The 143,699-nt window shown below is 44.4% G+C and overlaps 6 protein-coding genes and 3 long non-coding RNA genes across 16 annotated transcripts; 6 read left to right on the top strand and 3 right to left on the bottom strand.

Moving 5' to 3' along the window:
* Nucleotides 1-2,145: 2,145 nt before the first annotated feature.
* On the top strand, nt 2,146-23,940 carry LOC309690070 (uncharacterized protein). Its single transcript, XM_082506920.1, has 4 exons — nt 2,146-2,685; nt 21,437-21,807; nt 21,894-22,011; nt 22,143-23,940. The coding sequence occupies exons 2-4, from the start codon at nt 21,700-21,702 to the stop codon at nt 22,301-22,303; spliced, it is 387 nt and encodes a 128-aa protein (XP_082363046.1). The 5' UTR covers nt 2,146-2,685; nt 21,437-21,699; the 3' UTR covers nt 22,304-23,940.
* Nucleotides 23,941-44,973: 21,033 nt separating this feature from the next.
* ubr7 (ubiquitin protein ligase E3 component n-recognin 7) lies at nt 44,974-84,378 on the bottom strand. Of its 5 annotated transcripts, none has more exons than XM_082505273.1 (13): nt 84,275-84,374; nt 83,554-83,690; nt 80,444-80,624; nt 71,927-72,060; nt 71,750-71,810; nt 71,493-71,588; nt 64,198-64,251; nt 61,998-62,103; nt 61,814-61,884; nt 61,663-61,740; nt 61,232-61,397; nt 45,320-45,381; nt 44,974-45,238 (listed from the first exon to the last, which is right to left on the bottom strand). In XM_082505273.1, the coding sequence occupies exons 3-13, from the start codon at nt 80,558-80,560 to the stop codon at nt 45,149-45,151; spliced, it is 1,035 nt and encodes a 344-aa protein (XP_082361399.1). In that variant the 5' UTR covers nt 80,561-80,624; nt 83,554-83,690; nt 84,275-84,374; the 3' UTR covers nt 44,974-45,148. The 5 variants fall into 5 exon arrangements, with proteins under 5 accessions (XP_082361399.1, XP_082361396.1, XP_082361398.1 ...); XM_082505270.1 differs by having other exon boundaries at nt 61,576-61,740; nt 84,275-84,373; XM_082505272.1 differs by having other exon boundaries at nt 61,576-61,740; nt 80,444-80,620; nt 84,275-84,373.
* Nucleotides 72,067-75,014, top strand: LOC309689109. The gene is made up of 2 exons (XR_014271258.1): nt 72,067-73,217; nt 74,070-75,014. It is a non-coding gene; the product is annotated as an uncharacterized lncRNA (long non-coding RNA).
* Nucleotides 84,368-98,059, top strand: LOC309689107. The gene is made up of 2 exons (XR_014271257.1): nt 84,368-84,483; nt 97,893-98,059. It is a non-coding gene; the product is annotated as an uncharacterized lncRNA (long non-coding RNA).
* A 120-nt stretch (nt 98,060-98,179) lies between these two features.
* Nucleotides 98,180-100,020, bottom strand: tmem251 (transmembrane protein 251). The gene is made up of 2 exons (XM_082505275.1): nt 99,900-100,020; nt 98,180-98,903 (listed from the first exon to the last, which is right to left on the bottom strand). Exon 2 carries the CDS (start codon nt 98,893-98,895, stop codon nt 98,524-98,526), a length of 372 nt encoding a protein of 123 aa, XP_082361401.1. The 5' UTR covers nt 98,896-98,903; nt 99,900-100,020; the 3' UTR covers nt 98,180-98,523.
* Nucleotides 98,935-102,982, top strand: LOC309689110. 4 transcript variants are annotated; one of them, XR_014271259.1, is made up of 5 exons: nt 98,935-98,972; nt 100,542-101,626; nt 102,194-102,314; nt 102,419-102,562; nt 102,907-102,982. It is a non-coding gene; the product is annotated as an uncharacterized lncRNA (long non-coding RNA). The 4 variants fall into 4 exon arrangements; XR_014271260.1 differs by lacking the exon at nt 98,935-98,972 and adding an exon at nt 99,907-99,992; XR_014271261.1 differs by lacking the exon at nt 98,935-98,972 and having other exon boundaries at nt 100,185-100,700; nt 101,583-101,626.
* On the bottom strand, nt 101,903-110,355 carry LOC309689102 (ankyrin repeat and SOCS box protein 2-like). The gene is made up of 10 exons (XM_082505269.1): nt 107,002-110,355; nt 106,015-106,365; nt 105,573-105,683; nt 105,313-105,482; nt 105,087-105,242; nt 104,322-104,567; nt 104,053-104,224; nt 102,942-103,512; nt 102,399-102,552; nt 101,903-102,297 (listed from the first exon to the last, which is right to left on the bottom strand). The coding sequence occupies exons 2-10, from the start codon at nt 106,356-106,358 to the stop codon at nt 102,170-102,172; spliced, it is 2,052 nt and encodes a 683-aa protein (XP_082361395.1). The 5' UTR covers nt 106,359-106,365; nt 107,002-110,355; the 3' UTR covers nt 101,903-102,169.
* Nucleotides 110,270-119,114, top strand: LOC309689106 (uncharacterized protein). Its single transcript, XM_082505276.1, has 5 exons — nt 110,270-110,358; nt 110,450-110,512; nt 110,625-110,687; nt 110,804-110,970; nt 113,764-119,114. The coding sequence occupies exon 5, from the start codon at nt 113,772-113,774 to the stop codon at nt 114,324-114,326; it is 555 nt and encodes a 184-aa protein (XP_082361402.1). The 5' UTR covers nt 110,270-110,358; nt 110,450-110,512; nt 110,625-110,687; nt 110,804-110,970; nt 113,764-113,771; the 3' UTR covers nt 114,327-119,114.
* A 19,656-nt stretch (nt 119,115-138,770) lies between these two features.
* On the top strand, nt 138,771-141,318 carry LOC309688657 (histone H1-like; the record flags this gene model as incomplete). Its single annotated transcript, XM_082504529.1, has 2 exons — nt 138,771-139,623; nt 141,274-141,318. The coding sequence occupies exons 1-2, from the start codon at nt 139,177-139,179 to the stop codon at nt 141,316-141,318; spliced, it is 492 nt and encodes a 163-aa protein (XP_082360655.1). The 5' UTR covers nt 138,771-139,176.
* Between the last annotated feature and the right edge of the window lie 2,381 nt (nt 141,319-143,699).

Genomic DNA, 143,699 nt, shown 5'->3' with positions numbered 1-143,699 from the left:
CGCTCGGTCGTGGTGTTCAACATAACAACCTCAGCACTCTGCGACGGGCCACCGCTAATGACCTAGCTCCTCGGACTCGGATGGCTTTATTTAACGTCAGGTCTCTCTCGAATAAGGCTTTTCTCTTAAATGACTTTTTCCTCACCACGGGACTGGACGTTCTATTTCTGACAGAGACGTGGACTTCTCTGGGTGAGTTCATCCCCTTCTCTGAGCTTCTCCCTCCTGACTGTGCTTTTTTTTTTTTTAGCTCACCAAGGCTCACTGGCAGAGGTGGCGGCTTAGCCTCGGTTTTTAAAAACAAACATGAAGCTCGGCTGCTATCCTCCCCCATCTACTCTAGCTTTGAAGGTCAGTTATTGGAGCTGACTGGCTCTCGGACTACTCTGTGTGTTGTGGTTTATCGTCCGCCTAAATACCACAAGATGTTTATTTCTGAATTTACTGACTTTTTGGGATCCATTCTTTTTAAATATGGCTTTGTTATTATTTCTGGTGATTTTAATATACATGTCTGCTGTATGGATGACCAATTGGCCAAAGATTTTCTTGCATTGACTAACTCTTTTAATCTTACTCAGTGGGTGAATGAACCAACCCATGTTAAAGGCCATACCCTTGATTTGGTCTTTACATATGGCGTGGATATATGCATTAAGGATATTAGAAATACTGGTCTTTCCGACCACTCCCCGGTTATCTTCGATGTTAACCTAGGTAATATCGGATTACACCTTGAGGCTCCTCTTTGCCCTTGCGTACTGTTAATGCTGATACTGTGGTGAATTTCTCTGCTTCTTTTGTGAATTCTGCATCTATTACGTCAGATTGTCTTACCCCTCATACGGTTGAGAATTTTGCCAATACCCTGTTAACTACATGTTCCTCCATCCTCGACATTGTTGCACCTATTAAAATGAAGCGCCCCAGAACTTATTCACAATGCTGGTTAAGCGACTCTGTTCGCGCTCTACGACGTGTGTGTCGGCGTGATGAGAGGAGGTGGAGGAAAGATAAACTCCAGGCATCTTACGACATCCTACGTATTAGCTGAAGTTTCAAACTGCTGCCAAAATGGCTAAAGCAGCTTTCCTTTCAAAAATTATCTCTACCAATGGTAACAATCCTCGAATTTTATTTAAAATTTTTAACTCTGTGGTTAACACCTGCCCCACTATGCCGCTACCGTGCTCCCCGGTTCCTTGCGAACAATTTTTTAATTATTTTTTAGATAAAGTTTCATCTCTTAAATCTGCTCTTCCTTTAATGACAGGCCCTGCATTTATCCCTGACTGTTCCTCTACCTTCCATCAGTTTGAACCCGTTTCACTCCCTACTCTTAAGCGTCTAGTTGAACAACTGAACAATACTAATCCCGTATATGATGTTCTTCCATCTCGTATAGTTAAGGACTGTTTCAGTGCAATTGGACCTAGTATATTGTCCCTTTTGAACTCTTCTTTGCTTTCCGGCTGCGTACCATCAGCCTTTAAACATGCTATAATTCAGCCTGTTCTTAAAAAAAGGAACCTCGATTATAATGATTATGCGAACTATAGGCCGATTTCCAAGCTTCCGTTCTTGGCCAAACTTCTTGAGAAGATAGTTTTGCTTCAACTCCAGGCCTACCTGGATGAGAATAGCATTAATGATAAATTCCAATCGGCCTTCAAACCACATCATAGCACTGAGTCAGCGCTGCTCCGAGTTCTTAATGACCTTCTATTAATGGCCGATAATGGATGCTCCTCGGTCCTAGTGCTATTGGATCTATTGTCGGCATTTGATATGGTTGATCATAACATCCTATTGGCGAGACTTGAGCACACTGTAGGTAGGGCTGCTCGATTATGGCAAAAATGATAATCACGATTATTTTCACTGAAATTGAGATCGCGATTATTTGACGATATTTATTTAACCCTTTAAGACCTACTATAGAACCAAGTCCGCCAGAGCTTATATTATTTTTTTTTACATGCTGTAGTGCCGTTTGTGGGAGCATTTCAATTTGCTATGCAACTGTTATAGCCCATATTTTAATAATATGTATGCATTAAGTCCATAGTAACTACATTAATTGCAAAAAAGTGCAATAAACTACAAAAAAATTGAAAATCGGTTTTGTTTTTTACATGTATTTCTACTTGGAGAAATTTAAGAGGTTTATCCCTCAAAACTTTAAATACAAAAAAGTTGCAAAAAAAAGTTTACAACAACAGGAAATTTATTTTGAGTGTCTTCATAGTTTTATTTTGGAGATACACCAATTTTTATATACTGCAGGAAAAACGAAAAAACAATCCTATGATGCAAATTTGCAAAGAAAACAGCATGTGCATCAAAATAAACTATTTCCAGCAGTGCAATTTGAGTTCTAAGCATCCCAGCAACTATTCAGAAAGGTCAAACATGACCAGTATAGGCTTTTAAGGCCTACAAGTAAAAAACTACAATTTCCGCGAAAATGACGTCACTTCCGGTTTCGGCCAGGAAATGGCGGACATGCGACAGTTCCCGCTGACGTCTGTTTCACTGTGGGAAGTGTTACGAACAGCTGATAGGAACGGCAAAGCGTGTTTCTGGAATATTGTGTTTTTGTTCCTGCAAGAGCTTTTTATGCAGTTTTTGCAAAGCTTTATGTGGAAGGAAACTGTGACCGAGGACAAGCTGATGGCATCAGATGTAAGTACAACTCCTCCGGTTTCATATGCAAAACAAATTATTGCGCTAGCTTACACAGTTCCGGTTCTACAGGGATTTAAAAATAGTTACACAACACGGAGCGTGCTGCTCTGACCGGCTTTAAAGGGTTAACAATGACTTTAAAAAATAATATAAAATAGTGTGCAACACCACTGAAGTTTTTTTTACCTCTCTTTTCAACCAGCGGCAGTCACTCTCCTCTCCAAATAACTTCTGTTTAGCTTTCCGGGCTTCCCTCGGGTCCTCTTAATCAGCGGTCTCCAACCTTTTTTGCGCCCGACAATATTTTCACGGACCGGCCTTTAAGGTGTCGCGGATAAATGAGGGAGGGACTAATAATCGGCTCAGTCATTTTTAATGATCGTTGAAAGCCCAGATCGTAATCGTGATTAAAATTCGATTAATTGAGCAGCCCTAACTGTAGGCATCAAGGGTACTGCCCTGGATTGGTTTAAATCATACCTCTCCAATCGGCTCTCCTCGGTTCATTTGGCCACTTCCTCTTCCTCTGCTGTACCTGTCTGCTGTGGTGTCCCTCAGGGATCTGTGTTAGGCCCTACTCTGTTCTCATTGTACATGCTTCCTTTAAGCGCTATCTTTGAGAAATATCACATCGATTTTCATTATTATGCCGATGACATTCAGATCTACTTTGAGGTAAATGATGACCTAGCTTTGTCCTTGAATTGTTTTCGAGAGTGCATGTGTGAGGTCAAGCAATGGCTCCGCCTTATTTCTAAGGCCAGGCAGTATATCCCGCATAAAGCCCTGGAAAAGCTCATCCATGCCTTTGTAACTTCGAGACTGGATTACTGCAATTCACTCTATTTTGGTCTCCACTCTGCCCTCCTTCATAGATTACAGACAGTCCAAAATGCTGCTGCACGCATTCTAACCAAAACTAGGAGGTTTGCCCACATTACTCCCGTCCTAGCTGATTTGCACTGGTTGCCTGTGAAATACCGTATCCAATTTAAAATTCTGCTGTTTACTTTTAAAATCACTAACAACATAGCACCGAGCTATCTTAAGGAACTCCTAAGCTCATATGTTCCTACTAGGGCTTTAAGATCATCCTCACAGTTACTGTTGGTGCAGCCTAGATCTCGGCTGAAGTCTAGAGGTGATCGAGCGTTTGCTCTGGCTGCACCAGAGTTATGGAACAACTTTCCGATTGGCATCCGGGCGTCTGACTCTATTCAATCTTGCTTTTTCTACCGGTTAAATGCTGGCCTTGTTTGCAGTGATTTATTCTATTAATTTTGCTATTATGCTTTTATTTGCGCTGTGCATGTCATATCACCATTGTGTTTTGATGGCATAGTTATATTATGCTATAGTTATACTTTTTCTATTGGTGGCTTTTTCCTGTGAACATAATTTTACACTTTTAATTTTTGTTTTTATGACTTTGATTATACTTGTGTTAATTTGTTTTATGTTAAGCACTTTGGCATGCCGTTGGTTTTTAAATGTGCTCTATAAATAAAGATTGTTGTTGTTGTTGTTGGCATCATCCAGCACCACAGGCCCTGGTGTGCTGATGATGGCCTGACAGGAAGCACTGTCCCTGATGTAAAGTATATGGTCTCAGCCAACAACAGTGGCCCTGCTGAAATGTGGATGGTATCATCGAGTAGCACAGGCCCTGGTGTAATGTGGATGGAATCATCCAACAGTACAGTCCCTGTGTGGTGAAGATCGCCTCAAAGGAAGCACTGTCCCAGATGTAAAGTGTATGGCCTCAGCCAACCACAATGGCCCTGGTGAAATATGGATGGTATTGGCCAGCACAACAGGCCATGTTGTAATGTGAATGTCCTCACCAGTAGACCAGGCCCTTGTGTACTGTGGATCGCATCAGCCAGCAACACAAGCCCTGGTGAAATGTGGATGGTATCAACGAGTAGCACAGGCCCTGGTATAATGTGGATGGCCTCATCCAGCAACACCACAGGCCCTGGTGAAATGTGGTTGTTTTCGGCCAGCAACACAGGCCTTTGGGTAATTTGGATGGCTAGCAGCACAGGCCCTGGTCTGGTGAAGATGGCCTCAAAGGAATCACTGGCCCTGGTGTATTTTCGATGTCATCAGCAAGCAGCACAGACCCTGGTCTAGTGTTGTATTGTGGATGGCATCAGCCATCAACACAGGCCCTCGTGAAATATAGGTGGCCTCAGCCAGCAACACAGTTCCTGGTCTAATGTTAATGTCCTCAGCCAACACCATTGGCCCTGGTGTGATGTGGATGGTATTGGCTAGCACCACAGGCCCTTGTATAACATGAATGGCCTCATCCAAAAACACTGGCCCTGGTGAAATGTGGATGGTATTGGCCAGCACCACAGGCCCTGGTGTGATGTGAATGTCCTCAGCCAGTAGCACAGGCCCTAGTGTGGTGAAGATGGCCTCACAGGAAGCACTGTCCCTTGTGTAATGTGTATGGCCTCAGCCAACAACACAGGCCCTGGTGAAATGTGGATTATATTGGCCACCACCACAGGCCCTGGTGTAATGTGAATATCCTCAGCCAGTAGTAAAGGCCCTTGTGTTTTGTGGAACGCATCAGCCAGCAACACAATCCCTGGTGAAATGTGGATGGCCTAATCCAGCACCACAGGCCCTGGTTTGGTGATGATTGCCACACAGGAAGCACAGGCCATGGTGTAATGTGGATGGCCTCAGACAGCAGCCAAGCCCTGGTGAAATGTAGATGGCCACAGCCGGCAACATGCGCTCTGGTGAAATGTAGTCTGTCTCAGCCAGTAGCACAGGCCCTGTTGTGGTGAAGATGGCCTCACAGGAAGCACTGTCCCTGGTGTAATGTGTATTTCCTCAGGCAACAACACTGGCCCTGGTGAAATGTGGATGGTATTAGCCAGCACCACAGGCCCTGGTGTAATGTGAATGTCCTCAGCCAGTAGCACAAGCCCTTGTGTATTGTGGATCGCATCAGCCAGCAACACAAGCCCTGGCGAAATGTGGATGGTTTGGGCCTGCACCACAGGCCCTGGTTTAATGTGGATGGCATCAACGAATAGCGCAGGCCCTTGTGTAATTTGGATCACATCAGCCAGCAACACAGGCTCTGGTGAAATGTAGATGACCTCAGACAGCAGCGCAGGCCCTGCTGTCGTGAAGTTGGCCTCAGAGGGAGCACTAGCCCTGGTGCAATGTGGATGGTCTAAGCCAGCAATACAGGCCCTGGTGTGGTGACGATAGCCTCACAGGGAGCACATGCCGTGGTATAATGTGGATGGCCTCAGCCAGTAGCACAGGTCCTGTTGTAATGTGGATGGCCTCATCTACCAACACTGGCCTAGGTGAAATGTGGATGGTAATGGCCAGAACCACAGACCTTGGTGTAATGTGGATGGCCTTAGCCAACACCACTGGCCCTGGTGAAATGTGGATGACATCGGCAAGGACCAATGGCTCTGATGTAATGTGGATGGTTTCAGCCAACAGAACAGTCCCTGTTGTGGTGAAGATGGCCTCACAGGAAGCACTGTCCCTGGTGTAATGTGGATGGCCTCATCTACCAACGCTGGCCCTGGTGAAATGTCGGTGGTATTGGCCAGAACCACAGGCCCTGGTGTAATGTAGATGGCATCAGCAGGTAGCACAGGCCCAACGACTGGACCTCTGTGGTATTGTGAATGGCATCAGCCAGCAACACCACTGGCCCTTGTCAAATGTGGATCGTTTCGGCCAGCAACACAGGCCCTGCTGTAATGTGAATGGCCTCATCCAACAACACTGGCCCTGGTGAAATGTGGATGGCATTGGCCAGCACCACAGGCCCTGGTGTAATGTGGATGGCATCAACGAGTAACACAGGTCCTGGTGTAATGTGGTCGGCCTCACTCAGCACCCCACGCCCTGGTGTGGTGATGATGGCCTCAGCCAAAAGCACTGTCCCTGGTGTAATGTGTATGGCCTCAGCCAACAACAGTGGCCCTGGTGAAATGTGCATGATATTGGTCAGCACCACAGGCCCTGGTGTAATGTGTATGGCCTCATCCAAAAGCACACTCCCTGGTGTGGTGAAGATGGCCTCTGTCATGAGGCTGAACTGAGGGTGACACTGGAGACTGAACTGAGGGTGACTCTGGAGACTGAGCTGACAGTGATACTGGTGACTCTGTTGACTGAACTGACAGTGACACTGGTGACTCTGGAGACTGAGCTGAGAGTGGCTGCGGGGTAGCTAACCAAGCTGAGAGTGGCTGCGGGGTAGCTAACCGAGCTGAGAGTGGTTGCGGGGTGGCTAACCGAGCTGAGAGTGGCTGCGGGGCGGCTAACCGAGCTGAAAGTGGCTGCGGGGCGGCTAACCGAGCTGAGGGAGGCTGCGGGGCGGCTAACCGAGCTAACCGAGCTGAGGGAGGCTGCGGGGCAGGTGACACTGGGAGCTGAGCTACTGGAGACACAGGTGACACTGGTGTACTGGGGTGAAGGCAGCGAGGATGCAGTTTCTCTCTTAAGGGAGGATCGAATGATTTAGTGATAAATCTTGATGGGAAAGGATGCTGATGCTGAGAATACCAGGCAGCGAGGGCTTCCAGGAGGATAGCTGACCCTTCCTTGCCTGGACCGCCCATGCCAAACAGTTCGAAGCAAATCCTGGCCCTCAGAGCTGTTATTAGTTGTTTTAATCTTTTAATGTCAAAAAAAAACAGCTGTGCAGAGGGTGGAAGACAAAAAGTTGTCAAAAAAGACCACCTGAATGAGTCTCTTGGGGGTGTCCTCAGCGTGGATTACGCCCCGGCAGTAATTCTACAACTGCGCGAGATACTGAGACTGAGTCCGCAGGATCCATTTGATGGTTGCGTCGTTCTGTCATGGTTGGCTGTGTGGCAGGCGGGCAAGCAGGAGTGGTGGATCCAAAATGCAGGACTCAGACACAGAAGTTCAACTTAAAGCGCAGCTTTATTGCTGGAAACCCTCTTACTAACTAAAGGCATCAAAAGACAAACAAAAACGCTGGTGGACTAAAACACTGAAGCAGAAAACACTGAACTGGAAACAAAACACTGGCAACACGGAGGCAAAACACACAGCTTGTTGAGGGTACGACGCAACACTGACTCAGAGAAACACAGGGTCTAAATACACTGGGAAGTAACGAGGAGAATGAGACACAGAAGGAGAGCACAGCTGGGGGAAATTAGAACTGACGAGACAAGCAAAGCAGGACACATTCACATAAGTCACGGACCTTCAAAGTAAAACAGGAAGGATCACACAGAGATGCGAACTTGACACCGTGGAGACAGCAACTAAGAAACATAGAGACATAAACCATAAGGCAGAGGACTCTAAGAACCAATAGACACGGAGGGGAACTCAAACATGCAGACACAGACTTACAGAACAGAGGGGACACAGAGAAACGAGAAGGGCAAAGGATCGAAACTAGAAATCATAGAATAACTCACACCAAGTACAATAATATGTCATGGTCTGGTTGGGCACCTGCAGGTCTCAGACAGCGGCTCCTCCTCCTTTAGGCGGAGTCAGGTTGCCCCTCCCTGGCTGACCACCTGTGAGCAATCGTGCCAGCGGTATATCAGACCTGCGCTCTCAACCACTCATCGCCTGAGTATCTGCTATTCCCATGTTAGTTCAGTGGAGCATCCTCAAACCTTGTCTTAACGCCGTGTGATGACTGACCTGTCTTTTCTTGTCCTCAGCGATAGCACCCGGAGTGGAGATCTTGTTCCCCTCGCTCCCGTCCTCCTGGACCTGGGCCGCCAGCTGCTCACACAACGTGGCCTGCCGACCCACTGCTCACCTACCTGCCTGCCTCCCCACGCCTCGACCGCTTCCGGGTTTTCCGCTCCACCTGTCCCCTCCATCTGAAACCAAGTAAGGCAATTCAATTCAACTGCGGAGGATTATTGGTTGTCTGCTGGATCCCTCTGATCGTGATCTCCTCTTGTTCCAGTGCCCCGGCCCCTACCTAGTCCTGTTTCTACCTCCCCGCTGTCCCCGCTGTTCAGCCGTCTCCTAGAGGTGTCTAGGTCGCCCTCATTTTCTCAGACGAATCCTACGCGCCACTAGTGTGGTGGCGTCGCCTTGTGTTTCACCTTTGTTTTCCCTGTGGGCGGAAATAAATCATTTGTTTTCTGTCACCTCGCTTCCGGGTTGGTTTCTGCGCCTGTGTCCATCCCTGTTCCCTCGTGCCGTTGAGCCGTGACAGTATACTCAGGCCAGTTATATGGACACAGCGGACCCAGCCCGCGTAGCGATCAGTAAACAGGGGGCTATTATCGGTAGCCACGAACAGACGCTGCAGTACCTACTGGCTCAAGTGCACACACTCACAGACGAGCAGGCTAAAATGCAATCCGACATTCAGTCCCTTCAACCCTCGGCGGAGTCGGAACCCGCCGCCGGTAGCTCAGCGCTGCCCGCCCCGACCGCGCCGTTGCCTCAGCCCGCGGCGGATCCCGAGCCCCAGCGGGGTCACCTGTTTCGCGACGCGGCCTCCCCGGAGCCGGAGCCGTATGCGGGTGACCCAGGGGCCTGTAGCGGTTTTCTGTTACAGTGCGAGCTGGCGTTCGGACGTTCGCCCCGCTCTTTCGTTTCGGACACGGTTCGAGTTTCTTATATAATCGGGAAACTGCGCGACCGAGCCCTGAATTGGGCCGAGGCTTACCTGAGCACACACCCGTTGCCGTCCTGTAGCTACGATGCTTTTCTCGGCGAATTCAAAAGGACTTTTGCCCACCCCGTCTCGGTGGGCAGTGCGGTTCGCCGGCTGTTAAATCTCCGCCAGGGCCGCCGTAGCATCGCGGACTACTTGATCGACTTCCGCACCGCCGCAGCGGCAGTCGGCTGGCCCGATAAAGCCCTTCAGGGAGTCTACTCGCAGTCGCTTAACGAGGACATGAAGGATCAGCTAGCGTCCCGTGACGAACCGGTTACCTTCGAGGAGTTAGCCACGCTCTCGCTTCGCATTGACAACAGACTGCGGGAGCGAGAGCGGGAGAGGAACTCCAGCACCCGTCGGCCAGTGCGGCGTGCGTCACCTGTTTACATTCCCCCGTCGCCACTTCCGGTTCAGCCATCAGCCCCAGTCGCTGGGGAGAGGGCTGACCCGGAACCGGAACCCATGCAGCTCGGGCGATCCCGGTTGTCTCCGCAAGAGAGAGAGAGACGTCGCCGCGCTCGTTCGTGTTTTTACTGCGGTTCCGCGGAGCATTTCATTGCCGCCTGTCCGGAGAAGGGAAAAGGGGACGCCCGCCGGTAAGTCCGGGGATACGGGTGGGCGGTACCTATAGTGATTCTAAGCCCCGCTTCCTGTTGCCGGTTACGCTCTTGCTCGGCTCCGCAACCCACACGTCCCGGGCGTTAATCGATTCGGGCGCTGAGCAGAGTCTCATTGATATGAAACTAGCCAAGCAACTGAATATTCCCCTGTTCGAGTTGGAGTCTAGCCTCCCAGTTAAAGCACTGGATAACCAAGTTTTCTCCCACATCACTCACCGTACCGCCCCTGTTACTGTAGTCGCCTCAGGCAACCATAGGGAAAGGCTCCCCTTCCTGACGTTCCATTCCTCCAGCATCCCCATCGTCCTTGGTTTCACCTGGCTAAAGCTACATAACCCACATCTGGATTGGGCTGGGCAAAATGTAATAAGTTGGAGCCCGTTTTGCCATGCCAATTGTCTCGTCTCAGCCCCGCCGTCAGCCGTTGCCGAGCCCGCACGTGACGCGAGTGCTGCCGTGGACCTTTCTGTCGTACCGTCAGTGTACCACGATTTGAGGGAGGTGTTTAACAAGGACAAAGCCCAAGCACTGCCCCCGCACAGGCCATATGACTGTTCCATTACGTTGTTACCGGGCTCCCCCCTACCCACGAGCCGCCTTTACAATCTGTCTCATCCTGAGAAGGCAGCCATGGAAAAGTACATAAAGGACTCCCTGGCGGCCGGCATCATCAGACCCTCCTCTTCGCCTGTCGGGGCCGGATTCTTCTTTGTCGGTAAGAAGGACGGCTCGCTCCGTCCCTGTATTGATTACAGGAGGCTTAATGACATAACAGTAAAAAACAAATACCCATTGCCGCTGATCAGTTCCGCCTTTGAGCCGCTTCACGGTGCCACCATTTTTACCAAGTTAGACCTCAGGAATGCATATCACCTCGTCAGAATCAGGGAGGGCGACGAGTGGAAAACCGCTTTTAACACTCACTTGGGGCACTTCGAATATTTAGTGATGCCCTTCGGTCTCACAAACGCCCCGGCGGTCTTTCAAAACCTGGTGAACGACGTCCTGCGAGATTTCCTGGACCGCTTCGTCTTCGTTTATCTCGACGATATTCTGATTTTTTCCAAAGACGTGGTGGAACATCGGGCGCACGTCAGAGCCGTGCTGCAGCGGTTGCTGGAAAACAAATTGTACGTAAAGGCGGAGAAATGCGTGTTCCACTCACCTTCCGTCTCCTTCCTGGGCTACGTCCTCGCGGGGGGGCAGGTGAAGACTGACCCGGCTAAGGTTACGGCAGTCGTGCAGTGGCCCGTACCTGCGTCCCGGCGGCATCTGCAGCGCTTCTTGGGCTTCGCAAACTTCTACCGGCGCTTCGTCAGGAACTACAGCCAGGTAGCAGCGCCGCTGACCCGGCTGACGTCACCGAAGCTCCCTTTTATTTGGAGCCAGGAGGCCGGAGCAGCGTTTACCAAGTTAAAGGCACTGTTTACCTCGGCGCCGGTTTTGGTTCACCCCGACCCCGGGAGACAGTTTATTCTCGAGGTGGATGCATCTGACATCGGGGTGGGGGCGGTGTTATCCCAGCGCTCCGGCACGGCGTCCAAGCTCCATCCGTGCGCCTTTTTCTCCCGTCGTTTATCACCTGCTGAGCGGAATTACGACGTGGGGGATAGGGAACTGTTGGCTGTGAAGCTGGCCTTGGAGGAGTGGCGGCACTATCTCGAGGGGGCGGAGCACCCATTCATAGTGTGGACAGATCACAAGAACTTGACGTACATTCGTGCAGCCAAGAGACTGAACTCACGTCAGGCACGCTGGTCCATGTTTTTCAGTCGCTTTAACTTTTCAATCTCTTACCGCCCAGGGTCCCGCAACGTGAAACCGGATGCCCTTTCCCGGCAGTTTGACGCCGCGGGGGAGTCGTCCGCCGTGCCCACCATCCTCCCTGCGAGCGTCAAGGTTGGTTCCCTCACGTGGGAGGTGGAGGAGGACATCCGTCGGGCACTGGAGACCGAGCCGGACCCCGGCACAGGGCCCCCTGACCGCCGCTTTGTCCCTAAGGCGGCCCGCTCCAAAGTGATCGACTGGGTCCACAAGGGGAGATTCTCCTGCCATCCAGGAGGCGCGCGGACGAGTGCCCTTATTAAAAGGTATTTCTGGTGGGGGTCTATTGATAAAGATGTCAAGGAGTATGTGGCCGCCTGCTGTGTTTGTGCTAGGGGCAAATCTAACACGCAACGCCCGGCTGGGTTGCTGCAGCCTCTCTCTATCCCATGGCGCCCCTGGTCGCATATTTCTTTGGATTTCGTTACTGGTCTACCTGTTTCTTCTGGCAAGACCGCGATCCTCACTGTGGTCGACAGGTTTTCCAAAGCAGCTCACTTTGTCGCCCTCGAGAGACTCCCCACATCCACTGAAACCGCTAATCTGCTAGTCGACCATGTGTTTAGGCTGCACGGGATACCCTCGGAGGTCGTCTCAGACAGGGGACCGCAATTTACATCGCAGGTCTGGAGGGCGTTCTGTACATCCCTGGGAGCGAAGCCATGTTTGAGCTCTGGACACCACCCTCAGACTAATGGTCAGACCGAACGCCTCAACCAGGAATTGGAGGCCACTCTCCGCTGCGTCGCTGCCTCCAACCCGGCTTCCTGGTCATCGTTATTGCCGTGGGCGGAGTACGCACACAACTCCCTCACCTCGTCAGCGACGGGTCTCTCGCCTTTTGAGGCCTCTCTCGGCTACCAGCCACCCCTTTTTCCGGAGCGCGAGACCGACCTTGAGGTCCCCTCCGTCCAGCACCATCTGCAACGCTGCCGACGGGTGTGGTCGCGCACCCGCCGGGCCTTGGGCCTGTCCGTCGCCCGCCAGCGCCGCTACGCGGATCGCCGCCGCAAGGCAGCACCTGTCTACGCCCGGGGACAGAAGGTGTGGCTTTCCGCCAGAGACATTCCCCTCAGGACGGACTCCCGCAAGTTGGCCCCACGCTTCATCGGTCCTTTTGAGGTGGAGCGGGTGGTTGGCCGCTCCGCGGTCAGGCTGAAGTTGCCCTCCTCGTTACGGGTCCACCCGACCTTCCACGTCTCCCAAGTCAAGCCGGTTGTTGTGAGTCCGTTGTGCCCGCCTCCTGCTGCCCCGCCGCCCGCCCGGCTCATCGGTGGGCATCCTGCCTTCACGGTCCGCCGCATCCTGGATGTACGCCGCCGGGGAAGGGGCAGGCAGTTCCTGGTCGACTGGGAGGGGTACGGGCCAGAGGAGAGGTCCTGGGTTCCCCGGTCCCGGATTCTCGACCCCGCCTTGCTTTCGGCATTCTACAGAGGCCGGTCGCCGAGAGGCGACCCTTGAGGGGGGGGTGGTGTCATGGTCTGGTTGGGCACCTGCAGGTCTCAGACAGCGGCTCCTCCTCCTTTAGGCGGAGTCAGGTTGCCCCTCCCTGGCTGACCACCTGTGAGCAATCGTGCCAGCGGTATATCAGACCTGCGCTCTCAACCACTCATCGCCTGAGTATCTGCTATTCCCATGTTAGTTCAGTGGAGCATCCTCAAACCTTGTCTTAACGCCGTGTGATGACTGACCTGTCTTTTCTTGTCCTCAGCGATAGCACCCGGAGTGGAGATCTTGTTCCCCTCGCTCCCGTCCTCCTGGACCTGGGCCGCCAGCTGCTCACACAACGTGGCCTGCCGACCCACTGCTCACCTACCTGCCTGCCTCCCCACGCCTCGACCGCTTCCGGGTTTTCCGCTCCACCTGTCCCCTCCATCTGAAACCAAGTAAGGCAATTCAATTCAACTGCGGAGGATTATTGGTTGTCTGCTGGATCCCTCTGATCGTGATCTCCTCTTGTTCCAGTGCCCCGGCCCCTACCTAGTCCTGTTTCTACCTCCCCGCTGTCCCCGCTGTTCAGCCGTCTCCTAGAGGTGTCTAGGTCGCCCTCATTTTCTCAGACGAATCCTACGCGCCACTAGTGTGGTGGCGTCGCCTTGTGTTTCACCTTTGTTTTCCCTGTGGGCGGAAATAAATCATTTGTTTTCTGTCACCTCGCTTCCGGGTTGGTTTCTGCGCCTGTGTCCATCCCTGTTCCCTCGTGCCGTTGAGCCGTGACATAATACAAAAATCACAAAGAACTAAAATGCTGGGTTAGGAGACCCAGGACCCTGACAGTACCCTCCCCCCAAGGGCTGGCTCCCGACAGCCCAACACAAGAAAACGAAAAAAAAAAACCCCGAAAACCGCCCAAAACAGAAAACCACCCGACCAGGGCGGGCAGCGGGGGTCCAGGAAGGAGGGCACGAAACAAAAACACCGAAGCACAAGAAAGCCCCAAAACAAAACACGCGTCCAAAAAGAACAGTTCAGGGGGCCGGCCAGGGGGCCGACAGCACAGGAGTCCAAACAGGGCCAGGGGGCCGACAGCACAGGAGTCCAAACAGTTCAGGGGGCCGACACAGTTCGGGAGGCCGGCCGTGCGGAAGGCAACGGCGGCCACTCAGGCGACGAGGGTCCAGGGGCCGGCCGTGCGGACGGCAACGGCGGCCACTCAGGCGACGAGGGTCCAGGGGCCGGCCGTGCGGACGGCAATGGTGGCCACTCAGGCGAAGGCGGTCCGGGGGCCGCCCACGACGGCAATGGTGCCCAGCCAGTGGCCTAGCCAGCGGTCTAGAAAACGGCCGTTTAGCTCCAGACCGAAATGAGGCCGGGCCAGGCGAGGCTGAAGGCACGGAGGCTGGGCCAGGCGAGGATGATGATGAAGCTGCAGCAGGCGAGGATGATGAGGAAGCTGCTGCTGGCGGCTGGACGGGCTCCTCGGGCCCCCCAGCTGACGAGGCAGGAAGCTGGACGGGCTCCTCGGGCCCCCCAGCGGAGACAGGAGACAAAGGCCGGAGCGGTCCCTCGGACCCTCCAGCGGAAACAGGAAACGAAGGCCGGAGCGGTCCCTCGGACCCTCCAGCGGAGACAGGAGACGAAGGCCGGAGCGGTCCCTCAGACCCTCCAGCGGAAACAGGAAACGAAGGCCGGAGCGGTCCCTCAGACCCTCCAGCGGAAACAGGAAACGAAGGCCGGAGCGGTCCCTCGGACCCTCCAGCGGAGACAGGAGACGAAGGCCGGAGCGGTCCCTCGGGTGGCTGCTTAAACTCCAGGGGTCCAGAATCAGCTGAGGACTGGGACCTAGCCTCTGGGAAAGCCTTGGAGCGGCAAACTGTGCCAAAGGCAGCTGAACTACGAAAAGCACCTTGAGGTAAAATTATACTTTCTCCCTGCATGGAGCGAGTGTGTGAGACCACTATTACTGGAGCCAGAGCTACGGGTAGCGGGGGCACTGGAGCTACTGGGGCCTGCGCTACGGGCGGCACTGGAGCTACTGGGGCCTGCGCTACGGGCGGCACTGGAGCTACTGGGGCCTGCGCTACAGGCGGCACTGGAGCTATGGGGGCATGCGCTACGGGCGGCACTGGAGGCTCTGGAAACTGAACTGAAAGGGACACGGGTGACACTGGAGACTGAACTGAGGGTGACTCTGGAGACTGAACTGAGGGTGACTCTGGAGACTGAACTGACAGTGACACTGGTGACTCTGGAGACTGAGCTGAGAGTGGCTGCGGGGTAGCTAACCGAGCTGAGAGTGGCTGCGGGGTAGCTAACCGAGCTGAGAGTGGCTGCGGGGTAGCTAACCGAGCTGAGAGTGGCTGCGGGGTAGCTAACCGAGCTGAGAGTGGCTGCGGGGTAGCTAACCGAGCTGAGAGTGGCGGCTAACCGAGCTGAGAGTGGCTGCGGGGCGGCTAACCGAGCTGAGAGTGGCTGCGGGGCAGGTGACACTGGGAGCTGAGCTACTGGAGACACAGGTGACACTGGTGTACTGGGGTGAAGGCAGCGAGGATGCAGTTTCTCTCTTAAGGGAGGATCGAATGATTTAGTGATAAATCTTGATGGGAAAGGATGCTGATGCTGAGAATACCAGGCAGCGAGGGCTTCCAGGAGGGTAGCTGACCCTTCCTTGCCTGGACCACCCATGCCAAACAGTTCGAAGCAAATCCTGGCCCTCAGAGCTGTTATTAGTTGTTTTAATCTTTTAATGTCCAAAAAACCAGCTGTGCAGAGGGTGGAAGACAAAAAGTTGTCGAAAAAGACCACCTGAATGAGTCTCTTGGGGGTGTCCTCAGCGTGGATTACGCCCCGGCAGTAATTCCACAACTGCGCGAGATACTGAGACTGTGAGTCCGCAGGATCCATTTGATGGTTGCATCGTTCTGTCATGGTTGGCTGTGTGGCTGTCATGGAACGCTGTGCGGCAGGCAGGAGTAGGACCCAAAATGCAGGACTCACAGGCACGAGGGAATAAACTCAAAAGGCAGCTTTATTGCGTAACAGAAGATGATAGGCGATACAAAACTAGACTGGGGAAAAACTAACATACGCAGAGACACAGGGAGATCCACACAACATGAGGGACGACGTCACACTGAACAGAGGGAGACGCAGACAGAAATACACAGAGGGTTAACGAGGGAAGTGGGAACACACGGGGAACACAGGTGACACTGATAATCATGACGAGACAGGGCGGGGTGAACTGAACACTGACGGGAGAGGTGAAACAGGAAGTACAGGAGGAGAGAGAGCACGAGTAGAACACCAACGTAACAGGCAGGGGAGACATGGAATAAACACGAAAGGGGACGAGGGCTCATAAATACATAGAGGGGCACACAGGGAGACATGAAGGGCAAGGGATCAAAACTAGAAGCCATAGAATAAATCACACAAGTACAATAATACGAAAATCACAAAGAACTAAAAACGCTGGGTCAGGAGACCCAGGACCGTGACAGTACCCCCCCCTCAAGGGCTGGCTCCAGACAGCCCAAACACAGAAAAACAAAACCAAACAGAAAACAACCCAGGGCGGGCGGCGGGGGCCCAGGACGGAGGGCTCGGAACAGAAAACAAAGAGCACAGAAAACACCGGAGCCCAAGAAAACAACCCAAAACACAGAGCAGTTCAGGGGGCCGACCGTGCGGAAGGCAACGGCGGAGACGCGGAAACAGTTCAGGAGGCCGACCGTGCGCAAGGCAACGGCGGCGACGCGGAAACAGTTCAGGAGGCCGGCCGTGCGCAAGGCAACGGCGGCGACGCGGAAACAGTTCAGGAGGCCGGCCGTGCGCAAGGCAACGGCGGCGGCGAAGGAGACGACGGAGCAGTTCAGGAGGCCGACCGCGCGGAAGGCAGCGGCGGCGGCGAAGGAGACGACGGAGCAGTTCAGGAGGCCGACCGCGCGGAAGGCAGCGGCGGCCCTCCAGTCCCAGGCGTGCCGGCCATGGCCCGGTGGGCGCAGGGCCAGACGAGGCAGCTGATGAGGATGCTGGACCAGACGAGGCAGCTGATGAGGATGCTGGACCAGACGAGGCAGCTGATGAGGATGCTGGACCAGACGAGGCAGCTGATGAGGATGCTGGACCAGACGAAGCAGCTGATGAGGATGCTGGAGCAGACGAAGGCTCTGAAGAGGAGGCTGCGGCAGACGAAGGCTCTGAAGAGGAGGCTGCGGCAGACGAAGGCTCTGAAGAGGAGGCTGCGGCAGACGAAGGCTCTGAAGAGGAGGCTGCGGCAGACGAAGGCTCTGAAGAGGAGGCTGCGGCAGACGAAGACTCGGAGGCCGGGCCAGGCGAGGTTGCAGAGGCTGAGGCCGGGCCAGGCGAGGTTGCAGAGGCTGAGGCCGGGCCAGGCGAGGTTGCAGAGGCTGAGGCCGGGCCAGGCGAGGTTGCAGAGGCTGAGGCCGGGCCAGGCGTAGCAGAAGCACAGGCGGATGTAGCCGGGCCAGGTGATGACGAGGCGGTCGCAGATGGCGGCTGGACAGGCTCCTCGGGCCCTCCAGCTGATGCGGCGTGAGGCTGAACGGGCCCCTCGGACCCTCCAGCGGAGACAGGAGGCTGAACGGGCCCCTCGGACCCTCCAGCGGAGACAGGAGGCTGAACGGGCCCCTCGGACCCTCCAGCGGAGACAGGAGGCTGAACGGGCCCCTCGGACCCTCCAGCGGAGACAGGGGGCTGAACGGGCCCCTCGGACCCTCCAGCGGAGACAGGAGGCTGAACGGGCCTCTCGGACCCTCCAGCGGAGACAGGAGGCTGAACGGGCCTCTCGGACCCTCCAGCGGAGACAGGGAGGTGCTGGCCGGGCTCACTGGAACCCCCAGCGGGCGAGGTAGATGGCGGCGTGGGAGCCGCGGAGTCCTGGATGAGCTCATCCGAGCTTCCAGCAGGAGCTGAAGTAGAGCCAGAGAGGATTGGGACCCCGGGCTCAATGTTAAGCTGGCTAGAAAACCGCACTGCTACGGGGAACTGGGCCAAAGGTTCAGGTGCGAGCTGAGCTGCTGGACACACGGGGACCGGAGCTGCTAACGGTGGAGAAGTAAATGACTGCACAGGGGACTGAACTGATGTCTGTAGTAACGGTGGTGGTGAGGGTGGAGTAGGTGGTGGAGTTAATGACTTCACAGGGGAATGAACTAGAGGTAGTGACGGTTGTGGTGCTGGTGGTTGAGTGGGTGACTGTGCTAAAGGAGGCTGCACTGGGGACACCGGAGACTGCACTGGGGACACCGGAGACTGCACTGGGGACACTGGAGACTGCACTGGGGACACTGGAGACTGCACTGGGGACACTGGAGACTGCACTGATGGTTGTAGTGGAGGTGTAACGGGTGAAGGAGTGGCTGAAGTGGCTGTGGGTCGGACGGCTAGTGGCTCAGCTACAGGGTATGGCAACGGCAGGGCTATGGGTTGAATGACTGGCTGAGTAGCAGCCTGAGTGGCTGGGTGTAGTGACGGTTGTGGTGGAAGAGAAACAGGTGGCAGTGTGGATGATGGAGCTAAGGGCGACTGAGTGGCAGACCGAACTGATGACTGAAGCGATGGTAGAGGTGAAAATGGAGCTTGTGGTGGAGTTAACGGCTGAGCTAGCGGGGACACAGGAGACTGAGCTGCGGGTGGCGGCGAGGGAGCTAACTGAGCTGCGGGTGGCGGCGAGGGAGCTAACTGAGCTGCGGGTGGCGGCGAGGGAGCTAACTGAGCTGCGGGTGGCGGCGAGGGAGCTAACTGAGCTGCGGGTGGCGGCGAGGGAGCTAACGGAGCTGCGAAGGGCTGCGAGGGAGCTAACGGAGCTGGAAGTAGCAGCGAGGGAGCCGACGGAGCTTCTGGCAGCACAGAAGGTGAATTAGAAGGCCGAATGTCCGGCTGTGGGGTGGCGCGTCGGCGGCGTGAATGCCGTTTCTTTTTTGATGATGGCTCTGACGGGCCGAGCGGCTCCACATCCGGCCCTTCAGGCAGGTGGGTAGTAGCAGCTGGGGGATGAAGGTGGAGCTCGTTGCGGATTAAATCCTGTTCGAGTGGGTGGAGCGCACTGAGTAGCCAGGGAAGACCACAGAACAAGCGCTGTAGTCTGGTTTCCACAGCACGGCGAAATTCCTTCCCCTCATGTTCGAGCCACAGATGCAGGAGTCTTTCCACGGAGTAGATTATGTCCAGACGCAGTTCTTCTGGTGGGTTGAGTGCTGCTGGGTCCATATCTGGTGACGTCGTACTGTCATGGAACGCTGTGCGGCAGGCAGGAGTAGGACCCAAAATGCAGGACTCACAGGCACGAGGGAATAAACTCAAAAGGCAGCTTTATTGCGTAACAGAAGATGATAGGCGATACAAAACTAGACTGGGGAAAAACTAACATACGCAGAGACACAGGGAGATCCACACAACATGAGGGACGACGTCACACTGAACAGAGGGAGACGCAGACAGAAATACACAGAGGGTTAACGAGGGAAGTGGGAACACACGGGGAACACAGGTGACACTGATAATCATGACGAGACAGGGCGGGGTGAACTGAACACTGACGGGAGAGGTGAAACAGGAAGTACAGGAGGAGAGAGAGCACGAGTAGAACACCAACGTAACAGGCAGGGGAGACATGGAATAAACACGAAAGGGGACGAGGGCTCATAAATACATAGAGGGGCACACAGGGAGACATGAAGGGCAAGGGATCAAAACTAGAAGCCATAGAATAAATCACACAAGTACAATAATACGAAAATCACAAAGAACTAAAAACGCTGGGTCAGGAGACCCAGGACCGTGACAGTGGCAGGAGTGGTGGATCCAAAATGCAGGACTCAGACACAGAAGTTCAACTTAAAGCGCAGCTTTATTGCTGGAAACCCTCTTACTAACTAAAGGCATCAAAAGACAAAGAAAAACGCTGGTGGACTAAAACACTGAAGCAGAAACCACTGAACTGGAAACAAAACACTGAACTGGAACTGGAAACAAAACACTGGCAACACGGAGGCAAAACACACAGCCTGTTGAGGGTACGACGCAACACTGACTCAGAGAAACACAGGGTCTAAATACACTGGGAAGTAATGAGGAGAATGAGACACAGAAGGAGAGCACAGCTGGGGGAAATTAGAACTGACGAGACAAGCAAAGCAGGACACATTCACATAAGTCACGGACCTTCAAAGTAAAACAGGAAGGATCACACAGAGACGCAAACTTGACACCGTGGAGACAGCAACTAAGAAACAGAGACATAAACCATAAGGCAGAGGACTCTAAGAACCGATAGACATGGAGGGGAACGCAAACATGCAGACATAGACTTACAGAACAGAGGGGACACAGAGAAACGAGAAGGGCAAGGGATCGAAACTAGAAACTATAGAATAACTCACACCAAGTACAATAATACAAAAATCACAAAGAACTAAAATGCTGGGTCAGGAGACCCAGGACCCTGACAGCCTCACAGGAAGCACTGTCCCTGGTGTAATGTGTATGGCCTTGTGATGTAGCATAACTTAAGCAGCAAGGAAGGTGTCATGGTTCTGGGTCGTGTGACCCAGTGTGTTATGTTTAGCCTATTTTGATGTTTATGGTTTGTTTAGGTTCTCTAAGGTAGCCCAGCCATTTGTATATATTACCCTTGCATTAAGTCTCCCTTGCCCTTCGTGTGTTTATGTCTGTGTGTCTTGTACTGTCAAGTTCATGCTGTCAGTTATGTCATCTCCCCTGTACTAAGTTTCCCTGGGTCATGAATCCTGTCTGCGTGGTTATGTTTAGTTCTTGTCATGTCTAATTTCCATGTTTCCTGTTTTACTTTGTAAGTCTGTATTCATTGTCAGTGTATTCAGTTGCACCCTCCTGTCCTGTCGTTAGGTTCATGTGTGTCAGCTGTGATCCCATGTGTGGCCACTTCCCCTGATCATCCCTCATGTGTATTTAGTCTCTGTGTTTCATGTAGTCTGCGTCGCGTCGTCTGTGTTATCTCCCCTACCCCTTGTCATAGTTTCCCAGCCTTAACTAGTCCTAGTTTGTACTTTGTTTAGCCATAGTTTTCCCAGTCTATGTTCAGGTTTTCCCTCAGTTGCTTTGCTGCCTTGTTCCTTAAGTTTTCGGCCCTAAATAAAGGCTCGCCTTCTGTTAAGTCCGGTTTTGTGTCCTCACCTCTGTTTGCTAGTGATGGGACGTTCTGTATCGAGGCGTGTGTCGAGTAATGGAGGGGGCGTTTCCGCGAAGCGCGTATCGAGGCTTGCTTCATTTATGGGAGGAGCTGAAAATGATGACGTCCGAAGCCTCGCTGCCCGGCTGTACCACGTGACTGGTTCATGAAGTGGTTCGAACTTTGCCGCGAGATATGACAGCGATATAAACCCCTCAGACTTCATTCAAAAATGTGGGTGTTTGATGGAGAGTTGCGGTTAGTGAGAGTTTGGAGACCGTATGGAGGTTTATGAGAGTGAGGAAAGTCAGGAGAGAATGGAGCCAGCTAAGAAGAGGAGGATGTCCTCCCCTGTGTGGGAACATTTTGATCTTATTCCTCCCAACAAGGTATGTAAATTTCTACAGAAGATGTATTTTCGTGATACTGATGGTGCAATACAATTTATGTTGAGCTGTCTTGACTTTTGTACAAGGTGAAGTGTTTGCTATGTGCCAGGGAGCTGGGATATAACAGCAACACCTCATCCATGCTTAGGCACTACAGAGCTTTGCATGAGAATAAGGGGGACACCGATCGTGGAGCAAGACCAGGTGAGCCATCAAATGCAATGATAATATAGCATGCAGTAATGTTACTAAATGATATAACAATATTATACAACTGTTATAAGTTACGTGTGTGATATTTATATTTGTGCTTTATCTTTATTGTCTTTCCTCAGGAGAACAATCTCAAATAGATGAAGACCTGGTCAGCATGGTGATTGAGGACTCCCAGCCATTTAGCATTGTGGAGGACAAAGGATTCAAAAGATTTGTTAAATCATTAAATCCTAGCTATGTTCTCCCCACTAAAAAGGTCATAAAAGCAGTGAAAATTTAGTTTTTACAGAATAAAATGTGAACAGGCAGGACTGAGGCTCAAAGCCTCAGTGTGTAGCTGTCCATACCTCAACGTTACAAAAGCACAACCACTGTCCACACCCCAACCACACCTCACCTCACAGTAAATGATCATTTCCATTTCAAGCATTTCCAAATAATCATTTCCCATACTGCCACTATAAATATACACAGTATACACTACAATATACATGTTTTACACACTCCTTTTGTTGTTGACATTTACAGGCTGTGTGCAAAATGCCACACTCTTCAAATTCATGCCAGCTATTATTTTTACGTCCAGTAGGTGTCCTGCTAGAGCAAATGAAGCTTCATGAAGCTTCGCGTTGGGGTGAACCAATTGGATGAAAAGCTTCAGTGCTTCATCTGCCCATCACTACTGTTTGCTCTTGGGTCCTCCACTCACTCCACACGGTCTGCCACGGCGGTCCGTGACAGAAGGTGATAAGTAAATAGCATTAGCAGACAATTGAAGTTCTTTTTAAGCATACTTTATTGCTAGCATCTCCCTTTTACCATAAAACAATCAATCAGGCATGCAAAAATCCCACTGGCTTTATACAAGACTTTGCCCACACCTGACCTCGTTAGTCCCTACCATTGAACAAAATAGGTCAAACCAAATAATACAATTCTAAACAAAGAACAGGAATAAAGTCATGCATGAAACTGACAAACTCATTTACTCAACTAAATAGTTTGTAAAGTAAAACACTGCATACAATATAACTCAAAAGGCTACTTTAAAGAAAACAAACAATACTATACAAAATGAAAAACCCTCCATTTGGTTACACCCGGTGATCCAATCATTGACCTCATGACCCTATATAAACAGGAAGTAGTGGGCGGCCCGTCCCATACACCTGTCTCACATATAGGACCTGCAAGCACAACATGGACACCATGGTAAGTATAACCAAAGCAACATAAAGAAACATAATTTACTAGACATGTGCCTGTAAACAGAAGAGAATTCAGATGATCTGATGGTTAGTAGTGTTTGCTTTAAAACACATGCATGGATGTAAAGAATGTAACTACTGCTACCACAAACAAAACCCGGGATATTGTGTGTTAAGAGAAGTTACACCAGCAATGTCTAAATTAAAGCATTATGGCTGACTGTAAAATAACAGAACACAGAATAACAATATACGCAAGTGACAAATGGCAAATGAATTCTGTCCTAGCCACTTTGTCACAGGCCTCAGCTAAAAACAGTGGCCCTGGTGAAATGTGGATGTTATTGGCCAGCACCACAGGCCCTGGTGTGGTGATGATGGAATCACAGGAAGCACTGTCCCTGGTGTAATGTGGGTGGCCCCAGCCAACAACACTGGCCCTGGTGAAATGTGGATGGTATTGGTCAGCACCACACACCCTGGTGTAATGTGAATGTCCTGAGCCAACACCACTGGCCCTGGTGAATTGTGCATGATATTGGTCAGCACCACAGGCCCAGGTGTATTGTGGATGGCATCAGCAAGTAGCACAGGCCCTGGTGTGGTGATGATGGCCGCACAAGAAGAACTGTCCCTGGTGTAATGTGGATGTCCTCATCCAACAGTACAGGCCCTGGTGTGGTGAAGATGGCCTCACAGGAAGCACTGTGCCTGGTGTAAAGTGTATGGCCTCAGCCAACAACAGTGGCCCTGGTGAAATGTGGATGGTATTGGCCAGCACCACAGGCCCTGGTGTGGTGATGAATGAATCAAAGGAAGCACTGGCAGTGGTGTAATGTGGATGGCCTCAGCCAACAACACTGGGCCTGGTGAAATGTGGATGGTATTGGCCAGCACCACAGGCCCTGGTGTAATGTGGATGGCCTCATCCAGCACCACAGGCCCCTATGTTTTGTGGATGTCATCAGGCAGAAACACAAGCCCTGGTGAAATGTGGATGGTTTCGGACAACACCACAGGCCCGCGTGTAATGTGGATGGCCCCTGACAGTAACACAGGCAGTGGTGTGGTGAAGATGGCCTCACAGGAAGCACTGTCCCTGGTGTAATGTGGATGGTAGAAGCCAACAACAGTGGCCCTGGTGAAATATGGATGGTATTGGTCAGCACCACACACCCTGGTGTAATGTGGATGGCATCAACGAGCAACAGAGGCCCTGGTCGGGTGAAGATGGCATCACAGGAAACACTGTCCGTGGTGTAATATGGATGGTAGAAGCCAACAACAGTTGCCCTGGTGAAATGTGGATGGTATTGGCCAGCACCAAAGGCCCTGGTGTAATGTGGATGGCCTCAGCCAACAGTATAGGCCCTGGTGTGGTGAATATGGCCTCACAGGGAGCACTGTCCCTGGTGCAATGTGGATGGCGTCTGCCAGCAACACAGGCAGTGGTGTGGTGAAGATGGCTTCACAGGGAGCACTGGCCCTGGTGAAATGTGGATGACATCAGCCAGTAGCACAGGCCTTTGTATGTTGTGGATGGGATCAGCCACCAACACAGGCCCTGGTGAAATGTAAATGTCCTCAGCCAGTAGCACAGGCCCTTTTGTAATGTGGATGGCCTCATCTAACAACACTGTCCCTGGTGAAATATGGATGGTATTGGACAGCACCACACACCCTGGTGTAATGGCCATAGCCAACACTACTTGATCTGGTGAAATGTGCATGAAATGGTTCAGCACCACAGGCCCAGGTGTAATGTGAATGGCATTAGCCAAAAGCACAGGCCCTGGTAAAATGTGGATGACCTCAGCCAACAACACTGGCCCTGGTGAAATGTGGATCGCATCATCCAGTAACACAAACCCTGGTGAAATGTGGTTGTTTTCGGCCAACAACACAGGCCCTTGGGTAATTTGGATGGCTAGCAGCACAGACCCTGGACTGGTGAAGATGGCCTCACAGGAATCACTGGCCCTGGTGTATTTTCGATGGCATCAGCAAGCAGCACAGACCCTGGTCTAGTGAAGATGGCCTCACAGAAATCACTGGCCCTGGTGAAATGTGGATGGTATTAGCCAGCACAACAGGCCCTGGTGCAATTTGAATGTCCTCAGCCAACACCACTGGCCCTGGTGTATTGTGGATGGCATCAGTCGTCAACACAGGCCCTCGTGAAATATAGGTGGCCTCAGCCAGCAGCACAGGCCCTACTGCAATGTGAATGGCCTCAGCCAGCAACACAGTCCCTGGTGTAATGTTAATGTCCTCATCCAACCCCATGGCCCCGGTGCAATGTGGATGGCCTCAGCCAGCAGCACAGGACCTGGTGTTATGTGGATGGCATAATCTAACAACACTGGCCCTTGTGAAATATGGATGGTATGGTAAGCACCACACACCCTGGTGTAATGTGGATGGCCTTAGCTTACACCACTGGCCCTGGTGTAATGTGCATGATATCGGCCAGCATCACAGGCCCTAATGTGGATGGCATCAACGAGCATCAAAGGCCCTGGTGGGGTAAAGATGGCCTCACAGGAAGCACAGGCCCTGGTGTAATGTGGATGGTAGAAGCTGGCGTCACAGTCTCTGGTGTAATGTTGATGGCCTAAGCCAACAACAGTGGCCCTGGTGAAATGTGGATGGTGTTGGCCAGCACCAGAGGCCCTGGTGTAATTTGAATGGCTTAGGCCACCAGCACAGGCCCTCGTGTGGTGAAGATGGCCTCACAGGAAGCACTGTCCCTGGTGTAATGTGGATGGCCTCAGCAAACAACACTGGCCTTGGTAAAATGTCGATGGTATTTCCCAGCACCACAGGCCCTGCTGTAATGTAGATGGCATCAGCCAGTAGAACAGGCCCTTGAGTATTGTGAATGGCATCAGCCAGCAACACAGGCCCTTGGGTAATATGGAAGGCTAGCAGCACAGGCCCTTGTGTAATGTGGATGGTATTGGCTAGCACCACAGGCCCTGGTGTAATGTGAATGTCCTCAGCCATGACCACAGGCCCTGATGAAATGTAGTTGGCCTCAGCCATGACCAAAGGCCCTAGTGAAATGTAAATGTCCTCAGCCAGTAGCACAGGCCCTGTTGTAATGTGGATGGCTTCATCTAACAACTCTGTCGCTGGTGAAATATGGATGGGATTTGTCAGCACCACACACCCTGGTGAAATGTGCATGATATCGGTCAGCACCACAGGCCCAGGTGTACCTTTCACCAGAGCGCATGTTGCCGGCTGAGGCCATCTACATTTCACCAGGGCCTGGCTGCTGTCTGAGGCCATTCACATTACACCAAGGCCTGTGCTTCCTGTGAGGCCATCTTCACCACACCAGGGCCTGTACTGTTGGATGAGGCCATCCACATTACACCAGGTACAGTTCTTCCTGTGTGGCAATCATCACCAAACCAGGGCCTGTGGTGCTGGATGAGGCCATCCACATTTCACCAGGGATTGTGTTGCTGGCTGATGCGTTCCACAAAACACAAGGGCCTTTACTACTGGCTGAGGATATTCACATTACACCAGGGCCTGTGGTGCTGGCCAATATAATCCACGTTTCACCAGGGCCACTGTTTTTGGCAAAGGCCATACACAGTGCTTCCTGTGAGGCCATCTTCACCACACCAGGGCCTCTGCTGCTCGTTGATGCCATCCAGATTACACCTGGGCCTGTGGTGCTGACCGATATCATGCACATTTCACCAGGGTGTGTGGTGCTGACGAATCCTATCCATATTTCACCAGCGACAGAGTTGTTAGATGAGGCCATCCACATTACAACAGGGCCTGTGCTACTGGCTGAGGACATTTACATTTCACCAGGGCCTGTGGTCATGGCTGAGGCCAACTACATTTCATCAGGGCCTGTGGTCATGGCTGAGGACATTCACATTACACCAGGGCCTTTGGTGCCGGCTGATACCACCGACATTTCACCAGGGCCAGTGTTGTTTGCTGAGGCCATCCACATTACACCAGGGACAGTGCTTCCTGTGAGGCCATCTTCACCACACCAGGGACTGTGCTGTTGGCTGAAACCATCCACATTACATCAGGGCCATTGGTCCTTGCCGATGTCATCCACATTTCACCAGGGCCAGTGGTGTTGGCTAAGGCCATCCACATTACACCAAGGTCTGTGGTGCTGGCCATTACCATCCACATTTCACCTGGGCCAGTGTTGGTAGATGAGGCCATCCACATTACAACAGGGCCTGTGCTACTGGCTGAGGCCATCCACATTATACCACGGCATGTGCTCCTTGTGAGGCTATCGTCAACACACCAGGGCCTGTATTGCTGGCTTAGGCCATCCACATTGCACCAGGGCTAGTGCTCCCTCTGAGGCCAACTTCACGAAAGCAGGGCCTGCACTACTGTATGAGGTAATCTACATTTTCACCAGAGCCTGTGTTGCTGGCTGATGTGATCCACATTGGAAGGGAGACTCGGCTTCGCACCTTTCATTCACCCGTAGCTAGCCAGGCCCCTGTAATTGGTGCAGCCGAAGATAGCGTAGGCCCCGCTAGCTGTTCCCCGGCAGACCCCAAGCAGCTGGGGAAAGAGGGCGGCTGGGTGACGGTGAGGAGGAAGCATAGTCCTAAACAGAAGCCCCAGGTACACCACCAACCTGTTCATGTGTCTAACTGTTTTTCCCCACTCGGCGACACGCCCGCCGGGGGTCAAACTCTGGTAATTGGTGATTCTGTTCTCAGACATGTGAAGCTAGAGACACCGGCAACCATAGTCAATTGTCTTCCAGGGGCCAGAGCAGGCGACATTGAAGGAAATGCAAAACTGCTGGCTAAGGATAAACGTAAATTCAGTAAAATCATAATTCACGTCGGCAGTAATGACACCCGGTTACGCCAATCGGAGGTCACTAAAAGCAATATTGAATCGGTGTGCAACTTTGCCAAAACAATGTCAGATTCTGTAGTTTTCTCTGGTCCCCTCCCCAATCAGACCAGGAGTGACATGTTTAGCCGCATGTTCTCCTTAAATTGCTGGCTGTCTGAGTGGTGTCCCAGAAACGATGTGGAATTCATAGATAATTGGCAAACCTTCTGGAGGAAACCTGATCTTGTTAGGAGAGACGGCATCCATCCCACTTTGGATGGAGCAGCTCTCATTTCTAGAAATATGGACAAATTTATTAAACCCCCCCCCAAAATATGACTATCCAGAGTTGGGACCAGGAAGCAGAGTTGCAGTCTTACACGCATCTCTGCAGCTTCTCTCCTCCTGCTTATTTGAAGAGTTTCAGTCAGGTTTCAGAGCTCATCACAGCACAGAAACAGCTTTAGTGAAGGTTACAAATGATCTTCTTATGGCCTCTGACAGTGGACTTATCTCTGTGCTTGTCCTGCTAGACCTTAGTGCAGCATTCGATACTGTCGACCATAATATCCTATTAGAGCGATTAGAACATGCTGTAGGTATTACAGGTACTGCACTGCAGTGGTTTGTATCATATCTATCTAATAGACTCCGATTTGTACATGTAAATGGAGAGTCCTCTTCACACACTGAGGTTAATTATGGAGTTCCACAGGTTCAGTGCTAGGACCAATTCTGTTTACATTATACATGCATCCCCTAGGCAGCATCATTAAAAGACATAGCATACAATTTCACTGCCATGCAGATGACACCCAGCTCTATCTGTCCATGAAGCCAGATAACACACACCAATTAGTTAAACTGCAGGAATGTCTTAAAGACATAAAGACCTGGATGGCCGCTAACTTTCTGCTTCTTAATTCAGATAAAACTGAGGTTATTGTATTCGGCCCTGAAAAGCCTAGAAATATGGTATCTAACCAGATTCTTACTCTGGATGGCATTACCTTGGCCTCCAGTAACGCTGTGAGGAACCTTGGAGTAATTTTTGACCAGGATATGTCCTTCAACGCACGTATTAAACAAATATGTAAGACTGCGTTCTTCCATTTGCGCAACATCTCTAAAGTTAGAAAGATCCTGTCTCAGAGTGACGCTGAAAAACTAGTTCATGCTTTTATTACTTCCAGGCTGGACTACTGCAATTCATTATTATCAGGATGTCCAAAAAACTCGCTGAAAAGCCTTCAGCTAATCCAAAATGCTGCAGCAAGAGTACTGACAGGGACTAGAAAGAGAGAGCATATTTCTCCTGTTTTGGCTTCCCTTCAAACCCAGAATTGAATTCAAAATCCTGCTCCTCACATACAAGGTCTTGAATAATCAGGCCCCATCTTATCTTAATGACCTTGTAGTACCATATCACCCCATTAGAGCACTTAAGGCACTGATCCTGAATCCTCCCGTAGTTATGCTGCGATAGACGTAGGCTGCCGGGGATTCCCATGATGCATTGAGTTTTTCCTTTCCAGTCACCTTTCTCACTCACTATGTATTAATACAGCGGTCCCCAACCCCCGGGCCTCGGTACCGGTCCGTGAGTCGTTTGGTACCGGGCCACGAGAGTTGAGAGTTGAGGCTCAGGTGTGAAATGTATGGTTTTCAGGATTTTTATCGTTTTTTTTAGCGTTATTTTGTTATCGTTTTTTTCGTTAACTCTGTTTTCCTGGGTCTTTTCACGTGTGTTATGAATAAATCTTCCTTTTTACGGTACCGGTACTAGGCCGGTCCGTAAAAATATTGTCGGGCATGAACCGGTCCGTGGTGCTTAGGGACCGCTGTGTTAATAGACCTCTCTGCATTGAATCATATCTGTTATTAACCTCTGGCTCTCTTCCACAGCATGTCTTTTATCCTGTCTTCCTTCTCTCACCCCAACCGGTCGCAGCAAATGGCCCCGCCCCTCCCTGAGCCTGATTCTGCTGAAGGTTTCTTCCTGTTAAAAGGGAGTTTTTCCTTCCCACTGTCACCAAAGTGCTTGCTCATAGGGGGTCATATGATTGTTGGGTTTTTCTCTGTATCTATGAAGCCCCTTGAGGCGACTTTTGTTGTGATTTGGCGCTATATAAATAAAATTGAATTGAATTGAATTACGGACTAAACCTGGGACATTTGTGGCCCCAGTGCATGTGCCCTATCTGCCTTGTTGGTGTCCTTGATTTTTAAAAGTAAAATGTCTTATTATGCTATAAATAAAGCCAGAGAGTGAAATCTGTGCTGATCCTAATACAAATACCTGAAGACAAAGTGCCTTGGTTGTTTTCGATTGTTCTTTTCATCAGACATAATAACTACTCAGATCTCCTGGACTTCTTTCTTTCTTTCTTTCTTTCTTTTCATTCCTGAAGACATGCACATCTTCAGGAACAAAGCTACAACCCAGATGACACTGTCAAAAGTGTCTTTAACTGAGCTTTGAGAAAAGGTGGACTGCTGAATGAAAGTAAGATTTGCATTTGGTTTGGAAATCAAACTCCTCGACCAATACTTAGTATTCCTTTTCCATATTTTCTAATACACACACACACACACCAACAGATATTGTGTATATATAAATGGTGAATGCTCATATCGAACATGGGCCAAGTTTCAAATAATGAGGTCAGTATATGTACAAGTAATCCCTGCTCCAAGCACAGAAGTACCACCCACCTGCTATTCAAAACTTCTGAGGAGCAGCCAATAAGACAAAGGTTGGCTCAAAGAGAGGACAGCTAAACTGGCATATTTCAAATGGAAGATAAATTGAAGGACTGCACCAAGACTCAGTATAGGATAAATAAGCATATTTTCAGCAATGGTTCACACAAATTTGCTGTAGTGCACAAATTAAAGTATGGAGCTGGAAATAAACATAATTAGCTCTCTTTAAGGGACTAAAACATCTCTAGATTGTATTTTGAATAGATCATGAGTGGTCCATTTTTTTTGTCATTTGCTATAATAAAATCCCCCTCATAATGTAGTGAAGAGTTGCCAAGGCCATCTATCTGCAGCCGTGGTTTTTAAGATATGGTACTTTTTAAAATACACACAGTGGGACACTGCCATAGACTGGTGACCTGTACAGGGTGTACCTTGCTCAGTCTGTGACAGCTGCTCCAGCCCTTCATGACCCTGAATCAGATACACCATTAAAAAGGAGGTGGATGGATTGACAGGGGATCAGAGGTATGGTGGACTGTAACTAAATAATTAAATAGAAAAAAATTAACTGTAAAAATAAATCTGTTAGGGTGCCTGGGTTCGTTGACCCAAAATTTTGAGTTTTACATTATTATTGAACTTTGATTTTGCCATTATTTATCATTTCTAGTCTTTTGGTTTCTTAGAGTTCTGTCTTCTGGTTTCTGTCTCTGTGTTACATAGTTGTTCTGTCTCCCCCTGTCTGCTGTATCCCCTCGTCAAGTCCGCGTTGTCTGTGTTATGTTTCCTGTTTTACTTTGAAAGTCCATGTCTCATGTTAATGTATCTGGATTTGCTTCCCTTGTCTCGCTACCCTTATTTGTCCCAGCTGTGTTTCTCTGTTGTCTCCCATTCCCTGATGGCTCTCTCTGGGTATGTAAGCCCTGAGTTTTCTTTGGTCTTTGTTGCGATCTCCCTCATCCTATGCTGTGTGTTCTGTTTGGCTGCCTGTGTAAGTTTCTTTTGGTATTCTTGCTTTTGTTATATTTGTGTTTAGCGTTAAAGCTGTTTTGAGTTTACACTTTTACCTCCAAGTGTCTGCACATTGGGTCCACAGTTCCTGCCTGCACACAGCACATGACAAAATCATTGTGTAAAAACAAAACAAAATGCTGTCTTCTTTATTGACCATTTACCGTCAAACACATTTCAACTATAAGCTTCAATCAGTGCAAACCAAAGCCACATCCCCAGATATAGAACCATGGGAGGTTTAAACACTAATTAGTGTGAATGCTTGAAAAGTTAAATCAGAAGAGCAGGCTGTCTTTACACTGTCACCACGTCCATATAATAAACTCCACAGGCATGAAAAATGAGAATTCAGTAGACATGACATATGTGAGTGAAGTTGGGCCCCCCACCTTCTTCAAATCCAACAAAAGTGGTATCAAACGTTTGTGCTACGTTTGTGCTGCAAAAATTGTCGTTTGTGCTGCTATCATTTTAAAGATATTAATCAAAATTTCTAGAGGTCATCAGAGGTCAACCAGCCCCCCCACATTAATTAAATCAAACAAAATGGGTGTCAATCAACTGTGCTACGTTTGTGCTGGTTTGTGCGGCTTCTGTTTTAAAGATATTAATGAAAATGTAAAGGTCAACCAGCCCCCCCCCCCCCCCCCCCCCCCCCCCAACACACACACACACACACACACACACACACACACATATTAATGGAATCGAACAAAATTGATGTCAAACATTTGTGCTACGTTTGTGCTGGTTTGTTCTGCAAAAATTGTCGTTTGTGCTGCTATCATTTTAAAGATATTCAAGAAAATTTGTAGAGGTCATCAGAGGTCAACCAGCCCCCCCACATTAATGGAATCAAACAAAACTGGTGTCAATCAACTGTGCTACGTTTGTGCTGCAAAAATTTACGTTTGTGCCGCTATCATTTTAAAGAAATCCATACAAATTTCTAGAGGTCATCAGAGGTCAACCAGCCCCCCCACATTAATGGAATCAAACAAAACTGGTGTCAATCAACTGTGCTACGTTTGTGCTGCCTCTGTTTTAAAGATATTAATGAAAATGTAAAGGTCAAAAGGTCAACCAGCCCCCCCACATTAATGGAATGAAACAAAACTGGTGTCAATCAACTGTGCTACGTTTGTGCTGGTTTGTGCTGCCTCTGTTTTAAAGATATTAATGAAAATGTAAAGGTCAAAAGGTCAACCAGCCCCCCCACATTAATGGAATCGAACAAAATTGATGTCAAACATTTGTGCTACGTTTGTGCTGCAAAAATTTACGTTTGTGCCGCTATCATTTTAAAGATATTCAAGAAAATTTGTAGAGGTCATCAGAGGTCAACCAGCCCCCCCCACATTAATGGAATCAAACAAAACTGGTGTCAATCAACTGTGCTGTGTTTGTGCTGGTTTGTGCTGCTAAAATTGTCGTTTGTGCTGCCTCTGTTTTAAAGATATTAATGAAAATGCAAACGTCAAAAGGTCAACCAGCCCCCCCACATCACCCAAATCAAACAAAAGTTGATGTCACAGGTTTGTGCTGCAAAAAATTTTGTTTGTGGTGCTATTATTTTAAAGATATTAATAAAATTCCATCCATCCATCCATTTGCTTATCCTTTTAAGGGTCGCAGGGGGTGCTGGAATCTATCCCAGCTGTCATAGGGCAAGAGGCAGGGTACATCCTGGACAGGTTGCCAGTCTGTCACAGGGCCAACACACAGGGACAGACAACCATTCGCACTCACATTCACACCTATGGGCAATTCGGATTAACCAATTAACCTATCACCAGAAGCTGCATGTCTTTGGAGAGAGCCCGGAGAGAACCCACGCAAACATGGCGAGAGAACCTGCAAACTCCACACAGAAAGACCCTGGCGTGATGGTGGAATTGAACTCAGGACCTTCTTGCTGTGCGGCAACAGTGCTAACCACCGTGCTGCCGTAATAATAACATTAAATAACATTTATGAAGAAATTAAAAGGGGCATGCCAGTAGGTGCGTATCAGTTTATAATTGGATAAGGTGTTTTGAGCCATTAAGCATGTGAGTGAAGTTGGCCCCCCCACCTTCTTCAAATCCAACAAAAGTGGTATCAAACGTTTGTGCTGGTTTGTGCTGCTAAAATTGTCGTTTGTGCCGCTTTCATTTTAAAGATATTAATGAAAATGTAAAGGTCAAAAGGTCAACCAGCCCCCCCACATTAATGGAATGGAACAAAATTGATGTCAAATGTTTGTGCTGGTTTGTGCTGCAAAAATTTACGTTTGTGCTGCTATCATTTTAAAGATATTCAAGAAAATTTGTAGAGGTCATCAGAGGTCAACCAGCCCCCCCCACATTAATGGAATCAAACAAAACTGGTGTCAATCAACTGTGCTACGTTTGTGCTGCAAAAATTTACGTTTGTGCTGCTATCATTTTAAAGAAATCCATACAAATTTCTAGAGGTCATCAGAGGTCAACCAGCCCCCCCACATTAATGGAATCAAACAAAACTGGTGTCAATCAACTGTGCTACGTTTGTGCTGGTTTGTGCTGCCTCTGTTTTAAAGATATTAATGAAAATGTAAAGGTCAAAAGGTCAACCAGGCCCCCCACATTAATGGAATCAAACAAAACTGGTGTCAATCAACTGTGCTACGTTTGTGCTGGTTTGTGCTGCCTCTGTTTTAAAGATATTAATGAAAATGTAAAGGTCAAAAGGTCAACCAGTCCCCCCACATTAATGGGATCGAACAAAATTGATGTCAAACGTTTGTGCTGGTTTGTGCTGCTAAAATTGTCGTTTGTGCCGCTTTCATTTTAAAGATATTAATGAAAATGTAAAGGTCAAAAGGTCAACCAGCCCCCCCACATTAATGGAATGGAACAAAATTGATGTCAAATGTTTGTGCTGGTTTGTGCTGCAAAAATTTACGTTTGTGCTGCTATCATTTTAAAGATATTCAAGAAAATTTGTAGAGGTCATCAGAGGTCAACCAGCCCCCCCACATTAATGGAATCAAACAAAACTGGTGTCAATCAACTGTGCTACGTTTGTGCTGCAAAAATTTACGTTTGTGCTGCTATCATTTTAAAGAAATCCATACAAATTTCTAGAGGTCATCAGAGGTCAACCAGCCCCCCCACATTAATGGAATCAAACAAAACTGGTGTCAATCAACTGTGCTACGTTTGTGCTGGTTTGTGCTGCCTCTGTTTTAAAGATATTAATGAAAATGTAAAGGTCAAAAGGTCAACCAGTCCCCCCACATTAATGGGATCGAACAAAATTGATGTCAAACGTTTGTGCTGGTTTGTGCTGCTAAAATTGTCGTTTGTGCTGCCTCTGTTTTAAAGATATTAATGAAAATGTAAAGGTCAAAAGGTCAACCAGCCCCCCCACATTAATGGAATGAAACAAAACTGGTGTCAATCAACTGTGCTACGTTTGTGCTGGTTTGTGCTGCCTCTGTTTTAAAGATATTAATGAAAATGTAAAGGTCAAAAGGTCAACCAGCCCCCCCACATTAATGGAATCGAACAAAATTGATGTCAAACATTTGTGCTACGTTTGTGCTGCAAAAATTTACGTTTGTGCCGCTATCATTTTAAAGATATTCAAGAAAATTTGTAGAGGTCATCAGAGGTCAACCAGCCCCCCCCCCCCACATTAATGGAATCAAACAAAACTGGTGTCAATCAACTGTGCTACGTTTGTGCTGGTATGTGCTGCAAAAATTGTCGTTTGTGCTGCATCTGTTTTAAAGATATTAATGAAAATGTAAAGGTCAAAAGGTCAACCAGCCCCCCCACAGTAATGGAATTGAATAAAAGCCTTCAGTTTTCAGGCCCCTCTTCTGTGGAACCAGCTTCCAGTTTGGATTCAGGAGACGGACACTATCTCTACTTTCAAGATTAGGCTTAAAACTTTCCTTTTTGCTAAAGCATATAGTTAGGGCTGGACCAGGTGACCCTGAATCCTCCCTTAGTTATGCTGCAATAGACGTAGGCTGCCGGGGGATTCCCATGATGCATTGAGTTTTTCCTTTCCAGTCTCCTTTCTCACTCACTATGTGTTAACAGACCTCTCTGCATTGAATTATATCTGTTATTAACCTCTGTCTCTCTTCCACAGCATGTCTTTTATCCTGTCTTCCTTCTCTCACCCCAACCGGTCGCAGCAGATGGCCGCCCCTCCCTGAGCCTGGTTCTGCCGGAGGTTTCTTCCTGTTAAAAGGGAGTTTTTCCTTCCCACTGTCGCCAAAGTGCTTGCTCATAGGGGGTCATATGATTGTTGGGTTTTTCTCTGTATCTATGAAGCGCCTTGAGGCGACTTATGTTGTGATTTGGCGCTATATAAATAAAATTGAATTGAATTGAATGTTTCATTAGAGTGGGTGTGGCACACTTAATCAAAATGATTTGCCAGTGGGACTGTTTGAGAAAAAAGCCTCATCGGGTGAGGGATTTCTACGTGCGATCAACTTGTCAACTTGTCAAGTCCCAATCCTTGGAAGAAGCAAAGGTCCTAATACGCAGCATTGCTATTGTGGCATTAAGTGAGACAGAAGGCTGTGACAGTTTTGGAAACCCCATTATGTCAGAAGTGTCCAAATCAAATCTGAAAAGAAAAATTGCAGATGAGACTGTTTCTGATGACAAGGAAGAAGAAGACATTAGATTGGATCCATGCACAGAAATAAACACCGACTTAAGGCAGTGGGTGGCAGATATTTGTGAGAGGAGCAGGTGCCATGCTGAAGATCATGGTGATCGAGACAATATGCACTATCTACCTGAGCTCGTCCCACACCTTTCTGTCTCTTGTGACAGAGAGTCTGTTTCTTAATCATTTGACAAAAACCCTACACAGTATTTTAAAATAGTGTTCTCCAGATCAGAGCTGTAATCTATATAGAACATGGGGTTCAAAGCAAGGAAAAATTGTGTGTTTATCAGTGAAACCTTTAATTTGTGTTAATTTTATCATTATCAATATATGAAATCTTCACCTTAAGGGACTTAATGAATGGTTTCTTCTAAAAATTAGGAATGATTGAGTCATTTCACATCATATGAAAATATTAATTTTTAATACAAATTTGGCCCTAAAAAAATGGAAACTCAGTAACAAAGATAATGGAGATTCTCTAAACACGAGCGAATATCACAGTAAAATTGTTGATTGTGATTTACACATTGGATGTATCCTCAGTGATTTGGTACAATTATACAACATTTTATAAGAACTGAACAACTGATGAAACTAATTATAGGCCAATCTCCAACCTTCCTTTCATATCAAAAATCCTTGAAAGAGTAGTTGTCAAACAGCTAACAGATCATCTGCAGAGGAATGGTTTATTTGAAGAGTTTCAGTCAGGTTTCAGAGCTCATCACAGCACAGAAACAGCTTTAGTGAAGGTTACAAATGATCTTCTTATGGCCACTGACAGTGGACTCATCTCTGTGCTTGTCCTGCTAGACCTTAGTGCAGCATTCGATACTGGGTGGCTGTAGCTCAGGTGGCAGAGCAGGTCAGCCACTAATCAGAAGGTCGGTGGTTCGATCCCAGGCTGCCTCCTGGCTGCATGCCAAATATCCTTGGGCAAGATACTAACCCCATGTTTGCCTACTGGTGGTGGTCAGAGGGCCCGGTGGCGCCAGTGTCCGGCAGCCTCGCCTCTGTCAGTGCGCCCCAGGGCAGCTGTGGCTACAATGTAGCTTGCCATTGCCAGTGTGTGAATGTGTGTGTGAATGGGTGAATGACTGAATGTAGTGTAAAGTGCTTTGGGGTCCTTAGGGACTAGTAAAGCGCTATACAAATGCAGGCCATTTTACCATTTAATATCCTATTAGAGCGATTAGAACATGCTGTAGGTATTACAGGTACTGCACTGCAGTGGTTTGTATCATATCTATCTAATAGACTCCAGTTTGTTCATGTAAATGGAGAGTCCTCTTCACACACTGAGATTAATTATGGAGTTCCACAGGGTTCAGTGCTGGGACCAATTCTGTTTACATTATACATGCTTCCCTTAGGCAGCATCATTAGAAGACATAGCATACATTTTCACTGCTATGCAGATGACACCCAGCTCTATCTGTCCATGAAGCCAGATAACACACACCAATTACTTAAACTGCAGGAATGTCTTAAAGACATAAAGACCTGGATGGCCGCTAACTTTCTGCTTCTTAATTCAGATAAAACTGAGGTTATTGTACTCGGCCCTGAAAAGCTTAGAAATATGGTATCTAACCAGATTCTTACTCTGGATGGCATTACCTTGGCCTCCAGTAACGCTGTGAGGAACCTTGGAGTAATTTTTGACCAGGATATCTCCTTCAACGCACGTATTAAACAAATATGTAAGACTGCGTTCTTCCATTTGCGCAACATCTCTAAAATTAGAAATATCCTGTCTCAGAGTGACGCTGAAAAACTAGTTCACGCATTTATTACTTCCAGGCTGGACTACTGTAATTCATTATTATCAGGATGTCCAAAAAACTCACTGAAAAGCCTTCAACTAATCCAAAATGCTGCAGCAAGAGTACTGACAGGGACTAGAAAGAGAGAGCATATTTCTCCTGTTTTGGCTTCCCTTCATTGGCTTCCTGTTAAATCCAGAATTGAATTCAAAATCCTGCTCCTCACATACAAGGTCTTAAATAATCAGGCCCCATCTTATCTTAATGACCTTGTAGTACCATATCACCCCATTAGAGCACTTCGCTCTCGCTCTGCAGGCCTACTTGTTGTTCCTAGAGTATTTAAAAGTAGAATGGGAGGGAGAGCCTTCAGTTTTCAGGCCCCTCTTCTGTGGAACCAGCTTCCAGTTTGGATTCAGGAGACAGACACTATCTCTACTTTCAAGATTAGGCTTAAAACTTTCCTTTTTGCTAAAGCATATAGTTAGGGCTGGACCAGGTGACCCTGAATCCTCCCTTAGTTATGCTGCAATAGACATAGGCTGCCGGAGGATTCCCATGATGCATTGAGTTTTTCCTTTCCAGTCACCTTTCTCACTCACTATGTGTTAACAGACCTCTCTGCATTGAATTATATCTGTTATTAACCTCTGTCTCTCTTCCACAGCATGTCTTTTATCCTGTCTTCCTTCTCTCACCCCAACCGGTCGCAGCAGATGGCCGCCCCTCCCTGAGCCTGGTTCTGCCGGAGGTTTCTTCCTGTTAAAAAGGAGTTTTTCCTTCCCACTGTCGCCAAAGTGCTTGCTCATAGGGGGTCATATGATTGTTGGGTTTTTCTCTGTATCTATGAAGCGCCTTGAGGCGACTTATGTTGTGATTTGGCGCTATATAAATAAAATTGAATTGAATTGGGTCCAACTCCTGCCTGCCGCACAGCGATTCATGACACGGGTCTTTTAACCTAAAAATGTTTTAATGGCCATGAAGAAAGGACTCTTCAATAGATCTTTCAACTCACCTGTGTTTACTGTCTCCACCTGAAATTAATTTCAGTCTGAAGTTTTTTCTTTCTTCTGTCCTTTTGTCTTCAGTCTTCAGCCTTGGAAGGAAAAAATAAAAATATTGAAAACCTTATTAGCACACTAAATATACAAAACCTTGCTATATTTCAATTGTTTTAGATCGAAGTTGCCACTGCTAGCTAAGTCAGTTTTGAATCATGCTAATGAGAAGAAGAAAAAAAAACCTGCCGAACAATGAGGCTGCTGTTGTAAAAACGGCAACTTTCTTGCGTTGGCAAGTGGTCGTTAAAATATCATTAAGACCCTGTCTTTTTATGTAATTCTTAGTAAAACTGTTTTAATCGGTTAAAACTGACGACATAATCTATGTTTGAAAAAGAGCGCGAACAACAGCGAACCACTATTCACCACCTGGGTCTGTGCTTTTCAACACAACAGCGCATTCGAAATAGAAGTTCTTGCCTGCAACATATACTTGCTTTTTTACGGAAAAAATAAACATAACGAAGGTTTACTTACAAGTTTCTCCAAATGTGCTCTCCAGTCGCTCGAGAAGGGCAGCCATATTGAACAGAATTTTCTGTCAACGTCGTTCAGGTTAGAGAGAAAACGTCATGACGTAGTTGACATACACATGCGGAGCTCGGAAAAAAACCATAATTAAATCATAATTAAGAAAGCAGTATTTACTCTTAACTTCTAAGCCATGTACAATTATAACTGTTTGAATCGTTAACAGAACAAAAGTTTTAAGTTGTTTCAACTTTGAGGAATTTCAATTGTTATATCCACAAACTTTATAAGTCAGGTAGACTGTTGGGGTTTACAGTGCAGTAAAACTTGGCAAAGGACAATACTGTGTCATGAACACCTGTGCCTTTGATGCCTTCTGTCAAAGTCTGTGCTGCGCTTACTGTGACAGTCGTACTGCTCAAAACATGTTGAATAGTTCAGAGGAGAACAAAGTATTCCAGCTTGTGAAATCCCTTGCTTCAAAGGGTGTCACTGAACATGCCTATTCATTGAGGGCAGAGGTGCTGAGCTCAATATTCTGCCCTGTTCAGTTGAAGACTGGTGTTCATCGTGTTGATGCACAGTGCCATGTGTCCACAGTAATTCAAAAAACAATGACTGAAAATCCAAGTGTTCACTTCACAAGAAAGTGTTCCTCCCAGTACTGCAAACTTTACACACCAAACACAAGGCAAATACCTTTTGTTTCCATTGATCTGTCAGTCCTCTCAGCTTCTGGCATAGCTCACCTTCAGTCTGCTGTTGAACAAGGGCTCAACCTTCCAGCATCGCCACGCCTAAGACCAATCGAAAGTCCTGATGCATCTCCAACAGCATTTAAAACAGTGCAAGAATTATGCTTCTATCCCACCTAGTTTTTGAGTTACACGACGTTTTGTAACTCCAAAAAACGGCGTTTTTCACCGCTCACCGCGATCAAATTCTGACTGCTGATCACCCTGATTTTTAAGGCGCCCCGCCCCCTTTTCAGGTGGCGCGATTGATGGCTCTTCAGACCAAAGGTCCTGGGTTCGATTCCACCTTGGTCAACATGTTTTTTTTAACTACAAATTTATACACTATCACAGACCGGTAATTCGTATTGATAATTTATTACAATTCTGAAAAGTTTTATGATTTTACCAGCTTTTCTAATATGGACCTCAGATTCTCTGTGGCAGAAATACATACAAGTACACAGCCTGATGAAGCAGACAGAAGCAGTACCTCTGATTGGTTCAGCATTTTCACCTCTTATCAGCACAAATCTCAGCCTCTTCTGCTGTTTTCATTAGAATTTTAAGCTTTTCCACCTTTTTTCAGTTACGTGAGAACCAGTTTGGCTCAATGAGTAGCTGAAAAATATCCGCCTCTTCTGCTGTTTTAGCAGGATTTCAGAGTTCAGCTTTTTCACTTGTTTTAAGCACAAATTTCAGTTTCTTTACCTCATTTCACAACAAAGTTCTTCCTCTTCACCTCTTTTCTGCTAATTTGAGCTTCTGCTCCACAGTGCACATTTTCCCTCTCATCATATCTTTGCTTGTGACCAGAACTCATTTGGCTCAGAGGGTAGGGCAGCTGCCGTGAGACCCGGTGGCAGAGGCTCGAATCCTGTGAGAGTTGCTACACATGTTCCCTGCTTGCATGCGCTCTGCTTTCTTGACACTCTCCAGTGTGTCATTACACATACAGCCATCTTCAGCAAGCACTTCTGCTTCTACACCTCTTTTCAGCTCATCTTTTTGCTTCTTTACCTCTTTTCAGCAGATATTCTTCTGATTCACCTCTTTTCTGAAATATTTTCAGCCTTTTCACCTCTTATCAGCACAATTCTCAGCCTCTTCTGCTCATTTCAGCACAATTGTCAGTCTCTCCACCTCTTCTTTGTGAGAAAGAGTTTGGCGCAGTGAGATGAGAACCTGCCTTGAGTACCAGAAGTGCCAGGTTCGAATCCTGCTCAGGGCAACATTTTTTTGTTTGTTTTTTCAACTTTTTCAGCTTTTTTCAGCAGACATCTTCGGCGTTAAGGCATCCACACAGCATTTTCGCAGGAAATGCAAATTTTTCTAGTTTCATGATGAGACTGCCAAAATGCCAGGACAAAAGAGCCAGGACTGCCAAAATGAAATAAATAAATATATCATTAAATAATTAATTAAATGTGTCAATAATTAATTAAAATGTGAAATACATAAATAATTAATTAAATGTGTCAATAATTAATTAATTACATGTGTCATAACTATTTATTTAAGTAATTAATTAATTCAATTTTTAATTAATTATCGACACATTTAATTAATTATTTAATGGTGTATTTAATTAATTCATTATGGCAGTCCTGGCGTTCCATACCAAAGCGCTCACGGGCAGAGGATAGTCCACCCCCAGCTGCTATCAGGGCAGGAGATGTTCCCACCTATGCGTCCAAACTGCAAATGAATCACGTATGAGTGAAGCCTCTGCTCCCGCACTGACAGTAACGCAATCAGTTCAGTTCTTCTTTTACTGTTATGTTGTTTTGTGGATCACAAGGTTTAAAACTACTTAAACACACACACACACACACACACACACACACAAAGTAACTCCACCAGAGTGCCTATTTCGAGTCACTTTTGCAGGTCCAAGCGCAGATAAAGGAGTAAGGTTGGAATTGTGGCATTAAAAAAAACAATAATCGCTAAAAGAAATTTAATATGAAGTTCTAAATAAATTCTAAATGCATTTAGGACGTTTTTTTACTCACTTTGTTTCTTCTTTTTTTCTCTCCTACAACATGGGTTACAATGTTGTAGGATTTGTAGGATTGCAAATTCATGCAAATTAGGCGATGACGTCGTTTAGCGACTTCTAGAGACTTTTAGAATAGCCAAAAGTGATTTTTCTTGCTGAGGAGTTGGCAACACTGGCCAGGGGCTGCGACACATTTATACAGCCGTATTTCGCATATGACTATGAAAGGCGTAAGAGGAAGTAGTTTCTTCCAATTTAGACGATCCAAATGATATAGTTTCTTTCCATTGTGTTCCTGTTAATGAAAAACTACAAATTTACTCCAAAATACTAAAATATCGATATTTTAATATGAGAATCGATTCTAGAACATAAATTACTGGGATCGGAAGAATCGATATTTCAATATCGATCCACACACCAATTATCGCATGCACTCGCGCGACCAGCACTCCTGCTTAAACGCACACAGTCACGGTGACACGTTTCTATCTCGGACCCTACGATCATTCGCACAGTTATAGAGGCGCTCTGTTTACTTACTGTTGTGCTGCTTCTCGTTCACGGGGAGGGTCTCAGGATCCCGTCAATCACCATCCAACCAAGGGGAGTTCAGACGCTATCTCACCGGCCTGGCCACAAATTCACATTCCAGGGCTTTCTTCGGGCATCCTAGTGTCCTGGCTGTCCACAGACTTCGGTATGTCCTACCCCCTCCTCAATGAAAGGCCATTTGTTGGAGTCCGGCTCCGAAGGACCAAATAAATGTTAGGTCTGTGCTTGCAGGCCTCGCTGACTCAGAGACTTAGTCCCGTGAACAAAGCCAGACGAACAGAGATCAATTGGTTTTAAGTTGCGCAAGGGGAGCCCAGTCAGAATCTCAGAGCTGTGAGCTCTGCACCCAAACCTCAGACGACTCCAACTCTGGCCCCCTCTTGCAGTTCTTTTATTAACTCAGTGTTTACACAAACATCTCATTAATCATGCGATAGATAAAATACATATAAACATGTGTCGTGTGTGTCTGCAACAGTGAACATGTGATGTGTGTGTGTGTGTGAATGTGTCTGTGAGCATGTGATGTGATCAGTGAAACGTGAGTGTGCGTCTGTGTAGAAAACAGAGGTGAACATTCATGCTAAAGATCTAATCATCTTGCACAATGACAACCATAATGATCCACAATTCTCTAACAGAACTGTTACCTGCAACTGCAACCACCTGACCTCATTCTCCATCCTCATGTCACCAAACATTCCAAAGAAACTCTGTTTAGACATTATAACCTACATTGGAGTTGGCCTGTCCATGATTTCCTTGGTCATATGTCTCATCATTGAAGGACTCATATGGAGAAAAATAACGACTGAAACCTCTTACGTGCGTCATGTTGCCATAGTCAACATTACTGTCCCTCCTGATTGCAAACATTTGGTTTATAATTGGAGCGGCCATTTCAGATGCAAAAGTTCAAAAAAAAAAAAAAAAAACCAGCGTGCACTGCAGCTACCTTTTTTTTAATCCATTTTTCTACCTAGCTCTGTTTTTCTGGATGTTTGCCTCAGCTTTGTTGCTGCTCTACCGTACAACTAATGTCTTTGGGGGGTTGTCTAAAGCATCTATGCTGGCCATTGGATTCTCTCTAGGCTACGGAGCTCCTCTCATCATAGCAACAGTAACTGTAGCTGCAACTGCACCTGACAACAAATATATCAGAGAAAATGTAATCTGTTGGCTCAAATGGGATGTGTCCAAAGCTCTACTGGTGTGTGATTCTTACACTGTTAATAGTGCTGATAAACCCAATTATCCTGCATGTGGTTTTCAGTTAGAGATATTTGTAATGAAAACCATTTTCACTAGCAGTCAAAAACTAATGTGTACCCTTATGGCAGCATTTTTGTTAAATATGAACAGAATGATAGAAGAAGTGCTGCCACATGCCTGGCCAGAGAGTACCAATTTGTTTAATTAGTAGTTCAATGAAAGGCTTCAGTTAAGTAAGAGTGAGGGAAAAAAATTGTGCTTACTTTCACAGTTTTGTCTTTTTAAAATAAAGAAAAACACTACATTTTTCAAAATATTTGTGGATGTTTAAGTGGCCATCCAATGAGATGACAGCGCCAGCTGCGTTAGCCTCATCTTAGATAACATCAATCAGATCATTAAAATAAACTAAGTTTTAAAAATAACATCTGAATATTATTGATCGCTTAAAAACCCACCTGAATAGTTTTGTTATTGATTTGGCCTCTGTAGTTTGGTTTTTCATATTTTCTGGTTCTTTACTCTTTCACATTCACACATTTAGCTTTTTTTTCTTTAACTGAAACTTTGTTTCTTAAGTATTTATTGTCTCTGAGCTGTTTTTCAGTTTTCAATCATTCTATCAGCTGATTCATAAGAGGATTAGTTGGCAGAATTGATTGACTAATCAGTTGACTGATCATGAAGTAACTCCAAATGTTGCCATGTTCAGATTGTTTTATTAGATTGTTTAAAAAGGAAACAATACTGAGAAACAAAGAGGTTGTTCAACATGTCAGACAGATTTTATAGAAAAGTTAAAACAGGAAACACACAACAGGTTCCATTTAATCAGGGATGAAAGATCAGCAGATGGAGGCGAGGTCAGGGGGGATCAGGTGCAGTAGAACTCTCCGGCATCAACTCTGCGTCTTTTACGACTCTGCTGCTCGAAGAACTGACGAATGTCATCAGATGTCACAACCTATCATAGAATAGTTAAATTATATCAGTTAACCTATCAGAACAGTCACAAGACACTTGACCTATCAGGTGGAAGACTCACTTTTCCTTCAGCTGCAAATCTCTGCAGGAAGTCCTTCAGCTCAGTTTTCATGTCATTGTATCCTGCAAGAAAAATAATCAGGACTATTTAATCTGTTCATAGACTTTCTGCAGGTTCAAACATTCTTCTTACAGAGTCCACTTACAGAATTGTTAAGTTAGTGTGAGCACCTGCATAAAAGCAAAGATTTCACGTGTGCGTTAAAAGAGTACTGAGGGGGGAAAAAACTGCGATGCGCGATACCACCACTGTTGAACAGGTGATGGAGAAACAGGTTTACCTTTTAGGTGACATGAATGAGTTGAACGGAAGTTATGAATGGTAGCTGACAGCTGGTAAGTGTGCAGGGGTAGGGCATTAACAGGGAAAGGGGGGCACAAAGAAATACGTTTCTTTCTTATTCTCATTTAACCCATTAAGACCTACCATAGTATGGAGCGCCAGGACTGCCATAATGAATTAATTAAATACACCATTAAATAATTAATTAAATGTGTCAATAATTAATTAAAATTGGAATTAATTAAATAGTTATGACACATGTAATTAATTAATTATTGACACATGTAATTAATTAATTATGTATTTCACATTTTAATTAATTATTGACACATTTAATTAATTATTGACACATTTAATTAATTATTTAATGATATATTTATTTATTTCATTTTGGCAGTCCTGGCGCCTGGCTCTCATCATGAAATAATTTTATCTGTCAGCCTCACCCATCAAACTCAGGGGGCGGGGTTAATGCTGATCGAGTCAAAACCATTGCTTTGGCCTGGTGGCCATTGTTTCTAGCACACAACAACCGGCATGTGGAAGCTAACAGAACTGAACTTTGAAAAACCCTGTTTGTGTGTCACCAAATACCGTTTTAATTTTTTTTTTTAGCCGAGAATGTAGTGGTTTAATCTTCATGTGTCTGGTCGGTTTGTCAAGATACAGCCTCTTTGCAAAAGTGCTTCGATGATTTCGGAGATGTCTGCCCAGTCTCATGGCAAAGCGTGGGATAGACCCGCTCGCCTCGCAAGCAATCCCACCGACAAAGCGCAGGCCCCGGTACACAGCTGTAGTAACCCCCGCTGACTTCTTTTACTGAGGTTATATTTATCGGTGTTTTATTTCCTGATGTTCTTATGTGTCCTATGTGTTTCAGTCGCCAATTCTGAATTATAACTAACATTAAAAACAGGAGGAGAGAGAGCAAATAAATCTGTTTAACATCTGATCTTTGGGTTTTTGTTCAGTAATCAGCGTGACCTGTGTATAAACGCATAAAAGAGATAGCGTTGGTGATTCTGTCATGTAGTAACTGCTGGCTTTAACTGTACAAAGGTTGTTCGACACTATGAAACACATACAGACTTCATGATGTTCGGCTAATATTTTTATTGTGAATATTAATCATGCTGACCTCGCTCTGTACACCACGCAGCGAGGTCAGCATATCCACAGCTCCATGAGTTAACACAAAGTTTCCCAGCTGACTATCTAACTTCCAACTATTCCAGAGACGTGAAAATATACAGCATAAAGAAAAGTGTAAGAGACTCAGCAGCAGATTAGAATAACAGTTATACATTTAATAAATCACCAAATGAATCCAAGAAAGGAGCAAACCTGTTCCGATAATTTGAGTTATGTTAAGTTTGTATTCCCTCAGCTGCAGACTCGCTGCTGTTTAAATGTTTGAAAAGGAAGATTAGATATAAACAAACGTCAAACATAGATTTAGTCTGCCTTCACATTTTATATGAGGCCAGCACGTATAGTGGCTGTGTCCTGTTTTAAGATCATACATGTAAAATTGTTGTCTGACCTCCGTCGATCCAGCCGCTCAGAGTCCGTGGTTACCATGGTTACTGCATAAGCAGCTATAATGTTAACAGCTGGCACTGAGGAAACCTACCGGCAGCATGGGTGTTTATGTTTTTCATTGCAAAAGAACTGTCTGAATGGTTAACTGAAGTTAACTTGGATAAATTATAGTTAAGGAGAATCACAGATAACGCCTACGTGAGCTGTGCGACTGTTCACCACTACACTGAAATCAGCAGGCTATTACTGAAATACACGTGCTATATCATAGACTATGATATAAATAGGGAGGTCCTATTAACATGTTTAGTTTTAAAGGACACCTTCCTGCCTTTAGTCTCCTTCATGAGCAGTATTAGTTTTCTTCTAACATCCAGAAGTCTGCACGATGTGTTTCATAGTTTGTAACAAGCCTTTGACAGGTAAACATAACATGACCGAAAAAGCAAAAAAAAAAAAAAAAAAAAAAAAAGAGAGAGAGTGTTGACATAAGATTTTCCTGCACATTTTTATACCTCTGCCAACAGAGAGAGAAAAAAAAATCACATTCTAACAGACAGCTGGTGCTTAGAATACAGTTGAATAACTATTAAAAAACAGATGATATTTAGATGATAGTTCAGTCTAACACATGTGCCAGTGAACCATTAAACGTCTGTGAAACTATGCAGTTATGAAACGTAACTTTAACCTCAGCCAAACCGATTTGCTCAGTTGTAAATAAAACAGCGCTCGGGGAAAACACTATATTTACTCATCTTGTGCAGAAAAATGCGCTGACATTGCTTTATATCGAGCACCGGCTGCCCAGTTAAACTGTGACTGTCATGGTCCTGGGCCGTGTTGGCCCAGTATTCTTAGTTTCCATGTATTTTTGTATTTCGTTCCTTATTTAGACCATGTTTTCTGAGTTGCCCTGTTGTGGTGTTCCTTATGTGCGTTCCCTTTGTGACTCTCACCCCCTGTGTGCCCCTCTGTGTATCTGTGAGCCTTCGTCTCTCCTTATGTTTTATTCCATGTTTCCCCTGCCCGTTATGTCTAAGTTTTCCCCGTGCTCTCTCTCCTCCTGTCTGAACCTCTGTACTTCCTGTTTGACTCTGCCCGTCTCCCGTCAGTGTCTCGTTATGGTTATCTGTGTCACCTGTGTTCCCCGTGTGTTCCCACTTTCCTCGTTAACCCTGTGTGTATTTCTGTCTGCGTCTTCCTCTGTTCGGCGTCGCGTTCTCCCTCATGCCGTGTGTGGTTCTCCCCGTGTCTTCCAGTATATGTTACTTTAGCTTTTCCCAGTTTAGTGTAGTTTTGTATTGCTTTTTGTATCATCGTTATTGTTTATCACTTATCAGCAATAAAGCTGCATTTTGAGTTTATCCCCCGTGTGTGTGAGTTTGCAATTTGGGTCCTCATCCTGCCTGCCACACGGCCGAAACATGACAGAAGAACGCGACCACAACATGGACCCAGCAGTTCACAACCCCTCCGCGGACCTCCAGGACGACGCGAACATGTCGGACCCGGCGACACGGAGGAGGGGGATCGTCCGGACAGTGGAGTCTCTCTGCGACAAGTGGCTGCACTGTTCCAGTGAGGAGGAACGAGAGGAGTTCGCCCGCCAAGTAGGGGTGTGCGTATCTGTGTTCCCCTGGTTATGGGAGACGCTGCACCCCCTCGTCAGCGACTTTCTCGTCTCCACCCTCCAACTCCGTCCGCAGGAGCAGCGGCCCGGTGGGCGTGCACCTTCACCAGAGCCGTGCCGTTGCGCCGTTTCCCCGCTGTCTCATGAGCCAGTAGCGGTCAGAGTTGGAACGGTGAGGCTCGCCACAGACACACCTTCCGCCCGCACCCCGCCGGCTTCCGCGTCTTCACCGCGGTCTGGCCGCACGGCGTGGCGCACGGAGACAACGGAAGCCATAGACTTTGGCGAGGAAGAGCGGCAGCAGGTGTTACGGGCTTATCGGGAGGACGAGCTCCGGCGGAAACCCTGGCTCATCCCGGAGGAGGACCTCTCACCTGCTGCACAGCCTACCAGCCGCTCGCCGTCTCCGATCCGCTTAGGCTATTTTTCGCCTGCCTCATTTCTGGCAAGGATGGGGGCGGACGACGGGGAACTCACCACTACGTCACCCTCTGTGTTGGCGCCATCAGCGCCCATCGCGCCAGCTTCCTCTGCTCGAAGGAGGCGGCGCGCCCGCCGCCATAAACCGGACAATGCTAAGACTACAAAACATGAAGTGGACGGCGGGTTCATCTTTGATAGAGCTATTTTTGTCGACCCTGAGCCTGCCATTTCTCGGACAGTTTTTTCTGAGCCTGCTCCTTTTCCTGCTCGTGTTTCTCCTCCCAGGTCAGTTCAGTTAGCTCCCTCGCAGCCCCTCACAACTCAGTTAGCACCCTCGCAGCCACCCTCAGTTCAGTTAGCCCCCTCGCAGCCACCCTCAGTTCAGTTAGCTCCCTCGCAGCCACCCTCAGTTCAGTTAGCTCCCTCGCAGCCACCCTCAGTTCAGTCAGCTACCCTCCTGGAAGCCCCCGCTGCCTGGTATTCTCAGCATCGGCATCTTTTCCCGTCAAGATTTATCGCTAAATCATTCGATCCTCCCTTGAGAGAGAGACTGCATCCTCGCTGCCTTCACCCCAGTACACCAGTGTCACCCCCGGTTCAGTCTCCAGTAGCTCCAGTGTCACCCCCGGTTCAGTCTCCAGTAGCTCCAGTGTCACCCCCGGTTCAGTCTCCAGTAGCTCCAGTGCCACCCCCAGTTCAGTCTCCAGTAGCTCCAGTGCCACCCCCAGTTCAGGCCCCAGTAGCTCCAGTGCCACCCCCAGTTCAGGCCCCAGTAGCTCCAGTGCCACCCCCAGTTCAGGCCCCAGTAGCTCCAGTGCCGCCTGTAGCGCAGGCCCCAGTAGCTCCAGTGCCGCCTGTAGCGCAGGCCCCAGTAGCTCCAGTGCCGCCTGTAGCGCAGGCCCCAGTAGCTCCAGTGCCGCCTGTTTCAGTTCAGGCCCCAGTAGCTCCAGTGCCGCCTGTTTCAGTTCAGGCCCCAGTAGCTCCAGTGCCGCCTGTTTCAGTTCAGGCCCCAGTAGCTCCAGTGCCGCCTGTTTCAGTTCAGGCCCCAGTAGCTCCAGTGCCGCCTGTTTCAGTTCAGGCCCCAGTAGCTCCAGTGCCGCCTGTTTCAGTTCAGGCCCCAGTAGCTCCAGTGCCGCCTGTTTCAGTTCAGGCCCCAGTAGCTCCAGAGCCGCCTGTTTCAGTTCAGGCCCCAGTAGCTCCAAAGCCGCCTGTTTCAGTTCAGGCCCCAGTAGCTCCAGTGCCGCCTGTAGCGCAGGCCCCAGTAGCTCCTGTAGCCCAGTCCCCGATGGCGGTGCGGTCCGCTGGTCGGCTCGGCATTCAGCCAGGGGTCTCAGGTCTCTCTGGCTCTGCATCGGCTCCTGCTGGGAGCTCGGACGAGCTCATCCAGGACTCCGCGGCTCCCACGCCGCCATCTACCTCGTCAGCTGGAGGGTCCGAGGGGCCCGTTCAGCCTCCTGTCTCCGCTGGAGGGTCCGAGGGGCCCGTTCAGCCTCCTGTCTCCGCTGGAGGGTCCGAGGGGCCCGTTCAGCCTCCTGTCTCCGCTGGAGGGTCCGAGGGGCCCGTTCAGCCTCCTGTCTCCGCTGGAGGGTCCGAGGGGCCCGTTCAGCCTCCTGTCTCCGCTGGAGGGTCCGAGGGGCCCGTTCAGCAACCTTCCTCGTCAGCTGGGGGTTCGGGAGAACCGCACCAGCCTCATGCCACATCAGCTGGAGGGCCCGAGGAGCCCATCCAGCCACCTTCTGCTACGCCTGGTCCAGCCTGTGCTTCGTCAGCTGCAGCAGCCTCAGAGCCTTCGTCAGCTGCAGCAGCCTCAGAGCCTTCGTCAGCTGCAGCAGCAGCCTCAGAGCCTTCGTCAGCTGCAGCAGCAGCCTCAGAGCCTTCGTCAGCTGCAGCAGCAGCCTCAGAGCCTTCGTCTGGCCCAGCCTCAGAGCCTTCGTCAGCTGCAGCAGCCTCAGAGCCTTCGTCAGCTGCAGCAGCCTCAGAGCCTTCGTCAGCTGCAGCAGCCTCAGAGCCTTCAGCCTGTGCTTCGTCTGGTCCTGTGCCCACCGGGCCATGGCCAGCACGCCTGACACTGGAGAGCCGCCGCCGCTGCCTTCCGCGCGGCCGGCCCCCTGAACTGCTCCGTCGTCTCCTCCGCCGCCGCCGCCGCTGCCTTCCGCGCGGCCGGCCCCCTGAACTGCTCCGTCGTCTCCTCCGCCGCCGCCGCTGCCTTCCGCGCGGCCGGCCTCCTGAACTGCTCCGTCGTCTCCTCCGCCGCCGCCGCTGCCTTCCGCGCGGCCGGCCCCCTGAACTGCTCCGTCGTCTCCTTCGCCGCCGCCGCTGCCTTCCGCACGGCCGGCCTCCGGACCAGCTCTGCCACCTGTGCTACCCGCCTGGTCGGCCCCCCGACCGTGTGACCCGTGAACTCTTGTGCCTGTGGGCTCTGGGTCGGCCCCCTGAACTTTATTTTGACTATGGTCATGTGCTCCTGTGTTTTCTGTTGTTTGTTTTGTTTCCCGTTCTGGTCCCTCCGTCCTGGTCCCCCGCCTCCCGCCCTGGGTGGGTTGTTTTCTGTTTTTGTTTTTGTTTCTCGGGTTTGGGCTGTCGGGAGCCAGCCCTTAGGGGGGGGTGATGTCATGGTCCTGGGCCGTGTTGGCCCAGTATTCTTAGTTTCCATGTATTTTTGTATTTCGTTCCTTATTTAGACCATGTTTTCTGAGTTGCCCTGTTGTGGTGTTCCTTATGTGCGTTCCCTTTGTGACTCTCACCCCCTGTGTGCCCCTCTGTGTATCTGTGAGCCTTCGTCTCTCCTTATGTTTTATTCCATGTTTCCCCTGCCCGTTATGTCTAAGTTTTCCCCGTGCTCTCTCTCCTCCTGTCTGAACCTCTGTACTTCCTGTTTGACTCTGCCCGTCTCCCGTCAGTGTCTCGTTATGGTTATCTGTGTCACCTGTGTTCCCGTGTGTTCCCACTTTCCTCGTTAACCCTGTGTGTATTTCTGTCTGCGTCTTCCTCTGTTCGGCGTCGCGTTCTCCCTCATGCCGTGTGTGGTTCTCCCCGTGTCTTCCAGTATATGTTACTTTAGCTTTTCCCAGTTTAGTGTAGTTTTGTATTGCTTTTTGTATCATCGTTATTGTTTATCACTTATCAGCAATAAAGCTGCATTTTGAGTTTATCCCCCGTGTGTGTGAGTTTGCAATTTGGGTCCTCATCCTGCCTGCCACACGGCCGAAACATGACAGAGACTATCACAGTTTAACTGGGCTATCACCAGGTAACTATCACGCCTACGTTACCTGACTATCACCAGGTAACGTAGGCGTGTTTCTTGAATTAGCAGCAGGTGTTAAACAGCTGACAGATGAGGAGGAGGATGCATGCAGGTAAACTGAGGGTCTGTTGAGCTGATCGCTGGTTTCGTGAGAAAAATGTCAGCTCGTTCTTTATGTTACAGAAGCACAGAGACACAAGACCAGGCGGAAAGAGACGATCGTTCGGTGAAAATGAGAATCTGCGAATGCAACATGTGGAACACGGAGAGTGGAATATGTAAACAAACCAGTTAACGTAACCCCCTGGATGCACTCTGAATGCTAATTGTTAGCAGAGCTAGTGAAATCTCTGAAAACATCTGAGCACTTTTGCAAACATGTTCTATGTTGACAACCTGACCAGACATACGTCGCGACATTCGTGGCTAAAACACTGTTAAAAGTGTAGCTGGTGACAGAAAAACGGGGTATTTTAAAACTACACCACCACCATTGCTGCCTGTGATTTGATCTGCATTCTGCGATACCTGGCTGCCCCAAGTCTACACAAGCAATCGATTATCTAGGATCGACCTGTTTTGACTTACTTTGCACGGCAACCAATCAAATGTTAGAGAAGCTGCATGGGCAGCGTTAACCCCGCCCCCTGAGTTTGATGGGTGAGGCTGACAGATAAAATTATTTCATGATGAGAGCCAGGCGCCAGGACTGCCAAAATGAAATAAATAAATATATCATTAAATAATTAATTAAATGTGTCAATAATTAATTAAATGTGTCAATAATTAATTAAAAAGTGAAATACATAAATAATTAATTGTGTCAATAATTAATTAATTAAATGTGTCAATAATTAATTAAAATGTGTCAATAATTAATTAAAATGTGAAATACATAAATAATTAATTAAATGTGTCAATAATTAATTAATTACATGTGTCAACTATTTATTTAATTAATTAATTCCAATTTTAATTAATTATTGACACATTTAATTAATTATTTAATGGTGTATTTAATTAATTCATTATGGCAGTCCTGGCGCTCCATACCATAGAACCAAGTCCGCCAGAGCTTATATTATATTTTTACATGCTGTAGTGCCATTTTTGGGAGCATTTCAAGTTGCTATACATCAATACAACCATTATAGCTCACAGTTCATTTGTTTCACTAGTTTTTTCACATCGGCTGTGAGATGGGCACGCATAGAGTCACAGATTAAGAGCGATGGTGATGCGTGGAAAAAAACCACCTGGTCTCCTTACATACACCTCCCTCAGCCAGTCTTTCATCATTTCCTCATCCATCCAGCCCTTTTCATTTGCCTTAATGATGATTCCTGCTGGAAACTTCTCTTTAGGCAAAGTCTTTCGCTTAAAAATCACCATAGGCGGCAGTTTCTGTCCATTAGCATGGCAGCCAAGCACAACAGTAAAAGACGACTTTTCATACCCCGTTGTGCGTATCGCTACCGTGCTGGTCCCCTTCTTCTCCACAGTGTGACTCACCGGGATGTCAAAAGTGAGCGGGACCTCGTCCATGTTAGTGATGTGGCTGGGCTGGATGTTTTTGTCGCCGATGTGTTTGCTGTAGTAGGAGCGGAAGATGGCCAGCTTTTCATTATAATCCGCTGGAAGTTGCTCCGCTACCGTAGTCCCGGTCCTGATGGAAAAATGGCACTGTTTCATAAAAAGTGAAAGTGAAACTGCTTTTAGCCAAATGGTGACCGTCGAAACGCTTCTCCCGCTCGTTCTTTGCTCGATGATCCACCGCTCGAGTCTTTCCTCCAACTCGGCCACACTTCACCCTTTAGCGTTCTCATGGTGTTCTCTACTACGTCCTCATTACAACACACAGGGCGCACTGCGCTATAGGGCGCGCCGTACTTTTTGAAGAAAATCTAAGACTTTTAAGTGCGCCTTATGGTCGTGAAAATACGGTACTAGTTATTACAAACACAATCAAGTGTGGTACAATGTCTTAATCTTAAACCCAAATTACTGTCTAAAATACACAAAATATATCTGTGAAGGTTCTAAGTAATCCAAAAGTTGACACTTTTCTTTCCAAGCTCCTTAGAATACACAACATAGATCAATCAACATCCCTTCTGCAAAGTGGAAAGCAGATTTATCAGTCGGCTTAGACCAAAACTTCTGCTCTCAGGTATGCTTAAAAACCTTTCAAGTGATTAGAAATCCCAGTCATGGTTTTGTCCCGCCTTTGCAATTGTGGTTGATGTAGGAGTAGGTGCGTGCTTGGGGCATCTGGGGACTCCCTAGGGACATTTTTCCTGGAGGGCTCAACCCAGGGGCTGTGGTCATGACCTTGTTGGGGCTCTGGTGGCTCTTGGGTAGTGTTTTCCTGGTGGCTACGTGCAGCAGAGCTGGGGGAGGGTCTGTGCTGGCAGAAGAGGGTTACTGGCCTGGTAGCTTGGCTGCCGCGGTGTGATTCCGGGGCAGGCTTAGGGTTCTGGGGTGCTCCGCTTCCGGGCTAGGCCTCGGGGGCTTGGGTTCTGGTTGGTGTCGCTGGGGTTGTGGGTGGGTACGTGCCAGCCCTGGTACATTGACGGAACTGGGGGCCACTTCAGCTGGCGGGGAGGTTGTTACATCCTTGCACGAGGTCTCTGCTCTCCAGCAGTTCCCTCTGAAGATGGAGGGAGAGCTCTAGCAGAGGTGCAGAATGAACTCAATCTGGGTGTCTATTTTCTTATGTAGTCTGGAAGATGATTATATGATGGGGTGGGTGTAGTTTCCTGCGTTGGGGTCAGGTGGGCCGCCATGGGCTCTGTGGCGGTTGATGGTGCTACTACAGTGGGGGTCCCGGTCTGGATGGGCCCAGGCACCCTGGCCTTAATTGGTTTCCAAGAAACGGTGGTGGCTGAACTGAGTTAGGCACCCCCGTTCCCTGGACGTACTACGTCCAGTCTCAAATACCACTTGCTAGCCAAGCACACAGCTAACGCAGAGAGCCCTCCTCCCTCTCACCAAAGGCAGACCACGCTGGATACCTTTCAAAGGAGACGTCTGGACAATTCTACAACCAACAAACTTTCAACAGCCATAGCAAAATGGGTGGCTACAGCTTGCAGGTCGATTAACATTGTGGAGGATGAGCATCCTCCACATAGCATAGCATCCAACAACTGCACGTATGAATTCCCTTTGAGAGCCACCACTGTAAGATGGACAAAGATTCTCATCTTCATACAAGTTGTGTAAGCCAAAGTCGTGGAGGCTTTGGGGCTGACCAACACGGTTGCACTCACCAGAGACTATTGGACTTCTCTAAGTAAACATAGGGGTAACAGCGCATTATTTTTCACCAGAGTGGGAACTTCAGTTGAATGCTGTGACTGTTATGAAGACGGAGGAGAGGCACTTTGCTGACACGTGCGCTAAGCACTTTATGCCGGTGGCTAGACAGTGGGGAATCGAACAACAGCAAATTGCAAATTTTCATAAGAAAGAGTCACTTACACAGGACGTATCAACAAGACGGAACAGAACCTTGGAAATGATCAAGTGTGTTCTAAGAGATCGAGAACCACTGAAGAAATGCACTGGCACTACATGCAACCAATGTCACAATGCCATCAACAACAACTGAAGAAGCTGGAGACTGCTGGAACACTGCAGGTAATTTATTAATATTTCCTCTTACCACTTTTGACATAGGAATGTTTGTGTGTGTGTGTGTGTGTGTGTGTGTGTGTGTGTGTGTGTGTGTGTGTAAAATATTTTAACCTTATGTGAGTGAATGTAACAAATTCTTAATGAAGTGTATTTCTCTATGGAGGGAGGGGAGAAGTTTGTTTCCTGCTCAGTGGTGTTGCCAGCTTTGTGTCACCAGTTGCGAGTGATGGAGGTCTCTGAGGACGATCCAGCTTACATGGTTAAGTTCAAGGGTGACCTTCAAAACAGAAATGGAGAAGCGCAAGGAAAAAGCTAACATCATGTGGATCCTAGGTTTAAGGATCTTAAGTGTCTGAGCAGACCTGACAGGGCTGAGGTGTGGCGCTTGATCAGTGCATTGCTGAGGGAGAGGCAGAGGCCTGCGCAGCTTGAACAACCAGTAACATTTGAGCCATCTAAGAAAAGATCAGCTCTCGTGCTTGCTTCAGTCTTCATCTGATGAAGAAGAGGATTGCATTGAGAAATGTGTGGAGTGATACTGGGCAGAGCCAACTGTTGACATAGAGGACTGTCCCCAGAAATGGTGGCCCAAGCATGAAGGGGCACACAGTGAGATGGCATACCTTGCATGCAAGTACTTGGCAATACCTGCCACATCCATACCATGTGAGGGGTTATGGGTGGGTGTAGTTTCCTGCGTTGGGGTCAGGTGGGTCACACTTTCTGGGCATGTCATCTGAAAATGTCAAAATGCTTGTCTGTTTGAGCAACTGGTTCAGTGCAAAGAAACAAAAGTAATAGGGACAACCCATGCACTGTATTTTTTTAGTTCTTTCTTCCCTTTCTCCTTTGTGGTGTTTCCATGTTCATGTTTTGTTAGGAAAACTGAAAAAGGAAGAAGCTTGCATTGTTCAGCTTCTGCTAAATGCAACTGGAGAGCAACAAGTACAGCCAAACTGTTTTAGTCAAAGACACTGTAAGTATTAAGTATTATTACATATGCATTTTATTTATTGTATTTTTAATGTGTACTGTGTCTCCCACACTTAGATGGAAATATGTTTTGTGAGCCTTAACTGTCTAATGGTAAATTAAACAGTTATATTGTGTGGGAGTGTATGCTTAAGTTTCCTTTCAGCATATTTTTGAGCATTCAGTACCTTTGAGGTTTTTCTAAAGAATATTTTGGACTTTTGATTGTTTTGAATTGTTGCAATAAAAATAAACATATTTGCATAAAGCAAGTATATTTGTTCACTCCCATACTGTTAAGGGTATTAGAAGCATGAAAAGCATCTAAGTATTCTAAGTTCCTTTAGAACAAATTTTTTAAAAGTCCGTGATTAATTTGGGATGAATCTTGAGTTAACCATTGATAAGTACGCGATTAATCGCGACTAAATATTTTCATCGACTGACAGCCCTAATATATACACTTTAAGCAGTCTGTTTGCCTCCTTCCCAGGGCAAAGGGCAACATCTCCTGGGTCTAGGGATAGATTGCCCCTCTGGGTGTGATGGCACCTGGAACTGAGGGTATAGAGTATGTTTGGGGAGTGTGTGTACAAAGTTAATTTCTGTTTGTCTCAATGGTGGGCGAGTGTTGAGTATTGGTATATGTGTGCATGAGGGCAGGAATGCATGTTTGTGTCTGTGTGTGCCTGTTTGTCTATGTCTTAGACTTCACCTCTCGGTGAAGGTCGGGTCTTACGGTGTGTTCACACCGAACGCGATAGATGCGAACAGAGCGTCAAGTTTACATGTAAAGTCAATGGAAAAGCGCGATGACACGCGATTGTAGGTCCCGTGAAAATTCAGAAGCAGATTTGCGCCGCCAAAACGCGTGAAACGCGCGTCAGTGTAGCGCGTCTGGCGCGTTTGACTCGCGAAAAAAACCAAGCGCATGAGTTTTTGTGTTGCATTTTGTGCATACGCGCGTTTCGTGTCTACCGCTCGAGTTGGAAAAATCTGAACTCCAGCGTCAAATCGCGCCACGACAACCAATCAGGAGCCTGGTGACGTGGCTGTGACCTAGGTCAAAGGGGCAGATCCAGTCAGAGCCCTTCATTCTTCAATGGAGGGAAGGCTAATCAACGCCGTAGCAAACAACCCGGAGCTGTACGACACCAGCTGCTTTCTGTACCGAGACAGGAATAAAAAGGACCGAGCTTGGAGGAAGATATGTGAAGAGATCGGGCAACCTGGTAAGTTCATTCATTTCTCTTTTGAAAGTTTTCACTGACCTGGGGAAGCCGCACAAAAGCTAGCAAGCCACCGCTATTTTCCCACTGACGTACAAATACCGTTCTGCTTTTATGCATCTTGTCATATAGGAATATATTTTATTGTTTATTAATAAACAGCACACAGTGGTCCCGCTGTTCATCCGTCACTGCTTTGCTTTTTTGCTGATTTTTTTTTATTGGAGTGAAGCATTGCATTATGTAGCCTGATTGACAAATCACTTCTGTGCTGTGTCTCCTGCGCTTGCCAAATTTATCACGTTTGGTTTTGATAACCATCACGTTCAATAGAAAAAACAGCACAAAAACACCCATAACTATGACCCTCATTCAGAAATAGACACCTGCACCGCGAGGGAAAAAGGCGCACGAAAGTGGCGGGCAGATGAAGACAAAACACGGCATAATAATACTTTTACGTTTTGCAATCTACAAAGGTTTGCACTTTGAGAATCAACTTGTGAGAACTGTGACTAATGTTCATGTGTGTGGGGAAAACAGTGTATAAAGTGGAGGAAGATATGTGAAGAGATCGGGCAACCTGGTAAGTTCATTCATTTCTCTTTTGAAAGTTTTCACTGACCTGGGGAAGCCGCTTTTGTGCGGCTTCCCCAGGTCAGTGGGGAAGCCGCTGACCTGGGGGGGGCTAGTTATTCTGAGAACCCCTGCTGCAATAAATGAGGGACCACTATATATACTTTCTCTGACAATATGACTATTGTTTTCAACCTGTTAACATTTAATACCGTCTTGATAGAACCAACTGATTCTGCAGCAGAGCATCCCCTGTTGCTTCTCCGGGCTCCCAGTCCCTGAGCTCCTGCTGCTGCACCCACAGGTATGTAATTGTAGCATCAGATGTACAGGAAGCACTGATGAACCCAGGTACGGCGAGGACGTCCTTAACGCCGCTGCTCTGCTCTCCACAGTAAATAGAGAAGGGAGACTCTCTCTTCAAACACTAGCTCGACAGCTGCCATCTAGCAAAGATACCGGTCTGGCACAACTTCTTCCCACATTCCTCCTACATTTCCGGTTCACGCACGTCAAAATATGCATTTCTGAGGCGCGATGGAGTTTTCTTGGACACGCGAATGTGCACGCGTCAAATTAGGGGCGTTTGGGGCGTTTTCGCTCGCGTCTATCGTGTTCGGTGTGAACACACCATTAGACTTCACCTCTCTGGGAACATCTCAGATACCCTCAACCATCGGTGCATTGGTGTTTCTCGATGTTCGGGGCTGGGCACTCAGGTATGCACTGACTCACTTCTGGTGGTTGCTTGGCAGAGGCCTGGCACCCATTGATCGGTCGGGCCCCTTCCGGAAATTTGGGTGCCCTCGGGCCTCGGGCCTCTGGGTCCGGGGCTCAGACTGCTCTGGCGCCCGGATCTCCTCCGTGCTTGCTTCATCAGATAGTTACATGGGGAAACCTTTTGAATACAAGCATGCTCGTGCTCACAGGCGTGCACAGATACACACTATATCTTCCTTGGCTGCTGTCTCAAAGCATACCGTGCGTTGTCAGGCTTGTGTCCTGCTCAAGAACATTCAATATTTATTATTTACTTTTACTTATCTAGGTTGTTGCTGTAGTCTCCCTACTGTGTTGTTCTCCTTCTGCTTGTTTTTTTTTTCTTCCAGTAGGTGATTCAGTGGACTTTTTAATATCTTTTCTCACTCCCTCTTTCCCTCTGTTTTTCATTAACTTCTCTGGTCTACGTCTTTCCCTTTCCTATCCTCCAGTCAAGTCTGTTCCATTTGTAATAACTATTAGAGTGAATTGTTAAATGTTGTCATTTCTATGCTTGCCAACTCTGATGAAAAGGATTCCACTGTCCTTCCCCCCAGATTCTCAAGGTTCTGGGTGGGGGGCTGTAATGTTTTATTGCAGATACATCCTATCTGGAAGATCTGCTTCTTTTTGATGTAAGCTTTCTGCGTTTATGACCCTTTGGTCAGCAGGAGGTCTCTCTCACACACACACACACACACACACACACACACACACACACACACACACACACACACACACACACTTACCTAGATACAGAAGTTCACACATATACAAACAATGCCTTGTCTTAGAACCAAGTGGGCGTTGCTTTCCTATGACGTGTTTTGTGTGAACTGTCTCTCAATAAAAAGGCAGCAGGAGGAGGTCAGAGTCGGGGTCATTCTCGTGGTGGACACAAACGAGGCCTCCCTTGCGCAAATAATCGAACAACAAGACTGTCTTGTTTTCTTCATGATGAATAAGTCTCTAGAATTAGCGGGGCTTGTGGAAACACAGACCCAACAATGACTTAAAAGTTAAACAAAAAATAAATAAATAAAAAACAATAACAAAGATGAATAAAGTGGACCAATAATGATCTACTTGGAAAAAATACAGTATATCCATTGGGCATTTTTCTTGGCCTTCAGGCATTAATTGCGATTGCTACAGTGCCGAACAGGACAGGCAAAAAAAAAAAAAAAAAAGAAGAAGAAGAAGAAAGAAAAGAAAACCCACAAGTAGAGCTGACAGGGGCAGATGGCGAGCCACAGACACCGGCACAATTGTCCCGCCAAGCACAGCAGCAAAGCTCAAACAGAACGACCGAAAAAGAAATGTATCAAGGTGCTGCCTGACTGAGACTGTGGTGGGACATTTAGAGAGCTGTGCATAAATGAATGCTGCAAAACTAAATGAACTGAAGTAATACTGTAAACAAGTGTGGACCAAACTTTCTCCTCAGTGATGTGAGAGAATAAGAAAGTCACACAGCAAATCATCACTCAAACTTATTGGTCCTGAATGACTGGACTCAGTTTCTCACACTTCTTTTTTTTTACCAAATTATTACAACTTCGCGTGTGTAATATTACAATCATAAGTAGTAGTAGTAGTAGTATCAGTACCATGGATGATCTCGAGCTGCTGCACGTGGTTCAGGTTGTCGAGCGCTGACATCAGAGGGTCGTCTTCCTGTCGTCTCTGCTCACTGTTCTTTCCTTTGTTTTCGTAGGCGAGGACTGTGTCTGACTCGTCCAACAGGAAGGACAGACCAGCTTCAAGCAGGCGCAGCTAAGCACACAGGTCGGTCCGCCAGGCGAGTAAAAAAAAAAAAAAATAAATAAATAAATAATCAGAATCAGAATACTTTATTGATCCCTGGGGGAAATTAATAAATAAATCTCTTCAGTAAAATCTCATTATATATCAATCAGAGCATGCTCAGACACACTAAACACAGACACAGTACCTGGCAAATTCTGCAGGAGCAGAGTTTGGAACGCCACGGTGAAGGCCAGAACACAGCTCCTGATTGGACTCTTTTCTGACCAATTACCTGCAGCTCCTTCAGTCTGCACCTCGGCTCAACTTCCTCATGGCTCCGCTTGCAGCTAGGCTCAATGGCATCATCAACCTGCCAGATTTTGGATTATTGATTAATCAACCCTGATCAGTGAGTGTGATGCAAACTGCTGTGACCCCCTCACCTCTTCTTCTTTGATGGGAATGGTGGGCTCTTTTGCCGTTTCCTCCTTCACCTCCGCTGCTCCACCCGGTACTAAAACAGGAAGTGCATCACACACACAAACATAGACACACAGGAAGTGCACAACATGTGTATGACAGTATGTTTGTGCCAGGTTAGTACTGTAAGATAACAGGACGCTTTACCTGCTAGGTGCGAAGCGTAGGTCCAGAGAAACGAGTGTGTTTTCATACAGGACTCGCAGATCATCTCCTGAAGCTCCACGCAGTCTGGAACCACACAGCCCAGGTGCTGCAACAATATACAGGTACAAGAGTCAGGAGATCTTGATGCATTCTCAATCATCCAGGAAAGTAAATCTCCAAAAGTAAATTCTGTTCATCTGGACGTAGCGTTTTGTGGGAGAAACGTTTTGTCACTCATCCAAGTGACTTCTTCAGTCTCAGTTGACTGCAGTTTTCCCCAATCTTATAAACAATATGTAACCCAGTTCCTAAAATCATCTCAAACAAAAAGAGAAGAAAAATTAAAACATTTAATGTTCATTGTTCTGTTCTTACTGTCCCTGTTAATGAAAGTGAAATGAGATCAAAATATTTATTTAAACGTAGAAGGGACGCAGATTATATATGATATGCTCTGGTCAAACAAGGGTTAAGTTTTTTCAGAGGATTGATGAGCTCTGATGAGAGCCTATTGTTTTACTCCACTCCTCGCATGTCACCCAATCGGTGAAGCTCTAGGCAGCTCTTATCCCTCCTTAGTACCAGCTCCCAAGTTTTCAGTCTCTTGCTTCTACAGCCGAACAGAGCAGACGGACTAAAACTTTTGTTATCGGTAAGCTGGAGAAATTAACCTCTAACGAGTTAAAAAAAAATACCATCTAAACTGATATTTTTCACAAATTATGTATTTGCACTTGTTGTCGTCAAGGGCAGAGCGAAACCGGAAGGTTTACTGAGCTGTGGCTTCACATAAACGCTGAGCATCCACTCGACGGCGGTAAGCTAAATGTGGCTAATCAGACACGTGATGTGCGGAGTGTGGGTACAGTTGTTGCATGTCTCTGAAACGCACTGTTGTTATGCTAGTTAGATCATTAACTAAGTCATTAACATGTGAAAAGCTGTAAATGGTTAAAGCAGCTAAAAATAACTTTATGAGAGATAATTGTAAGCAGACTTTATCCTACTTCCTGTTTAAATTTTGATGTCAATCGGTTGTTTTACAATACTCAGTATTGAACACTTGGAGGTAATTTTTAGTGTATTTCCACCTGTACTAGTAGGCCTATGGTACAAGCGGGATTAAGCACGTCTATTTTAGTACTCCTATTTGTGGACTGAGCCCTTGTGTTTACGTGTTATTGAAAGTGATTATTTGCACTTTGTTCAATTTCTGATAAGCATTTGCATATTATTCCATTTCTTAAAAGGGGTAATATACTTATTTATTTGTGATTGGATATATATGTACAGTGAGTTTTTTTGATGGATGTAATTAATGTTTACAATGAAAGTGAATTATATGGTGACTATAATTCCTGAATGTTTAAAACCTTGTAGATAATCTTTAATGTTACTGCAGGTTACAAATAATTGAACCTTGATACTGTGAAATTTTGGATATTGATACTTTGAACTTTGAACTTTGATATTTTAATGTTGTACAACGTGACTGAACTGATGATGATTGAATTGATGATAGCTGATCTGAATAGTTGTTACTGCACTGTGACACTACTTTAGTTTAATTTGTGAAAGTTATCCTTAAAGGGCACGTGACATATATTTGGCCATTGTTTATAGGTCAGGTTTTTATATGGGACGAATCCAAAGACCAGGTCAGCGATTCCAGAACCCAGAGTGTTCCAGTGTTCACTGGATGGCGAGCCAACCCAAGATCCTAGGAGACGATATACATATACACGCACACTCATTTTCACATTGATGGACTACAATCCTCTACTGTAACAAGTAGAGGATTGTAGATTGTAGGATTGTAGGATTGTAGATTTTTGCTACTTCGGGGAAAAATTTTTATACTTGACATTCTGTTAAAACCTGTTGTGATACTGTGTTGTTTACAAATTTATTTTACAAGGCTTAACATCACTAAAGTATTTTTAAAAGCCACACAACTGTGTTTGTCTGGTTTCTCTGTCATTCGTGTACCAGAGCTCTAAGAGTCGTTCTCAGTCTTCTGACACTAGCCCAAATTACTCATTACTTTGGTAATTATCCATTGGTACTTTATGTAACTCCACGTAAGTGCTACAAATACATTTGCATAATGACTGAAACCAGATGAACAGAATCAACTTTTGGAGAAGAGTCAGGAGAGGCACACCAGACAAGTGCAGGAACAGGTAAACTGATGACTCACCCGGCCGTGCAGCCAGTCCTCACACACCACACACTGAATCATCTCATCCTCCACCTGCAGACACAAACAGCTTAAGTAAAGCGAAACCAGCACAGGAGGAGGAGCTAAAACCATCAGGTGAGACATTAACAGGAGTAGTTTAGTTGTTTACAAGAATACCTGCCAGCGCAGGGAACTATTCCGAGAAGCAGGTTTAGCTAACATATCTGAGTTTGTTAATCCCAAGATAAGAGAAACTCTGATTTTTTTGTTCCAGACAAAGCATCGACGTTAACTCTGAGTCAGTTACCGTGATAACAGTGAACTAAACCCACTCGCTAGCAGGTTTTCTTCAACAAACTCTGAGTTCCAACTCCTCCCTTCTTGCTGCACCTAAACCAGCTGACTGACACTGAGTCATTTCCTTACAGATAGTAAAAGCTGTCAAAGTGCAAAAAGAAATTAACTTACGTTAACTTCACGTTTTTCGTTCATGTTCTTGCAAAATCTGTAACCACATTTGTGTACTAAAGATGAACATTAACAGATTTATTATCAGCTCAGAATAAAATCTATAGCAGCGGTCCCCAACCCCCGGGCCTCGGACCGGTACCGGTCCGTGAGTCGTTTGGTACCGGGCCGCGAGAGTTGAGGCCCAGGTGTGAAATGTATAGTTTTCAGGGTTTTTAATTGGTTTTCAGCGTTATTTTGTTATCGTTTTTATCGTTTACTCGGTTTTCCTGGGTCTTTTCACGTGTGTTATGAATAAACCTCCTTTTTTTCAGTACCGGTACTAGTTTTATTTTGTTGTATTTATCCGCGACACCTTAAAGGCCGGTCCATGAAAACATTGTCGGGAATAAACCGGTCCGTGGCAGCACAAAAAAGGTTGGGGACTGCTGATCTATAGCCTCCAACTTGACTTTGTGGATAGTGATGCTGTCAGAATCCCAGTTCCTTTGCTATGTAAATATTTATGGTATGTTATAGGGGTGGGTTTTTATTAAAATCGATTCTGGCTTGGATAACGTAAAATTGATTCATTAAAATCCTGAATCGATTTTTTTAATATTAATTTATTTTGCCCGAAATGCCAGAATCCCAGGTGAAAGATCACAAAATTTCAACAACCACCAAACAGCTAAGACAGTAAAATGAGAGCAGGTACACGGCTTCTGCACAAAGACGTAAACACACAGCGTGGACCCGCGGATCAGAATCAGTGAGATGTCGCCTTTCTCACCTGATGGTCGGGGCTGAAAGCCGACAGCTCGCTGATTCTGATCCGCGGGTCCGCGCTGTGTGTTTATGCCCTTTTTGCGCTGATCATATGGCTCTTAGTTTTATCTCTCTCCAAACAATATTGACCGAACCAGCAGCAAAAGAAGATCCAAACTACGCTTCACATAAACATCGTCATGAATTCCCTCTGACTTCTGCTGACTTTTCAGGATAAAAATCACACTTCATGCACAGCTCTCTCTCTCTCTCTCTCTTCTGCATTATTCGCTTGCTTGTTACGCACAAGTCTACCGTTGTTTACAGCGCTGTCGGCAGACGTTTTTTTTCCCCCTTTTACTTACTTCCGAAAAGTAAACCTAATTTCTGCCGTTCAATATTGAACAAATTTAAACTTTTTAAAATTAAGCAAAATGCAAAACGCTTAGCCGTGTCTCTAATAAAACCGCTGTAACTTCAGAGGTAATGTTCATGTGTTGATTAATGGTTTTCTTTCGTTTGTGATGTACTGCAGATTATTTTTATAAAATCCCAGGCCAGGAAAATCACCTTCATGTTTTTCTGTGTTTTATCTTCAGCTACTTTGACACAAAGGCCTCTGCTGTGATGCTCACACCTTTGATAAAGTCTTGCGTGTGTCAGCTTCCTTTTAATAGATACAAAAATATGTAAATGTACTGATCTGAATTATAATATTTCTGACTGTCAAAATTTCCCAGATTCGAATCGAATTAAATCGAATCGTGGACCGAATCGATTCGGGACCTTGTGAATCGGAATTGAATCGATTCTAGAAATCAGTGACGATACCCAGCCCTAGTATGTTACACACTGATCAATGACCAATTGTTTGTCTTATTATAATCAATCATACTGATGGAAAAAATGTGTCACATTTGGATCTTGCAGATAACTTCACTCAAATATTCATGTTGAGGCTGAAATGATTTTAAGACTGAAACTGAACCAAATGTGTTTTAAGTAACATTTAAAATGTAGACTGCAGAGAGTCTGATTGTAATCTGATTACGCTTTACGTTGAAATGTGTTCACTGATTGTGGTTCAGTCATTTAATATCAGACAGCATTAGTGAGGATGTGTTGTCTTTTAAATCAGGCTGAGCGGGTCAACCCAGGCACACATCAACCGGATCACATTTTAGATTCAGTCCCAGACTGGCTCCGGTCATTTCCCAGCTCATCCCACCTGGATTCATCCTATTTTGCATTTATGAGCCATATTCATCATCATCATCATCATTTATTTATTTATATAGCACTTTAAAAACACACCTGGTAGACCAAAGTGCTGTACAATACTAATATGCACATAGTAATAAAATCAGACATAGCAATAAAGTTTAAAAAAACAATTAAAAAATAAATAAATAAATAAAAAATAAAAAAAATAAAAAATAAAAATAAAATAAAAATGTCAGTTACCCACAGAGTTAAAAGCCAGGGAATAAAAATAGGTTGCTGAAAACTACCCTGAAATATCCAAAATACGTAAAAGTTAAAAGATTTCTAATATGTTTGCCTTTAAGATGAAAATGTGTCATCTATCAGTAAAGACTGATATGAGATCAATGTTCGGCTTTAATGTTCCACAAAAAAAAAAAAAACTCTTCAAATTACAATTGCTTACACAGCAATTGTAATTTGAAGAGGTTTTTTTTTTGTTTTTTTTTAAGTATGTTTATTGAGATTTTTTGATATAAGAGGGGAAAAAAAGACACAAAAGACACACACACAAAAAAACAAAAACAAAAAAAACCAACAACAAACAGCACAACAGCAAGGGCAAAAAACACACAAATAAGGCAAAAGATTACGCTGCAACGACAAAAACTGCCTGTCAATATATACGTCTTTGAGAGTAACAATAGCTTTCTGTGTCCAGACCTCAAAAGAGGCATCTAAACATGAGGGTGGAAATATATACAATATATTGGAGTATGGGTCGAAGTGTCTGGTAGAGCACAACCTTTTTTGATCCGACTAAAGATTTTAACGCAGTTCGAAACTATAAAATTATTGACCTTGGTTCACGGATTAGAGGACGAAAAAAGAAGTGCAGGGAGGAAACCATTCTCAACCCCACCACTCTCTATGACCACCCAGGGGGGGTATCGGCAGACATGACCTTTTTGTACCCTTCCTGTCTAGCAAGAGTTCTAGCATTTGCAGCCCAATAATAAAACTGAAACAGTGGCAGACCAAATCCACCCTTAAGTTTAGACTTACATAGATAAACTTTTGATATCCTGTCAGTTTTAAAGCTCCAAACAAATGGTAATACTACTGAGTCGATCACTTTAAAAAATTGCTTATTCAAAAAAACAGGTAAGTTTAAAAATAAATATAGAAATTTAAGAAGGGAAACCATTTTGATTACATTAATGCGACCTACCATGGAAATAGGAAGAGCCCTCCATTTCTCAATGTCCCGTTTCAATTTTTCAACTTGTTCAAGATAATTCAACTTAAAGATCAATTTAGGATCCTTAGGCAAAATAACACCCAAGTATTTCAATCTGTCTGTAATTTTAAAAGGCAAAATTTAAAAAAAAAAAAAAATCAACATCCAAGTTTGCAGTTAAGGCCACAAACTCACTCTTCTGCCAATTAATTGTATAACCCAGACCTTCCCAAAGTGTGGGGCCCGCCCCCACTGTTTTAGCTGTTTGGTGGTTGTCGAAATTTTGTGAGGTTTCACCTGAGATTCTGGCATTTCGGGCAAAATAAATTTATATTTAAAAATCGATTCAGGATTTTAATGAATCGATATCACGTTATCCAAGCCAGAATCGATTTTAATCGATTACCAAAACCCGACTCCCATGCGAGTCGGACGCACCTGAGCGGCACCCGCAATCACGCCTCGCCGCCTTAAAGTCTGTGCTCTCTTTGCTGTTGTGTTGTCGGGCTGTGAGCTGAAAAGCTACAGCCGGCTGTATGTGTACAGCAACCGTGTGTGAAAAGTGGTCAATAAAGAGATGCTGAAAAGCATGTTCATGGAAACATCGTCGGGTCTGCCGTGATATGTTTACAATGGAACTTCTGCTCCTGAACCTCTGCGCACAGTGAAGTCACTTTCAGCTTTACGCAGGACTGTAAGCCGTCATCTGTGAGGCGTGAGCGGTGTTTGCTTTTAACATGGTTCGTGGTGGAGCTGCTGACATAATGTGGATCCAAAAATCCATAATTGGCCTATCTGGGGCTGAAAGTCTCAGTAAATGCACGGCGTTTCGGCGGGTACACCAGCTTCCGCGAGTGTGACGCTTATTTTGAGTGACGAAATTTTAGTGAAAATTTTCATATCCAAATTCAACAAAACAATAGGTCAATAAGAGGAACATTCTGTTTCATCCTTTCCTTCTTTCAATAACAACGAAATATTAGCTTTATATAGCGTACGGGGAAATGCTTGAGTATGGAAAGAATGCTTAAACATTCTCAATAAAAGCGGGGCCACCTTTTCAGAGTATTTCTTATACAATTCAATGCCAAACCTATCTGGGCCTGGGGACTTTCCATGGGGGAATGACTTAATAGCTTTCGAAACTTCTTCAATAGTAATATCTGGGTTTAAAGCCTCTCGAGCAGCGTCATTCATTTTCGGGAGATCCAGCTTCCCTAACCAATCAGAAATATTGCCCCAAGATTTCGACATAATCTTCATAATATTCTCTATATTGCTCATTAATAGCTTTAGGGCTGATTAAAATTTCGCCTGATCTTGACTTAATTTTGTGTATAGCCCTACTGGCCTGTAGGCCTCTCAGCTGCCGAGAAAGAAGCTTATGGGGCTTATCTCCAAACTCTAAATGCTTCTGTCTGATCCTAAATAGCTGATCTGTTACTTGACTAGATAAAATTGTGTTATACTCAAACTTCCTTTTAATGATGTCTTGAAACAAAGAGGGACAAGAGGAGGCCTTGTGGTCCTGTTCTAACTGTGTTAATTCAGTTTCTATTTCTAACAGGCATTTCCGGCGTTCTTTTTTTAATGAAGATTCAAAAGAAATAATTTCTCCTCGCATTACCATTTTAAAGGATTCCCATAAAATCGAATCAGAAACGTCTTGTTTATCATTAGTTTCCAAGAATTCTGATATTTTAGTTGTCATAAATTGGCAAAAGGATGTCTCAGACAGGACTGACGGGTAAAAACGCCAGTTACCCTGTTGTTTCGTACCACAGAAGTCCAGGACTAAAGAGGTTGGAGATCAAGATGTTGTGATAAGTTGAGCATACAACGTTAGACATCAATTTAGAATCAAGCAAAAAAAAAAAAAATCTATTCTGGAGTACGATTTGTGCACTTGTGAAAAATAAGAGTAATCTCTACCAGTAGGATTACACAGTCTCCAAACATCAACTAGGTTAGTAGAACTCAACATATTATTCAGAACAGTCGAAGCGTTAAACAACTGGGAGGTTTGAGTAGATCTATCCAAGTGTTTATCAAGTACACAATTAAAATTGCCTCCTAAAATTACATGAGTATCAGCGAGACTAGGTAATAAATAAAATATTTGTTGAAAGAAAGCTGGGCTATCAAAATTAGGACCATATAAATTCAATAAAGTAACATGGGTTGCATGAATATGGCCCATCACCAGAACAAATCGACCATTCTGATCACTAACCGTGGACTCATGTCTAAATGGGACTGTTCTTCGGATCAATATAGCCACTTGGGCTAATCAGATTTTTCAGTTGACATTCTCCAGAATGCCGACTGAAAAATCTGATTAGCCCAGGAGCACCTGAACCTCTCTTTAGTCAGTTTCATTTGCGTTTGAAGAATTTTTAAAGCATTTTTATCTAATAATGGCAGAAATAATGTAACTCTTTATTAGCATTACTATTATTGTTGGAATTACTGAAATAATGAAATGGGCATAAACAGACTTGAGGGCAGATCCACTCTGTAGTCTATTGTCATGGGTAACTAATCTCACAGGTACATCAGTGATCTGTCACATTACAGTTTAATTATTTGATTTAAAACCAGATGTAAAGTTAGGATTCACGCTCATCTAATAAAACCTCAAGTTGTTAAGGTCAAATTAATGAACAAGAACATTATAATAAAATTATATATTTTATAACCAACTTTGTTCCACTGATATGATGAGAGTTGCCCAAACTGATTAAAATGACCCTTTTTTCCCCATCCCGTTTTTATAAATAAATATGAGTCAGCACTGACACATGTTCAAATTCCTTTGTCTGCTGGACTGAAATAGCAGCTCTGCTCTCTATTTATCCTTTACCATAGTGAATCATTTGAGGGATTCATTGATGATGGCTGTTTCTACTCACACACATGCGTAACTCAAGAGTCGGCATAGCCAGTTGTTAATGGACTCTGATCAAGTTCTGAAAATGAAACTCAGAATGTATTTTTAAACTCAGAGTTTGCCGAACCTGCTTCCTGGAACAGGCCCAGATCAGTAAAGTACTGATTTGTTTTACTGTCTGAGGATGGGTTAAGGTTTTGTGAAGGACATCATCAGGGTGAAGTTTATCACCAGACATTATTCTCTCATTCTCCACCGAGGCACTTCCTTCTTCTTTATGTCATTAACCGTCTTTATTTCTAAATTTCTAAAGGCCTTTAAAACCGACTGCGCTGAGAAAAAAATAAATGACAAAAATAATTTTTTGGATTTGAATTTCTCATGTGACACATGTACACACTTAAGGTGTTGCGTTTTTTGGAAAAGTTTTCCCTTTAAAAGAATGGACTATGAAAGAAATGAAGTGGACATGAAGCATGGTTTATCTGAATTTCAGGAGCAGACAGCAACACTTCTAGTTTGATCCAGCTATAATAGCAGTGGTTTCCAAATAGTCTGATTGGTCAGAACCATTTATTTACATAAAAAAAAGAGGGTAAAAAAAAAAAAGTACGAGTCCAAACAATATTTTCAACAAGCAAAATATTCACATGGATTTGCGTTTGGTGTGCAAAAGCCTTAGGTCACTGAAACGTGCTCATACTGGGTTATAGATCTGTGTATAAGGGTCAGTAGTGGTCTGATTTCTCAGGTGAGAGAGGTTACCTGATCCTCTGGGTCCGGGTACGGTCGGCCGCAGGTGCAGTAAACTCCAAAGAAATTCTGACTGTATTTATTCAGACTGTTTACCTCATCTTTGTCCTGGAACACACACACACACACACACACACACACACACACAGAATCAGACACGCTCCCAACCAAGTGATCAGCATCAGTTATCATGGTGATCTGTCAGGTAAACACAAATGTCTGTGCTCTGAGGTACCTCCTGCTAGTGACTCAGGTCAACGAGGACTCACCGGATGGAGTTTACACTGCAGCTCCGAGAACTTCCCGTTTCCACAGTCACAGCGGAAGTTCCTGCACCAGAATAAGAGACAGTTGTATTGACCACCTCACCGTGTGAACTGATAACTGCAGAAACTGACCAGTAGTTTCTGGTCAGTCACTAACTTATCAATAAAAGCATTGATCACCTCTTAGTGTACAGTTCAAAGAGGTCATGACCTTCGTGACATTTGTAGGAGCACGCCAAACAGATGCCGGCCGCCTCGCTGCCCTTTGGCGTGCAGGTGTTACAGGCATACAGAGCCTGCCGCTTCACATAGCCCTGAGAGAGAGAGAGATGTCTGGTCACATGGTCACCTGAGGTCTGCACTACAAGGAAGGATTTATTCCAGTCCAGGTAACTTCAGAGATAACCCTGAATCTTCTGTACTATAAAGATGGTTCACTTATTCTTAAGTTGAACCAACTTTTACTTTTTTCTTTTTTTTTAAATTTACGTATTTACAGATGCTAATTTACAGATTAGAGATTAACAGCTATGACATCACCACTTACTGACCGATTGGATCTCTGGAAAATAGCATCACTATTGCTAGAAGATTCCTAAGCTTTTTATATATTATGTAACGTCCATCCATCCATCTTCATCCGCTTTGTCCGGGGCCGGGTCGCGGGGGCAGCAGCCTAAGCAAAGAGGCCCAGACCTCCCTCTCCCCAGCCACCTCCTCCAGCTTATCCGGGGGAATACCAAGGCGTTCCCAGGCCAGCCGAGAGATATAATCTCTCCAGCGTGTCCTGGGTCTGCCCCGGGGCCTCCTCCCGGTGGGACATGCCTGGAACACCTCACCCAGGAGGCGCCCAGGGGGCATCCTTGTCAGATGCCCGAACCACCTCAGCTGGCTCCTTTCGATGTGGAGCAGCAGCTGCTCTACTCTGAGCCCCTCCCGGATGGCCGAACTTCTCACCCTATCTCTAACGGTGTGTTCACACCGAACGCGATGGACGCGAATAGAGCGTCAGGTTTACATGTAAAGTCAATGGAAAGGCGCGATGACGCGCGATTGCGGGTCCCGCGAAAATTCGGAAGCAGATTTGCGTCGCGAAAACGCCAAAACGCGTGAAACGCGCGTCAGTGCAGCGCGTCTGGCGCGTTTGACTCGCGAATAAAACCACGCGCGTGAGTTTTTGTGTTGCATTTTGTGCATACGCGCGTTTCGCGTCTACCGCTCGAGTTGGAAAAATCTGAACTCCAGCGTCAAATCGCGCCGCGACAACCAATCAGGAGCCTGGTGACGTGGCTGTTACCTAGGTCAAAGGGGCAGATCCAGCCAAAGCCTTTCATACTTCAATGGAGGGGAAGGCTAATCAATGCGGTAGCAAACAACTCGGAGCTGTACAACACCAGCTGCTTTCTGTACCGAGACAGGAATAAAAAGGACCGAGCTTGGAGGAAGATATGTGAAGAGATCGGGCAACCTGGTAAGTTCATTCATTTCTCTTTTGAAAGTTTTCACTGACCCGGGGAAGCCGCACAAAAGCTAGCAAGCCACCGCTATTTTCCCACTGACGTACAAATACCGTTCTGCTTTTATGCATGTTGTCATTTAGGAATATATTTTATTGTTTATTAATAAACAGCACACAGTGGTCCCGCTGTTCATCCGTCACTGCTTTGCTTTTTCGCTGATTTTTTATTGCACAGTACAGCATTGCATTCTGCAGCCTGATTGACAAATCTGCTCCGTGTCGTGTCTCCTGCGCTTGCCAAATTTATCACGTTTGGTTTTGATAACCATCGCGTCCTAATAGAAAAAACAGCACAAAAACACCCATAACTATGAGCCTCATTCGGAAATAGACACCTGCACCGTGAGGGAAAAAGGCGCACGAAAGTGGCGGGCAGATGAAGACAAACCGCGGCATAATAATACTTTTACGTTTTGCAATCTACAAAGGTTTGCACTTTGAGAATCAATTGTGAGAACTGTGACCAGGGGCTAGTTATTCTGAGAACCCCTGCAATAAATGAGGGACCACTGTCTACTCTACGATTATTATATCGAACCTGTTAACATTTAATACTGTATTGATAGAACCAACTGATTCTGCAGCAGAGCATCCCCAGTCCCTGAGCTCCTGCTGCTGCACCCACAGATATGTACAGCAAGCACTGATACCTTTTTAGTCGGTGGGATTCCCTTGTGATCACCTTTACTAAATATCTACAACCAATCTGATTATATCCTGTTATTGTTTTTTTTTTTTTTCAATGTTGAAATTAAAATCTAGTAGCAGCCTTCTCATTTCTTTGTGTTTTGTGCTGTTTTACAGGCCCACAGAGGAGGACGGCTCCGAGGCAGATGAGGGACGGGTCCCAGGACGGTCCATCGGCGGTGGAGCTGGCCATCCTGGAGTCCCTGAAGAGTCCACACCAGTCTCCAATGGAGCATTTCCTCCTCAGCCTTGTTCCTGCTCTGGAGAGCAGCTGGTCCTTTTTATTCCTGTCTCTCTGTAAATTCTTATATTTTATATATTTATGTTTAATGTTTTTCTGTTTGAGACTTTTAATATTATTTCAAATAAATGTTTATAATGACTAATGTCTCAGTTCTACTACACAGCAAATGTTGGCACACGACTTGACACATGTAGAATTTATTTCATATTATACTAATGACAAAATATACTGATACAGTGGGATGCAGAAGTTTGGGCAACCTTGTTAATAGACATTATTTTCCTGTATAAATCGTTGGTTGTTACAATAAAAAATGTCAGTTAAATATCATACAGGAGACACACACAGTGATATTTGAGAAGTGAAAAGAAGTTTACTGGATTTACAGAAAGTGTGCAATAATTGTTTAAACAAAATCAAGCAGGTGCATAAATTTGGGCACCACAAAAAAGAAATGAAATAAATATTTAGTGTATATCAATGTGTGTGTCTCCTATATGATATATGGGGTGCCTTTGTCTGGATGTGCTTCCCATCCAGAGCTGCACAGCACAGAGGAAAGTTCCAGCGCTCCTGGAATCCCTCTGTGATGGACCGCCAGTCTCCAGGTGAAGGCACAGCCATGAAGTCGTCCACTAGACAGTCCCAGATGGACGTCGCTGCCTGGGGGGTGATCTGGCTCACCGTGGACACACCGACTCTGAAACTGAACGCGATGGTCCTGAAGGAGTCCCCGGTGACAAGGAACCTGGACAAAATTGTTCAAAATCAGTATTATGTGTACTGCAGTTACAAAATACATTATTCAAATTCCAAAATACTTTTGTGATGTCAGATTTAAATCACAAAACATGAATCTTACATAAAACCTTTTGTAATTATAAGGATAATTACAAAATGTATATTAGATAATATCTAAAACAGTTGTGTTTTGTTTTAACTTTAACATATCATAATTTGATTGGTAGCAACTTTTGCCACTACAGTGAGCCAATCACTCATAATTCCTAAACATGTCAATCAGGTAGGAATTAAGTAAGACATTAATAGAAATAAAGAGTTGTGTGTTGACATTTAGCCCTTTCCTTGCTTAAATCATTAATATTTTTGAAAAATTAATCTGTGATAAGACAGCTTATCAAGATAGAACCACGTAACTAGAGATGAACCAAACTGTTCACAGTTTTATCTAACTCTGTTTTAATAAAGGCTGTGACCCCTGCTATAGAGTCTGACAGCTGCAGGGATTATATACAAATATTCAACTATCCCAGAATTAAACCAGGTCTAAATAAAAAGGAGTGAGTATCACTACAAAGGTTAACTCAGTGGTCCTAATGCTACAGTTTGATATCAGCAAACACCGAGCGCATACATTGATGTGACACCACAGCCATGCTATCATGCAAACACTGATAACAGCATAAATCGAATTAAATCGGGACTTGATGAGACCTTCTGAGTATCACTAGAAATATTATAAAGAGTCGTCTCTGTACCACAGTTTGCTTTCAGTAAACACCGACAGCATTCACTGTTAGCATAGCACATCCATGTTAGCAGTGTATAACTGGATGGATTAGCATATTAGCACAGATATCAATAAAGGACTACCGTATTAAATAGTTTTACTAACCTCAGGCAGACGGACAGGCGCTCTGCAGGTGGGATTGAGCGCCTGTAGTTGGTGTCTAGGCGGGCGATGCTGGGACCGACGAGGGAAAGCAGGTCCTCAAACTGGCCGAGTGAATGACGGTGATAGCGCTGGAATCGGCCGTCATCCAGGCGCAGCTCCTGGAGCAAGTGGTGAAACTCACCAAACTGCTCATGCCTCTGGAGGACCTGATGGACCCAGGTACGGCGAGGATGTCCTTTACGCCGCTACTCTGCTCTCCACAGTACATAGAGAAGGGAGACTCTCTCTTCAAGCGCTAGCTCGATAGCTGCCATCTTGCAAAAATACCGGTCTGGCACAACTCCCTCCCACATTCCTCCCACATTTCCGGTTCACGCGCGTCAAAATATCATATTTTGACGCGCGATGGATTTTTCTTGGACACGCGTTGAGACGCGAATGTACACGCGTCAAATTAGGGGCGTTTGGGGCGTTTTATTCGCGTCCATCGCGTTCGGTGTGAACACACCGTAAGGGAGAGGCCAGCCACCCTTCGGAGGAAGCTCATTTCTGCCGCTTGTATCCGCGATCTCGTTCTTTCGGTCACTACCCACAGCTCGTGGCCATAGATGAGGGTAGGGACGTAGACCGACCGGTAAATTGAGAGCTTCGCTTTTACACTCAGCTCCCTCTTCACCACGACGGACCGGTGCAGCGTCCGCATTACTGCAGCTGCAGCCCCAATCCGTCTGTCGATCTCCGGCTCCCTTCTCCCATCACTCGCGAACAAGACCCCGAGATACTTGAACTCCTCCACTTGTGGCAGGAACTCATCCCCGACCCAGAGTGGGCACTCCACCCTTTTCCGGCTGAGAACCATGGCCTCAGATTTGGAGGTGCTGATCCTCATTCCCGCTGCTTCACACTCGGCTGCGAACCATTCCAGTGCGAGCTGGAGGCCTTCACCCGATGAGGCCAACAGAACCACATCATCTGCAAAAATCAGAGATGAGATTCTGAGGCCACCAAAGCGAAAGCCCTCCGCCACTTGGCTGCGCCTAGAAATCCTGTCCATAAAAATTATGAACAGAACCGGAGACAAAGGGCAGCCCTGGCGAAGCCCATCACCCACCGGGAACGAGTCCGACTTATTGCCGGCAATGCGAACCAAGCTCTTGCAACGGTTGTATAGGGATCGAATGGCCCGTAGCAATGGGCCAGACACCCCATATTCCCGCAACACCTCCCACAGGACACCCCGAGGGACACGGTTGAATGCCTTCTCCAAGTCCACAAAACACATGTAGACTGGTTGGGCAAACTCCCATGCACCCTCAAGTATCCTGGAGAGGATAAAGAGCTGGTCCAGTGTTCCGCGACCAGGACGAAAACCGCATTGTTCCTCCTGTATCCGAGGTTCGACTAACGGACGAACTCTCCTTTCCAGCACCCTGGCATAGACTTTCCCAGGGAGGCTGAGGAGTATGATCCCCCTGTAGTTGGAACACACCCGCCGGTCCCCTTTCTTAAAGATGGGGACCACCACCCCGGTCTGCCAGTCCAGGGGTACTGCCCCTGATCTCCACGCAACATTGCAGAGGCGTGTCAACCAGGACAGCCCTACAACATCCAGAGCCTTCAGGAACTCGGGGCGGACCTCATCAACACCAGGGGCTCTGCCACCAAGGAGTTGTTTAACTGCCTCAGTGACCTCGCCCCCGGAAATTGGCGGGTCATTCCCCTCATCCCCAGACTCTGCTTCCTCCTCGGAAGACGTGTCAGTGGGATTAAGGAGGTCCTCGAAGTATTCCTTCCACCGCCTGACAATTTTCTCAGTCGACGTCAGCAGCGCTCCGCCAGCACTATACACAGTGCAGGTAGAGCAACGCTTTCCCCTCCTGAGACGTCTGACGGTTTGCCAGAATCTCTTCGAGGCAGTCCGAAAGTCTTTTTCCATGGCCTCTCCGAACTCCTCCCACACCCGAGTTTTTGCTTCAGCCACTGCCCGAGCCGCATTCCGCTTGGCCTGTTGATACCTGTCGGCTGCCTCCGGACGTATTATGTAACGTCTTTGTGTTTTTCTAATGAGCATCAGTAAATAGATAATAAATAATAGATGGAACTCTATTTTTTATTTTAATTTTCTCTGTTAGCAGCAAACAATTTTCGAACAGTTTCATTGTTCATTAATTAATTTATATCTGATCCTAAAACAGAACACCTACACTGTACCTGCTGACTTCAAATCAGATCTGTACACAGGCTATGTTTGAATTCTATTTAACCTTTACCCTCTTCAAAAGTTGATTCTGTTCATCTGGACGCTACGTCCAGATGAACAGAATCAACTTTTGGAGATTTACTTACCTGGATGATTGAGAATGCATCAAACCTTTACCCTCAAACCCATAATCAGCAGTAGATGATAGACTGACCCTATCATCGATCATTTTTACAAGAGAGATTTATTTATTTATTTGCCCAAGAGTAAGTGTGACAAAGTGGGTGAGAAGACCATTTGTCTATATTCTTAGTCAACATTATTGTTTTGATTTAACCATATTTCATATATAGTCTGCAATAGGCAAACATCTACTATCCCGGGTTTGTTTATGTTTTGCACTTTTACAGATTATATAATATAACATCTTGGTTTAAATCAATTCCTACAAGTTTGTTAAGTTAACATGTTCTTTATTTCAACTGTTAATTTGTATTGTTTAGAACTTACCTTACCTACCTGTCTTCCAGAAACAAAAGGAGGAAATGTAGTTTTAATTCCTCCTTTATACCTTCTGGGTTCATCTGAGGTCACAGGAAGAGACCAAGTGCAGACGGGGAAGAACTCTTATAATTTAATAAAGTTGATTTTAGAGGGTTTATGAAGAAATAGATTTATTGTTGTAATATGTATTGATTACACCACTGAGTTCATGTTGCCAGTAAAGAGGAGTAGTAGAGGTTTGAATATAATCATGTTGATCTTATCTACCTACTGAATGGAATAGTCCAGAGGACAAATTGTTTGGTTATGTGGAGTATTTAAGCAGAAGAACTCAGGTGTTTCAAAAGAAAGGTTCAGGTCAGTGTAGCTGTGTGCAGTTTGACCTTAATTTCCATTGATTTAAGTTCAGTTATGTTTATTTGAACTGAGTTAATTATAGAGTTGAGTTTCTTATTTGTTTCTTTGTAAATATTGTTTGGGTCACAAAATGGTGAATAAATCACTTGCTACACTGGACAGCATCATCTCCTGCACTTCTTTGACCGCTTAAGTCGAGTCCTCCCACAGTAAGTTTGCTAATAATATTGGTTGAAGCTAAGAGAAGCAGTTAACTGAAAAATAATAGCTGTTTTTAACAGCACCCTCTTCCAGCTGCGCCAAAATGCAACAATTCATTTACTGAAACTCATAACAGAAAGAAAGAAAGGCAAGTAGCCTATGTTCAGAAAAAAGCCCCAAACACTTTATTTACATAAAAAAACAAACAAACAAAAAAAAAAAACAGTGATGGGGAGGGAAACAAGGAGAAACTATAACCATGTTTACAGGTTATTTAATAGTCGAGGCGTCGTTTGAAGCTTGGCAATATCCTGAAAGACGCAGGAATAAGTAGTAGGATTTAAGAGTGTAATAACGGACAGAAGATGGCAGCAGTCCATCTACAAGGATGCCAGCTGCCATTAAACGCCAAAGAAGAAGAAGAAGCAGCAGTCTTCGGTATCGTATGTCCAAATTCCGGTATTTGTGTCCAAATTCAGGGGCCACATCCTTCGGAGGTAGCACTTATAGAGGCTGACAGACCACGTGACTTTCGCGCATTGCATGCCGGGAACTCGTGGCAAAACAATCCAAGTACCGCATCAAATGCAAGCATTTGCAGCACCGCGAAACGTTCATTCTCCGGTTCCAATACATTCTTGCTTTTTCTTTGGCCCCCAAAAAGGTATGTACAAAACGAAGGAGAACAATGCCGGTCCGTACAAAGACAGACTTGATGAAAAGTCAAAAAAAGATACGAGGAAAAAAATCAAAGGAGTGAAAGGGTTAGACCCTTATGAGCACACAGAGTGGACAAAAGACGTTAGCGTGCTGCCCAACTTTCACCATGCTCAGATTTATAATTATACAGTTCTTGGAGTGAGTGCATACACTCATGAAGTTTTTAGTAACTTCAGGTCACTGCAACAAGCCCAGGTACAGTTTACCGAAGGATGGGTACAGGACCTTGAAATGCACCGTGTAGAACGAAAGACCATCGTACATATCATAAGTTTACCAGTCTCACAAATCGTCTTCATAAATACACATTTGTTAACAGTTTATTAATAGGACCTTTGAGCCCAACGGTAATTAATTAGTAGTGGAAATAATTTCTGGTATACGTTACGGAAATGTAGCAGTGACAATAATATTGTATACTGTAATGCAGTGACTAGTTGATTATCAAAATAATCATTTGTGGCAGCCCTACTGTGAATGATTATATTGCACCACCCAGCAAAAAGTCTCCGCAAATATATCACCTATTGGACTGAAGATTGTCGGCTGGAAAATTTTTACATATGCCCAACCTTAGTGGAGATAGGTTTATCAGTCTGTGGGGATGTTTTGCCAGACGTTTTACTCACCTGAGGATAGGAGCAGTGGTCAGAGTCACTTCCTGCCAGCACAGCTGAAGCTTCTTCCTCTAGCTCCTCATCTTCCTCCAGAACATCAACCAGAGACACCGTCTGTTCCTCACACATCCTCCTCTGCTCAGGTACACAAATAGGTCACCATGGTGAGGGGCAGAGCAGTAAGAATTACTGGCTAGACACAGATCAATATACAGTCAGTAATATATCCACAAACACAACTAGCTGAAAGTCAGTGAATGCTGCTTGGTTTGCAGTCCTGAATGTCACGGCACAAGCAGGATTCACTGCACTGTTAATGTTAGCTATGTTATATTGCTGCCTCTGTACGTAGTCAGCGAAGTGCGCGTACTACGAAGCGTACGGTGTTCCAGATCTACTGGCGTTTAGATCAACTGGCGTTGGTCGAACAGATGTGTGGCAGTCTTGCGTTTCAGGAGCTGCTACCGACAAACCAGCAAAAAAAACGCCAAATGTGTCACCTGTGACACTTGTGAGGTTATCTCAAACACACTCCGTCAGTCTTGATGCTGTTGAACAACAAAATGTTTAAAAATGTGGCGAGTTTACCTGGTGATATCCTCACGCGCGGCGCGACGCGATCGCGAAAACAGCAAACAAGTAACACCACGCCGATGTTGTTCACAGGACAGCAAGAGTAAACGATCGGGAGACTCTTGTCGTCATTATCGTTCTCCTGGCACGGTTTATTTCTCCGAATTCAGCGTTTTTGCTTCATAACTACAGCGTGCAGTTTACTTTGTGCACTAACATGGAGTCGAGTCAACCAGCGCCACCTCTGGCCAAGTGCCACAGCCTACAGCCAGATCAACTGGTGACACACATCTGCAGCACGTTTGAATTCGTGTCATGCACATTTGTACCTTTCAATTGTGTCTGTTTGTGCGTCATGCAAATAAACCTTTGAAATTAATGAAATGATATCATGTATTTATTATCAGCCTACATTTGTACAAAATGCCAAATGACATACACATAGTCATAAGAATCACCATCCTGATATCAATACTTTGGCCCATAAGAAAAATGTGGTGAACAAATATATGACACACTAACATTTCACCAGTGTTGTAACATCACATGTCGTTAGCATAGTCTGCCTGTGTCTTCCCTCTGCAAACGAACATGTAAGAGTTGGTTGTGATATACAGTCTGCATAAGTGTGGTCAATCTAATAAACATTTGTAAGGAGATGGCAGTTACTGTGAATGTACAGCAGGTGATTAGTAATAAACAGTCAGACAATGACTCTGACAATCTCATTCAGTCTTGCAGAATGAATGCACCTTCTGTGGAAAGTGGTACCACACAGTGTGTGTGGACTTCCCCTGTGCAGAAGGCGACTACAAATGTTGTGGGTGCTAAATAAACAGAAAAAAATGATCCCTGTTGTCTTTGCTTACTGATTGTTTTCAGTGTTGACAATCCACATTGCTGGCATTGCATCTTTCAACATGTTTGTTGGTAGATTTGGATGTACCAGGGGTTAGTGCAGCCACTCAGCCTCTACTCAATGTGATCATAGCAGCAGGTGCAGATGTGTCACAAGTTAATCTAGTAGTAGGCTATGGCAGTAGTGGACTGAGCTCCATTTGAAACTGCTCCAGCTGCTGCGTGATAGTGGATCTGCTACAAATTGAAGATCATAAGCAAGTTTTGGAAATTAACCCTTGTATTATGTTGAAGAACAAACAATTGACATTGATTTTATTGCGGGTCATTTAGATCCGTACTGTGTAAATCCACTCAGAATTATCCAAAAACTGCAATAAAACTTTATTTCCCATCAGATAAACATGTAGAACACAGACATACAACATAACTATTTTAGGAACAATTTGGTTTTTCGTTCTTACAAACACGTATTTTGAACTTGCCCAACGTTCTCAGTTTTTCAATGCTCAACATTTTCGATTTTGTCCACATGATGGACAGAATGTAACTGTGTGCTTTCTGCAGATGTACTTCTTGCATTTCTCACAAAAAGTGCTTGTTTTAAAACAGGAATCTTCCCAACTAAGATTTAAAACAAAAGATTTCTACGTCTCCTCCAGTCTCACAAACAGATGACAAACCAAGCGACACACCTGAGTCACTGACTTTATATATAACTACCAACTCTCCAGCCATGTTGATGAATTGCGTATATTGGCTGGAAATATTAATTTCCAGGGAAAGGACACAGGCAGACGATGCTTACATGATGTGATGTGACAACACTAATGAAATATTGATGTGTCATATTTGTCCAAGGTGTATTTCATTGTTATGGGAAAAGAGAATATCAAAATCATGATGCCCAATTGGAGTGGTGATTTCTATGACTTTGTGTATATAATTTGGAATTTTGTACAAATGTAGGCCAATAAGGAATATATGATATCATTTCATTCATTTCAAAGGTTTATTTGCATGACGCACAAACAGACACAATTGAAAGGTACAAATGTGTTGTGCAAGAAACGAAATCAAACGTGGTGCAGATGTGTGTCACAGGTTGATCTGGCTGTAGGCTGTGGCACTTGGCCAGAGGTGGCGCTGGTTGACTCGACTCCATGTTAGTGCACAAAGTAAACTGCTCGCTTTAGTTGTGAAGCAAAAACGCTGAAACCGGAGAAATAAAACGTGCGAGGGGAACGATAACGACGACAAGAGTCTCCCGATCGTTTACTCTTGCTGTCCTGTGAACAACATCGGCGTGGTATTAATTGTTTGCTGTTTTCGCGATCGTGTCGCGAATGAGGATATCACCAGATAAACTCGCCACATTTTTAAACATTTTGTTGTTCAACAGCATCAAGACTGACGGAGTGTGTTTGAGATAACCTCACAAGTGTCACAGGTGACACATTTGGCGTTTTTTTTGCTGGTTTGTCGGTAGCAGCTCCTGAAACGCAAGACTGCCACACATCTGTTCGACCAACGCCAGTTGATCTAAACGCCAGTTGATCTGGAACACCGGCGACAATCAATAAGCATGTTAACGGTTAGCGCCAGTTAGCACCAGCCCGCATCCTCGGTAAATACGAACGGGCAGCGTGCTTAATGCTAAGGCTGCTCGCTCTGAGAACAAAAACACTCACCGATCTAGGGTCAGATTGCTCCGCTTGACTGTGAACTAGTCGATGAAGCACCAAGAATAAATAATCAAGTCCGATGTTCTGATGTGTGTCATCGAGCTGCTAGCTACCATTAACCAATGACAACTTCCGGTTCACTTCTTCAGATCGTATTTGGCGGGACGGTGAGGCGAGACGTCACCGGAACAAAAACACAAATAAAATTCGTAAACAGGTCAAGCTCCACTGTACGGAAGCGTATGCTGCCACCCAGGCAAAAGAAAAATACAAGTGTATCACGTTATAACGTGAAAGGTTTATTGTTCTAACAAGATACTTTTCCTGTTTGTACAATATACTATCATGTTTGTACAATATACTTTTCACGTTTGAACAACATAATATCACGTTATTACAATATACATAATTATCACGTTCGTAAAATATAGGATCACGTTCGTACAATATAAATATTATATACTGAGTCTGAATATTAATAACGTTTATAATAATTACCTGATAAATAAAATAAAAAATAAGCTAAGCGCTGTGTCGCGTTCACGTGTTTAACGAATGTCCTCCTACAACTGATTAAAGCGCAGCTTTCATTCCAAACATGACTCATCAGCAAAGTTTGACCCCTGAAACTTTAAAGCCCGTTATTGTAAACTATTACTCAGTTCCGGTGTGTAGATCAGAGTTCCACATGACGAGGATTTTTTGATAAATAAATCATAAAGCGAACCTGAAAGTAGTAGATGTCCGCGATGACGTCATCGAGGAAGATGGCGTCGCTGCGGACAGAGCTGAGACTCAGAGATGGGCAGAGGCAGACGGTCAGCGTGCAGGTAGAAACAGACCTTAGCTCTTTGATACGCGGAATCTCCGAGCTGAACCAGAACGTGTCGCAGCTGCTCAGCGAGCTTGTTGAGCGTGAAAAAGTATGCGCACAAGGTGAGCTACAAAAAACTACCTGTGAACAGGCGTAACAGAAAGATAGCTAGATGTGCTGAACGAGCTTCTAGGCCTCTGTTTTATTACCTGCTAAACAAATCTAGCAGAGGGTATCAAAGGCACTGAGCCTGACTCGGAGTGATGCCGTGAGTACTTAGAGCAGGGGTGGGGAACTCCAGGCTTCAATTCCCCGTGAAGCGGGAGTAATGAAATACATGTACCGGGGTTACATATTTAACATACAAAATATGAGTAACTGTATTCCGTTGCAGTTTAAATAGGTGGTAATCAGAATACAGTTGCTTTGTTGGAATAAATGGAATACACGGCGGTCATTTCCTGTTTCATATGTTAGGCTATCCCCTCTCCTTCCCCAATTTTGGTGATTAATGTGGTCGGGCGTAAGTTTAGCTTAGTTGGGTGAGCATGTAGTAGTGGTGGGTAGAACTTTGTGCCACCAGAAACTGAATTTGAATAAGTTAAATTCGAATTTGAATTGCTCAGATTGAATCTGAATTGTAACTTGAATAAATGCTTTTTAAAACTAAATTTGAATTAGCCTAATTTGAAATTTAATATATTGGTTTGAAAATGATTGTCACTAAATTGAAATTGAATTTTATATTTAGAAAATGAATTCATTTGCTTTGAAACTGTATTTTATCCTTTAAAAATGTAGCTTTCAAATAATTTCAGTTTCACTTCTCACCATTCAGTTTCATTTCTAAAATTCAATTTCAGTTCCAAAATTCAGTTTTTTTGGGACTTACATCTGGTTCCGGTGTTGTGCCAAAAACTGATTGCTCGTATTTAAACTGCTAAAGCTGCAATCAGTTTTTGGCAGTGACTTTTGTATATATTTTATTTATGCAGTTAAAAGAATGTCTCGTTGACATTAAAAATGTCTTTTGTGAGAGTAAACTGGCCAAGAAGAAAGCAGAAATTGCAACAAATATTACAATCATTCTGTAAATATATTTTAAGTGGACAAAAAGGACCGGATTGGTTATAATGTAAGTACAATAACAGAGTTATAAAGATAGTTGAAAAACAGGTCATTTTTAAATTTTATATATAACCCCTTTGTAAACCATGTTCACCGAAGTCATCTTTACGTATGTTGGTAAATAATTAAAAAGACATAAAAACACATGGAAACATTAGAAATCAGTTTTTGGCAGGCGATCACTTTTTGACACAACACCTGTTCCAGAGCAATCGAGCACAGGTTAATAGAACTACGTTTTACCAGTGGACCGAACGTGTTACTGTCAGGAATCTATAGCATCTTGAGCTGGAGCTGGATTAAGACTTCAGAATTCATTTGTCTTTTTTTTCTTCTTTTTTCCTTTCCTTGATGATCCAGGTGTCTTGAACCTTTTCCAGAAAGCATCCAGACATGAATCGACTTGTCAGGGCAAAAAGATTCAACTGTTTCCCCATTAATGGAGACTTGCATGCAGTCATTCAGTGTTTCAGGGTGTAGAGATGTGTTTTCTTCACTCGGTTCATGCAAGAAAGTCCTCTCTCACAGATGGCTGTTGATGGACTAAGTGTCAGCATTAATTTCAACAGCAACAAGATATGAGAGAGGTGTTCTGGATTCTCAGAGAGGAGATCTCTGTACAAGCAATATACTTTGCTACCCCGGTGTTCTGCAAGCCACATTTTTAGATCCATCTGCTCTTGTGGAATTTTCTCTTTCTATTCTGCATCTAGCAAACAGGCAAAATGTGTGACAAGATAATCCACCTCTTCATCCCCATAATTCGCCAACTCTTTTCTAGGGTAGGGAAGAGTGGGAGGGTCAAAAACCTTGAAACTAGAGAGAGGTTTTTCCACGCAGATTTTTAAATCTGTTGTCCATGTACTTGACTGTGTTGTCAATAATCTTCTGAATCTCTGCACCAAAGGTGTCTCTGTCTGTGCCCTCACCTCTTCTAGTAGGTCGCTGACTTTTTGTTAGCTGAGTTCCACAGTAGCAAATGCTACCATCCTGGTTCGCTGTGAACTTTGTGTCCAAGGGTTTCTGATATTCTCCTGGTTTTGTTTTCAGGCTGAGTAAGCGTGATGTGGTGCTCTCAACTAACTGATTTGTTTAGGTGTAATGTTTAGGTTTTTGTTTTTTTTGTTTTGGGGGGGGGTGTTAGGTTTTCATGCTGAAAATCAGTACAGCACTTGGATAAGATGGTACTGTAGTCCAACATGAAATGCAGGAATGCAGAATGCAGAAACAAATTTCTCAGTCTTCATTTTCTGCACCACCCCCTTAGCCTTGGCTGCATCCTCGGCTTTGACATCACTTCCTTCTGCCATGTTCTCCATATGAACAACAGTGGGAGTGTAATTTTTTTTCCACAGCCTTCAGGCATCTCAGCCAGCTTGGAACCCACTGTGTGCTCTTCAGGCCATTGAAATGTGGCAGCTTCTCATTTAGCAGTTCACTTATTTCTGTCAGCTCTCTTCGCTTCTTTGGGGAATAGTAGTACACCTTTAAGATGGTTTTCAGTGTAACTTCAAATTTTACCAGACAGTCACAGCTTTTCACGCTACCCAGCACAGCTAGCTCTAGTTTGTGTGCCACACAGTGGATTGTTATGATGTGGGGTATCCTCTGTTTCAGTCTCCCAGCTACTCCTGTTTTCTCACCCATCATCACTGCAGCACCATCAACATTTGCACACACTACTTTCTTTTTCCACGTGTCTTCTGTGATACCCATGGTGTTCACTGCTTCTCAATAGCCTCTAAAATACCTGCAGCATTTGTACTCTTGACTGGCTGAAATTTGATCATGTATGTAGCTATGTCACTATTATCTCTCACATACCTGACATGAACCAACTCCTGTTCTATTATACCAGTGTCTGTACTGCCATCTGCAAGAATGGATAAGAACCTGCTTTCTTGAATTTCCTTTTTATTCTAGTCTCTTGAAGTTTGTGCTACTGCTCCAATAAACTCTCTGCAAGCATGGTCATTGTGGAACCAAGATCTAGGCCATTTGCTATTTGAAGTTTGCAAAGACTGCTAAATTTTGCCAATGGTAGTTCACTCTTTACCACATAGTACGCAGTTCTAAACAGCTTTTTCAGGACTTCTTGTTGTGCTTGGTTTATTTTTAGCATGTTTTTTGCAATGGGTGTTTGTTCTGGGAAAGATGCTGCAGACTGAGCACCAATGCATTTCTTGTGATGCAGAAATTTCTCATGGGTTCTGATGGGGTCTTTCCTAAAATTACTGGTCCCAACACACCCGGCAGAACATCATGTTATTCACCTTGTCATATTCCAGCCACAGAAATTCTTTTGTCCATGAAACCAAAAAACTGCGCTTTCTTTTTGCCTCGTAGTCTGATTTGTCGTAACTTTTCCGCTTTGTGGTAGGCCTTTCTTTGCCTGTCCCTTCTTCATCCTGACCTGTCTTTTTTGGCTCAGCAGAACTAAAATACCTGCGTAAATCCATTTGTTTTTACACATTGTCAAGAAATATACTCTAAAACACTTCTTCAGTAAAGACTCAGAGAAGAGAAACACACAGAACTTCTTGCTAGCAAGGGCAGCCTCCAGAACTGAGACTCGCGCTGAGAAACTGCCCCGGTCTTTATTTATACTTCAGTAAGCATTTGTTCCTTACATTGGAATGTGGAGGTGTACGTGTGTGTGTGTGTGTGTGTGGGGGGGGGGGGGGGGGTCAGAGTGTGGCCCCATAAACGACTTCCCTTAACCTGCTGGTCTGGAAAATCCAACAGTTCATCCATATGTAAAGAAGGCACTTAAACTAAAACTGACATAGCTACGTTAATCCTACCGTAAAACAATAAGACAAGCTACGACCTCTCTCATGCTCCTATATGTGGGGGTGAACACCCTAGAATGTTACAGACCTCCTAGGATGAGACATTCTTTCAATATGCACAAAGTTCTACCCATAATGTAGTCATATATTGCTTGGCTGAGAGCGGGCCACGTTCGAGTACTGTTTTTGTTTTTTTTTAATTTTTTTTTACTCAATTTCTATCTGGGATTAATGCAGTTTCTCTGATTCTAATTGCTGGAAACCCAAACAAAACACGTAATTAGAGGCTGTAATGTAAGGGTCCTGTTAATGCTGGTGGCGTCATTTACATAATGGACCCAGAGCCAGCAGTCCACAGGCAGGAATGCATTTCCGACACCACTTCATAAGAAGAATGTAATGTGCGAAACTTCAGTATGTACTATTGCTGTGTGATTTTTATTACTATTAATGAAGGATACTCTCCACCGAGCTAACATTGTTAGCTGGTGTTAGGTGTGGTTAGTTCACTGCAGACTGTTAGGCCGTTTCTCGATACAGTGGTCCCTCGTATTTCGCGAAAGTTACATTCTAAAAATAACCTGAGACAGGTGAAATCCGTGAAGTAGCCAACTTCATTTTTTACAATTATTATAGATGTCTTAAGGCAGGGGTGTCAAACTCAAATACACAGTGGGCCAAAATTCAAAACTGGAACAAAGTCGTGGGCTAACATTAATATTTATTGAAAAAAAATCTTCCTCCAGATATAAGAATGAATCTTTTCTTATGGACTCAAACAAGTTTTGCTGAAAACTCAATGTAGAACAAGTAAAGCTTAATACTAAACTATATATAACTTATATAAACATATATATAACTTAATATTGCACACATGTAAAACCGAAATTCCACTTAAATTTCTCCCGTACCCTGCCCACCAGTCCACTCCTTTGACTCCACATCAGTGGAATTCATTTCTTAAATAAAAATTGTATTTGCAGCCTTCTGAATTAAATTTTAACAGTAAACTTTTTCCACAGGCTAATAGTAAATATAAAAAAAAAAATTTTAAAAAGCAATTAAATAATAAAAGTATAATTGAACGTGAAACCATTCAAGCCCATGTCTGGGAGTAGTAAGAAAATGTGCACAAAACATGTTAATTATAGCTGGGTTTGCTGCACACTGATCTACTCTGATGTGTCTAAGCCAGGTATCTGGCTTAGACACATCCTCAATTTCTGGGCTCAGGCTCTGAGCTGAGGAAATCATCAGGATCGAGTGAAGGTGTTCATCGGTCAGACACTGTGTCAGGGATCATACTTTGACTTCAGCGTGTGAAGTTCAATCAGCTCCATTTGGAAGTTTGTTGGTGCGTTTGCAACCATCTTGATGCATGCAAAAGGATTACTGAGCAGTTCAAATTGACATTTCTGGGCATCAGAGTCGGCAAATCGCTGGGTAAACTCAGCACTGAGTACACAGAGTTTTTCAGCAAACTGTGCACATGGGAGCACAGCAGATCTGCATGTTCATCGTGTGGCAGCAGGGAAAATGGTCCAGGTTTCCTTGTAGCATCGGATTCTGCCACAGGCACAATTTAGTTTTAAAAGCCCTCACTGCAGTGTACACATGATGATACGCCCCCGTCCCTGAAGCTGTAGGTTCAGCGCATCGAGATGGTTTGTGATGTCACACATAAAGGCCAGCTCACACAGAAACTCTTGCTTCCTGAGCTCAGCGGTGTCTTGCCCTTTGCTTTCCAGAAACTGAAATATTTCCTCACGTAGCTCGAAATACCTGTTCAGTACTTTTCCTCGACTTAACCATCTCACCTCTGTGTGATACGGCACATCTGCGTATTCCAAACCACACTCCTCAAAAAAAGATTTGAACTGGTGCTGATTCAGACCTTTGGCTCTCATAAAGTTAACTACTCGTGTTACTGGGGTCATAACATAATCCATCTTTAGGGCTGTGCCACAATGCGATTCTTGATGTTTGATGCAGTTAGTGCTGGGTGATATGGAAAAAATATTTATCACGATATGAATTATTTTATATCACGATAACGATATATATAACGATATACCACCTGACCTGTGGTCATCTGGAAAGTACGCTGTCTGTGAACAGCAAGCGCAGCGGGTGGAGTCTTTGTTAATGAAATGGATGGTTACACTCATGTAGGGCTGCGTATCTCCGCTCGTCCATAGGTCAGTCGTCAAGGCATAGTGCACAACACTGCAAACATCCTTCTCTACTTTGGTCTGGCATGCGTCATATAAGCGAGGCAACTCAACTTTCCTGAAGTGCTTACGATTGGGCATAACGTACCTCGGATCAAGGACTTTGACGAGGTCACGAAAGCTGTCCTTCTCAACTACATAAACAGGGGCCATGCCTTTACAAATGTAACGCGAGATGGCTCGCTGTGGTTTGTTTATGGCGCTGGGACGTTTTCTCATAAGAGCCTTGTATGAAAGACTGCTGTATCTTCGGCTGGCTATAGTTTTTCTTTTCCCAACTTGCTGCAAAGAAACAGCATGTGCATCAAAATAAACTATTTCCAACAGTGTAATTTGAGTTCTAAGCATCCCAGAAATGATACAGAAAAGCATAAAGTCAAACATAACTTTTAAAAACACCAGCATAGGCTTATAAGGCCCTGAAGGTAAAAAACGAAATTTTCTGCAAAAATGACGTCACTTCTGGTTTCGGGCAGGTAATGGCGGACAAGGAATAGTTCACGCTGACCAACAACAACACTTCCAACATAGGAAGTGTTATGAATAGCTGATCGGATCGGCAAAGCGTGATTCTGGAATATTATGTTTTTGTTGCTGCAAGTGCTTTTTATGCAATTTTTGCAAAGCTATATGTGGAAAGAAACCGTGACCTAGGACAAGCTGATGGCATGAGATGTAAGTACAACTCCTCCAGTTTCCTATGCAAAAAAAATAATTATTGCGCTAGCTTACATGGTTCCAGTTCTACAGGGATTTAAAAATAATTAGGCAAAACGGAGCATGCCCGCTCCGACCGGTTTTAAAGGGTTAATGATATATTTTATGTCATAATTTATAAAATTAGGTTAGAAACGATAGAAGACAAATGGCACGATAGACACTTTTCTATCGTCCAAACGATATATATCGTCATATCGCCCAGCACTAGATGCAGTGATAAACATTTAGCTCACCTGCACAGTTCTCCGCTCGCATCTTCTCCCGTACCCTGCCCACCAGTCCACTCCGTTGACTCCACATCGCTGGTGCACCATCTGTCATTAGCCCCACAAGGTTTTCCCATGGCAACTTAATTTCAGTTACACATTTGGAAACCTCTTCAAATATTTCCTTCCCTGTGGTTGTGCAATGCATTGATTTTAATCCTAGAAGTTCCTCCATAACACAGAGATTTGAGTCCACCCCACGGATGAAGACTGAAAGCTGGGCAGTATCAGAGGCGTCACTGCTCTCATCCACAGCGAGAGAGAATGCAACGAAATGGTTTCCCTTCTCCATCAGCTGGTTATATAGATTGGTGGCAAGTTCACGTGTGCAATCAGCTACTGTGTTTTTGCTCAGGCTCACATTTGAAAATGTTTGCTTTTTTCTCTGGGCACACAAGGTCACAAACTTTGATCATTCGCCTTTTCACAAACTCTCCCTCATTGAAGGGCCGGGCTGATTTTGCGATCTCTGCTACCACAATAAAACTAGCCTTTACAGCAGCCTCACTTTGTGATATGGCTTTTTTGAACATAGTCTGTTTTCAAACAAAACTTCTTTTCATCTCTTCTGTTTTCCGACGCCTTTGAATCATGTCCAGGTTCAAGAACCTGGACATTGTCCAGGTTCTTGTCTTGGTGTGTCGTTTCATAGTGTCGTCTAATGTACTCCTTGGTTATAGCCACATTAGCTCCACATACAAGACAAATAGGTCAGTCTTTCACATAGGTAAACAGTAGGGGTGCAACGATACACAAAATTCACGGTTCGGTTCGATACTTTGGTGTCACGGTTCGATATTTTTTCGATACAAAAATTTTTTTCATGCCTTTTTAATTTGTCATTTATTAAAATTATAAATATATATTTTAACTCAAAAGTACAGTTTTTAAATTTAACCCTAACCCTTTTTGCGTGTTTTTTATTTTGACAGCGAATGCGCACCTGCAGACCACTTATGTGCAGCCCTGGTTATTTAGCTCGTCATATTGCAGCCACAGAAATTCTTTTGTCCATGAAACCATAAAGCTGCACTTTCTTTTTGCCTTATAGTCTGATTTGTCATAACTTCTCCGTTTTGTGGTAAGCTTTTCTGACCTGTCTTATTTGGCTCAGCAGAACTAAAATATATATCCTGCTGCTTTTACACACGCACTCACATAAGCTCAGAGATTCTCTGCGCGATCAACCTCTCACATGTTTAAGCTTGCTGCGGGAGATTTCACTTGTCATGTTTGCATAGTAAGCTAACGATTAATAAGACGATGTCAGAGGAATTGGTGCACAAATGATCATCACTCACAGATCAGTGCTGTCGCTCTCTATACACAGTTCGCACGATTGCAAAGTGAAAGCAAAAAAACAAGCGCAAATTCAAACGCGATTTCAATGTCACATATTGACAGTGGCTCACCGATGCAAATGACATAATTACCCAGCTACATTTCTGAAAGAATGCAAAAGCATTGACATATATTTTTCCTTCCTACAATAGGCCGACGGGCAGGGCAGAGATAGATTTTGGTAGCCCGACTGAAAAAAATCTCTAGCACCGGGACGTCGGGCTAGAGATATTGCGAGCCCTGTATCTGATTGAGGAATCACTCATCTTTGGAAAAGAGAGTTTATTACAGAGAAATGTCTCTTTCCAAAATAAAAGCTATACTATCCGCTTCTTCTGGGCTATATTCTCAGCAGCATAAGGAGAATCATGTGCTAACAGCTGTCTAAATGACTCGGCTAAAGTTAGTAGCATGCTTGCTGTTTTTGTCTTTGCACTAGGATGTAAATGTGCAGTCATATTCGTTGTGTTCCCACTAGTGCTTTCAGGTTAATCTCGTTGAAATGACCTTAACGCCACAACACGGCAAATCTCCGTTAACGAGCTACCGCCGATCGCCCCGTGCATGGGGCTAGACAGCCAACACATTAACGAGCTAACTGCGCTAACACACTAGTTCCCACCCATGTAATTGAGCATTGCATGGCACATCCAACATACTGTTTTACTTTAGTCCATGACTCGCTTACCTTCAGGGTCATACGTCACATGAAAACCAAAATAATTCCAAACGCCAGATCTGAATGAGGGTGGGGGAGGTCCATGTTGCAAGGAGAGCTTAACTTCTGTCTCGCTAGCTTGCCCTGCGCTCTTCCTTCTGACTATGCTGTCTGTGTTGAGCGCTCAGTGGATCTGCGCTCGACAGTGCAGCCTAGGCGGAGTAGTCGAACGCAGATTCACTGAGCGCTCAACACAGACAGCATTGTCAGAAGGAAAGTTGATAAAATAAATTACAAATGTTGTATTGTTCGATACATATGCGTACCGAACCGAAAGCACTGTATCGAACGGTTCAATATCGATACGAATATCGTTGCACCCCTACGGGGCGATCGTGGCTCAAGAGTTGGGAGGTCGCCTTGTAATCGGAAGGTTGCCGGTTCGAGCCCCGGCTTGGACAGTCTCGGTCGTTGTGTCCTTGGGCAAGACACTTCACCCGTTGCCTACTGGTGGTGGTCAGAGGGCCCGGTGGCGCCAGTGTCAGGCAGCCTCGCCTCTGTCAGTGCGCCCCAGGGTGGCTGTGGCTACAATGTAGCTTGCCATCACCAGTGTGAATGGGTGGATGACTGGATATGTAAAGCGCTTTGGGGTCCTTAGGGACTAGTAAAGCGCTATATAAATACAGGCCATTTACCATTTATTTTACCCTAGTAAACAGATATTCTGTCTCCCACCTGTTCAGAAAGCTCCTGTTTTCTGCCTTTCTTTTTGCCATTTTGGGAGAGGTAGCACGGAAGTATTTGCACAGTTGCTATGGCTACAGTCAACATGTCTCAAGGCTTTTAAACCCCTCACTACACACTTTGTGAACATTTTCACACTTTTCTCTCTTGTTTAAACACTCTCAAAGTTCAAAGCTTCGTAGAAAAATAAGTCCAGTATTACAGAATGAAACCAAAGACCAAGCCCTGTTTTCAGGTCCAGAACATGGGAATAGAACACCTGCGAGAGAATTCACCATTAATGAATCAATGTATGGAAGTGGAGGCAGTGGAAGCAAGAAGAATGAGTTGAGTAAAGTACTTATCTGACGTCTACCTGGATGATTGAGCATGCATCAAGATACTTATCTGACGGTTTTGTTTCGCTTAATAAGCCTTATAATTCAGTGGAGAGGGTGCGCCTCATGGTCCAAAAAATACGGCAACTTCTACCTTCCTTTAGAAGTCCAACTTTTTGTGCAGTGGTTTCTTCCCCTGCCTTTTGGGTGCTACGCAGGTGACTTTGCAAAATGTTTCCTCGACAAACACAATGCGCTGTTAAACCCCCCCCCCCCCCCAAAAAAAAAAACATGCAAAATTGCATACAAAAAAAAGCCTCAAAACAGCGAGGCCGCGAAAAGTGAACAGAGTTATAGCAAGGGACCACTGTACTGAGGTACGCGAGTCCGGACTCACAAGGAAGCCCAAACTTCCCAAGAACACAGCGTGATTGTTCTATGGCATTGTATGGCAATGTACATGATGGCATCACTGCTCTGGAGTTTTTACTGCCATTCCCTCTTAATTTAAGTTTGAGTAATATTTGCAATGGAAATTACACATGACATAAAAAAAAATTGCACGCAATGTAGTAGATTTCTTTAAGAATTTTTTTTTTTTAATTATCTTAAGCACTTTGCAAAATTTGCTTTTAAATATCATCTGTTTCACAATGTCTAATAAGCTTCATACAGTTAACCACACTACATGACTAAAACACAAGCTTAATCTCCCTGAATAAACATAGTACACATGTATGCCTGAATAAAAACAAACAAGTGAGATGTTAGAACGCTTTTATTTTTATTTTAGTAAATATTCAAACTTAAAATAAACAGCTGGAGTTTGGAAGAGACTTGAATAAATATTTAAAATATAATCTGATCATTTTTGGAGCAGCCTTCAGGATCTCCACATATTAACATGCTTTTTTTAGACTTGATGGATAGCTTTAACAACCTGCTAGCTACAAATATTCATTTGCAATTCCACATGATTATTAACAGACAAAAAGAAAACATATTAATGATACAGAAATAGTTTTCTATACAACATCACTGCAAAAAAGTGCAGCCTTACCTGATGTCCACCATACTGTTACTCATTTTATATTAAGATTTAAAAATCTAGTTGGTATTGCTATAGCAAGTAGCCTTCAGTAATAGTAATGTAACACAGCAATACTACATTCATGTAGCTGTAAAACCCATGACAATATATTAAGTATTCCAAAGTATTCAGAATACATTACTGTCATTGAGTAATTTAACAGATTATGTTACAAAATACATTTTGGGTAGGGGTGGGTTTTGATCATTGCTTTCTCGATTAAAATCGATTGTAGCTTGGATAACGTGATATCGATTCATTAAAATCCTGAATCGATTTTTAAATATACATTAATTTTGCCTGAAACGCCAGAATCTCAGTTTAAACCTCACAAAATTTCAACAACCACCAAACAGCTAAAACAGTAAATGAGGGCAGGTAAACAGATTCTGCACAAAGATGTAAACATGCACTGTCGGCTGCTGTTTTCTTTCCTTTTACATACTTCCGACAAGAAATACCAATTTCTGTGTTCAATAGGCTACTGAACTTTGTAAAAATTATGCAAAATTGCAATACGCTTAGCTGTGTCTCTAATAAAACCTCTGTAACTTTGCTCTGCTTCACTTCAGCAGTATCAGGTAATGTTCATAGGTTAATTAATGGTATTCTTTCATTTTTGATCTACTGCAGAATAGTTAAGGTCATCTGCTATAAAATCCCAGGCAAGGAAAATCACCTTCATGTTTTTCTGTGTTTTATCCTCAGTTACTTTGACACAAAGGCATCTGCTGTGATGCTTACACCTTTGATAAAGTCTCACAAGTGTCAGCTTTCTTTTTATAGATATAAAAATATGGAAATGTACTGATACGTGATAAGAATTATAATATTTCTGATTGTCTGATGCAAAATTTCCCCAATTCAAATCAAATCGTGGATCGATTCAATTCAAGACCTTGTGAATCGGAATCGAATCAATTCTAGAAATCTGTGACGATACCCAGCCCTAATTTTCGGCCATGTATTCTGTAATGTGTAGTGGAATACATTTTAAAAATAACCTTCCTAACACTCCCTGCAGGTTTTCGACATCACCCTGGGTTAACACACCTGAATCACATGATTATTTCATTACCAGCCCTCTGGAGAACTTCAAGAGATTTTGAGTACCTCATACCTCCTATTCCAAATCTCTTTGCCTACCAATATAAAGGGAAGGTTAAATAGGAGAATTGCTAAGGACTTAAGATAAGAAAAGAGAAGAGAGACCCCTGAGAATTGGTAACTTCATACAATTGGAATGGCTTTACACTCATCTCTCATTAACGATATGACGTAAGATGTTTGCCATGTTGAAACTACAATGTGCTGGAGAAGGACTACAAAACACATCTTAGTTCATAACGTGTTCTAACCCTGTTGTTGAACAGACTGTTAAAATATCCTTCATTACAGAGGCTGGAGTTTTAAAGGAGGAGGAACATTTAGGGTCAGATTTACTGATGTCTGCGGAGCGCAAAGTCTTCTTTCTGTTAAAAATCTGCTGTATGTATTAAAGATGCTCATAGTCAGATTGTGATTGAAAGTTGTGAACAGTAGGATCTTTGGACTTGTGCATATGTATTTGTAAGCCTTTCACTTTCAACAGAAGAGTATTTAAACAATTCTGAGCACATTGTTTACTGCAAATTGCACAACCTTAACACGGAAAAAATTGCCCTGCGAGACACTTCCAAAAATTGAAGCATCTCGCCATTTTCAGAGACAAACATTGAACCTGAGCTCACACTGGCTTATTTTGGTTAGCACTACAAAGGAGAGCCAACACTTCAGACAGTGGTGCTTAGACAACAACCTCATCCTGAACATCCACAATCTGATCCGGAGTTTGTGCTGATGATTAATGACACAAACACGGTTCTACGTACAGCTGGTTTGTTTTATTCTCAGAAGAAAAAAAAATACAAAAAAACAATGTTTAAAACATAATCGTACCAGTGCACACCTGAGCACTGACCTCTGCCTGTGTCCTTTTGTCAATGTTTGTTTTCACTTCATAAAGGTTTCATTTAAAATAAATAAATAAATATGAGCACTGATGAATGTCAGTGCTAAACACCTGTAGCACCTGTCTCACCTGATCAAACAATCAGAATCACTAACTGTGATATTGTCACTGAAGACCTATTGTTGGTGGATTGAGCGCTTTGATTGGTGAATTGGCAGGATGCTGGTTACTGCAGGTGTCTGATGCTCCAGGTTCAATGTAGAATCATCACCTGTCTGTTTCACCTGTCACAGATGAGGACGAAGAAGACAGCAGTGAAGAGGACGAGAAAGCTGAGGAAGAAGAGAACTGTGAAGTGCATCCTCCCTCAAAAAGATCACGAACCTGAAACACCTGAGAACACTTTCACATTGATTTTTCTTTTTTTAAATTGACGACACAATAAAGATGTCAAGGTAAACAGTGTTTCATGTGACTCATTAAATAGAGAAAAGTACCACATTTCGGAGGAATCCTGCTCACCGATTGGCTGTGAGGTTTTCAGTTAACCTTAACCTAAATAATGTATCAGGTAACCATGGCAACATCACTGCATTGTCAGTAAACAAATAACTAATGCAAATAAAGTGACTCACAGCCAAGCAACAAATCACAACACATTACTGATGTCACAACAGTAAAAAAAAAAAAAAAAAAAAAAAAAAAAAAACACAGAGGGGAAAAAGACTGGTTGCCACTGGTGGGAGGGGCTTTTTTCACAGGGTGCTGTGAGTCTGTACTGAGAGCGGCAGAACTTCCTGTCAGGCCGCAATCAGGGCAAAACTTGTAGGAGTGTTTAAAAGGCACACAGGAAATGACATCACAAACTAGTCCTGCTGTCATCCCACCCCTCATCACGTGGGAGGCTCTCTGATTGGTCGTCCCCTACGTGTCAATGAGCGATCCTGCTGCCCTGTGATTGGCCAATTTGGCGGCATGGCGGCGGCTGTACAGAAGGGCGATACAGACAGGAAGCACACAGTATCCAACAGCGCGGGGGTCCGCCCTTGTGCACGAGAACAAGAAGAGAAAGAGCTGCAAGTATGGCAGCAGGAAGATCAATGCCCACATCCACACAGGAAGTAGTGATCCATGGACAGTGATAGCAGGAGGTGGAGCCGATGGGCTGGTACCTGCTCTCTGCACACGTTCCAAACTAAAGCTGTGGACCTCAAAGATGTAGTACGCCGCCATGACGCTGAGCAGCAAGTAGAAAGCCACACCCACCCATCCCATCCTCTGACGGAAGTTCATCATCCTCCATACTGCGGAAGAAACAGATTAAAAATCAAAACAAGATCAACATTCATCAGTGCTCTTATATCCAGTAACAGGTCAGAGGTCATTACATCATCCAAAAGAGCAAATCAACAATCAATGTTAGGATCAATGAAATAACTACTCCATCAGTGCTGAGATAAACAATCTCTGCCCCTGTCAATTTCAATTCCATCTGATTTAAATCTAAGAAACAGTTTGTCACTGGAGACTGCAGGTTTTAATGTTCAGTTAATAATAATAATAATAATAATAATAATGGATTGGATTTATATAGCGCTTTTCAAGGCACCCAAAGGCACACAATGCCACTATTCATTCACTCTCGCATTCACACACTGGTGGAGGCAAGCTACGGTTGTAGCCACAGCTGCCCTGGGGCAGACTGACAGAAGCCAGGCTGCCATATCGCGCCATCGGCCCCTCTGGCCAACACCAGTAGGCGGTAGGGTAAAGTGTCTTGCCCAAGGACACAACGACCAGGACAGAGAGCCCGGGAATCGAACCGGCAACCTTCCGGTTACAGATATGCTTCCCAACCCCCTGAGCCACGGTTCCCACCTTAGTCAATTCACTTTTCATCTAATCCAGGTGTGGAGAACTCCAGCCTCAAGAGCCCTCGAGGACTGGAGTTCCCCCACCCCCGATCCAATTCAAAGTATGCCAACATGTAGCTCCGTGCACTAATTTACTTTAACAGAGAGCTGTGGTTTCTGCACCAGACTATTCATTTTTCTCTAATCCAAACTGTGCTAGCATGTAGCTCTGCGTCTTTGTTCTGATTTATTTCAACTTAGCGCTGTGAGCTTTGTACCAGACTCCATTCATTTTTTATCTGATTTAACGCCTGCTAATAGCTGTGTGTCTTTGGCCCTCTTTCCTGCTGCCATAGATGCTCGCACGGCTTCCCTGTAGATGACACACTGAGCTGCTTCCTGCCGGCCTCCATCTTCCTCTCTGCCTGTTAGCTCATGTTTTCTTACCTTCCTTCGCGCTGATATTTCAAATTAAAATCCAGCTGCAGGATCGTGTTTTGAACGCTGTTGTTCCCGTGAAGTCTCGTCTCTCTCTTCCGGGTAAGTCACCTGATGCCAAAGGATTACGTCATGTGTTACACAGTGCCGCCTGCTGTTTAAACAGCGTCATTACACATCAGCGCGTTAATACTACAAGTCAGTATGAAATCAAATATAACTGCATACAAACTGATTTTAATCATTTTCATGTTCGTTTGTCTTTGTTCACTTTTACTTGTTTCTGTGGCAGTTTGGATCCTTCATTGAATAATCTTATAGTTGAGAGTCTCAGATGATAAAATTCAGCTGATAATTTAATGAAATTTCATTAATTTAATGAAATCATCAAATATAAGCCATCAAGTTCTTCAGTGTCCTAATCATAAAGCTGTGATATTGATCAGTCTGTTCTCTCACACAGTTGGATTTTAAGACAGTTTTTCTTTGCCTTCAAACAGCCTAAACTTTATTAATATAGCAGCTCATTTCCAGTCTGACAGACCCAAACATTTAAAACACAAACACTTTCATATAGGGTGTTTCCTCTCACACTGATTTACCTATAGCAGCCATTACTTTCATTATGTGTGTAACCTCTTCCATCACCAGGCAGTGAAAATTGGCTGGTAATGGAAGAGTTGACTTTGAGGTGAAGCAGCATCTGATGAGGAGCTGGGACCGGGTTAGGACTGCTTCAATGTGGACCTTAAAGTTGCTCACCTGGAGTGGGACTGAAGTCGATTCAGGATGATGCTGGTTGTTTTCCTGGTAAAGTAATATTTTGTTTCTTCCAGGCTAGATTTAAGGCCCTTTCACAATAAAACAGAATCGATTTACATCAAAACATCAGTAAACAGTCAAATCAATTAACTAATCAACAGTCTTTGTTAGTGAGGTACAGAGACTTAAACACAGAGATGAGAGGTTGCTGTGCTGTCAGCTCAGTAACAATTTATCAAAAACAGCTGACAAAACATCTGTTCACCATCACCACTGCTTCTCAGACTAACAGCAAATCTTTGTAACAGTTCACAAATCTGTCTAGTAACAGACTGAAAATGCTCTCACTGTACACTAATGATGCAATTCTGTTCATCTGAACATTACACTAGAGCACTGCTAAATTATGAGCTTATCAAGATATTTCAGAATATTCACTCAAACAAGGTGAAAATGAATGAAGAAACCAGATTCCAGTTTAACGTGGAATAATTTAAATATTCAGGGACAAAAGTATGATTAAGAACCTACAACTCAATAATGGATGGATGTATCTTCCTTTTAAAATGCTTGGTGAAGTCAGATTTGTTTTATCAATTTATGAACAATTAATGATAAAAAAAACAGTTACTTTGGGAAATAAAGCTTCTAGAATCATTTAAAGAAAATTAAACAAATAATTTCAAACCTTGCAAAAAGCAGTTTAGATAAAGTGAAGTCAGGAAAGCTTTGGACATCTTGTCTGCTTCTTCGGGATATTAACCCTGAGCAAATCAGAATATGTTTGTTTTTGTATTTTTTTTTAATCATTTCCCCGTCAAGTTGATTTTTTTTTTGTCCTTCCACAATGTCATGAGTTGAAAATGAGGATCACAGTCTTTCTCCTTGTTTCTTTTGTCATTAAAAAAATAATTATTTCTATTCTTTCAGATTATTCAGAACAAGAAACCTTCAGATCCTCAAATGATTCCTGGGTAAATATGCAGGCCTTGCATTGCTTGATCAGAAAGACCCTCTCAGTCTCCATTTAGGTGGGAGTCATTAGTGAAGACCTTCAGGAGTCTCCCCAGATGATCAGTCTCAGTGCTCAGTGGTAACTTTATTGTCCCCAATGGGAAATTGATTTGCAGTATGTCAACACATCAAACAACACAAACACACACACACACACACACACACACACACACACACACACAACCCCCCCCCCCCCCCCCCCCCCCCAAAAAAAAAAAAAACCTTTGAGTCTGGACTTTGAATCACTCAAAATCGGTCAGAGACAGTTCAGAGTCATCTTGGCTGTTTAGGCCAAGTCTTTGTGCCCCCTGGGGTTTGACTTGTGGCATTTATTTATTCAAAATCCAAACTAAAAAAAAAAAAAGGTTCGTGCAGCATTAAGAGTGGATTACCACTGCTGTCTCCAGCACCATCAGGGTACCAACTTAAAAAAAATAAAAATAAAAATCAGAGCTAATCAATAACTCTCAGTCAAACCATCCAGATTATAAACATCAGTCAATCTACATCAACTCCTGATGCTGCAGGAAACGGATCAGACCCCCAGGGAGTGGCAACTTCTTCAACCAACGGCGACCAACCAGGTGAAGAATCTGCAGCCTGCAGAGCTGCAGCAGTGGGCGCGGTGGAGCTGAAACAAACAGACTGGTTAGCCTGGAAACACACTAGAATAACTATTAACACTGAAATCAGTAAAATTGCAGAAGAATCAATTATCACTTTTTGATTTACCCGCTTTCTCCTTTATGCAGGTCCATTCAGAGTAACTGTCCAGGTGTTCCATCAGTCTGGAGCAAAGAGTCACATGGCCGACGTAATCCAACAAGACATCAATAATTGGCCCCGCCCATCGACAGATACTGGGGACGGATATCATCTCACAGAACTGTCAGTCCGTGAGTGTATCAAACAATTAGTTACACCTTAACTTTATCGTGAGGTCACCTGAAGGCCGTACTGTGATTAGGCAGTAAGGTTTTGCCAGGTACTTTCAGGTATTACCCAAGCATACAGCCCAACTGCATGCACTCAGAGCTAGATTCAGATAACCTGGCTTATGTACAATGTTAATGATCACTGTTAGATAATAAAAAGTTATCCTGGATATGTCTTTAAATGTCCCCTTTTCACACACATTAACAAAGTTTTTAAATACCCCGTTTCAAACAAGGCCACCTGAGTAGCTATGGTAATGGTTTTGTTGTTTTGATTTTTACCTGGATTTGTTTCATTTTACCAGATAAACATAAAATTAAAAGGAAAAATAGAGGTCACCTGAATGGCTCTTCTTGGGACAGCTTGGTCGATATCATGGAGTTCATCCCTCTCTGTTCGACTGGTTTTGATTGGTGGGTGAGGACGACTGCCATACACACAATTGAAGCAGGAAAGGGCATTGCCTCCATGGTCTAGCAGGTACTTGAACATAGGCAGGTACTTCATTGAGAACATGTACACGGCAGGGAAAGTAGTGGGGTGGGTGGGGATGGTAGCATTGATCTCAGCGCCGTGTTCTACAAGCAGTGTGATGGTCTGGATGCAGCCCTGCCTTGCTGCTACCATCACAGGCTTGAACACATCCAAGTTTGGGTTAGCGCCAGCAGTCAGGAGCATTTGCACAGCATCGATGTTGTCGTTGATAACAGCAAAGTAGAGTGCCGTACTACGGCGGTCCTCGTACAACCTAGACCACTCCTCTGATAGTTGGGTGTTGACATCGAACCCTGCCCCGATTAGAGTCTCCAGGACATCATCACGGTTACGCTCTGCTGCCATGTGCAGAGGGCTAATGCCAGTCCGCCGGACTCTGGCCTTACTGGTGGCTGGGATCAACATGGAGACTATGCTGGGAACAGGAAACACCTAGCAATTAGCCTAAACTGATACACCTTAGTCACGCTTACGGACAGAAACACTTGGTCACTTACGATCAGAAACAGCTGGGGCATTTACAGTCAGAACAACAATGGCAACTCACAGCCAGAAACATTTTATCCACTTACAACCGGAAACACCTCGGCCCTGTACAAGCAGTAAAACCTAGTGCCCTTACAATCAGAAACACTTCGCCACTTATGGCCAGAAACATTTTGGCTACTTAGCACCAGAAAAACCTGGGTCCCCTATGACCAGAAACACCATGGCCAGAAAGAATGCCACTTGTGCCCAGGAACATCTGGGCCACTTGTGGCCGAAACCCCATCGCTACTTTGGTCTAGAAACACTGGGAACACTTAAAGTTAATGCTGTTGCTCCCTAAAATTGCTCCAGATACCTAATACCTGGATGAGTCAAGGTAGCCACACTTAACACAATGCCACTATTAAATACCAAATTAACTCCAGTGAGTCTGCACAACTCGGTAAACATTTCATAGTGTACCTACGTGTCACTTCCTCTCTGGGCGGCAACATGAAGAGGTAGCAGTCCCCTCTTTCCTGGTTTGTTGGCGTCAGCATTCTGGGAAATGAGAAGCTCAACGACTTGTTCATGTCCATTTTTAGTGGCTTCATACAGAGCTGTCGCGCCATCAGCTGCCTGGCTGTTGATGTCAGCACCTGCAAAATGGGAGATGGGGTGGGGTCAAAGGTGGAGTTAATTCAGTGGCAACAGAGGTGTTCAGTGTGCAACAAGTTCATTAACCACGTTATTTACCATGTTTGAGCAGAAAACGCAGCGTGGCGAGCTGCCCACTCTGAGCAGCGGTGAAGAGTGGTGTGATGCCATACATGTTGCTGATGCTGTGTTTGGCACCGGCCTTCAGGAGCATCTCACAGATGTCCAGGTTGTTTCGGCTAACAGCTTCCTGTAGTGCTGTCCACCCTTGAATGCAGCGAGTGTTCACCACTACTCCGTGGTTCAGCAACACTGCCACAATTGCTGGGTTGCTCCTCTCACAGGCTACAGATTGGAAAACACATAAAAGGGACATCTTGATACATTCTCAATTATCCAGGTAAGTAAATCTCCAAAAGTAAATCTCCAAAAGTTGATTCTGTTGATCTGAACATAGTGTTTTCGGTCTTCCACTGAAAACGCTACGTCCAGATGAACAGAATCAACTTTTGGAGACATAAAAGGGACATTTCACCCAAACAAGAATCAGATGCAGTTGATTCAAGCTGGGACTCATGCTGGTATGACTGCTCGGTCTATGTTTATAAATTGGCAATCTCCAAAATATAGTCCACGTAGATTAAAATTTCATGCAGAGCTGGTCAAATTGGTTGTTTTTAGTGGCTTGGTGAAGCTGTTCCTACTGGATGTCAAAGAGAGTCTAATCTCCTAATTAAAACTTATGAAGATGGGATAAAAATCCTACATTTAAAAAAGGTTAGGACCCTTTCATCCATTTGCATCATCATTTCTGTTTTTCTTTGGGGGGGTTTCTCTTCTCCATGTGTGTCCTGTCTCTTTTACCTTTGTACAGTGGTGTCTCTTTGTCATAGTTTGGGATGTCAGGATCAGCTCCTCTTCCCAGGAGCACCTCAACGCATCCCAGATGCTCTCTACTGACGGCAACCAGCAGTGCTGTCTCGCCATGTTCTGTCCTCTTGTTGATCATCCCAGGCTGAGCTGCTCAAACCAAAGACGGTATTGCAGGTGTGCTCAGTTGTTCTCTGTAATTTTGAATAGGTGAACCTACCTGACAGCAGCATGCGCAGAGAGGTTTCCTTGCCGAACCACGCTGCCTGGTGAACTGCCAGCCAGCCCGGTTTACTCGGCAACATCAAGTTTGTTCCTGGGCACATTGCAAGTGCTTTCACTCTGCTTGCATCACCTTCACGGATTGCTTTGAACAAAGGTTCCTCCTCCCTGCAGTGACAAGACCAATCAGCCAACTGGAACACCTTGTTCAGAGGTGAGTCAAATGGATGTACATGTTAGGAGCAGAACTAAACTCACTCTTCAGGTTCGGGACAGATGTGGACCAGACTGCCATCATGTCTGCGATATGCCACCATCCTCTTCCCAGAACCCGTGACAAACAGACTGATTGTCCCATCAAATGTCTTCCTGACGAGACAGCAGCCAATTAGGACACAGTTCCAAAAAGAGAAAGCAATCAGAGCACAGTCACAAAGACAACAGCCAATCAAACTACAGACAAGGAAACTACAGTCAATGAGAACACGAAGACAGGATTTGCAGCCAATCAGGACACAGACACAGAACCTGCAGCTAATGAGAACAAGGACACAGGGTCTGCATCCAATCAGAACACATTCAATAACAATCAATCAATCACTCTACATGCAAACTCATCAATGATCCGAAGCTCTAAATATATTCAACTATCCACATACTTGGTCAGAAGAGACTAAGAATAAAAATGGAGGCTACTCACGGATCAGGAGGCTTTTGAGGTGGTGGGTTTGGTGAGCTGTAGTGTGCTGTGGTCTGTGCTTGAAATGAATTTTGAGCTCTGTAGCTGGGCTGGTTTGTGTTTATGGCTGGGTTCAGTTTGTCAGGACAATGAGAAGGCTGGACACAGCTGGGGGTACTGGCACTGATGGTGTTGTTGGCACTGATGGTGTTGGATTCGGTGGTGTTGCCATGTGTGTCAGTTAGGCTGCGCTCAATTGCAAGCTGCAGCAGCTCTTCTTCACTCAGATTACTATAGAGAGAATAATCGTCAGAAGTCAGACTGGAAGCAGATGATGTGGAGCGAGAGATCCTGGGTCCTGCCATGATGTCACTGTAACAAATGGGAAGTGACACCAATCAGATATTTATTGTTTCTAACTTAATCGTTTTATCACGAAAAGAAGCTGCAAAGTCTTTCTGAACATACTTTGTACAAACTCAGTGTTTGATGATTTAAAAAAAAATAAAAATAACTACAACAAGGTTTACCTGCAAGCTTAAAAGCATGGAAACTCAAGCGCCCCCATGTTCACTACCAACAAATACTGGACAAACAGCTGCTAAAGACATGCTGGTAACACTTGGAGGCAGAAAGTGTAATATAGTTCAAAGTTCAAGTTCACCAGTTTAACCAGTTTGTGAAGCATTAATCTCTCAGATTATTTTACTGTTAAAGTTTTGTGTTTTTTACAGATCTTATCATCATCTGAGAACAGCTCTGATTGAAGTTGGTGGCACACTCACAGCGATCATTTTCATCAGGAGAAGAGTGGAATTACCCACAAAAAGCACCTTTTAATGTGTGCACTCAGAGCCTAAAGCAGACAGCCCAGCTTAATGGAGAAAATTAATAACAACCATCTTGATGGCCAGATAAACAAAAAGAAGGAAACTGAGATAAACAATGAGCCAGAAAAACTGAATGTCAGATTTCAGTCTAACAGCTTCAGTCACTGAAGTTGTTTACCACTGTCAGAAATCCAGTGTTTCCCTTGAGTTTCAGCTTCGTCCTTTCCTCCGTCTGTTCTCCAGCTGTCTGTCTGTAATCTAGTCTGACCCCAGCGTGGGGGTGGGGGTGTTACTTAAGTTTTATTTTAGGAAGCTGCTATCAGAGCTTGTTGACCGGTCCACCTCTTCACTGCTCTAATGTTGCAGGTGGAGTCACATGAAGCTGTATCACACAAACAAATGCTGAAGAGCTGTTTCACAAACTGGATCACCCCCAAAATAATCCCAGACCTGCTCAGAGCTACAGATTAACTTCAGTTTTAACTCTTTTTTTTTTTTTTCAGGATTTTGAAGTTGCTTCATTTACTAAGGTACATCACAATGTAGCAGACCTAACTTGCTCCAGGGCATCTTATTTTCCTAATTAGAGACTCAATGGCAGGAAAATTCCACTTACTGACCAATCAGACCTCAGGAAAAAAAAAATCACTATTCCTAGATGATCCCTTAGAGTGCAGATTGCAGCAGGGACTAGAGGTTTTTAGGAGCGTCTAAAGATTCTTAGTGAAACTTTATTTCTGTTTTTTTCCTAATGGCCAAAAATGTCATTTAAAAAAAGATTTAATAACTCTATAAGCCTGACCCAAAAAGAACTAAGTATAAATCTCCACCAGGACTGCAAGTGAAAGAATAAAAACTGTTAGAAACCAATCAGAAACATTACTTACCAGAACAAACAGCTGCCATTATCCTCACGATGGAGTGTCATAGTAATAGGTCTGCACAAGGCAAGAAAAACATAACCTTCACCTGTCAAGGATTGTTAAAGAATAATTCTCTATATGCAAGTGTATATTTAACACAAGTATGTACGTTTTTCTGTGCCTCAGTGCTTTCTATGTAATATTTATGCTCTGTTGAACACATCAGATTGCAACCTCTGGGGTTAGTATCATGTCCATACTCTGACCTGCAGACTGGAGCAGCCAGGGATCAAGCCACCAACCCTCTAATTAATACATGGCCTTTTCTATCTCTTGTGCTACAGCCACTACTAGACCATATTTAATGCAAATGTTTACGTTTTAAAAAAATTTGTGTTTATATCAGTGAAATTTTAGAGCTGCCATGACTGAAATCCAAAAACTTTCCAGAATGAATCCCAGATCTGTCTCAAGTTACACCAGAGTTTTAACTTCAGCTCAGTCATAACTTTGTTTATTCAAAAGTCTCCACACAAATCCATGGATTGTTATCACGGCACGCATGTGCGATTGTGTTATTTTTAGACTGAGCTACTGAGAGTAGTAATACGATGGCACCTGTCCAAGATGGCGGCCAACCAAACCGGTTTGACAACCGGTTTGACCGGTTTCGTGCGTGTGCGCATGCGCGTTCAGTAATACGATGGCACCTGTCCAAGATGGCGGCCAACCAAACCGGTTTTACAACCGGTTTGACCGGTTTCGTGCGTGTGCGTGTGCGCATGCGCGTTCAGTAATACGATGGCACCTGTCCAATATGGCGGCCAACCAAACCGGTTTGACAACCGGTTTTACCGGTTTCGTGCGTGTGCGCATGCGCGTTCAGTAATACGATGGCACTAGTCCAAGATGGCGGCCAACCAAACCGATTTGACCAGTTTCGTGTGTGTGTGTGCGCATGCGTGTTCAGGTGTGGAAATACCACAGGGGATCAGAGGGGTTATATGAGTTTGTGTTTTTAACGGGGTTTTAATTTAATCAAACCATAGGGTTTTTAATTAAACTATTTTTATCACTTAGGTGTATCGCAACATTCAGTTATGCATGTGTTCTTAAAAGCAATTCTTTGTTTCTTGTTTCATTCTTGGCGGAGTGGAAGCTGTTTTGGTTCACAGTGCGCCTTAACAAAGAGGGTGTGCTCTAGTCAAAAGTGTTGGTAATAGTGTTTTAATCACACTAATTTTCTAAATCTGACAATGTCTCAGCTTGCAGTGAGGCATGCATTTTATTTTATAAATGGCGCAAATGGGAATTTCTTCTGAATGGGTGATGTCAGCATGTTCACAAGCGTTTCATTTAATCAAACCCCTAGTTTTAATTTAACTAGTTTTTACACATCTACTGGGGTTTCTTTCCAGGGTTGATGCGATCATTTTATTTAAAAGTCGGGATTTCGGAATGTTGAACTAAGAGTGAGACAAAGCCAGCTAGTTTTTTAACACAGTAAATGTCACAAATAGCATTCAGTCCTTTAGAAAATAAATGCTATAAGCAGCCAGTATCGCTCTTTTCAAACTAATCGTCTTTTAAATACACTCATTTTGTGATTCCGGTGTCAACACCTTGCACCGATGCAAGCATTTTATTTATTTAAAAACGGATCAAACGGGCCATTTCTTCTGTAAGGGGTTTCATGGTTTCAGAGTAGTTTTTAACACAACAGATAGTCGCAAATAACATTCAGCAAACGCTACAGTGATACTTCTAAAACGCTGCACACAATATCGTCTTTTCCCCCAAAGCAACCAGTATCGCTCTTTTCAAACTAATCGTCTTTTAAATACACTCATTTTGTGATTCTGGTGTCAACACCTTGCACCGATGCAAGCATTTTATTTATTTAAAAACGGATCAAACGGGCCATTTCTTCTGTAAGGGGTTTCATGGTTTCAGAGTAGTTTTTAACACAACAGATAGTCACAAATAACATTCAGCCCTTTAGAAAATAAACGCTACAGTGATACTTCTAAAACCAGTCGCCCAGACCCGCTCCAACTTTTCAACAGCTGGCTAATTGTTTGAATTTGTTCAGGATTGTAAAAGCCCACCGCGGGTATCACTAGTTGAGAGTACCATGCGAACAAGGGCCCAGCCTATTGTTTAAAGTTGCCGGTATTGGCTCTTTTTGTAATTCCTCGACAAGGTAAATGGGGCAGGTGTACCAGTCGGGTGGCGACCCCGCCTATTGTCTGAAGTATCGGCTCCTTTGTAATTCCTTGAGAAGACAAAAGCCCTGAAGGGTCTCATTTAAATTGATTGGCGACATACCTTTTCTTTTTGGAAACACCCACCCTATATAAAAAAAACACGCTCAGAGCCCGAAACCCTGAGCCATTTACGCCTCAAGATTCGCTGCAGAGCACACCATTTTCTTTGCGATGATCAACACTAACATCGTTCTTTATAACATGGCCATCGTAAACGGTAAGTAAAACAAAACCTATTATTGGATTTTTAAAAAGTGTTATGTTAACATATTATAGGATATTCAAACTATTTTTTTTCCCTAAAACAAAAGCTTAATTTTTAGGAGTTCGGGAGAACGGCCCAGGGCCCTTTTCTTTAGAAACGGGCGCTTTTACAGCTGGAACTAGTCCTCTAACAGGCACAAGGTGTGTACAGCATTACTGGATTTTAAAACGTATGTATGTTTTAAACTAGCGATTGTTTTAAATTATGTAATAACGTTTTTGTTTGTTCCAGGGTTAACAAACTGAGCAGGAAAACATTCAGACACCGCGACCACAGAGCCCAACCTTACATCAGGTGTGTATACAACGGGATGTATAGTTGTGTATTATTTTTTCAAAAGAAAAAAAAATTTAAAAGAGGTTTAAACAATTACAAATGTTCTAAACTGACCGTTTTACACCTACAGAGCCACGCCAGAGAACCGGGTGTGTGGAGAAGCAGGACCATCCCGAATAACGCACACTACAAGGTAAGCATAGGCATATATAAATTAGATAAAAAGAGATAGAGAGGGAGACACGCTTATTCAGTTTGAAATGGGTACATGTATAAAATGTTTTAACACATGTCTATCTATCTTCACAGACTGCAGAACAGCACCCCTCCTCATAATGATCAGGACACCGTACGATTCCAGACGTTTTTGGAATGTTTAAGCAGTATCGACCTCCCAGAACAACAAAAACCTGGAGCTTTGTGCAACAGTGGAGAGTCAGAACAGATCTTCATCAGCGAACCTGCAACACCCCCGAGTGAGTGGCTACCTCGCGATTTCTCTGATGTTTTTGAGTACAGTATATCAGATTTTGATCTAGTTCATATACCCACCACCCCAGAATGTGACAGAAATAGCATTGATTCACGCATAGATTTCGAAGAAGGCGGCATAACAGACTCTCAAATATCACCGGCGTATGATGCTTACATGAAGCTTCCAGACGCTCAGCCTGCTGAACAGAGTCATATAGCTTCAATAGCTGATAAATTATGTTTGATTGAAGCTAGACTCAATCAATACCACCAAGAAGCACAGGTACAAAGGCAACAGTTTACCAAATTCATAAACAAAGTGTGTAGTACATTAGACAACATCTGCTATGTTCTATTTAAACCCAGATTCCTTTTATAGTTTGCAGTGAAATTTCTTAAACCATTGTTTAATGGGACAGAAGTACAAGTCACTCTTTACTAACACACTGTAGATAAGTTTATTGCTGAACGACACAGCTAGCAGTCCCACACACTCTTTAGATTTTTGAAGTTTTGTGTGTGATGGTTTTGCCTCTCACACCTTACCCCTTTCTCCCAGTATCACAACAGTATGACTCCCAAAGTACGACAAACAAGGACTCTAAACTCAGAACAGAAAGATACAGTTGAAAGATTAGTGATATCTTTTATGATGCGTAATAAACTACACCCTCTTCTTCTCTGTATTTATGTTGTTTGTGTGCGTGCGTGCGTGCGTGTGTGTGTGTGTGAATGCCTTAGAAGTCAAAGTATACATTAGCCATACTTACAAAAACATTTTTAATTTCATTTAGAACTGAGATTCTAAGTTGTAAGCAGAAATCGTATGCTCAACCAGGAGTATGTTTCCCCACTTTCACAATGCTGAGGCATCAAATCCATGATCCAACAGATGGTTTGTCACACGTGGGCGAGAAGGGCAAGCCAACCCTTACTTACACAACCTCACACACTATAGATTTTTAAAGCTCTTGTGTACAACGGTTTAGCTAAAGATATAACTTCTACTTTTGATAAAGATCACTCCCTCTGCATATTTCTTAAGAAATGAAGTGTCTTTACTGGGATATTTATTGTCAAACTATGCGATTTTCCAAATGTGTGTGGAGTAAAATGTTGTGACCAAGAATCATTCAGGATTAACAACACAAACTGTTTTGATAACAGAAACAGTCTGTCTTATAGTTCCCATACTTTACCACTAGTTTTACAAACACATTCTTCTTCATATCGGTTTAATTGGTTTTTTATGAAACTGATTTTTAATAGTACAACCAAGGTCTAACTTTTCCTAGCTCCCCAGTATAAATGCAAGAATTTTGCAGACTTTATTGAAACTGTCACAATTTAACACTCAATGCCATAAACAGAGTTGATCCATGTTTCTATGGACAGTGTTTCATACATCAACAGCTCTGAAAATCACTTTTAAAGTAATGTAGAACATGATCTCTCTCACTCTCAGCGTCTCTAAAAAACCCAGCAAACTGACAATCACCTCTAAACAAGGGGTCAGTTTATAGGCTTTTTGTTTGTTTGTTTGTTTTGTTTTTTATCAGCCGCAACACCATGTAATGCATGGATGTTAGACTCTTTCACCAGACCATGTTGCTAGCCCAACCACCAGGCTCAGGGTCTCTGAACTCTAACCCTGGCTCTGGCTGCCAAATGTGCCTCTGACCCTCTTGTGCCTGTTCACCACCAGACTAAGTTTGTACTCTCACCTACTAATATTATTTTATTACAGGGCAATATTCAGCTAGGTTACTACTTTGACTTTCTTACTTTGAGCACATTTCCGAGCCCATAAATTATCAAACTTTTACTTGAGTATTTCTGACACCAGCTATACTTTTACTTAAGTAAAAAAAAAAAAATGCCTGCACTATCGGTGTAAAGCTGTCTTTAATTCTTTAACAGTTCATGCAACAATTATAAATTAAACCTGCACCACAGCTAACTCTTTTTAATAACCAATAACAGGTGTATTTCTTAGATCTACAGAAACAGCCAAAACACTCTGCTTGTATAATGCCATATTCTCTCCCAGCGTACCCTTGTCTCACAACAGGGTGATTCCCAAAGTACGACTCAATAAACAGAGACTCTAAAACCAGAACAGAAAGATAAAATTGGAGGATCAAAGATTAAGGTTTGTGTTTTTATAGCACAAAGTAAACTGTCCCCTTGTCTTCTAGGCCTTTGCGTGCGTACCTTAGAAGTCAGATTATACGTTAGTCATACTTCCAAAAACATTTTGAATTCCATTTATAACTGAGATGTCAAGCTGATATCAGACATCTTGTGCTCACCAGGAGCATGTATCCCCAACTTCAAAACCTTAAGGTGTCAAATTCACAAACCCAACATGGGCTCATTCAACACAGGGGCCAGAAGTGCATGTCACCCTTTACTGACAAACTGTAAATAAGTTCAATACAGGGCAACGCGGCTAACAGCCTTGGAAACGCTTTACATGAAATAAAACTTTTTAGAAAACCCTTTACAAGAATAAATGTGATGATCTGTTTTACCTGAATCAAATGTATTAGTTTGTTTACTTGAAATAAAATTTATTTTGGAAACCCTGTACATGAAGTAAAAAGTATCATGTTGCAAGTTCTGGCTTTAATATTTCCAGCTGATAAGGAGACGTTTTGCATTTCAAACGCTACATATCCTACCCGCCCTTTAAGATCATCCCACTTCAGGATCACGCCCCACCTTCTGTTATTTTAAAACAAGACCGCCGTCTCATTCCTCCAAAAACCTTTTTTTTTTTAATCTCAAAACAGCGAGAAGGATGGACTCTGCACCCCTGCGTCACACTGAGGAGGAGGACAGTTCCTCGGACGAGGGCTCATTAGTACCTGACACGCCCGGTTACTATAGCCCCTTGGAGAAGCAGCAGCAGCAAGCCGTCGAGCTTGACGGTCGGGCATCTTCTTTATTTATCGATACCGTGAAAACAGCTGTGTATCACCTAGTCAACCTAGTAATCAACAAGTACCTCACTGACAAATGCAACGGCTGCAAGTTTGATCACCCCAGCCAGAGACAGCATGAGTGTCTGCAAGTGTTGGTGGATGACTTTTACGCTGAAAATTATTACAGCATCAGAAAAAGACTCCTCACCCCTCGCTTCATTCCTTCCATTCAACATCTGCTGATTGCCCGCAACATCAAAATGGACGACGTCAAAGTCCGCATGGTGGCGGAAACTCTCTTGCACGAACTGAAATCGGTAAGGAAAGTCTTTGACGCCATCGCCGAGGCATACCACAATCTGGTGGGGTTGGACGTGGTGAAAATCGGGCAGCTACGGTTGGTCACAGAGTGTTACAAAGGAGGCTGCTAATGTTTTCTCTGAAAGACTGATTCTTTCCAAAAAAACAAAAAACGTATTGTACCGTATCTTTCAAACAGCTACCCTGCTTATTTTTTCAAACATGCATCCAGATTTTTTCTTTCTTAAAACATGTAACCTGCATTTACCACATTTTTAAAAGCATGTATAATTTTTCAAACATGTATCCTACATTTAGCGCATTTTTAAAACATGTATCCTGATATGGCCACCCTTCCAAGGCCCTGACAAATTACCCGAATCACTATGGGATAAGGATGGCAGCCACTATATGACCAGCTTCTTAAGATAAGAAACATAAACTTTGTTAACGGTATACCCGAATCTCTTGCTGATGACACCCTTCTGCCTACAGAAAAGAACAATTTGTTAATTATAGACGATGTAATGAACGACGCAGCTAACAATTTAGAAGTACAAAATGTGTTTACAAAGTATGTGCATCATAGGAATTTGAGTTGTATATATCTAGTTCAGAATTTGTTTATTCAAGGAAAATCCAGTAGAACCATTTCCTTGAACACTAATTACCTAATATTGTTTAAAAATCCGAGAGATAAATATCAGGTTATGCTTTTAGGTAGGCAAATGTTTCCGGGTAATACTAAATATTTTATAGAAGCGTTTAATGATGCCACATCCACAACATACGGGTATCTTTTAATAGTCTATAAAGCTAAGACCCCGGACTATTTAAGACTCAGAACAAATTTACTATCAGACCGTCTGGTTGTTTACATTCCAAAACAAAAATCAGCAAAGAGGTGAAAGGATGTCATCACGCATGCGGAGGAATCTGTCTCTGTTGGAGATGATATACAGGGCTCCTCCTACTCTACGCAGAGTTATTATTAGTAATTCAAATTTAGATTTTATCAATGCATTGTGTGAGATAGCCTTTAATGTATTGCATGGTAACATTCCACTGACCAATCAGCAGTACAAACAGCTAAAAAAGAAAAAAACAATAATCAGACTGATTGCAGACAAAAAAATAAAAACTTTGAAAAAGAGAAAGACAATCAACCAATCTGGAGGGTTTTTACTGCCGTTATTAGGGGCTGCAATCCCTTTCATAACCAGTCTGATAGCAAACAGGTGAAAATGGAACATGTGCAAAAGATGTTTTTGGTACCCCAACATCAGTTGGACTTAATAAAGCAACAGCAGCAGCAGCAGCAGCAAACAGGCAGCATCAGACAACAGTCTCAGCACGAGTTGGATAAGGAGATGTTACAAGTGTTACAAGATTCTGACATAGATGCGTATGAGAAGGCTAAAAAATACAGCGATATTCTCCAAAGATACCTTACCCTTGTGAGACAAGGTGCCCGTGAAAAGAATGTACTGTCTTTATCATTACCTGAACAATTTAACAGGGATGTGCAACCCCAGTCACCGGACACATCGCCTGTTCATGGTGATGCCGGGGTGAGGGATCTTGTTGCGGAGAATGTTTTAACACACATACCTAAAAGGAGTAGGAGGAATGCAGAACTTATTCTATCAGCGGTGAACCGTTCGCCACACTTGATCTCTTACAATGACAAAGGCGAAATTGTTGTTGATAAACACACCATCCCTGGTTCACACATTTATGATCTAATTAAAGCCGTCACAACCACACACACACCTTCTGAGGGTTTGAGACCTATCGGCTGGACAGAGTTTTTAAAAGCTTTCTCAGATTTAAACATACCGTTATCAGCCATATCTAACACAGGCATACGTAAGACCGTCGCCTTGTATAAAACCGATCACACACTGTCTGAAGACCGTGGTTTTTTAAAACACACACCAAAAAAGAACACCCCCGGTGGACCGCTGCGACATAGTACACTAAAAAAAATAAAGAATAAAAAAAACAAATTAAAGGGGGGTCCTGTAGAGTGGTTGGATTTTTGAATTCAGGTTTTTTTTTCTTATTGCAGAAATTGTTTTTCTGCTAAAAATATTTGCTGTTTGGTGTTTTTCTACTGTTATGTTTTTTTTTTTTCACTTATTGCTGCTAAATTGTTTTGTTTTATTTTCTTTTATTACTGTTAAATATTTTATGTCTTTTATTACTGGTTAATGTTTGATTTCTTTTATGTTTAAACAAAGTATGTTATGAATCTATATATCTATATATACGAGATTTGATAATAAATACCATTGACTCGATTAAATCATGCTCTCATGTTGTTTTTATTATTATTCTCATTAGTACATATCAGTATCCATATTGCACACACACATAATCACTGCATACAGCAACAGGTTGTATGTTGTTGACAAATCGACACACCATAGCATCATTACAAATTAAATCAGACCCATACATGTTAAGCAGGCGGGCATAAGATACACCATTTTGCATATGATATAAAAAAAACACACAATGTTGACCACATGTGATGGAGAAGTCGTTCTGCACTTGTTTTCCTGAACATAAAACAGTGGAACAGTTTTTTAGAAGAAACATCTTTATTGCTGGGGGAAAACTGTCTAACGAGTGTCCAAAACTATCAAAAAAATAACCGCGTCTGTCTCTCGAAATATAAACAGCAAGCCAATGTTCCCCTGGCATCGTAGAAGGGTGGGTGTTTACAATACCCATAGCGGGGAGTCTTTGAAGCCGTTCTGTGGTTAGCTGATCATAGGCTAACACGCCTAGGAAATGTGTGTTTTTATTGATAATGCCGCCGACCACGGCTGATAGTTCTATAGTGTTCATGACCGTTTTTGTCTCAATAGTGGTCCAAGAGCACCTGTCTCATGTTAGATATTTCAATGACTGAATCAAATACAGAATAACACAAGAGGTTCACTGTACGGGGTAGTGGATTTCTGAAACGGGTTTCCAATCTCACGTTCCCAGTTTTAATTAACGACACATTCCCTGAATGTCCTTCGTCAGCTTCCAGATTGAAACAGAATAAAGTGTAGCCGTTACCAAAGTCGTCACGTGTTATGGCCAAGGATCTGTCCTTTAAATGTCTTCCTGTGGTTTGTATCAGCTGGTAAAATTCTCTGATATAGTGTTTTCTCTGGAAATTTGGTTGGAATGGTTTAGCAGGATAAGCCTGACAATGCCATGGTGCAATGCCTTGCTGTGTGCAAGTCTGACGCTTGGTGATACACTAACTTTCTTGACAAAGAGACTGGCTGAGACAATTTTAACTCTGTATGCATTGGCATCCGCTGTCATGAGAGCAAATTCGTCTTTAGAGCGCACAAATTTCAGCGACAGGTCGATTCCATTAAGTAACAGTTTTTCTTGAAAAAACAGGTCTGCATGTACTGGTGCAATCAATTCAACAATACTGCTATTTGCTGTGTAGCCACCTCTGGTCACCAGACCCTGGTTCTCTCCTTCTATAGATGTGTCATTCATGTGTGATGATGTATCCTTACAGAATAACCCGGTGCTGAACTGTGTGTCTAAAGTGTCCTTATTATAATTGATAAGACATTCTATCACACCTCTGTATGGATATGTATTGGATGATTGACTAATGAGCCGGTCTCCCAAATTAATATCGACTTGACTAAATATGCTGCATCCAGGATAATTAATAAATCCTACATTAGCATCCCTAGCCAGGTTTGAGCCATCAGCGTTTGTGATTCTCACCCGTGTGTAGATATATGAGTCATTTAGATCCAGGTAATCTTCACCCGACGATGAGATGTAAAACTCGATCGGCCCTCCATCAGTGATTGCAGATACAGGTGGGATTTCAATAAATGTACTTTTCTCAATGCTAGTCTGTGTGTATGGGACAGTAAAAAGATCGAGCTCTGTTTTTACACATTCTCCCGAATGACTGTGTAACAGTGCCATTTAGAATATGTCAAACGCTGCAGTTTTTGAACGACTGGTTCTGGGTCTTTTCACTCTGCGTGACGGTGTCCGTTTGGTGGCTCTCCTGCTAGGTTTTGTGGTTTTACGCTTTTTAGACAACGGCTGCCCTGGGGGTGGGGTCTTAGATGGTTTGGGCGTATACACATACAAGCCGTTACCGTCCTGCTTAGTGGTTGAGGGTCTGGTTATGTTGGTTATGACATCAGACACTATGCCCGATGCGGCTGTTTTTAGGTGTGGTTTGACTATGCTGACTCCTTTTTTAAACAGCGGTACTGCAAATCTAAACAAGCTACGGAACAACCCACCCAGACCTGTCCCATATTGTGTACTGGTCCCAACATACCCTCCGAGCTCTCCACCAGCCTGTGATAAGTAGTATTTTACATATTTTGAGTCATCAGTGTTGTAGACGGCCATCCTTTTTTTTTTTTCAAAAATGCTGGGTTATCGGTCGGAAGTGTAACTTGACAAACACTTTGCCATATAAAAAGGGTATGTGTTGATTTCGATCGTCTTTCAAATCAATTTCTATGTCGTCGATTAATGTCTTTGACACAGGTGTGTAGTGTGGGCTGTCAAATTGTAGAATAGGCAAGCGGCGGTCATCGTCTGTAATATTTATAGCTCTTAATAACCTCGCGTGGGCGTCACCCACAAGCTGGTAATCAACGATATCTGCATAAATAAAGATGTTATATTTTCCCCCGTATATGTCTGCGGGGTGTGGGGCATATGTGTTTTTATAATGAAGTACAAACGGGTCTCCTGTTTTGAATCCTAGGATTTCCGCCAGTCTCCCTTTAAATGTGAGAATAGTCCCCCTAGGCCCCATAACACAGGCATGGTTACTAACTGCGTTGTACTGCATTTTAATGTCTCCAGTGGCTTGGTGCTGCTGACATTTAAAATTAAATTCTTTTATTATCTGTTCCACAGATGCATAATGGCCCACAGACAGTTCGATCGTGGTTACGGCTAAGGTTCCATCTTTGACTGGGTCCTGAATTTCCACTTCCGAATCTGATTGTGGAAAAGTCCGCCATATGCGTGGGTACTGTATCTCTATAACAGCGACCTCATACGGCTGATCCAAAACAATAGGTTTTGCTAGCTTTGTTCTAAAATTAGATATCTTATTACCCGGGTAAACATGTGCTGAAGCATTCGAGAAGAGGCTTACATAGAAGCCTGCATTGTTGTTCTTTTTATTCATGCTTTCTCAGTCTATGCTCAGTGTTGAATGAATGTATGTAGAGCTGCGTCATCTGAGTTAATTACGCCTCAACGATGTCTTTTTCTGGAATCCACGAATTAAAGCTGTTGGGCCATCCTAGCCATTTCACTAGCACCTGCTTTTTCCGACCCACTTTTTTTCTAGCCAATATGTTTTCAATTTTAAATGTTTTGTTTTCATCAACAACCACACGTTGTATCTCAGGCTCATAAAATGACCCTTTCAATACCTCTCCTGCTAGATCCACTAGTCTGTACACTGGGGGCTGTCTCCCTATACGTTCCTTGACTGTGAAAATCTCATCGGTGTAGGTCTGCTCGTATCCTTTTCGAAACTTTCCTCTCAGTTTTGATATTCGTACAGTGTCACCGATATTAAATTTAAAGCGCAGTTCCCTCTGAGGTCTCGTTTTGTACAGCGCGTTAAAGACCGACTTCTCATTATGCTTATTCACCTCTGCCGGAGCCATTTGGATAGATCTGTGATAAGCATTGTTATATGCTTGTGTGAGATCTGGTATGACATCTACATATCTCCGGGAGTTGGCTGATGTTAAGTATTTCCACATTCTACCCTTGAAGCTACGATTGAATCTCTCGACAATACTGCATTTAACCTCGCTAGCTGTTGAGAAATGCTTGATATTATATCGCTTCATTAGCTGTTTAAAGGTTGCATTATAAAACTCTTTGCCTTCATCTATTTGTAGTTTCACAGGGATCCTACCCTCACTAAGTATATCCTCAAAAGCAGCTGATACAACAGTCCCTGTGTCATGGTCCCTGTGCCTCCCCGGCCAGCCCAGTGTGGCCACAAGTGTTTGTTGTTTTTCTCTCACTCTGTCTCTCCTACCTGTCTGCCTGGGCGGAGCTCTGATTGGGCTCCTGCCCTTGGCCCACGCACCTGCAGCTGATCTCGAGCGGATTGCAGTTCTCTGGCTCTTAAGGCTGGGGCTCTGAGCTGTTCGTCGCTGGAATATTGAGTAACTCTCGTTAGTATTGCCTGGCTTCCTTGCGATTCTACTGTTCCCGTGTTTGCCTTCGACTTACCCTCGTCTGTGTAAACAGGTTTACCTGGATCAGCCCTTTTGTGACCCCTGGACCCCGTGAGTAGGAGAGTGAGCTGAGCTGCTTGTGTGGAGACTGTTTGGACGAGGAGCAGAGCGAGTGCGAAGAAGTGTGTCTCCCCAGCCAAGTGATCCCCGGGACCCTGGTGTTTCCCCCCCCTTCACGTGTATATAGTGCACCAGTGTGATTAATAAAGTGTTGTTGAACTGTGCTACCTCAGTCTGCGCCTGAGTCCTTTCCACTCCCGTGACACCCTGTCTTGTTTGTTAGACATCTAACCCATGCGTATTTTGAGAATACATCTATACATGTTAGCAGATATCTCACATTATCATTATCTGCCACATATTCACACATGTCAACCAGATCGGCTTGAAACTGTTTGTCGACCCCTGTCACCAATACTCTATTTCTGGGGAAATGGATCCTCGCAGGTTTGTGGAGTGTGTAAGTGTCGTCTTGTTCTAAATAATGTTTGACCTGAGATAGTGGAGGTGTTACATCTGATGCCTCCCCTGCTGCTATACGTAGCTTATTTAAACTGGCCAACCGCGCAGGATGGGCTGGATCATGATATATTTTATGCAATGTGCTTTCCATGATTTACAAACTACAAATGACTAAGATGTTGATGTTAACAAGTCTTTTTATTTAATTTTCACAAAGACACAATCACAGACAATGGATACTTGAACAGCACACAATAATAGGTTTTGTTTTACTTACCGTTTACGATGGCCATGTTATAAAGAACGATGTTAGTGTTGATGATCGCAAAGAAAATGGTGTGCTCTGCAGCGACTCTTGAGGCGTAAATGGCTCAGGGTTTCGGGCTCTGAACGTGTTTTTTATATAGGGTGAGTGTTTCCAAAAAGAAAAGGTATGTCTCCAATCAATTTAAATGAGACCCTACAGGGCTTTTGTCTTCTCAAGGAATTACAAAGGAGCCGATACTTTAAACAATAGGCGGGGCCCTTGTTCGCATGGTACTCTCAACTAGTGATACCCGCGGTGGGCTTTTACAATCCTGAACAAATTCAAACAATTAGCCAGCTGTTGAAAAGTTGGAGCGGGTCTGGGCGACTGGTTTTAGAAGTATCACTGTAGCGTTTATTTTCTAAAGGGCTGAATGTTATTTGCGACTATCTGTTGTGTTAAAAACTACTCTGAAACCATGAAACCCCTTACAGAAGAAATGGCCCGTTTGATCCATTTTTAAACAAATAAAATGCTTGCATCGGTGCAAGGTGTTGACACCGGAATCACAAAATGAGTGTATTTAAAAGACGATTAGTTTGAAAAGAGCGATACTGGTTGCTTTGGGGGAAAAGACGACATTGTGTGCAGCGTTTTAGAAGTATCACTGTAGCGTTTGCTGAATGTTATTTGTGACTATCTGTTGTGTTAAAAACTACTCTGAAACCATGAAACCCCTTACAGAAGAAATGCCCGTTTGATCCGTTTTTAAATAAATAAAATGCTTGCATCGGTGCAAGGTGTTGACACCGGAATCACAAAATGAGTGTATTTAAAAGACGATTAGTTTGAAAAGAGCGATACTGGCTGCTTATAGCATTTATTTTCTAAAGGACTGAATGCTATTTGTAACATTTACTGTGTTAAAAACTAGCTGGCTGGCTTTGTCAACAAAATGAGTGTATTTAAAGACGATTAGTTTGAAAAGAGCTATACTGGCTGCTTTGGGTGAAAAGACGACATTGTGTGCAGCGTTTTAGAAGTATCACTGTAGCGTTTGCTGAATGTTATTTGTGACTATCTGTTGTGTTAAAAACTACTCTGAAACCATGAAACCCCTTACAGAAGAAATGCCCGTTTGATCCGTTTTTAAATAAATAAAATGCTTGCATCGGTGCAAGGTGTTGACACCGGAATCACAAAATGAGTGTATTTAAAAGACGATTAGTTTGAAAAGAGCGATACTGGCTGCTTATAGCATTTATTTTCTAAAGGACTGAATGCTATTTGTAACATTTACTGTGTTAAAAACTAGCTGGCTGGCTTTGTCAACAAAATGAGTGTATTTAAAAGACGATTAGTTTGAAACGAGCGATACTGGTTGCTTTGGGGGAAAAGACGACATTGTGTGCAGCGTTTTAGAAGTATCACTGTAGCGTTTGCTGAATGTTATTTGCGACTATCTGTTGTGTTAAAAACTACTCTGAAACCATGAAACCCCTTACAGAAGAAATGGCCCGTTTGATCCGTTTTTAAATAAATAAAATGCTTGCATCGGTGCAAGGTGTTGACACCGGAATCACAAAATGAGTGTATTTAAAAGACGATTAGTTTGAAAAGAGCGATACTGGCTGCTTATAGCATTTATTTTCTAAAGGACTGAATGCTATTTGTGACATTTACTGTGTTAAAAAACTAGCTGGCTTTGTCTCACTCTTAGTTCAACATTCCGAAATCCCGACTTTTAAATAAAATGATCGCATCAACCCTGGAAAGAAACCAAAACAGCTTCCACTCCGCCAAGAATGAAACAAGAAACAAAGAATTGCTTTTAAGAACACATGCATAACTGAATGTTGCGATACACCTAAGTGATAAAAATAGTTTAATTAAAAACCCTATGGTTTGATTAAATTAAAACCCCGTTAAAAACACAAACTCATATAACCCCTCTGATCCCCTGTGGTATTTCCACACCTGAACATGCATGCGCACACACACACGAAACTGGTCAAACCGGTTGTCAAACCGGTTTGGTTGGCCGCCATATTGGACAGGTGCCATCGTATTACTACTACTGAGGAAAGTAAGATCAGGCCAAAGACAACGTGTAAGCGTTCAGACATTAACAGCGCGAATGTCGGCCTGGGGCTCGGTCACTCAGGCGCAGCTGGCTGCCGGCGGAGCTCACGGGCGCGTCACTGCAACTCCCCCTGGCTTCTGCTCCGCGGCTGCTGAGTGAGCCCTCATCTGGGACTCTCCTCAGCTCTTTCCGGGACAGTGGCGCAGCTGCCCCTCTGTTGGTCTTCCTTGGTCTCTTGTGTTCTGGGGGCCTCTGGATGTCTGGAGTTTTGATCTCCTCCACACCTGCTTCACGCCCTGGAGGACGGGGCTGTGGCCCCCCCACACCCTCTAGCAGATTATTACATGAAGGAACCTTTTAAAAAAACAAAAAACAAGCGCGTCCATGCTCACAGGTGTACACACGGGTGATCACACCCACAAACTACACCCTTTTTGGCTCCTACCTCAAAGCACACTGTGTTCTGTTGATCTTATGTGCTGCACAATAATGTTTAACATTTAGTATTTACTGTCATATTCCCATATATCATTGTGATGTTGTTTATTCTATTACTTTTGTTCTCTTCTGCTTGCTTTCTTTTTTCTTTCTCAGCAGGTGATCCAGGTGATTGATATATGCATTTTTTTTTCTCTGCCCGTTCTGTTGGTTTTTGTCTTTTGCCCTTCTCCCCCGTCCCTCTTCTCAGCTGTTTCTCTTTCCCTCTTTCTTTCTCCCCTTCTTTCCCCCAGTCAAGTCTGTCCCGTATTCAGTAAGTGAAAATAAAATAAACAATAAAAGGTGAATCAAATGGACCATTACGGCAAGGCTGGGATGGTCAGTTTGGTAAAGTAAATCCGTTGGGCATCTTTCTTTGCCTTTAGACAACAATTCTGATGGCAAAAGAGCCAAACGGGACAGGCCCCAAAAAAAACCAAAAAAAAAACAGCGCGAATGCTGTTTACCAATCCTGGCTCAGTCTGACCTCTGCTGTCCTCTGATGTCCTTCCATGACCCTTTCTCTTCTCTTCACCTCCAACCAGTTTGAGGCAGTCTGAGGTTTTTTATGTTAAAAGGGAGTTTTTCCTTTCCACTGTCACCAAGTACTGTTTATAGCATATCATCAGATAGTTGGGGGTTTCCCTCTAATAGAAACCATTCTGTGACAACTGTTGAAAAAGAAAAGTTTATTTGAACTCTTTCTGATTTCAAACTTTGAATATGGTCAAAGGTGAATATCTTCCAGAGCAGCACACAGTAAACTCAACACACTAAGAGTCAGCACATACAGAGGAGCTTAACAAAGGATGCTTGTGTCTTTAAAAAATAGAAAGTGTCACATTTCTGTGTCCTAAACAGTCTCAGATGTACCAGGTAAGTCACCTGGTAGATGGGTATGACTAGCAGTAAAGTTCAACATATCCAGGCTGTGTTAGCTGTTTCAATCAAACTTAAAACCCCAGTCAGAGGTTCTCAACACATTCACATTACAAGGGACATTTTGCAGGTCATTTGACTCTTCTCCTGCACAAAACGACCATTTGAATTCCAACTTCTCCCAACAGAGATGTTATCAGATAATAATGACGATAAAATCCATAATGAGCATAAAGATCTAAAAAATAAATAAATAAATCAGAAACTGGTTAAGCTCTTATTTGTGGCATAGAGCTGTAAAATAAAGATTTGAACTGCAGTTAATGATTTTCTGTCTGAGTGTGATCATTACTGCTATTTATTTCTAAGCTGATGGCTGCACATTAGAGCTTTGAGACTTTAATCTGGATCCATGGAAAAATGTCCTGCCCGGCAGGAGATCAGAGTAAATGAATGTGATTGGTTGAACACCTATTCTTGCTGTGCGTTCTGTGTTTCCAGCAGTGCGAAAGAGACTCAGGAGCAGATTCAAATTAGGTTGAAGAACATTTATATATTTTCTGCATTACCACATGAACTCAAACTCTGAACGTAACCTGCTCCAAACCAGATGATCTGTTAAGTACCAGTTACCATGATGATTTAGTGAGGCAAAAAGCAACATCTTCATGACACTAATACATTAATTTCACACTCCTAGGGTGAGTGAACACTTGACGTCGTATTGCAGGAAGCGAATAAGTCTGACAGGAAGTGGCAGAGTGTGAAGCAGTTTGAGTCGTTGGACTCCAACCAAGCATCGGATCTTCAGTCTGCAAAGCTGCATCAGAGGATGAGGAGGTACTGAAGCCAGAACACAGAAAGAAGGATGGTATCAAGATTTCAACCAAACTGAGGATTAACAAGGATTAACAAACTTTGCACTGAGAGTGCAGAGGGATGTTTTAAATGAACTCTGGAAACTGTTCTTTATTTTCTAAATACTTAGGAAATTAAATATAAATTTTATTTGACTTTCAGAACACTCAAAGACACTGTACACAGCAGAAAAATAGAAAACAAGCATAAAAACAGGCAATTTACAGAATCATAAAACAGAAAAGAGATTAAAGTAGCAGAATAGAAAAGATTATAAGCTATTTTGAATTTTGAATTTTGAGTTCATTTTGAGTTTTGAGAATTTTGAGTTTTGAGTGTAGAATTCCAAAGTCAAGGAGCAGAGAAGTTGAAAGCCCTGCTCCCCATGGTGGCAAGATGGGGGAAGGGGACAGAGAGAGAAATGGAAGAAGAGGATCTAAGACACCCTGATGAACCAAATCAGAGCGATATGGAGGGGAGAGATGATGACTAGCCTTAAATGTATACAAAAGTATTTTAAAATTGCTGCGATATTTGACTGGAAGCCAATGAAGCTGCTACAGGACAGGGGTGATGTGGTGAATAGAAGGGGTCCTGGTGATAATACGGGCAGCAGAGTTCTGGACACGTTGAAGCTTATGGATGGATTTTTGATTAAGACCAAAAAGAAGTGAATTGCAGTAGTCAATCCGAGAAGTAACAAGGCTATGAACAAGAATGGCAGTGTCCAAATTAGAAACTCCTTTAGTAACCAAGGAGCCATAACCATTAAGGAAAATAAAGATAAAGGAGGGTGCAGAAAGCTTATTATTCAACCAAAAGACTCGTACACCCTAACAATAAAACACAAAAGCTTAGTTTGTATTTGTCTATCATCCTCCTGACCCTTACTCTGATTTCTCAGACTTTTTGTCTGACTTAGTGCTCAGTTCAGATAGAATAATTACCTGAATTTAGCATCTACATGATAATGTAGATTATCATGTAGATAATCTACATTATTATCTAGCAACTTTAAACTCAAAAGGCATCTCCTAAATGGAAGTGACCACGCTCACCTTTTTAATAGCTCTTTGCTAGCTAAACGTCCCTTCTTATTTTAACAGTGCAGAAGACCATATTATAATATGCATTTGGGGACTTCAGATACTCAAGTAAGGGTTTCCATTCCATATGTCTTCAAATTCTGCTATTTTCCTTTGACTATAGTAAGTCAGTTTCTCCATTGTAATATCAGTGGCCATTTATTTCATTCATACATGAACTGAAGGCACCTGCATTTTTCTCCATGATAAGACTATCATCCCCCTGGCCTACAGGAATCCACAGTCAATTAGAGTTTACTCGAGTTGTATTGTATTGGTATATACAAGAGCACACATTTTTGCTTCACAGGATAGCTACATACCAACAATATCAGATATAGTCTAACAACAGTCTTCCAGCATTTCTTCAGTTTTGAGGAGGCCAATAGACAACAAAACGGAGTGCCTATTTCTTCTAAACATTTCCAGTATGTCAATGAAAGGAGAAAGATTTTGGAGTCACTCTGTTAATTAGAATGATCAAAATCTTTGATAAAAAAAATATTGTAAATTATGAAATTGTTGGAGTAATACAACAAGCAAAAATTACATACACGTATCAACTAAAAAGTCTTCATCAGGGATGAGAGATGTGTCTGGGATATCAGGAGACCAACTAGTCAGGGGTGACATAAGTTCACATTAACTACTTGTGTTGTAATAGCGTCATTCTCATATTCACTGACTGTGTTTGAAACTTTAAACAAACCATATTCCATTCAGCTTCTTGTAAGTTTTTTTAAATGACCAATCTCCATGCCTCCAACCATGGCAGACCTTTATCATAAGACATCAAAGTTGTAAAGAACATGGAACTATGACCTTTCTTGTTTAGATGTTCAAGTGTGAGACTCTGAAGTTGAATAAATGAAGTTTCTTAATTATGGCTATTTATAATTATAGATATTAAGGAATGTCTTAAAGACAGAAAGATCTGGATGGCCTCTAATTTTCTGCTTCTAAATTCAAATAAAACTGAGGGTATTGCACCCAGCCCTAAAAATCTTAGAAATATGGCATCTAACCAGATTCTTACTCTGGATGGCATTACCTTGGCCTCCAGTAACACTGTGAGGAACCTTGGAGCCATTTTTGACCAGGATGTGTCCTTCAATACACGCATTAAACAAATATGTAGGACTGCTTTATCTCTAAAATTAGTATTATCCTGTCTCAGAGAGACGCTGAAAAACTAGTTCATGCATTTATTACTTCCAGGCTGGACTGTAATTCATTATTATCAGGATGTCCTAAAAACTCGCTGAAAAGCCTTCAGTTAATCCAAAATGCCGGAGCAAGAGTACTGACAGGGACTGGTGAGAGAGAGAGCAGATTTCTCCTATATTGGCTTCTCTTCATTGGCTCCCTGTTAAATCCAGAATCCTGCCCTCACATTCAAGGTCTTGAATAATCAGGCCCCATCTTATCTTATAGTACCATATCACCCCATTAGAGCACTTCACTCTCGCACTGCAGGCTTGTTCCTAGAGTATTTAAAAGCAGAATAGGAGGCAGAGCCTTCATTTTTCAGGCCCCTCTTCTGTGGAACCAGCTTCCAGTTTGGATTAAGGAGACAGATACTATCTCTACGTTTAAGATTAGGCTTCAAATTTTCCTTTTTCCAAAAGCATATAGTTGCTGGATCAGATGACCCTGAATCCTCCCTTAGTTATGATGCAATGGGTGTAGGCTGCTGGGGGATTCCCATGATGCACTGGGTGTTTCTTCTTCACTCACTTTGTGTCAATAGACCTCGCTGCACTGAATCATACTTGTTATTAATCTCTGGCTCTCTTCCACAGCATGTCTTTTTCTTTGTCTCTCTTGTCTCACCCCAATCAGTCGTGGCAGATGGCCGCTCCTCCCTGGACAGGGTTCTCCTGTTAAAAGGAAGTTTTTCCTCTCCAAGTGCTTGATCATAGGGGGTCATATGATTGTTGGGTTTTTCTCTTTATGTATTATTGTAGGGTCTACCTTTAAATATAAAGCACATAGAGTTGGCCTTTGTTGCAATTTAGCACTGTATAAATAAAACTGAATTGAATTGAACTGAAGTGAATTGAAGTGAATTGAATTGAATTGAAGTTAACTATAAGAAATGCAAAAAGGTGTGATAGTCAAGTCAAGTTTATTTATAGAGCACATTTAAAAACAACCAAGGCTGACCAAAGTGCTGTACAGTAAATACAGATAAAAATACAATAGAACACAATTTCGTAATAACACCTCGCTGATAAAAATAAAATAAAAATATATAAAACAAATAAATTAAACCTTTCTAAAAGCCAATGAAAAGAGGTGAGTTTTAAGAGCGGTTTTAAAAGTTTCTAGGCTTTTGGAGAGTCTGACGTGAGGAGGTAAACTGTTCCACAGTCTGGGTGCAGCCACAGCAAACGCCCTCTCTCCCTTTGTCTTTAATTTATACCTGGGAACATCTAAAAGCATCAGGTCGGCTGACCTCAAAGATCTCCTGGGGCGATAAGTTCTAAGGAGTTCTGACAGGTAAGAAGGTAAGAAGGTGCAGTGCCATTTAAAACCTTAAAAGCCAGCAATAAGATTTTAAAATCAATCCTAAAGGCAACTGGGAGCCAGTGGAGAGAGCAGAGAACCGGAGTGATGTGGTCTCTTTTTTTTGAACCGGTCAACAGGCGAGCGGCAGCGTTCTGCACCAGTTGAAGGCGATGTAGACAGGAACGATCTAGGCCAGCATAGAGGGAATTGCAGTAGTCTAGCCGTGAAGTAATAAAAGCATGGACCACTCTTTCTAGATCGTTCCTGCAAAGGTAAGACTTGACTTTGGCTAAAATCCGCAAATGATAAAAAGATCCCTTAACTACAGAGCTGATTTGTTTATCAAGTTTAAAAGCATTGTCAAAAATAACACCAAGACTCTTAATGGAAGAAGTGCAATCGGAGGTTAGGGGTCCCAAAAAGTCAAGAGAGAAGTTGGGATCTTTAGGAAGCCCAAACACAATGACTTCAGTTTTGCTTTCATTAAGGTGTAAGAAGTTAAGAGTCATCCAAGTCTTAATGTCAGACAAGCAGGAGAGTAGCGGCTGCAAAGAAACATTGCAGTTCAACCTCAGAGGGAGGTAGATCTGAATATCATCGGCAAAGATGTGGAAGGACACATTATGTTTACGGAGCACATCGCCCAGAGGGAGCAAGTACAGAATAAACAACAGGGGGCCTAGTATGGACCCCTGAGGTACGCCACAGGTTAAAGGAGCTCTGGGAGATGACAGTTCACCAAGGTGAACAGAAAAACTCCTATTATTCAAATAGGACTGGAAAAACTTTAAGACAGTGCCCTTTAAACCGACACAATGTTGAAGGCGGGATAGCAGTATGTTGTGATCAACAGTGTCGAAGGCTGCTGTCAGGTCCAGGGTTACTAAGACAGCAGCACAACCAGAGTCAACAGTTAAAAGCAAATCATTAAAAACTCTCAGAAGGGCGGTTTCTGTGCTATGCCGAGCTCTAAAACCAGACTGGAACTGATAAAGAAATGGATGCCGAAGAAATACAGCAAACCATAACAACAATGCTCAGTGGGTAGTGGATCTAAGAGCAGACCACAGCAGCTTCCCTTAACAGGATCCAGTAACCATTATAGTGGCAGACTAAGAAAGAAAGGATATCAAACATGAAGAGGAGGACATCACCAGGCCCTGAAATGGTTCAGAGCTACTGAAGAGACCAGTACCATGCAACCGCTAGACAATAACCTGCCTCAGTACCATAGGGAAGCTCCTGGCAGGCATCATAGTGGCCAGAATGAACAGGCGCAAGGCTCAATACATGTCCAGGGCACAGAAAAGAATTGCCAGGAACACTAGAGGGGCAAAACACCAGCTACTGGTAGATAGTGCAGTCACCCAAGACTGTAAGATCAGACTGACCAACCTGTGCACTGCCTGGATTGAGTACTGTACAAGAAAAGCCTCGTTTGGAGAGGCCATGGAAAAAGAATTTTGGACTGCCTCGAAGAGATTCTGGCAAACCGTCAGGCGTCTCAGGAGGGGAAAGCGGTGCTCTACCTGCACTGTGTATAGTGCTAGCGGAGCGCTGCTGACGTCGACTGAGAAAATTGTCAGGCGGTGGAAGGAATACTTTGAGGACCTCCTTAATCCCACTGACACGTCTTCCGAGGAGGAAGCAGAGTCTGGGGATGAGGGGAATGACCCACCAATTTCCGGGGGCGAGGTCACTGAGGCAGTTAAACAACTCCTTGGTGGCAGAGCCCCTGGTGTTGATGAGGTCCGCCCCGAGTTCCTGAAGGCTCTGGACGTTGTAGGGCTGTCCTGGTTGACACGCCTCTGCAATGTTGCGTGGAGATCAGGGGCAGTACCCCTGGACTGGCAGACCGGGGTGGTGGTCCCCATCTTTAAGAAAGGGGACCGGAGGGTGTGTTCCAACTACAGGGGGATCATACTCCTCAGCCTCCCTGGGAAAGTCTATGCCAGGGTGCTGGAAAGGAGCGTTTGTCCGCTAGTCGAACCTCGAATCTAGTTTAGTTTCAGTCATAATTTGGGAACCTAAATTCTTTTAGTTTTAGTAAACTAAATACCCTAAGATTATCGTAGATTAAATCTAAAGTTGTTTCAGTTAACTAAAATATATATAAGGTTTAGAGATCATTTTTGATTGGATCACTTCCACTATAAAGAAAGCAGTGAAATGCTTCCATAACACAGATGTAGACTAGTTGGGCAAACACCCATGTATCCTAAAATATTCTTCAGAGAATAGACCTGGTCCAGCGTTCCATGACCAGGACAAAAACTGCATTGCTTTTCCTGTATCTGGGTTCAACTAACAGACCAAGTCTCTATTACAGCACCCTGCCATATATTTTCCGAGGGAGGCTGAGGAGCGTGATTGCCCTATAGTTGGATCATACACTTTGGTCCCCCTTCTTAAAGTTGGGAACTACCGGTAATAACGGTATATGGTATTAACCAATTTATGTGTGTTATCTGGCTTCATGGATAGATAAAGTTGGGTGTCATCTACAGTACATAGCAATGAATGTATATGGGTTTAGGGTATATGTTGTAATAATATATAATGTTGGATTGGACCTAGCACAGAACCTTGTAGAACTCCATTATTAACCTTCTTGTGTGAAGAGGCAGACCGTTCTCATTCCCGATGCATAACATACCCATGATTTGTCACGTCCCGAGGTGTCCCATAGGAAAGCAAAAGGTACCCTTGCATGTACCTATGATATGCGCCGGATTGTGGATGGAATCGGGCTAATTTAGTGACTTCAGGGAATAGAATGATGCTCCCGGTGGTAATACACATTCCAGCCGTGTATTCCAGCCCCAACCGTAAATCTTATTCCTTACCATAGCCTTATCTCTAACCTTAAACTGTCATGGTCCTGGGCCGTGTTGGCCCAGTATTCTTAGTTCTCTTGTATTTTTGTATTCAGTTCCCTGTTTAGACAGCTATCCTACACCAGACTCACCCACACACTGCTACCAGCATTGTAGCCCCACAGAACTGTTTTAACCAGCCTGTACACTCTGGGGTTTTCCAGTCTGAACTCAGCCACACACCACCACCATCATCAGCCAAACCATCTGAGACTGAGTGTTCTGTAACTGATGCTCCTTCTAGTAACTGTTTCATGTGCCAACCCGTTCTGTCTTTTGACATGTCCAGTGGTGCCCAGTCAGGTCCACAACCAGTGTTTAATCATTCAGTTTCTCGAGTGAGCGGTAACAAGATGGTCGCTTCCTTTGCTAAGCTAACTGAAAGACTAGGGTTAAGCGTTAAAGAGTTGCTTGATCAGGTCAAGTTTTGTGACCCACGGCAACGCATGCTTGATCCTGTTCGCTACTCCTCTGAACCTGTTGCTGTGAAAACTGTTGTGGGTGTTACTTCGTCCCTGGACTGTGTGGCTCCCCATCCAGTTCGATCTGAGTCAGCCTGCCGAGTTGGTTCACCTATGGACTATATGAAAATTGACTTTGTTTCTCAACCTGTGTTTGTCCTTCCAGCCTCGATTCTGAAAAGAACTGTCTCTGGCGTTCTTCCTTCTCTGACCTGTGTTAGACAGCACACCGTTCCTCAAGAGACAGTTGTTGATGTTGTCTGTTTTGAAACTGCTTCGGTGACTGTCCCTGAGCTAACCTCCTCCAGGACTGCTAGCGCTAACCTGGAGAGTGTTATAGCAGTGGATTTCCTAGGACCTGCTTGCTTTAAACCTAGATCTCCTAAAACTGAGTTTGGCGTCAATAACTTGGTTTTCCCAGTGTCTGTTGCTGCTCCTGAACTCTGCTCTCAAACTCCAGTTCCTGTAACCAGGGCAGCGCGGGCCCAGCTTTCCCTTGCTCCCATATCAGTTCCTCGGGAGAGGGTGGCTGAGGTCCAGCCGGTCCCTGCTTCTATCCCCAGCCTGGCAGAGGCTCCGTTCATCCCGGCACCCGTACCTGCTCCTCAGGTGGGGTTGATGGACACCCAGCCGTCGCCTGTGCCTGTTCCGGTTCCCCGGGTGAGGTCAGCCGTGACCCTGCCGACTACTGCACCCGTCTCAGTTACTCGGGTGGGAGCGACAGAGGTCCAGCTAGCTCCTGCACCTACACCGGCCCCCAGGGTAAAGGCAGCCAGAGCCCAGCTCGTCCCTGCACCCGTATCTGTTACTCGGGTGGGGATGACTAGTGTTCGGCCAGGCCTAGCACCTGTTCCTGTTCCCAGAAGGAGAGCAGCTAAGAGTCAGACACCTGCTCAACCACAAGCGCAACTACCACTACAACTGGCATTTCTGTCCATAACGCAGTCAGTAGCTCAGTTATTAGCACAGTTTCTTATTTTGTCACCAGTTCAGTCTCTAGCACAGTTATCAGCTCCATTATCAGCTCAGTCATTAACTCTGTTACTAGCTCAGTTAGTAGTTCAGCAACTCGTTCAGTCACCGCCATCCTCTGCTGGAGGCTCTTGTGAGCTCACTCAGCCAGTTGAGGACAGCGTCGTGCTAACAAAGCTTGGACGGACTGTTTGTCCTGCACAGCCCCAGCGGTTGCATCCCAAGCCGACTGCGTGCCCTGTGCAGCTACAGTTAGCGTCCCCTCAGGCAGAAATCTCTGCACCTGCTGGCTCTGCTTCTGTTCCCGCTGGGGGTTCAGGAGAACCTCTCCAGCACCTCGTCTCCGCTGGTGGTTCAGGAGGACCCCTCCAGCAGCTCCTCATCTCCGCTGAGGGTTCAAGGGAACCTCTCCAGCACCTCGTCTCCGCTGGCGGCTCTGCTCAGCCCGGCCAGCACCTCCTCATCTCCGCTGGGGGTTCAGGGGAACCTCTCCAGCCGCTCCTCGTCTCCGCTGGGGGTTCAGGGGAACCTCTCCGAGGGGCCCGTTCAGCCACCAGCTGCTCCCCCAGCAGCCTCGTCCTCGTTTGCAGTGGACGTGTCTTCATCCACGCTAGCTGCGGCCTCCGTGTCTCCGTCCACGTCGCCGTCTGGTCCAGCCTCCGCCTCTGCCACACCTGGTCCAGCTCCAGCCTGTGCTTCGCCTGGTCCGGCCTCAGTCTCAGCTCCTGCTTCACCGTCGCCTGGTCCAGCTTCGACTCCGGCTTCAGCCTCATCTTCGCCTGGCCCAGCCTCAGAGTCTTCGTCCTCGTCTGGCCCAGCCTCAGAGTCTTCGTCCTCGTCTGGCCCAGCTTCGACTTTGGCTTCTGCTCCTCCTGGTCCAGCTTCAGCTTGTGCCTCGTCTGGTCCTGCCTCGTCTGGTCCTGTGGCCACCGGGCCATGGCCAGCACGCCTAACACTGGAGAGCCGCCGCTGCCTTCCGCGCGGCCGGCCTCCTGAACTGCTCCGTCATCTCCTTCGCCGCCGCCGCTGCCTTCCGCGCGGCTGGCCTCCTGAACTGCTCAGTCCCCTTCGCCGCCGCCGCCGCTGCCTTCCGCGCGGCCGGCCTCCTGAACTGCTCCGTCGTCTCCTTCGTCGCCGCCGTTGCCTTGCGCACGGCCGGCCCCCTGGACTGTTTCCACGTCGTCGCCGTTGCCTTGCGCACGGCCGGCCCCCTGAACTGTTTCCACGTCGTCGCCGTTGCCTTGTGCACGGCCGGCCCCCTGAACTGAGCTGTGCTTTCCTTTTTGTTTTCTGTTCCGCGTCTGCGTCTCCCTCAGTTCTGTGTTGTAGTCTCCCTCTTAGCTGCGTGGATTTCCCTGTGTCTCTCTGCAAGTGTTAGTTATTGTTCCCGGTTTAGGTTTTGTATTTCTTGTGATCTGCCTTCCAGCATTAAAGCTGTGATTTTGAGTTTATCCCCTGAGTCCGTGAGTTTGCATTTTGGGTCCTCATCCTGCCTGCCACACAGCTATCATGACATAAACACAGTCTTAATCGTATTAGATAGTGTTTTCCAAAGTGATTAATGATGAGAAAGTAAAACGAAATGTACATGTGTAGATTAATTCCAAACGGTACTCGTGTTTCCTGACATTTCCGTACACATAACATAGAGACGTTTTGGGTAGCCAGAAGTGTAACATACCGACAATTTGTCACATGGCGTAATATGTTACACTTTGGGATGAGAACGTGTTGAAAGAGGACTCCCCATTTACATGAACAAACTGGAGTCACTTAGACATGATTTGTCTGTGTTGGTTCTAACCCTATTGAGGGACAACTCCCACAAGGGTTTAAATACCTGGGATTCTCCACCATTTGGTGTTAGAGCTGAAGAAGCTTCTAGGATGAGAGGTGAAATGTGTTAGATTTGTATTGTTGATTGTCATTTATGCTTAGAAATATTTACTTATATATGCTTAGAGTTTTGTGATTAGTTGTAGATTGGTAGAGGTTTTGATCCTTGATAGTCTGCAAACTTTGTGTGTATTAGACAGCACTTTGGGAGCATGAGAGGTCATACCCTGTCTTATTGTTTTATGGTAGGATTAACGTAGTTGCGTCTGTTCTAGTCTAAGTGCTCTTTGTTTAGATGAACTGCAGGACTTCCTCACCGTGTTATCTAGGATGAACCATCCAGGGTGAGGGGGAGGCTACCCTCTTCCTGACCAAGGATGTTTGACCCTTTGATCAGCAGTCCACACACACACACACACACACACACACACACACACACACACACACACACACACACACACAGGCAAGGTACTCTTTGTGTGTATGTAGACGTCATATGTTAATGAACTTATGCATATTCATGTAACCTCAATAAAAGAACAGTGGTACGGGAGAACGGACGAGAGCAACTGGGGTCAAGCGAAGGAACGGTGCCTGTCCGGTTCTCTCCCGTGCACGAGAAACATGAAGAAGCTTGCCTACTTGTGTCTTGCTTTGCAGTGTAATTATATTGCCTTCAACGTTCCAGCGGATGGGTTCAAGCTACAAACCTATCATAAATTGGTCCTTCGAGAGCCGGAGCCCTGGAATCGCATTCACCGAGGGGAGGAGGGACACGCTGAAAGACTGACGTCAGCCAGGAAGTTCCTGTGGATTCGCTGTCTGTCTTTTCTCCTCGATGAATGGCGATCGGCGGGATTCGATGCTGATATTACACGCTAAGCAACGCCAAGTAAGTTTAAGTCTTTGCCACTGTGTGCGGCAGAGCACGCGGTCACTGTGTGAGACTGCGTTGTTAGTCTTTGCCACTGTGTGCGGAGGAGCACGCGGTCACTGTGTGAGACTGCGTTGTAAGTCTTTGCCACTGTGTGCGGCAGAGCATGCGGTCACTGTGTGAGACTGCGTTGAGACAATAGGCCTAATTTTTGTTGGTTGTGAGTGAGGATATTTGTTGTTGTTGTTGTTGTGTGAGTGTGTACGGAGTAGAACACGTGGTCTGTGACACCGACTGCTGTTGTTATCATGGTTTCCTAAGCAGCCAGGAGTGTGTGGACAGGGCCAGCCCACATCAGTAGCACTTGAGATATGCTCTGGTGGATGGCTTTCCCCCCACCCCTTGCTGACACAAAATGTTAACTCTTTAGCTTGCCCTGATCGACAACAGCCTGTGTGCCAGACCATAGATTTAATTGAGGTGGATAGTTGTTAAAAGTAATCTACATTAAGCTTGTGGTTGCTCAAATTTTGTAAAATGACATATGAGGTGAAGTGATATAGATAAATATTTAAACTAATGAAGTGCATATAGGCACTTGACCTGTGTGAAAGACTTATTATGAGCCATTGTTGAGATATACAGCACACCTGTGAAGACAACTAATATGCTGAACCCTGTATGAAACATCTAATAGTACATGATGGAGAAGCTGTATTGAATATGAAAGTGTAAGACTTTGCCGCTGTGGGCAGAGCATGCAACTACTGTGTGATGTTGCGTTGCGTTTTTTTTTTTTTCTTTTTCTTCTGAGCTGATGAGCAAGCTACACATTATCAGATCAAGAGCTGTCTGAGAACTACTCAAAGAGAGGGGAACAGAGCTCTGATAACTGTGATAACTGGAGTGTGCAGCGTTCCCGTGAGCAGTTTTCCTGCACCTTGACTCGTGTGTGTGTAGCATCAGCATCATGTTTTTGTTTATTTGCCTTTATTTGCCTTGTTTGTTTGCCTTTATGGTGCCTTCAACACCATTCTTCCCTCGGTTCTAAAGGACAAGCTGGTGAACTCTGGAGTGGACCATCACCTCACTACCTGGATCCTGGACTACCTCACCGACCGACCACAGTATGTGAGGACTCAGGGCTGTGTGTCGGACAGGGTCGTCTGCAGTACGGGGGCCCCACAGGGAACGGTTCTGGCTCCGTTCCTCTTCACCATCTACACTGCAGACTTCTCCCACAATTCCACCCAGTGCTTCCTGCAGAAGTTCTCTGATGACTCTGCAATAGTCGGCCTCATCACTGATGGGGACGACAAGGAGTACAGAGGTCTGACCCAAGACTTTGTGGACTGGTGCCAGCTGAACTACCTCCAGATCAACGCCAGTAAAACCAAGGAACTGGTGGTAGACTTCCGCAGGCACAAGCATTCTCCACTGCAACCACTGAACATCCAAGGTATGGACATTGAGGCTGTGGACAGCTACAGGTACCTTGGTGTTCATCTGAACAATAGACTGGACTGGACTCATAACTCAGACGCCCTCTACAGGAAAGGGCAGAGCAGGCTGTACCTGCTGCGGAGACTCAGGTCGTTTGGAGTGGAGGGCCCACTCCTGAAGACCTTCTATGACTCTGTTGTGGCTTCTGCTGTCTTTTATGGTGTGGTCTGCTGGGGCGGCAGCATCTCTGCTGGGGACAGGAAGAGACTGAACAGGGTGATCCGAAGGGCCAGCTCTGTTCTAGGATGCCCTCTGGACCCAGTGGAGGTGGTGAGTGACAGGAGAACGGCGGCTAAGCTGTCATCCCTGTTGGACAACATCTCCCACCCCATGCAGCAGACTGTGACAGCACTGAGCAGCTCCTTCAGTGGGAGACTGCGGCACCCACGGTGTGGGACGGAGAGATTTCGCAGGTCTTTCCTCCCCACTGCTGTCAGACTCCATAATAAAGACTTTAACTGATCAAGCACACACATCCATACATATGCAATAATACTAAGTGCAATAATCCTTTCTGTCATCGTTGTATTTTTACTCAGTTGTATATAGTATTTGTATTTGTATTCTATTTTTATCTTATTGTATATTTATTTTATTGTATTCTACTGTATATAGTATTTTATTCTATTCTGTACAGTTGTGTACTGTATTTATTCTTATTGTATTCTAATTTTTGCCTCATAACTTTTGCACTGTCCACTTCCTGCTGTGACAAAACAAATTTCCCACGTGTGGGACTAATAAAGGTTATCTTATCTTATCTTATCTTATTTGTTTTGTTGGGTTAAAAATAATTGAATAAACTGGTGATTATATTTATGGATCACCATGGTATCATCAGCCATGTGATTTATTTATGCAGATGAAAAAGAGGAAGAATTTATATTGTAGATGAAAAATAAATCATAGGGAAAAGGTTTTGTGTTGATCAGCCAAAAACAACCACGATTTTATTTTTTGCTTTTAAGAAAGGATTGTTCACAAAAACAGAGAGAGAGATGTGTGTTGATTAAGCAGTGATGATAATAATGAACATGTCTTAGTTTGTCACTTTCAGGTGAAAAGCAGACCTGAATCAATTTTCCACATGCAGCAGTCGGAAGAAAGTTATACTTTAACATCATTGGAAACATGCAGGCCAAGTTTCTGGCTAACTTATTTACAGTGCCATGTGTTTCTCAACCTCACAAGCGAGCTCACTCCTCCCTGAAGATAAGGAATGCAGCTCCAAAGCAATAACATGATAAAGAGACAGCAGCAAGTCCTGAGCACAAAAAGTCCCAGCAAAGCAGCAGCAATGTGGATAAACAGCAGCAGCAGAAGAAAGCAAACCCATCTTCCTGTCTGATTGGATGAATTCCACGGAGGGGCGAGCAAGATGGCGGTGGCAGCATGTTGAAATGCTCAGAAAGGACTGAGTGACTCGGGCAAGCCACATGCGGCTAGCATGCTGGCTAGCGACATGAAAGAAATGGACCCTTCATGATGCGTTCAACGTGCCAGTGCTGTGGTGGGAAAGGCTCCATCATAAACACGCCCTGCGCCCTGTGCAGAGGTTCAGGCCAAGAAGACGAAGACAATGACTTCCAAGCCCAAGAAGGTCGGCCTCAGCGTGGGCGAGCTGATTGTGAAAGCCGTGGCCGCTTCCAAGGAGCGCAACGGCCTGTCCATGGCCGCTCTCAAGAAGGCTCTGGCTGCCGGAGGCTACGATGTGGACAAGAACAAGGCCCGTGTCAAGACCGCCATCAAGAGCCTGGTGGCAAAGGGCACTCTGGTGCAGACCAAGGGCACCGGGGCCTCCGGATCCTTCAAGATGAACAAGGCTACTGAGAGCAAAGCCAAGAAGCCCGCCGCGGCCAAAGCCAAGAAACCGGCAGCAGCTGCTAAGAAGTCGCCCAAGAAGGCAGCGGCAGCACTTCAGCCACTAGCACAAAGTCAACCGCATCAGAGGAGGGACAGGACAAAGCTGAAGGAGAAACTGCCTGCTATTGGACTATTGAAGTGGCAGAGGACAATAGTGAGAGTGGTGAGAACACAAATTTTGTTATTAAATGTGGGAAATCAAAATTTGGGTTAGCAAACCTGGGGAAAACAAAACTGACTGCTTAAGTTGGAAAATTGTGAAGGAGTCTGAAACACTGCGAAAATAGAAATATATACAGAATCACAACACACAAGCAGAACATGCATTAACCCTACTAACACAAACACAAGAGAGCTTATGAAGATTAGACAACATCTTAAGCGTGAGTCTGTTTATCATCTTGTCCAAGTCACCCCATGTGATGCAAAGACCAGTGGACTCACAGCACATTAGTTAAGAAATGATTAAATAATAGCAGAGAAGTGTGTAGGAAAGGCAGCTGTAAGAACATGCTCTGCTGGATATGCAGCTCCACAGACATGCATTAGACCTGCCTAATAACACAAACACCCATGCAATGAAAATTAGCTTGTTATCTTTCATCAGTGTTAAAATAGTGTCAATTTAGCAGACACTTGTTATCAAATGCTGAATTTATCCAATGCAAAAAATTGACTCTCTAGGTTGCAGGACAACAGTTTAACTTTTGTGGGGAAAAAAGATCCTGGTTTGACCAACCAGAGATCAGACAATAAATTTATTTGTTGATATAGTAAATTGGGAGAAGCTTCCTGCTTGATTGAGCAGCACAAGTAATTTACTGTATGAGGGAAATTGTCTTTTGTGATACTATTTTGAACATGCATTTCTGTTGTCCTGTCAACTTAGTGGGTTAATAGCCGATATGCAAATTATTTGATTGGTTTTTAGATTAATGAAAGGTGACTGAATTCTAGCACGAGTGAATGGGATGTGTTGGAGTTTGTTAGAGTGGAGACTCTAAAACACTGAGTTTCCTGTTTTGATGTGCGAGTGAATCCTGTATTTAGATACACAACTCTGAATACGTCAGAACAAACGTCTTTTGTGAAGTGCATGACAGCATGTCACATGTTTTATGATGAAGGGAAAAAGGAAAAATTGAATAAAATAGATCTGTGGCTTGAATGAGTGAAGAGCACAGACCTGGTGATTAAACTCATAGCTAATATGACATTAGGGTTATGTTGTGTGTTGTGCAGTTGATGGTTGGTTTGGAGTGAATCTAGCTGATAATTCTTCTCCTGTTGTGAAGTTGATGAGGAGTTTGTGTCATGACTTAACAAGGCCTTTTTATTTTGATACTTTCACAGTGCACTGAAAGTTTGGTTTGATAATCTCTGTTATTTTTTATTTTTCATTTTTGAACAAGCACTGATTTTTGCTTGTGAATTTCTTTTCTTTGAGCAGATCTGCAAGTCGGGAATTAAAAGCGTTACACGTCGTCAAGAAAATTGTTGCAAGTGAGTTTCTCCACATTTAAAATGGGCTCAGGAGAAAGCCACTTATTTGGGACAATTAGGAAATGAGAGTCCCCCCCAAAAAGGATTCAACGAGGAAATCCAGTCTAAATTATTTTTCTTTTTGAAATAACGTCGTTTTGCTGAGCATGGAAACGAATGCGATGATAATTTCCACAATTAGCAAAAGAGGGAACCACTGAGTGAATGAGTGAGAATTTTAAAATAACTGACTGACTGACTGAACATGATTGTGTGAAGTTAACCCCCACCTGACAAAGGTGCAGATGAACCCATGTGTTTCCTTTTACAGGAGCAGAAAGATGACAGCAACACTCAAGGTTGCATGATGATTTAACCTTTTAAATGCCATTTTCTGTGTCTGTGCATTTATCAGGTGTGTTATTCATAGGCTTGTGTTGCTCACAGAGATAACTGTGACAAAGTATGCATACGCCTGCGCAAGCGCTAATATTTGCATTTTCTTTTCTTACAGCATGCCAGTTCTTCATGTGGATTGATGATGCGATTTATACCAGGACAACTGGTTGATGTTTTTTCCTACTACAGGATTTCTGGGTTTATGTGTGAGGAAAACTGTGTTTACAGGTTATGAGTGGTGATGCTGTTGCATTGTGTTGATGGGAAAATGTGATGGCTACTTTGATAATGTGAATAACATGTGTGAAATTTCCTGTGTTGAGAACTGGTGTTACTTCTTTCCACAGCTATAGATGGCTAACTTTATGGTCTTTTTATGGCACCTCTGGAACCTGTCGACCTGCGTCTGACCACCAATGGTCACTGTGTTGCTAATGTTTGTTTTTCTATGACTGCGTGTAGAGGATTCGGCAGAAGCGGACAAGTGACATGAGAAAAACAAATAAGAGATACAGTGTTTCTGGGATAGTTTGATATGGGCTCATTAGCTGGCCACTTTTGAGCCCATAGTAATATATAAGTGGAGTGACTTTGCTTAAGAGCAGTCACCGATTACATTAATGTTGCCTGAGTACATGGGATGATCCATGTCTGAGGCGACTTATGAAAATAATTGTAGTTTACTGATTTGAGAAAACCTGCACATGACACTTGTCTTGCTGATGTTGAATGCTTCTTGTTCTTATGATACAATTGTTTACAGGTATGAAGTTTGATTTTACTTCCAGATTTTGCTTTCCAGGCCATGATGGTGTGTATGCAGGCTCCTGGGAGAACCAGGTGTTAAGCAAACTTAATATGCAAAACACACTAACATTTTTATTGCAGGATTATAGGTCCAGGGTGGTGCTGCTCCAGGGGAGGAGATGCCCTGATGTTGCCTGGGATATGATCTAGCTAATCTTTTTCTTTAAGACAGGAATCCAGGTTTGGTGAGTTGACGCATGGGTGTGTCCATGCGTCAAGAGGAGGGGTCCAAGGATTAACATTAAACAATGTTTTTTATTATTGTTGCAGTGATTTGTGTGATTAGCCGTTTTATTTACAAATATTAAACCTATGCAAGTGGTGTACCCATGAGCGTGGACAATTAAGGAGTCATATATCTATATATATATAGTCAAATATCCCCCTCACAGGACGAAGGCTTGAATGAGGTGATGGGGGTTGGTGGAGGCCATAAAACTAGAGTGCTGAGAGGTCTGCAGCTTGGAAATAGCTGAGACCCATGTTGACGAACAACAAAACCAACTGGTATGTTTGAATGTCTATTCTACATACATTTGGACTCTGGTCCTATGGACAGTGATGGAAACAACTGGAAGAGACATTCATGACGCTTTGCAGAGCTTAAACCACTCTGCAGAGAGACATGTGATGTGCACACCCGGAGGAAGCACCACCAAGCTGAGATGTTTTTGAAAATGTTATCTTCTTATTTTCACTATTAAATTAACAATTTCTTTGTTTGTTTGTGGGATGCAGTTTGCCATGAGATGAGATCAATGAGGAATGGGATAACTGCTAATACATTTGTTAAACTGTGTATCATTACAGTAATTTAGGGTGATTTGACATATGCTGAGTATAAAAATGTTTGCATTGAAACTGTCAGACATGAGGTATTCATACCTGGGAACTTTTCAAGCATAAAGGTCAAAAAGGGGGGAAATGTTAGATTTGTATTGTTGATTGTCATTTATGCTTAGAAATATTTACTTATATATGCTTAGAGTTTTGTGATTAGTTGTAGATTGGTAGAGGTTTTGATCCTTGATAGTCTGCAAACTTTGTGTGTATTAGACAGCACTTTGGGAGCATGAGAGGTCATACCGTGTCTTATTGTTTTATGGTAGGATTAACGTAGTTGCATCTGTTCTAGTCTAAGTGCTCTTTGTTTAGATGAACTGCAGGACTTCCTCACCGTGTTATCTAGGATGAACCATCCAGGGTGAGGGGGAGGCTACCCTCTTCCTGACCAAGGATGTTTGACCCTTTGATCAGCAGGCCACACACACACACACACACACACACACACACACACACACACACACACACACACACACACACACACACACACACACACAGGCAAGGTACTCTTTGTGTGTATGTAGACGTCATATGTTAATGAACTTATGCATATTCATGTAACCTCAATAAAAGAACAGTGGTACGGGAGAACGGACGAGAGCAACTGGGGTCAAGCGAAGGAACGGTGCCTATCCGGTTCTCTCCCGTGCACGAGAAACATGAAGAAGCTTGCCTACTTGTGTCTTGCTTTGCAGTGTAATTATATTG

The sequence above is a fragment of the Aulonocara stuartgranti genome, assembly GCF_965226115.1.
Source record: "Aulonocara stuartgranti genome assembly, chromosome: 15".
Lineage (NCBI taxonomy): Eukaryota > Metazoa > Chordata > Actinopteri > Cichliformes > Cichlidae > Aulonocara > Aulonocara stuartgranti.
The sequence above is the reverse complement of the archived record's forward strand: the minus strand, read 5'-3'. Positions and strand labels throughout refer to the sequence as shown.

Excerpts from the sequence above, each read along its gene's own strand:
- ubr7 (XM_082505274.1), bottom strand. The coding sequence starts at position 80,560 with ATGTGTGAGGAACAGACGGTGTCTCTGGTTGATGTTCTGGAGGAAGAT. Across the intron at positions 71,811-71,926 it reads TTTGAACTGTACACTAAGAG|GAACTTCCGCTGTGACTGTG; the intron begins GTGATCAATGCT and ends ATTCTGGTGCAG. Across the intron at positions 61,398-61,575 it reads GCTCCTGCAGAATTTGCCAG|CTGCGCCTGCTTGAAGCTGG; the intron begins GTACTGTGTCTG and ends CTGTGTGCTTAG.
- LOC309689102 (XM_082505269.1), bottom strand. The coding sequence starts at position 106,358 with ATGGCAGGACCCAGGATCTCTCGCTCCACATCATCTGCTTCCAGTCTG. Across the intron at positions 104,225-104,321 it reads GCGTTTTCTGCTCAAACATG|GTGCTGACATCAACAGCCAG; the intron begins GTAAATAACGTG and ends CCCATTTTGCAG. Across the intron at positions 103,513-104,052 it reads GCCCAGAGAGGAAGTGACAC|CATAGTCTCCATGTTGATCC; the intron begins GTAGGTACACTA and ends TCCTGTTCCCAG.
- tmem251 (XM_082505275.1), bottom strand. The coding sequence starts at position 98,895 with ATGATGAACTTCCGTCAGAGGATGGGATGGGTGGGTGTGGCTTTCTAC.
- LOC309689106 (XM_082505276.1), top strand. The coding sequence starts at position 113,772 with ATGGACTCTGCACCCCTGCGTCACACTGAGGAGGAGGACAGTTCCTCG.
- LOC309690070 (XM_082506920.1), top strand. The coding sequence starts at position 21,700 with ATGGAGGTTTATGAGAGTGAGGAAAGTCAGGAGAGAATGGAGCCAGCT. Across the intron at positions 21,808-21,893 it reads ATCTTATTCCTCCCAACAAG|GTGAAGTGTTTGCTATGTGC; the intron begins GTATGTAAATTT and ends CTTTTGTACAAG. Across the intron at positions 22,012-22,142 it reads CGATCGTGGAGCAAGACCAG|GAGAACAATCTCAAATAGAT; the intron begins GTGAGCCATCAA and ends GTCTTTCCTCAG.